The sequence below is a fragment of the Alosa sapidissima genome, chromosome 2 (assembly GCF_018492685.1).
Source record: "Alosa sapidissima isolate fAloSap1 chromosome 2, fAloSap1.pri, whole genome shotgun sequence".
NCBI lineage: Eukaryota > Metazoa > Chordata > Actinopteri > Clupeiformes > Clupeidae > Alosa > Alosa sapidissima.
The window spans coordinates 38918885-39063063 of NC_055958.1; the positions used below are offsets into that span (position 1 = coordinate 38918885).

General features: G+C 41.0%; 4 protein-coding genes, 10 long non-coding RNA genes and 1 other non-coding gene across 20 annotated transcripts in view; all 15 read left to right on the forward strand.

The window, feature by feature from the left end:
• Nucleotides 1–642, forward strand: part of LOC121690387 (nuclear factor 7, brain-like) — a 13577-nt gene extending 12935 nt beyond the window's left edge. For both annotated transcript variants that reach the window (XM_042070923.1, XM_042070913.1), the window contains exon 6: nt 1–642. This exon is cut by the window's left edge and continues 254 nt beyond it. In XM_042070923.1, the coding sequence (XP_041926857.1) occupies nt 1–279 (279 nt within the window). In that variant the 3' untranslated portion in view covers nt 280–642.
• Nucleotides 643–13424: 12782 nt separating this feature from the next.
• Nucleotides 13425–26344, forward strand: LOC121690359 (zinc-binding protein A33-like). Of its 2 annotated transcripts, none has more exons than XM_042070880.1 (7): nt 13425–14128; nt 14661–14756; nt 14844–15074; nt 15550–15572; nt 15873–15991; nt 17447–17669; nt 25520–26344. In XM_042070880.1, exons 1-7 carry the CDS (start codon nt 13733–13735, stop codon nt 25737–25739), a joined length of 1308 nt encoding a protein of 435 aa, XP_041926814.1. In that variant the 5' UTR covers nt 13425–13732; the 3' UTR covers nt 25740–26344. The 2 variants fall into 2 exon arrangements, with proteins under 2 accessions (XP_041926814.1, XP_041926809.1); XM_042070875.1 differs by lacking the exon at nt 25520–26344 and adding an exon at nt 18467–19176 and having other exon boundaries at nt 13437–14128; nt 17447–18054.
• On the forward strand, nt 20477–21680 carry LOC121692019. The gene is made up of 3 exons (XR_006025221.1): nt 20477–20554; nt 20626–20694; nt 20775–21680. It is a non-coding gene; the product is annotated as an uncharacterized LOC121692019 (long non-coding RNA).
• Nucleotides 22740–25231, forward strand: LOC121691938. 2 transcript variants are annotated; one of them, XR_006025212.1, is made up of 5 exons: nt 22740–23738; nt 24484–24579; nt 24677–24907; nt 25022–25044; nt 25132–25231. It is a non-coding gene; the product is annotated as an uncharacterized LOC121691938 (long non-coding RNA). The 2 variants fall into 2 exon arrangements; XR_006025213.1 differs by lacking the exon at nt 24484–24579 and having other exon boundaries at nt 22742–23738; nt 24683–24907.
• Nucleotides 26345–30276: 3932 nt separating the features above from the next.
• On the forward strand, nt 30277–70706 carry LOC121692085. Its single transcript, XR_006025228.1, has 3 exons — nt 30277–30581; nt 69122–69206; nt 69574–70706. It is a non-coding gene; the product is annotated as an uncharacterized LOC121692085 (long non-coding RNA).
• A 10733-nt stretch (nt 70707–81439) lies between these two features.
• Nucleotides 81440–83035, forward strand: LOC121697461. The gene is made up of 4 exons (XM_042078987.1): nt 81440–81837; nt 81919–82633; nt 82723–82910; nt 83007–83035. The coding sequence occupies exons 1-4, from the start codon at nt 81816–81818 to the stop codon at nt 83033–83035; spliced, it is 954 nt and encodes a 317-aa protein (XP_041934921.1). The 5' UTR covers nt 81440–81815.
• LOC121691483 (leucine-rich repeat extensin-like protein 5) lies at nt 82590–84286 on the forward strand. The gene is made up of 6 exons (XM_042071180.1): nt 82590–82633; nt 82723–82910; nt 83007–83323; nt 83438–83694; nt 83805–84053; nt 84140–84286. The coding sequence occupies exons 3-4, from the start codon at nt 83069–83071 to the stop codon at nt 83642–83644; spliced, it is 462 nt and encodes a 153-aa protein (XP_041927114.1). The 5' UTR covers nt 82590–82633; nt 82723–82910; nt 83007–83068; the 3' UTR covers nt 83645–83694; nt 83805–84053; nt 84140–84286.
• Nucleotides 84287–87939: 3653 nt separating this feature from the next.
• On the forward strand, nt 87940–108860 carry LOC121691992. Its single transcript, XR_006025218.1, has 3 exons — nt 87940–88180; nt 88594–88644; nt 107886–108860. It is a non-coding gene; the product is annotated as an uncharacterized LOC121691992 (long non-coding RNA).
• An 8706-nt stretch (nt 108861–117566) lies between these two features.
• LOC121704453 lies at nt 117567–117673 on the forward strand. Its single transcript, XR_006030539.1, has one exon. It is a non-coding gene; the product is annotated as a U6 spliceosomal RNA (small nuclear RNA).
• A 2209-nt stretch (nt 117674–119882) lies between these two features.
• LOC121691883 lies at nt 119883–120600 on the forward strand. The gene is made up of 3 exons (XR_006025207.1): nt 119883–120041; nt 120123–120192; nt 120374–120600. It is a non-coding gene; the product is annotated as an uncharacterized LOC121691883 (long non-coding RNA).
• A 1535-nt stretch (nt 120601–122135) lies between these two features.
• Nucleotides 122136–123725, forward strand: LOC121691894. The gene is made up of 4 exons (XR_006025208.1): nt 122136–122224; nt 122990–123154; nt 123236–123305; nt 123499–123725. It is a non-coding gene; the product is annotated as an uncharacterized LOC121691894 (long non-coding RNA).
• A 1534-nt stretch (nt 123726–125259) lies between these two features.
• LOC121691916 lies at nt 125260–127682 on the forward strand. Its single transcript, XR_006025210.1, has 4 exons — nt 125260–125348; nt 126114–126278; nt 126360–126429; nt 126619–127682. It is a non-coding gene; the product is annotated as an uncharacterized LOC121691916 (long non-coding RNA).
• A 695-nt stretch (nt 127683–128377) lies between these two features.
• On the forward strand, nt 128378–130803 carry LOC121691905. The gene is made up of 4 exons (XR_006025209.1): nt 128378–128466; nt 129232–129396; nt 129478–129547; nt 129737–130803. It is a non-coding gene; the product is annotated as an uncharacterized LOC121691905 (long non-coding RNA).
• A 389-nt stretch (nt 130804–131192) lies between these two features.
• Nucleotides 131193–133088, forward strand: LOC121691867. 2 transcript variants are annotated; one of them, XR_006025206.1, is made up of 4 exons: nt 131193–131320; nt 132353–132517; nt 132599–132668; nt 132862–133088. It is a non-coding gene; the product is annotated as an uncharacterized LOC121691867 (long non-coding RNA). The 2 variants fall into 2 exon arrangements; XR_006025205.1 differs by lacking the exon at nt 131193–131320 and adding an exon at nt 131544–131587.
• A 1069-nt stretch (nt 133089–134157) lies between these two features.
• LOC121691773 lies at nt 134158–140875 on the forward strand. 2 transcript variants are annotated; one of them, XR_006025196.1, is made up of 7 exons: nt 134158–134444; nt 135477–135641; nt 135723–135792; nt 135986–137180; nt 137262–137331; nt 139532–140727; nt 140809–140875. It is a non-coding gene; the product is annotated as an uncharacterized LOC121691773 (long non-coding RNA). The 2 variants fall into 2 exon arrangements; XR_006025197.1 differs by lacking the exon at nt 134158–134444 and adding an exon at nt 134623–134711.
• Nucleotides 140876–144179: the final 3304 nt, after the last annotated feature.

Consider the following 144179-nt stretch of genomic DNA (forward strand, 5'->3'; position numbering starts at 1 on the left):
AGGAGTGGACACTGGTGTGTGGGGTATAAGAGGGGTGCATATGCAGCACGTGCTCCACCACAGCGCTCCACTCCCTTCACAGTACAGCAGAAACTCCAGAGGATCAGAGTGCAGCTGGACTGGGACAGAGGAGAGCTGTCATTCTCTAACCCTGATAATAACAGACACCTGCACACTCTCACACACACTTTCACTGAGAGAGTGTTTCCGTACTTCAGTATGAATTCTACTGTACGGGTCTTAGCAGTGACAATTACAGTGACAGCAGGTCAAAAATGACTTGTTCATGCTGTCACAAAGGTCAGAGATTATGATTGCTGAATGTTTCATAACGTTGAATAATTTACATGGGATCTGAAGATGACATGACCTGCATACTCCCAATATTGCAAATCATTAACATGCTGTTTTCTAAAATTATAATTAATTAGCTTTAATATTCCAAACATTGTCTGAAGCTGGATTAATGTGGGCATCCTTCTGTTTACTTAATCTGTTAAATAACTGACATCCCTAAAACCGTCAAGCCGCATGGTACACGTTTTAGCTGAGTAGAACAAATGAAAAGCTGTTTAAATGGGCTTAAATATTATGTATGAATCAATGACAATAAATTGTTTCATGAGAGATTCTCATCTCACACTGGTCTGATGTCATGAATTGTTTTATTGGGAGTGAATGGTGCATTTGGCCTCCTCAGGTTCGCTCTCTGATTTTGGATGACACCCAAATAGACAATTGTGGTGTCACATGAACTCCATTCAATTTTGTACCAAAAATATAATCTATGAAAATCTACAACAGTAAAAAGTCCATATAGTCATACGTAGTCATACTCAATTCTAGTCAGAATATGAGTCTGATACTGCTCCATTGGGGCGTAATTATGGGGCGTGTTTCAACCGATACAGGGGGGGGGAATGCATCTGCACTCAATTGGATAGACCTAACCAATCAGAGCAACGAAATAGCTTACCGTGAGGTGTAGGAAGAAAACACACGAACCATCCCAGTGTTTCCCATACATTGACTTATTTGTGGCAGCCCACCACAATATCAACATTGACCACCAAACAATGATTTTCCAGGTTGTACTAAATTGTGCTTAAATCTGGTTAGCATCATAACCACGATGTGCTAATTTGCGAAAAACTGTTACATTCAAGTTAATTCTGCAAACCTACCACCACAAATAGAATTCAATTCTGTGGGAAACACTGCATCCTTCTTATCCACAAATGCCTTAACATTGTTTTCTGGTCTTTTGTAAAGGTTAGTGCCGTCAATAACTCCTGGGAAAGGCTGTCGCAAATCCCTCGAACAGGTGGTCATTCAGAGCTTTCAAATGAATGAGGGAACATATCACAATGCAACAGCAATGTTTTCCCTTGATGAAAGTGAAAGCACGAGTTTTCCCACATCTCAACTTTGGCCAAAGTTTTCAGAAATAATCTATTTCAGTGATAAAACCTCATTATATAATATGCATTTTCCATATGGGGTCTTAAAAGCCATGTCTCCTTCTAGCCACAGCATTTTTGTTTCAAACATAAGCCTAATCTAAGCGTGCTCAGATGACGTGATAGACCAGGCGCTGTTGCTCACCTGTTGTGGTAATTATATATAATGATTGTCAAAGTTTTTTTTTTTTTTTTCCCCATCATCTACTTCCTGAATTTTTTGTCAACAATACCCGGGACACCGAAACACAGGTGCACATGAAATTTGGTGGGTATGTAGCCCCACTAGACTTTTACGGAAAAAAATTGTTTCGTCCCCGGGGGCCACTCCCCCCCCCCGTGCTGGGCCCCCCGAACCGCAAAAAAAGCAGTTTTTCCTAAATTACTACCTGAACCGTGGCACTGAGAAATATTCTTATAAAATATAAGAATATTTTATGGTATGTTGGTCTCAAGGGCCCACATCAACCTGGCCCATAATCACTCATTTGTGATTTGCACCCCCCCGGTAAAAAATGAAAATGCAATATCATTCTGCTTTAATCGCCCCTATCTTCAAATTGTATGTGTATGATTGACCTGGCATTCTCTGGGGGTATGCCAAGTTTCGTAGAATTTCATCCATGGGGGGGGGTCTAAAAAAATGTGTGTCCATTTAGTGACTGTACACTCATTGGCCTGTAGATGGCGGTGCACACATATACACATGCACACACACACAGGCACGCACATACTATCGGTATTAGAACGGCCGATACATAATTACAAATTCAGTAGGATTAAAAGAAAGCCAAATATTCATCATCATCATCATGGCTGCATTTCCAGTATTGGCGATACGTAGTCGTTTGTCCACTAGATGGTGCATCGTTGCAGTGAAACGTAATTTTGTTGGAAGTTAAAAGTGGGTTGGAAAAACAATGGACGAAGCATCCACTGTACTGTAGTTTACCGCAGAGAACGTCTAATAAGGATAGGACGATGTTCACATGAAATGTAATTCCCATTTCTTCTTGAAGCCGAAATAAATCTGAGAATGTTTATCGGACATGCTTGGTTTTTACTGCAGGTACGTTGATCTTATAATATCAATAAGGACCTAGGTACAATAATGTTACCGTTAGCATTGGTTGAGTGATGGAGGCCAATTTCATTGCATTTGTAGAAAACTATAAATGCGGTTATACCAAGCAAATTGATAGCAGTACTGTAATTGTATCTTTCGACTGTCATTTGTTGCACATGCTACAAAAATCATTCTGTGCAATGGAAGATTTACCAACGTTACACCGGTCTGATACAGTTTTGCCTATACATGCGTGAGACTGAGACGCCTGTTTATTTGTTTTAAGTGCGTGCAGGGTGTGAGAGGGGAATCGATGTGCTTTGATTCCAGCTTGGTAGTTGTAATCTGTGAGATTAAAAAGCACGTTTGTGTGAAGTATCCAAACAATGACACCTTCATTTCATTATGGCTGCTTTAGCAACACACCTTAAGCTACTGTGTAGTGGGTCCCATTTAGAAGTGGCTACTTCATTCGCGCTTTAATTGACTCATGGAGCTGCGTGAATTTTATTACAACTTTTCACCACGATATGGCAGTTTAAGTCCGCTTGATACTGTAAGGCGTAAGCCATTGGTTTCCCAAGGAGATTTTATTTGTGTCGCCAGCATAGCCTATTGACAATTTATGTTGTAAATAGGCCTACCTGTAGCTTAGGGAAGCTAACAGCTTTCTATTAGGATCTAGTTTGTTAGTTAAAGTTTTGTTATAACTCCCTGATGCATTTTTGCATTTAGAATAGCCAGAGCGTGGATATCTCAATCGGAAAATTAAACAATATCGGGCGCCTATGGACTAGGCTGGGTGAATCTGCCCGCTATTTATTTTTTGATTTCTTAAAAGATTGAGCTTGGTCTGGTGAAAGCCAGACAAGCCATGGACCTCAGTTACACAATGCAAGGGAACATGAATCAGCCTATATTTGCACGAACAATAACGGACAACAGCTCTTCAACTTTGGCCCGTTAAAATGTGTATGAACAGTCTAGCGACGCATTTCATCAAGGCCCATTTGGACATGTCAGTTATTTGCACCACTGGTTAGATGTAAAACAGCATTTCGTTTCAGACTACTGTTACTTAATTTGTGCATTGACAATAAAGTATCACATGAACATTCACAAAAAATCCATCCATCTAAAAATGACCTTTGTTTTTGATAGCTGTTGAAAACGCCATGGAACTGACAGAGATGTTTTTTTTTTTATATTAATAAATAAATAAATAAATAAATAAATAACATTATGCTGATACCTTTTGCTTTTCCCAAATACAATGTAGCCTACAGGTGTAAGTGACCTTTCATCAATCCAGTTGCAATGGATGAACTGTGATGAACTGCCCTACTTGTGATTGTTTAGAGATTTTAAAGGTTTTATAACAATGCTACAACTTCTTTGGCTATTCTACAATCTATTCACCTTTTCAGCGCCAGTAGGCTACTTTCTGTGCAGCCGCACACACACACACACAGGCATGCCAAACAAGCATACACAAACGTTTCAAGAGTGGGGGATGGAGTAAAAGAGTAAAAAAAAATTCCACGTCACTGTCCATCATCGTAAAGCCAGATTTGATTGGTCCGCCCGATCTATGGCGAGCATACTTGCTCTACAATGGAGCAATGCCAGACCGAACTTCCCGACCTCAAATGTTGTGGGCGGGACTAAGTTCGGACTGGCACCCAGGCTAAAATAGATAGATAGATAGATAGATACTTTATTGATCCCCAGGGGAAATTCAAGGTCTCAGCAGCAGCATACATACAACACAAACACATTCTTTAACAGCAGAAAGAGTAATTAAAGTATATAATATAAAAACACAACTAAGCAGTAAGGACAGTAGAAGATAAAGAATATGCTAAATATACTAAAATACAAATTATACTAACACTTAATACAATATATAAAAATATACTAAAATACAAATTACAAAATACAAATTATACTAACACTTAATCTAAATCAATTCTAAAAACAGTATCCACATAGTGGTGATTAATAAATCAGAGGTGCTTGCAATGACTGAGGCAGGGACTGAGCCTGTGATTCTCTGTGCATAGTAAGGTATGGTAAGGTGCTCTAAGGTGCTCTGTGTGAATGAGTGTCATGGTGGTAGTGCAATGGTGATAGTGGTCATGGTGATAGTGCAAATGAGTAAGTCAACAGTGCAACAATGCAGTAATAAAGTAAAGTAAAGTCTATATATCTATATATTTAACTATTTAAGAAAATGTATAAGTGTGGCCACAGTTCGGCTGTGGCATGGAGGGGGCGGGGTTATGCATATGTGCTGATGTGCTAATATAGCACGCAAACAGTGAGGCATAAAGACAGTGGTACAAGTGGCTAGTGGACAGACAGTACCAAACATGGAGGGGGTGAAGAGGCAGACAGACTATGCAGAGAAGTCTATCTCTCCTCTTCCCTTAAGTGAGGCATTGAACAGTTCAATGGCCCTGGGGACAAATGACTTTCTCAGTCTGTCAGTTGTGCAAGGCAGTGAGCGATCAGGCTCTTCTGCTTAACAATAGTGCTGTGGAGTGGGTGACACTCATTGTCCAAGATGTTGATCAGTTTGTTCAGGGTCCTTTTGTCAGATAGTGAAGTGATGCACTCCAGTTCAGCTCCAACTACAGAGCCAGCTTTCCTTACCAGCCTGTCAATTCGCCCCACATCCTTCTTCCTTGTGCTTCCTCCCCAGCATACTACTGCATAGAAGAGGACGCTGGCAACAACAGACTGGTAGAACATCCTGAGCAGCTTACTGCACACATTGAAGGACCGCAGCCTCCTCAGGAAGTACAGCCTGCTCTGCCCTTTCTTGTAGAGTGCGTCAGTGTTGGCTGACCAGTCCAGTTTATTGTCCAGGTGGAGACCCAGATACTTGTAGGTGCTAACCACCTCCACATTGACCCCATCAATGTGGACTGGTAGCAGAGTGGGCTTAGACCTGCGGAAATCCACCACCATCTCCTTGGTCTTTGAAGTGTTAAGTTGAAGATGATTGAGTTTGCACCATTGCACAAAGTCCTCCACCAGGCTCCTGTACTCCTCCTCCTGCCCGTTCCTGATACACCCCACAATTGCAGTATCATCAGAAAACTTCTGCATGTGGCATGACTCGGTGTTGTAGCAGAAGTCAGATGTGTACAGGGTGAACAGGACTGGAGAGAGCACAGTTCCCTGTGGCGCTCCGGTGCTGCAGATCACAGTGTCAGAGAGACAGTTCTTCAGTCTGACGAACTGTGGTCGCTCGGTCAGGTAATCTGTAATCCAGGTTACCAGGTGAGCGTCCACACCCATCTGCAAGAGCTTGTCTCCCAATCTGAGGGGCTGGATGGTGTTAAAAGCACTTGAGAAATCAAAGAACATGATTCTCACCGCACTTTTCCCCTTGTCCAGGTGGGAATGTGTCCTGTGTAGAAGATAAGTGATGGCATCATCCACGCCCACTTTCTCCTGGTAAGCAAACTGTAACGGGTCTAGTGCATGGCGTACCTGGGGTCTGAGCATGCCTAAGACCAATCGCTCCATTGTCTTCATCACATGTGATGTAAGAGCGACAGGTCTGTAGTCATTAAGCTCACTAGGGTGTGGCTTCTTAGGGACAGGAGGGGTGAGACATGATGTCTTCCACAGTGTTGGAACTTGTCCAAGGCGTAGGCTCAAATTGAAGACGTGCTTCAGTGGCTCCACCAGTTCAGCAGCACAGGCCTTGAGCACAGTCTGTCAGGCCCATCTGCTTTATTGCTGCGCAATTTCTTAAGTTGGACTGTCACTTGATCTTTTGTAATGGTGAGGGGTGTAGGGGGAGGTGAGGGGGAGGGGTGCATATGGGATCTGTGTGTCTGATGGCTGTTGACTGAGGTCGTTGTCACCTCATTGTTCATGATCGCCATGTGGGGGAGGGGTGCAAAATCCAGTGATGGTGGGGGTACGATAGCCTGTGATGATGGAGGTGAGTGTTGCGCTGGTATTGAGGGGGTGTGAGGGTGGGGGCTGGGGGATGGTGGACAGACCACCGCCATTGGAGCTGGAGCAGGGCAGTCAAACCTGTTGTAGAAGTGGTTCAACTGGTTCGCCCTGTCCAGGTCCCCCTCCACAGAGCTGCTGTTCTTCTTCAGGCCAGTGATAACCTTCATGCAGTCCCATGTCTCCTTCAAGTTGTTTTCCTGCAGCTTCTGTTCCACCTTCTTTCTGTAATCCTCCTTAGCTTCCTTCAGCTTGAATTTGAGTTCCCCTAGCCTCTATACTTTGGGCTTGTACATTGGCTGGAGATGAATGAGGTTGTGGTCTGACTTTCCCAGTGGGGGGAGGGGGTTTGCACTGTATGCATCCCTCACGTTTGCATACATGAGGTCTATTGTCCTGTTTTTCCTTGTAGGGCAGTCAACATACTGGTAAAAATTTGTGAGTGTGGAATCCAGTGTTATGTGATTGAAGTCGCCAGAGATCACAAAAAAGACAGCAATTGCGTGCGAGAACTCCCTCGGCATGTAGTACGGACGGAGACTAACCGCTAATAACTCCACATCCTTACAGCATACAGTCTCCTTTACTGTTACATGTCCGGGATTGCACCATCTATTGTTAATGTACAGCACCAGTCTGCCTCCCTTCTTTTAACATTGCATCATGGCTTACATGGGTATCACTTCAACATCCACCATTCACAACACATACGATTTGATATCAGTTAACATAGTACTTAACATAAGTACTTATATTCCACTGATGTTATTTATATCACCTGAAATACATTTTTATACATTTTTAATAAATGAGTTTTTAAATGGAGATATAGCATTTTGGAACTAAACATATAGGAATAAGGTAAATGGAGGTCTGTCAATGAATGTCCTTGAGTGTCTGTTCATCGTTTTAAGACTAGCAGGCATTGCACATACAAAGCCTACAACTTGGTCAGGTTGGTGCACAGAACAGTTCACCAAGATGTGCGGACCTCAGGGCTGCCAACTTGGCCAGGCTGACCTGCACTGCTTTTAGGGCGTACATTACACCAAATCGATGTGCCAACTAGATGGGGGAGAGCTCAAGTGGTCAAAACTCAGAGGTGCAGGAGCAGAGCTCCCTCTAGGTCCCAATAATTAAGCATCGATAGAGCATTTATCAGCTCCTGCTATCTGACTCACTCTTTCACCCTCTTTATCAGCTCCTGCTATCTGACTCACTCTTTCACCAAGGGACGTGCACAGGGGGGTTGCTCAGGTTGCCCGGGCAACTGCCCATATGCCCTTCTCGACTCACGTTGCCCTTCCGATGGGGAAAATAAATAAATAAATTGTACAATTGATGCAGAATTTCAAAAATCGCAAGCGTCATTCACTTCCATTCCGGCACCGAAAGTAAAAGTCAGTAGGGGAAGGGCAAACTCGGTTTACTGTAGGCTACGTGGCTGCAGCGCTGAGCCTGCATAAGCGGTTTACTGTAGGCTACGTGGCTGCAGCGCTGAGCCTGCATAAGTGGTTTACTGTAGGCTACGTGGCTGCAGCACTGAGCCTCCATAAGCGGTTTACTGTAGGCTACGTGGCTGCAGCGCTGCACGCGACCAGCACCTGAGCTGAGCCTGCATGAGCGGCCCTAGAAGGAGATTGTCGCGGTTGTCGCGTGAGAGTGAGATGACTCAACGTTGTCGGAAAAGGTGAGTTTGTGATGTATAACAAATGAACGATCATCATCATCATCATCAAATGGCTGAGTTTGCCACGTTTAGCATAAATAATCGGACAAGCAGCCCGTTATCACATAGCCGAGGCTACTAATTTTTGGCAAACTAAGCTACATGTCTGCTGATAGTTAGTTTCTCATATTTCGTTTTAGCAAGAAGAATGAATGATGGAAGTAATGCATCATATTAATTATTTTATTCAAAATGTTTAAATGCCTAAATCCTATCACTGTTTTGGGTATTGTTTGAAGCCAAGATGCCCACTGAAAAGAGGCGGATTCAGGAGAGGGAGAAACAATTCAGGGAGGCAGGAATCACTGCAGGGTTGGCTGTGAAAAAGCCAACCAGCAGGTGAGACAGACTTTGCACTGTGATAAAGATGACATGCCACTGTGTAGACAAATTGATTGATTAATCAGACTCATATTTTAGCCTAATAATGGCAATGTTTCATAATTACATTACATTTAAGATGAGGAGCAGTCACAAGCCTCCAGACTATGTGAGGAAAATGTGGACCAGGAGGAGGCACAGAGGGCAGGTAGGCCTACAGTAAGTGATGATGTCACCAAGTATGAGATGAAAGAACCATGCTAGAAAGTACAGGGTTAAAGGAACCGTATGTAAGATTGTGGCCAAAACTGGTACTACAATCACTTTCAAACTACTGTAGAGCGGTGTATCCCCTCCCCCTCCCCTCTGACTGGCAGAGCTGGCAACCCGGATGCCGAAACACTACTTTGTGATTAGTAGATAGGTGGAGGGTGGCACATCAGGCCAAAACACAACATGACAACATCAACATTAGTTGAGGGCTGCAACTTCACTTTTTAAATGACAATATCCTGTCCGGACTACTGTTGTCATAGATATAAGTATTTGAAATGAATATGATTTCTTAATGTATAGTGACATATCAGGGCCATTTTATGATTGATTGGAATACATTTCTTACATATGGTTCCTTTAAAGAGCTGCATGCTAAATAATTTTAATCTAAAAAAAAAACAGGCTATTTTAGAGGTCATTTCAAAGATCTTGCCTGAGCAGAACTTAAATGCCACTAGTGGACATTAAAATAATAATGATAAGTTAAGGTGATTGAGTGCTGTACAGTACTTCAGTGTTTTACTTCTTTATATATATTTTAACTAGATGTACCGCATAGCGGTACAAAATATGACTGCCGCTCAGTCCTGTACATCCGCTAAGTCCTATACATCCGTTCCGCGAACATATATCACACTAATCAATTTGTATCCAGCTTCTACTTCACCCCTACTCTTGAAAGTGGTGAATAGATTTGTAGCACTAGCCAAAAAAATGTGTAGCATTGTTATAAAACCTTTACAATCTCTTAACAATCACAAGTAGGGCAGTTCATCACAGTTCATCCATTGCAACTGGACTGATGAAAGGTCATGTACACCTGTAGGCTACATTGTATTTGGGGAAAGCAGAAGGTATCAGTTTTACATTTATTTAGTTATTTATTTATTCACAAACAAAACAATCCCTATCATGTCCATGCAGTTTTCAACAGCTATCAAGAAGAGAGGTCATGCCATGTATTTTTGTGAATGTTTCTTCTTCTACATATGCACGATTTTAGTCATCTTTAGTTCATATGATATCAAGGCCGTGGGAAGTGAGTTTTGGTTGGGGGTGCTGTAGTCGGAGGGGGGGGGGGGGGGGGGGGGGGTTAGTTTGCCAGGAAAAATAGACTTTATTGAAATGGTAAAGAAGTTATTGTATTTTATTTAAACGCCTTTCTCTGTTAATGGACAGCACACTGCCATTGCATGACACATAGCACAGGCATACATCACAGTCAAGACCATTATGGCTACAGTACAGAAAAAATGCGACAAAATGTCGCAAAGCACAGATTGATACTAACGAGTGTTCTATCTGACGCTACACTAGTACGGTCACAAAAGTTGCTGTAGCCTTGCACCGAAATCGACGGTGAACACGTGAAATATAAAACTGTTGAACACCAACATTAATAAAACATAATAATTATTGACGCTTCTGACATGGGTGTCTAAACAGTCTAAAGACCCTATCGCACAGCATATTAGACTATTAGACTCAAAACATATGCATAACATAGGCCTACTACACAACGCAATATTCATAGGCTAGCCTACATTAAATTGATCTACATATCACAAATATAGCCTACAACAAATGCTAACATTATAAACGCACAGTGTAGCTTTTAACCTACACTTTCAAAAAGAAGAGAAAGAACGCTCTGAGGAGGCCATTGAAACAGGCATGCAGTGACACAGCTGAATAATTTCATCTACCTCGCTGAAGAGAGCTCTCATTTGTGGATGGAGCTTACTCAATATCGATGCCACCTTTCACCGTGGTGCACCGAGACTCCCCGATAACACTATGCATCATTTTAGGCTGAAGATCGAGGCGACCCGTGTTCAGCTCCTTGGGAAACTCACGGTAATATTCAGCTACTTAATACGACATATTGTCATACCATAAAGCTAGCGTCATAGGATATCTCCCTCAGGTTTGTTTTGTTAATTTGTTTAGTTTTTGTTTAGATCTCCCAGGTCTAATGTAACATTTTTTAGTGCATAATAGAATAATAGACAGGTGGACGGAGAGCTTCTTTTTTTTTGATCGCGAGTGGTATGACACATAAATACGCACCCCCACTTCCCACGGCTATGTATGATATTCAACTTTATTGTCAATGCACAAATTAAATACCAATAGTCTAAATCGAAATGCAGTTTTACATCTAACCAGTGGTACAAATAACTGACATGTCCAAAAGGGCCTTCATGAAATGCGTCGCTAGACTGTTCACATTTTAACGGGCCAAGTTGAGAGCTGCGTCCGTTATTGTTCGTGGGAAAAATACTGATTTCCACATTGCAACTACTGAACCCATGGTCAGGGACCACCAGCAATGTCCTCACGGACTACGAGTGCGCCGCGGACCACTGGTTGAAAACACCTGGCTTACAGTATCAAGCGGACTTAAAGGAATTGTCCGGAGTAAAATGCACTTTAGATCAATTTACGGATGATTGGGAGTACATACGTTGAGTTGACATCCAAATCATGTCATTCGTAGATCAATTTACAGATGATTGGGAGTACATACGTTGAGTTGACATCCAAATCATGTCATTCGGATGTGTTTTGAGAAAGTTCGATTTTACCGTTTTTAGTCAAAACTCGTTAGCCTGGAAGTGACCGAGGCATGTCATTTCACTGCTACAAAACGCTATTTTTATACCTCTTCTACAGTTCCAAACAACATCTTCAGGGGAAAGTCTGTAGGAGTCGATTGCTGAGTGTGGAGTAACACGCTCTGGAAATTCACAATTTCGTCGCCGTTTTTTTTTTTTTTTTTTAAACATAGTCCAGTATTTCTTTCGAAATTGAAATGAAGTTGTATGGACTGGACTATGTTTACGAAAATGTAGGTTAGGTTCTTTCTTTGCATGTGCACCTTGCCTCTCAAAAGCTTGTTTCAGTCTGTCACTGATATTAATCTAAATGAAGACACCTTCAGATAACATAAGGTGGAGGAACTTGTGTGAGACTTTCTTACAGGAAAGAAGTTGGAGCTTCAGCAGAGTCTGAGGTGCTCTGCAGTTTGCACAGTAAGAAATTCAAGCTCCTCTGTCTGAATGATAAACATCCTGTGTGTGTGGTGTGGAGGAGAAAGAGCCTGTGTGTGTTTGGTGTGTCGAGACTCAAAGAAACACAGGAGACACACTCTCAGTCTCATAGACGAAGCAGCATCAAAGTACAGGGTAAGAAAATAATCGACTGATTCTAAACATGAGCGCAGTGCAGACACACTCTCAGCCCTGTAGGTGAAGCACCACAGGACTATAAATGGTCATGGTAACAGATTATTTTGCAGTTGTAGCTAAATATTTGTGATATATTGGATGAATGTGCGTTGTAAACTAATATGACCAGAGGGGGCGCTGTGGTGCAGGTGGCTGCAGCATCACATTCAGGTCCAAGTGCCCAGGTGAGTGTACAGGCCGTCCCTTCTGCTTCCCTCGGTCCATTCTGTAGAGTCCAGGGCGCTCTGTTGGAATAAAAGCAGAAATTCACATTTTATATTACGAAAATATGAATACACTTAAAGGTCAACTTAGATCTTCAAAGTTGTGTTTAGGTAACTTGAAATGAATGCTCCATCACAAGAAGTCAAAGTCTAGATCAACAAGATATCATAATAATGGATCAGTTTTATAGCCTGAAAAAAGCAACCCTTTCCCCAATAATGTTCGAATGACTGAATAAAATCCTAAGGTTATTAATCATGCAGTATCAAAGTAGTTTGGGACTGCTTAATGCTTACATCATGTGACAGTGTGTCTTCAGCTTCAGCCTTTCACTATAAAGCAGGTTTTTCTTGGTCAGTGGCCTGGAAACAGGCAAAATTGCTATTTATTTGTAGAAATAGATACTCACATATTCAGATGCAAAGAGTTAAAAACCCAAAAAACAGTTTCAATAAATGCAATAACTCAAAATCAGTCATATGACCAGACATTCTAAGTCACAGTTTTCGTATCAAGGCATATAAAATATCAAAATATCTTGCTGTTGGTGTGTGTGTGTGTAGAGTGGTCTGTGCGTGTGTGTGTGTGTTTGTATGTGTACATGTTCATTTGCTGTAGTTCTGTGAAATACAGGACAGAAATGATGCTGTGTCATCACAAACAGACATTTATATGAATGCCTGTAGGCATATAAAGTACAATAAAAGTTTACAAATGCAAGTCCTAAATTCCCTACAGGATTGTGAAGGTATCTAAGATAACTGTCACAGTACTGCATTACACATGTTTTTTATCAGTGGCAGTAAGGCAGAATACATTGGTCGTCAATATACAATAATGTAGCATTTCTCTGTCTCTGCATAAGAAAAAAAAGGTCAATAAATGTCAAACACATGTTACCACTGAACTTGACAATGAGCAGTTACCAGCTTGTGCCAGGAGAATGGCACTGCAATACAAATACTGTTGTATGGGGAAATATTTTTCATTTTCACGACAATCTGACATTTTGGCAAACTTCATATTTAACCTTAAGGCAGTAGAGCCATGTAATGGTGACCTTTCCCACAGCTCATAAGCTACAATCTCAGCACTGCACACCCACACACCCTGTCTCAGGTCTTGCCATTCTTATCCAAAAAGGACCGACGACTGAAGTCAGTCTACAGAAGAACCTACCACTTCCTGAGTGAGAAAGTAAAGCTGAGAGCATTTTTCTCAGGTTTTATATTGGGACAGACAGCTCCTTTGGTACAGTAGGGGTACTGTAGGGTGCACAGCAATAAGAAAAGTAAGTAGCACATTATAACTTCAAATTCATGGTGGCTAGTTTACTTCCATTTGCATTCAGGCTACAGAGACATTAGGAGATTTGAAATCAACCGGAGTTGAATAACTAGTAGGCTAAATGACAACTGTAAACTAGTAGCCACAGTGTGATACAGGAGAAATGGCCTCACGATATCCCTTAGAGGAGGATCTCTCCTGTCCTGTTTGCTGTGAAGTCTTCAAGGACCCTGTTGTCATGACGTGTTCTCACAGCGTGTGTAAGGAATGCCTGCAGAAGTGCTGGCAGAGCAAAGGACTGAGGGAATGTCCTGTCTGCAGAAGAAAGTCTTCAACAGAGAATCCGCCAATAAATCTTGCGCTGAGGAATCTCTGTGTGACCATATCAGGGGGGAGATGCTCTTCTTCTGGGCCTGAGGTGCTCTGCAGTCTGCACAGTGAGAAACTCAAGCTCTTCTGTCTGGAGGACAAACAGCCTGTGTGTTTGGTGTGTCGAGACTCAAAGAAACACAGAAATCACACCTTCAGTCCCATAGATGAAGCTGCAACAGAATTCAGGGTAAGAAACGTATCAGCTGATTCTGGAAACTACTCTATGTTCAGGGTAAGAATGTGTCCAGTAAGAGGACTAAACCTATCATAAGCAGTGCTGGGCAGGAATACTCACTTTTTTATCACTAGAAAATAATAAGGAGCAATGGTAGCGTAGTGATTAAGGAGTTGGGCTTGCATGCAGTTGCCAGAAAAGATGTGGGTTCAATTACCAGCTTCCACCGTTGGGTCCTTGAGCAAGGCACTTAGCCCCCACTTGCTCTGGGGACAATGTAACAATTCACTTGCAATGTAATTTGCATCTGAGTGTGTAGCTTTGGAGAAAATGTCTGCAAAATGTGCATAAATGTAATTAATTACATTTCTCTTTATATCAGTATGAAGGGCTCTTTTCCAAAATACTCCATAAATATTTTTTATAATTAGTCATCTAAGTAATTTCAGTGGAACTGTAAAATGATGTCTACAGTCACCTAAGGAGCTCATGTATTTTAGTAAAGTCTCTGTCTACAATCAGCTAAAGTGCTCATGTATTTTAGGAGGAAGTTATAACCAACCTGGACCCTCTCAGAAAGAAACTGAAGACCTTTCAAGAAGTTAAACTAATCTGTGATCAAACAGCAGCACACATTAAGGTAATATATGGATCGCAGCAAAAAGCAGATTGATTTGATCATTTACATTGAAATGGAAATATTTGATGATTATGTGTGTCAATCCAGACTCAGGCTCAACACACTGAAAAGCAGATCAAGGAGGAGTTTAGGAAGCTTCACCAGTTTCTATGTGATGAAGAGGCAGCCAGGATAGCTGCACTGAAGGAGGAAGAGAAGCAGAAGAGTCAGATGATGAAGAAGAAGATTGAGAAGATGAACAGAGAAATCTTGAACCTTTCACACATATTCAGAGCCATAGAAGAGGAGATTGGAGGTGATGACATCACATTCTTGCAGGTATATAAGAGTCAGTCTTGGTCTATTGCTGTGTTGTTTAGCTGTATGATTTTAATGGATCTCATTGGATACAGAAAGATGTATAGATATCCCTTATACTCTTATATGAAGAGGTCAAATGCAAACGCCTCTGAACGCCACCACTGTTAAAAAATTAGATAACATTGGTGAGTGAATGCTGTCCACACACAGTATGCGCCAAATCATTTTCCTTCAAAACCCGCTAAATAGCACTCTCTTCCTGGTCAAAATCTGCTAAATACCACTCTCTTCCTGGTCTGAAATATTGATTTGTAGGCAAAAGCGTATAGGAGCCTGATATTTTTTTTACATTTATTTTAAAAGAAAAGTGGTCAGACAGACCCACATTTAGAGGGTTTTGCATCTGACCTCTCCATAAAATATTTCCATACCATACACTGCTGTATATTGCCTGTTTATTGCAATTTGTATAATTCCACTCTGTGTTTCCCAGAACTACAAGAGTGCAGTGAAAAGGTGAGATATTTGTGAAGTAAAAAACATTCAAGGTAACAGTACATACAGTACACACTCTTTCATGTAAGGTAACAGTACACAGTACACACTCTTTCGCACTGATGAAGTCCACCATTACCAGCTTGTTATGAGCGACTGCAGCCACGGATAGTGGTAGTAGTGTATATGGGATGTATAGTGTGATGTAGAAATATGTTTACATACCTACAGCAGAACTGATTCTCGCATGTGTTTTTCAAGAGCCCAGTGCAGTTGGATGGAGACCCAGTGGCTGACTCTTTAATGTGAATGTTATTCCAGAGCCCAATGCACACTGCAGGATCCAGAGAGGGTTTCAGGAGCTCTGATCAATGTGGCAAAGCACCTGGGCAACCTGAAGTTCAGAGTCTGGGAGAAGATGCAGGAGATTGTTCAGTACAGTGAGTACACACACACAACCAGATACACTAATGTTACCCCTGTATGGAAATTGCATGAACTGTGTCCATGATTGCTGCAAGTTACCAGCAGTAAATTAAATGGACTTTTTCATTGCAGGAGACATTGGTGGTGTGTCGTGAACGGGAGGGTTTTAGTGGGGCGGCTGTTAGGGGTGTGCTTTCGAATAAACAGAAATATTCAAATAGCCGGCTAGTCCGTTATTCCGTTTTCTGCGTTACCAGCATTATTAACAGCAAGTCCATAGCTTCTGGTGTTATTGGTATGGTGAGCAACGAGTCTCTTGCAACGAAATGCAAAAACGGTCCATCAGTAGACTGTGAATTCTGTGGTCTTTTATTCATTGTGTATGCTACTGAAATATGTTACATAAAACAGCCAAGTAAGACAAGTAATTGCAAACATGTCTTAGATCCACTGTTTATTGTAACTGCAATAAACAACTTGATTAAGTATAAGTATACTTATAGGCACTTTGGGCAATCTGAGCTTTCAGTCTCCCCTGTGTGGCAGTTTGCATGTGCAGCGTGTTCCAAACAGACCTCACATTGCTCCTCCCCAAGTTTGCCAAAGCTGATTTTTTTTGTCTTTTACAATCTTCCTGTATAAGTATAAGTATATATACTCTTTTGATCCCGTGAGGAAAATTTGGTCTCTACATTTATCCCAATCCGTGAATTAGTGAAACACACTCAGCACACAGTGAATACACAGTGAGGTGAAACACACACTAATCTCGGCGCAGTGAGCTGCCTGCAACAACAGCGGCGCTTGGGGAGCAGTGAGGGGTTAGGTGCCTTGCTCAAGGGCACTTCAGCCGTGCCTACTGGTCGGGGTTCGAACCCTCCGGTTACAAGTCCGAAGCACTAACCAGTAACATGTACATGTAATCCTGCTTCTCACAATGTCTGAGACTTTGTGAGACCGAATGTCGGCAGGTACGATACACCGAACTTGCAAGCGGCATATTCTTCCTACAGGCAGTAGGGGCGGGCGAGAGAGTCTTCATTCGCCCTGTAATGAGTCATTTAACCATGTACCGACTTACGAAGATGACACGAAAACGTTGCCTGGTGTCCCTTTAAGATTTGTGTAGTATATATCAAACGGTTAACTGATTATTCAATATCCGTACACACCCCTAGTGACTGTAATGTCAGCCAGTTGGTGTAAAGTACGTAAACCTCCCTCACAACACTTTAAGAGACATGCCATATAGACACTAGCGTCCCTGCTAGACACTAGCGCACTGGACTTTAGCCTCCTTACTCTAGCATACCTCAGTCCAATTGTATGCTCGCGCGTTAGAGCCTGAAGATAGACTATGTGGTGACCACAACAGAGGTTACATTTGGATGTGTGGATGAAAACATAGATACAATCCCACAAAGAAACAGATTTAGAAAATGTGTGTTGTGTGTTCTTCCTCTCTGTAGCTCCTGTGACTCTGGATCCCAACACTGCACACCCAGAACTCCTCCTGTCTGAGGATCTGACCAGTGTGAGATGTGGTGATGAGAGACAGCAGCTTCCTGATAACCCAGAGAGATTTGATAAGTATCTCAGTGTCCTGGGCTCTGAGGGCTTTAACTCAGGGACTCACTGCTGGGATGTGGAGGTTGGGGACAGTACATGGTGGCATGTGGGTGTGATGGCAGAGTCCCTCCAGAGGAAGGGAGACTTTAGCTCCATGAGTGGACGGTGGCGTATGGGGTATACTGGTGGTAAATATGCAGCATGTGCTCCACCTCATTACCTCACTCTCCTCACAGTGCAGCAGAAACTCCAGAGGATCAGAGTGCAGCTGGACTGGGACAGAGGAGAGCTGTCATTCTCTGACCCTGATAATAACACACACCTACACACCCTCACACACACTTTCAGTGAGAGAGTGTTTCCATACTTGAATTTCACTGTGAAACGGTTTCCTCTGCAGATCCTCCCAGGCTCAATAACAGTAGAGCCACACAGTTAGATCATGCCTCTTTACAATCACTGGAAATAATAGTTGATGAAATGAGAGAGACTTAGTAATATGATTGTCTTATCACCTGGAGAGACGAAATACTCTTTTCTGATGGCTGGTGGGGTGGCTTTTAATTCTGAATAACGGGACACATATGAAGTAGATCTGGTAAAAAAAGTTTAATCGCCGTTCCATATCAATGCTTATGAATGGTAACTATAACAACGACAGTAGGACGACGGTTGAGCCTGGAGGCAGGCTTTGCAACAATGGAATCAACTGTAAACAAGCTAACTGTCCATGCTTTTGCTGTTAATAAGGCCAACGAAAGTTGTACAACAAGCTGAACTAGTGAGCTTCTTTTTAAACGGAACCGCGTGTTTCCTTTGAGTGCTGTAAAGGCTTTACAATGGCAACCGGGTGATAAGCGGGATAACGGCCTTCGAGGTGTGTCCAGTTATACGGAATTAATGGAATTTATCCCTTATACATAACATCTTAAAGAAGAGGTTAGGTGTTTTTCAACCAAGGGTCTATTTTTGGATTATAACGAGTCTAAGTTTTAGTTTGGGACAAAAACGACGTCAATCTAGTTTTAAGTGAGACCGGAATGTAGTTTAAAAGGCTGTTTGTGCAGTCGGGGCATTGCCTTACTCTTACTCTACTGAAAAGGGACAGAACAACCTTACAAAGACCAACAACCAGACAGCTGGCGCTGATGAAAGGCTCGCTACCATGGTAACATCTCTTGGCAGTCCAGCCTAAACCACAGAACAACGTTGTGCGTAACGGCCCGTTTTTTTCTCTCTCTCTCTCTCCTTCCGTGGTGCTCTGTGCAAAACTCCTGAGGAGGTTGGGGCAGAACTTGCTCCAAGACAACAGTTTTATTAGCTCATGCTTTTGTAATGTTTGTTTGGAATTACTGTGCTATCGTAATTTAACAGTATGTTATTAATGCAAGTGTCCTTTTAGTGTCCTGCAGTTCATTTGTTTTCTTATTGGGGAAAAGAGTACAACAACATTTGATTAAGCGACAGATAGAAGATGAAAGCCCACAGCAGTATATGTCTGTGTGTGTGTGTATGTGTGTGTGTGTGTTTGTGTCTGTGTGTGTCTGTGTGTGTGTGTGACACACAGAACTCTTTGAAAAACACAGGATGTGGCACAGTGTGGGCGCCTCATGTCATAGTCTGAAACTGTTAAAAAAAAAATGCTTTCAGATGCATAAACAGAAGCACAAATGCTTTCAGATGCATAAACAGAAGCACAAATGCTTACAGATGCATAAACCTAACAAAAGAAAGTAAGAGTACAAAATATTCTACATTTTAAATCTATACTTTAAACAAGTGTGTACTGTAGAAAATAAAAAAGTGTATACTCTAAATTAAATTAAATTTAAAACATTGTTTAAATTATTGTTTGAAATTGAAACAATAGTAATTGAGGCTGAAAATGTACGATGTACATATGTTTACCTATATTTCTAGTACTGCGGGTCTGCAGGAGAATAAATGTAAACAAAAGTGTTGTTTTCCGCTACACTCTTGCTTTGGTACACCTGGCTGTTTATCTAATTGTGTTAGGACTCTTGTTTGATGTACCTGTATCAAAATATGGGAAATATCTATTATTTTTATAAAACTGTATTAAATTGTTTATCAAACATTGCCATGTGGCTGGGTGTTGCATGGACAATAGTGTTGCTTGTTCCCCAAAGCACATTCTCTCTGCCAGATCCTGTTTTTGTGAAACAACAAGACACCATCTAGAGGCACCTAGAGACATGACAACTTCTCTACCAGGAGATGAGGATGTTTCATGATGCACTAGGAGGGGTGTGTGATGCCGGATGCAGCAGCAGAAGGGACTAAGACCATATGAAAGACGTGCACTGCCATACTGTCTAGTTTAGTTTATTTGACAAACCATTGAAATACATGTCATTACAAATCATGCATTAAAACAGTGTCAAGGATAGCACAAAAAGTCATAGACTTATTTCCATTGTGGTCCTTGATCTTAACATACATACAGTATACAACACTTAAAACACATAGCACAACACAACACTTAAAACACATATCCCAAACTCATAAAACTACATGACACATTACTCAAACTCAATAAACCCTCCCACCCCTACCTACCCACCCACCAGCCTACCTATTCTTGGATTTTAGCTAAAAGCCATTTCCTGACATTACTTTTAAAACTGTATGGGCTTGTGTTCTGTATGATAAATAAAGGCAGATCGTTCCACTCCAGTGCTCCTGTATATGCAAATGAGCATTGCCCCATTCTGGTTCTACACCTCGGAGGGTGCAGGTTGGCTACGCTAGCCCTAGTCCGATTGTAGCCAGTTCACCTTGTTTCTCTGTCTTCCCTATGTCTCTCTGTTTTCCCTACATGTCCCACACTGGCCTGCTCCCGCTAACTAGGGGGGCGTGGTGATTAGTTACGCACCAGAGTTCGTTTGCACTGATTACTGGCCGGACAGTATGAAACCACCCAGGTACGAAGAAGCGTTGTAAGCTCTGTCTGTTTAACCCCCTAGCGTGGCGGATTCAGTCATCAGGTATGTTGCAATACTCCCGTTTGCTGCCGGACTAATAACATGGTTTAATCAATGTTTGTCTTCACCTGTAGCTTCGCGGTCACCGGCTAGTCTACTTCTGCTGCCCGTGTTTTAGACACCATCCCTTATTCATTCTACAGGTATGCACCTATGTTTGTCTTAAATCTCTCGTAGTTTATTTTCTGTTTTGAGTCGTAACATTTTCTCTTTATGCCTGTAGCTGAACGTGTGCTCTCCATACGGCGCTTTGTGCACTAATCGTAGTTACGAACATGGGTATGTATGTACGATGCTTGCTTTAATGGGTAACTTTCTAGGCTGCAGTAGAAGGCTTATGTTCAATGTCTTTTCTGTCCTGTCCAGGTAGCGCGGCCTTTTCACGCGGGGTGCATAGCGTGGGTCGTGCTGTTGTCTTGTCTGTAGTTTATTTTGGTGTAGCCTAATTGTGGGCCGTTTTTGAGTAAGATCCGTGTCTACGTCTGCCTGTGTTTGGGTTTATTTGGCGTTTATATGTCAGTCTGCATGTTGCTTTGCCGCATTAGTAAAGAGGAACGGGGCATAAGTGGCATATGCTTTATTCTTGCAACTGCTTATAGTGCTTGTTTGGTGCTGGCTGTCATTTGCGTGTTTCTTTTGTCCTGGTGTGCCTGCATAATCTACCGTAAAGTCTGTATAAGCCTACTGTATTTTTGCCCCTTTGTGGTGCTGTTTTATTTGTTTAGCAGATGTGGGGCCCTCTTTGAGGGTGGCTAGTCACCTGGTGGTGGGACCCTGTAGCTGCACATTTGTGGTGTCATTGTTGCTTGCGGTGGGCTGCTGTCACTGGTAAGTCACTTTCTTGCAGTGTGATGGCTGGAACACACCTCCAGTTAGTCTGTCTCCCTCAGGTAAGCCCCCATCTGCTGTATCTTTTTCGCTCCAGTGGAGCCTCGGCCCCACTTTAGAGATCACCTGTCCATACTGTACTATAATAAAAGATAACAATAATAAATATTTTTGTACTTTCATAACCTCTGACTCGTTTCAGGTATTATTGCAGGACGCTCCTCCCTTCCCCCTCCCCTTTGGTTATTTAATAAACTTTTATGATTTGACATTCACGTTGTCTGCTTGGTGCTTTTGGACTGGTGTCAAACCTTCTCTAGCAATTCTCTTAAAGAAGTCTCTGGGTACTAAGCCCAGGGTGGCGTAGTCGGGCTACTGGGAGTGGCTCATTGCCTCTCTCCCTCCTTACTGCTCTGGTTACACTATGATTATGAGATTCCCCAGATCTGGAAAAATGGCTATTTAGGTACACTGGGGCCCTGTTAATGACCTTGTGTACCATATTGAGCCTCAGCTGGGTCAATCTGGTCTGAACTGGTAACCAGTCGAGCTCCTGGAAGTGCCTCCTTCCAATGTGTTCTCGAGGGCCCAGCCCCATCACAACCCTCACTAACTTATTCTGGGAGACCTGCCATTTTCTTTTTAGTGAGGTTGACCGACCTGCTGCCCATGCTACGCTGCCGTAATCAAAATGACACTGCACTAGGCAGTTGGCTAGAAGGCGTATTCATCCTAAGCAGTGTCTCAGTGCACTGCCATACTGTCTAGTCCTCCTAAGTATGTCTCAGTGTAAGAGCATATAAAAGACAGTGCACTGCCATATGCCTTCTAGTCATACTAAGCACTGTCTCAGTGTAAACTTGTGCAGGGCTGAGCAGTGCTAGAGATTATATGTAGCACATGCTACAAAATAAATCAGTTTTTGCTATGGATGATTTACCAGTTTAGCACTAGTGACTCCTTATTTAAAATGCATGAGTGTCAGAGGTCTGTTTGAGAGTTAAGGAGACGTCACATTGCATGCGGCATGTTCTCTAGGCTGTGCCATGGTAGTCCTCAGGTCTCTGTATTGCTCAACTGAAGGCACTAGATTTTGCATGTCTGCCAGATTATGCCCAGGGCTGCTTGAGAGTTAGTGGTGATGTGGGGTTGTACTTATCTGAATGATATATTGTCAACGCACACAGAGAAGCACACATTTCCCCAAACACAGTACAACGCATTGGAGGACAGGGTGGTTTCTCAGGTTTATGTATTGCCAGACTGTTACAGAAAGTAAATTAATTGAACAAACAAATATTCTGTGGGTGGAAATGCATCCAAAAAACACAAGGGAAGAGATGACCGACTGTGTATTTCCACAGTGGTAACAGTCTGATTGTATGTTTAAGGGAGGAGTGAATTTCCACAGTGATAGTCTGATTGACTATGTTTAAGGGAGGAGTGTGAATTTCCACAGATAACAGTCTGATTGACTGTACCTTTTAAGGAGCTGCTCACTCTCTTTCTAAAGAGGTGTGTTTAGGGTCATAATATTTCACCTTGCTTTACAGAGGAGTGTCACATAAGCCTGTCATATAGGTCAACAGTCTCTCTCTTCTTTGTGTCGCTCTCCCTCCCTCTCTCTCCTTTTTTATTCTCTCCCTCCCTCTCTCTTTTAGTGATTGTTATGAGTAAATGATTATTGATTGCTATGAGGAAATGATTCTTAACTAAATTCCAAAGTCCAAATGTCCTGACTGAACTTTGTGGAAAGAGGAATCAATGAGTGGCAGGTTGTTTTTTCCCCACATGAGTTTTCGCCTCATGTCCCAGGACTTACAACTCCGTTTGCAGGTTTGTGATTCAGATGGTCATTGTGGATGGAGACACGTTTGTAGATACTAGTTCAGTAAGAAATCCGACACAGAGATAAAGAGCAGCCATTTTGCAGAGGAAAAGCTTGTGTTGGAGCATACAGTAACATGGCCTCCAAATCGCTGTTAGAAATTTATCTGTCTTGTCCTGTGTGTTGTGAAGTCTTTAAAGACCCCATGGTGCTTGCGTGCAATCACAGTGTGTGTAAAGCATGTCTGCAGACACTCTGGGACATCGGAGGGTCCAGAGAATGCCCCGTGTGCAGGACAAAGTCCTCTGACGATTTCCCTCCAGTAAATCTTACGTTGAAGAATCTCTGTGAGTTTACCATGTGGAGGAAATGAGAGAGCATCAGATCCAGCATTAAGAGATTCTGCACGGTGAGAAGCTCAAGCTCTTCTGTCTGGACACTCATCAGCCCGTGTGTGTGGTGTGTCGAGACGCCAGGACACATAGGAACCACACCTTCAGTCCCATAGACGAAGCAGCAGGAGAGCATAGGGTAAGAGACTACTGCAGTCATTCTGGCAGTCAAACCAGAAGATGGAGACTGTTTTGCTTATCATTTAGTTTAATATAGATATTATATTATTAAAAAAAAAAAAACATTACTGTTTGCAATGATTTTGTTTGATTGATTGAGATGGTGTGTGAGGTGGTTCACATTTTGAGTGAATAGGCATGTGACCCTAACCTGACTCTCGCCAGATGAATTTCGTTCCGCCTAGCTCCACTCACATCCATCTGGGATTGGTTCCGTTGAGTGATTTCGGCACCAGATTGTATGGTAGAGCCAATCAGGACGCAGGGAGGGAGTTTCATAGATGTGACGTGACGTAGCGTAGAAGCAACTGTGAGACTGTTCTCAGCGTCACAGGTTGGCTTCGATGTGAGTGGTTGAAGTAGCACGTCAATAGATGACGGACAAGTGGCTTATCCAATCATATGCAAGGTTTTTTTGATAAGGCCCAGCCTGCTGAAGCACCACTCCAATGGATCGATCCCAGATGGAGCAGTGGAGCAAGGCGGAACAAAATTCATCTGGCGAGAGTCAGGTTAATGTGACCCGTCTTCTAAAGCTATTTTCACACTCTGCGAACAGAGTGCACTACACTTGTGGACCAGGTGTAGCCTGTATAACAGAGTTTTTGTCTGGTATAGGAAACTCGCTTTGTTTCTTGGAGTAATGAAGAAAATGTAAAATAAAAATGTTTAATCAGAACAAGCTAAAGGTTTATTTTTCCCAGGGGGAACTACGGATCAAACTGCAGACCTTACAGGAGAGACTGCAGGCTTTTGAAGAAGTTAAAATATTCTATGACCAAATAGTAACTCACATTAAGGTGAGACATAAATCATATTAGTCACTAGCGTTTTAATGACGACAATATTTTTTAAAAAGAAAAAAAACCTTATCACTAAGTATGTGTGTTAATCCAGACTCAGGTCCAACACACAGAGAAGCAGATCAAGGAGGAGTTTGAGAAGCTTCACCAGTTTCTACGAGATGAAGAGGCAGCCAGGATAGCTGCACTGAGGGTGGAAGAGGAGCAGAAGAGTCATAAGATGAAGAAAAAGATTGTGAGGATGATGAAAGAAATTTCATCTAATTCAGATGCAATTAGAACTATAGAAGAGAAGTTGGGAGCTGATGATATCACATTCTTGCAGGTAAGAAGGATGTTTAGTCTAAGTAACAGCACAACAGTTAGTACACCAATACAGTAGACTCATTTGCTATGGAGTATTGCATGTACTACAATTCCCTGTCTCTATGTTTTCCAGAACTACAAGAGCACAGTGGAAAGGTGAGTGATCTGCCTCCTGTCTCTCTCTCTTCTCTGTGGTTCTGAACCCAAACCCACAGCAGCACTGACTCCTGAATGTTATTCCAGAGCCCAGTGCACACTGCAGGATCCAGAGAGGGTTTCAGGAGCTCTGATCAATGTGGCAAAGCACTTGGGCACTTGGGCAACCTGAAGTTCAGAGTCTGGGAGAAGATGCAGGACACTGTTCAGTACAGTGAGTAACAGAGAAACATATTCACACACACGCGTGCATGCACGCATGCACACACACACGGTCATGGTGGTAGTCTGAAAAGTTGTGGGTTCAATTCCCCGCCTCAACCGTTCACTTAACCCCAAGTTGCTCCATACACACACACACATACACAAAATCTGATGTGCACTATGTGTTCCTCTCTCTGCAGCTCCTGTAACTCTTGACCCCAACACTGCACACCCAAATTTCTTCCTGTCTGAGGATCTGACCAGTGCTCAGGTCAGCCAGGAGAGACCGCAGCTTCCTGATAACCCAGAGCGATTTGATATGTATGCCAGCGTCCTGGGCTCTGAGGGCTTTAACTCAGGGACTCAGCTGGGATGTGGAGAACACCTGGTGGAATGTGAGTGTGATGACAGGGTCTCTCCAGAGGAAGGGAGACTTTAGATCCATGAGTGGACGCTGGTATGTGTTTTATATAAGGACAATACATATATAGCACGTGATGCACCACAGCCCCCCTCTCTCCTCACAGTGCAGCAGAAACTCCAGAGGATCAGAGTGCAGCTGGACTGGGACAGAGGAGAGCTGTCATTCTCTGACCCTGATAATAACACACACCTGCACACTCTCACACACACATTCACTGAGAGAGTGTTTCCATATCTCAGCACTGGCTGTAAAGTCTCCCCCCTGAGGATCTCCGCTGTGAAGCCTTCAGTGACAGTAGAACGGCATGGCTCCAGAGCGAAGAGGGCGTTTAAAATAGGGCCGATCTGCTTCTACTGAAGGGACTTTGACATTGTTTCTCAAACTCATGGAGGGGTCCTTTTAGTCTAATGGCTACTATTTGAAGGATGTTATGTCATCGAGACCTGATGTACTGTTCCAATAGCCTGGAAAATCCAGACCCTGGTAATCTAGAAAGATTAAGGGTCTGGCCACGAACAATGTAATGGCCAAACTCGAGGGACGGCAACAAGCATGCATTTAAAAATCTCACTGCATGCAATTGGATAACACTACGACCAATGTGTACTGTCCGCCAACGTTGCATGCTAATCAAAGTGAACAAAAAATAGATAGTTGTCAAGGACTAGCCTACATAAATTGAAAAGTAATGAAAGCATAAATTTAAACAACAATGATGGTTTTAAATCAATTGCGAGTTTGATTGCCTTCACTCTTTAACAAAACGATTGAATGAATAAATAGTAAACTCAAAAAACAGCCTTGGCATAGGCTATTCAAAATATTAGGCATACGTTCTTGGATTAAAAGGGTTCGCTCCAAATTATTGTCTAGGCGTAGGTGGTCATAAAAGAAATAGGTATCAATATAGCTATTGTCTCCCATAAGTCTCATAGTTCTGCCAAAGTGTATATATAATTACATTACATAATTAGTGAAATATAATGATCTGAAATGCAATGGCTTTCAATTTGTCATTTAATCTGTGTAGCACACAGTTGATTTGACATTCATGAACAGTTGTTGACACATGAAGCGGTTTTAATTAGGCTATTAGCAGCCTATATAGGCTACAGAATAATACCTTTGGCTTGCATCAGATGAAGTCCACTAGCATATTTACTGCCACTGAACAGGCTACCAAATGTGAATGACACTTTATCAACAGTAGGACATGTCTTTCATTAAAAAGTATAACTAAAAAGTACATGATCAAGATAATTACATAGTCTACACGCTATGGGTAGCGAACCTGCACACGCACAAATATGATTTCTCTACTATGCCATCTCACTACGCATCACACCACCACAGAACACAAACGATGTAGAGCAAGATTCCTAGAACCACAAATGTCAAGTTAAAACATTTAAAGTCACATAGTTTCACAAATTCTTTAGAGATATGTGAATGTGTAAATCCATGTTTGGTGACACTGTTGGAAAAAAAAATTCTACTTCTATTTTTGAAGTTGTAGTCTACAGGTGACGAAAGCACAGGTTGTTTTTGGATCTTTTTTGCAACACAGCTTAATTTAGCTTGAAAGTTACCCTGCTACGGACCAGGTTAGTTCTGTGGCATAAATTCCCATAGTTATTACCAAGCTGGGATTCATGTTAACCACAATGTTGCTGCTACTAGAAGAAACTGGAATCCATGCATTTCCACTGAATTATTTTTGGAATCTGATCCCTTATCATACCTTTTCATTCTTACTCGTTGCTCGACTTATCGTGACTAAATTCAAGATGGCTGCAAACGCTAAACTTCGTGAAGATACTGTCTGTATAAATCGTCTTGTAAGTAAACTACCAGTGCTTTTTCAAAGTTCTCAATGTCTCGTTTTAAATGTCAGGGCCCTCGGAAGTCTACCAATGAAGTGTGGAGATACATTGAGCCTCGTAAATGGGTGTAAAACAGTGATTTATTTGCATGGCTAGCCCGATGCCGAAGCACCACTATTGAAAAAGCTGTTGGTAGCATCGGCTAACTAGCGCCAGATTTTGGAGTGCATGGGACAAGCCGAGATGGGCTATGAGACATACGTTCACACTCGGTATAATGTTTCAATACACTTTAGGCCAATATCACACCGGAATTCTCCTTTAAATAGCTTTTCTTAAAAGTCGGTGGAGTGATAAAAGGAGGCGGAGCAGTTGGGGCGATTGGCCTGTGGTCGGATGGAGGAGGCTTTAACCCTCTAGGCGCCACGGTCGAGTTTACTCGACAAGATGCGGTACTGAATAAAACGGCCGATTTATTCAAGTAGGGTGTCATATTTCGTTCGACCTCCACTCCACAAGATGGCAGACATGTAATACGTCATCCCCGAGTCCAAAAAAGGTCATGCTTTAAACAAAACTTTCGAGCTACAGCACATTGAATCAGTGCATGCAATACCGGAGCTAGTGTGTGTGTGAGCCACTTTATCAGAGCGATATTGTCAACGTCAGCGAGTATTTGCATTAGATTATCGTCTAATGGCATCAAAAAAGTTTACCCGAAATGAAGTGTTGGGTCTTCTATTCGCGGACCCTGATTCAGAAAATGACAGTGATTCGTTTAGTGAGGCTTCAGTCCCCGTCTTGCAATGATGCAGCTGGACAAAGTGAGAGTTTAGCTTACACCAAGCACAAACATTGAATCGTTTGCCCAATGTCAGTGGTGGGAATAATGTTTCACTGGGTCGGAGTGTTTTTATGGGGAAGTTAGCAGGGTGTTAGTGGTGTGGCGAACGAGGCTGGAGGTAATGTCCATGTAGCGCTAGCTTCTGTCTTCTGACCGTGTGCCTCTCCGCAATCGTGGCGACAGTAACGTGGTGGAGCCTTTGTCTAATTCCTGGTATGTTAGAAGAGGTCGAAGTGCTCATAGGACAGGTGGAACGTAGAGGCAGTGTGGGGAGTTGCAATGAGAATGACAGTAGGCCTAGTCCGAGCTGTGCAAATTCTCTCCACTCAGCGCGCGAGGCAGATCTGGCCATGCTGCTCGCAGCAGGAGCAGAGGTGGTGACACGGGGCAGGGGAGCCATTAGGCCATGCATAGTCTATAGAAAAAAACAACAAAAAAACATCAGCAAAAAGAAAAAAAAAATACTAACATTGTCTCTTGTCTTGTCATCTCACTCCTGATCTGTGCCTTGCCGTGGCAAGTGAGCTTTTGAACTAAACAGGTCTTGTCTACTTGTGTTTGTGTGTCATCTGAATAATATATATGTGCCCCATACATGGAATCAGAGTGCCTACTGTATGTAGTAAATGGAAAATCTCTACAGAAAAAGGCCAGCCTACCGCTACATGCATTTGGTTTGTTTCTGCCATTTATTAGTAATGATTTACACAGTTTGTTTACTACTTACTATTTACCTGAGCATTCAGTATTGTGCAATATAGCATACAGAAGGTGAGGGACATTTTGGGGGGAAAGAAGTGGTGCATTTTATCATTCAAACATGCAACTTTTCATGAAAATTCTATAATCCAAGATGGCCACCACCATCTTCATAATATGCAAATTAGATATAAACATTTAATCTCTACATAAACTTTGGGTCATCCTTAATATTTCTCTAATTTACAGAAAGTCTCTATCTCTTATCACTTTTAAAGGAGAATTCCGGTGTGATATTGACCTAAAGTGTATTGAAACATGATACCGAGTGTGAACGTATGTCTCATAGCCCATCTCGTCTTGTCCCCTGCACTCCAAAATCTGGCGCTAGTCGGCCGATGCTACCAACAGCTTTTTCAATAGTGGTGCTTCGGCATCGGGCTAGCCATGCAAATAAATCACTGTTTTACACCCATTTAAGAGGCTCAATGTATCTCCACACTTCATTGGTAGACTTCCGAGGGCCCTGACATTTAAAACGAGACATTGAGAACTTTGAAAAAGCACTGGTAGTTTACTTACAAGACGATTTATACAGACAGTATCTTCACGAAGTTTAGCGTTTGCAGCCATCTTGAATTTAGTCACGATAAGTCAAGCGACAAGTAAGAATGAACAGGTATGATAAGGGATCAGATTCCAAAAATAATTCAGTGGAAATGCATGGATTCCCGTTGCTGCTACTGGAAGAAACTGGAATCCATGCATTTCCACTGAATTATTTTTGGAATCTGATCCCTTATCATACCTGTTAATTCTTACTCGTTGCTCGACTTAACGTGACTAAATTCAAGATGGCTGCAAACGCTAAACTTCGTGAAGATACTGTCAACATAAATCGTCTTGTAAGTAAACTACCAGTGCTTTTTCAAAGTTCTCAATGTCTCGTTTTAAATGTCAGGGCCCTCGGAAGTCTACCAATGAAGTGTGGAGATACATTGAGCCTCGTAAATGGGTGTAAAACAGTGATTTATTTGCATGGCTAGCCCGATGCCGAAGCACCACTATTGAAAAAGCTGTTGGTAGCATCGGCTAACTAGCGCCAGATTTTGGAGTGCAGGGGACAAGCCGAGATGGGCTATTAGACATACGTTCACACTCGGTATCATGTTTCAATACACTTTAGGTCAATATCACACCGGAATTCTCCTTTAAGATATAGCCTTTTGAAATGAAGGTGTCAAAATCGAACGTTTCGAAAAAAGAAAAAAAAAAAAACTCTGGCGCCTAAAGGGTAAAGTCTGTCGCTCCCTGCATTTGCCACTTGATCTGTGGTCAAGAGCATTGTCCCGCCCACTACATCGACTGATTTGTTACTCAGCACGAATCCAGCCAATCAGGATCGAAGACTGAATGCACAGATTAAAGTTCCTCCTCGAAAGTTTTGGCTTCTCGTCGAAGGACTCGAGGCAGTGGTTGTTGTTCTTACAGTCTATGGGCAGTAGCAGACTGGGCTTCAGCGATACGGAGCCATTTTTTGAAGGTAGGATAATAACGTACATTGCTGAAGTTGCAATGAATCACAATACTCTACAATTAAGTTGCAAAAACACCACTTTGCAAGCTATTGTCTCTTTGATCCGGATCCATAAGTAAAACGCCCACTTCCTCCATTTAGCCAGAGCCGCTCTGCCTTTAGCTGATGGCACGTTAGTGATGTTTACTAGTTAGCCTACAAACTAGGCTAGTGCCTTGATAGGTGTCTAACTAGCCTACTAAAACATAATCCATACTCTCGCCATTTGGAAAACGTAACGTCAAGTTAAAATGTCTCACAATTTGGTAGTCTTAGCCAAACAACGTTCGTTAGACAAGTTCCAAATTATGCGATAGCGAACGTCAAAACGTGTAGTTGCTCCTTTTGGAAACGGACTGATAGAAAACACCCTCCCAGGGTCGATTGTAATAAATTCGACCTGGACTAAATGTCGTCTTGAGCTGGCTATTAACGTGCCTTTTAGGCTCACAAAGGTTTAGCTTATAGACGCATACGGACACAAATTGCATGCTTAAATAGCCTTACAACTATTTAAAAACTTGTGTTACATTCAACCTGTCGCTTGCCTATCACACGTGCACCTCCCTCTCTCCCGCTCCTGCACTCACACACACAATGGCGAGTATCCTCTTTGTGACCGGTCCCTTCCCTTAACAACACGGTCCATTAGGCCTAGTATATGAAAATAATTATCACTCAGCTCTTGGACTAACATGATAGGCTACACATGATTTACACTGTGATGCAAGTTGATAGAGTAAAAAAAAAAATAAAGAAAAGTTTGCATAATTAAATTATTTTCAATTAAGCTACATTTCCCCTGCATATCGCCTTTAGGCTACCTATCTACCGCCATTTTTTGACAACTGACATAACGGTTATCGGACTCCTTTTTTGGTAATAATTAATATCGGTATCGGCCCTGAAAATCATATCAGTCGATCCCTATTTAAGTGTACAACATTCAATAGTGAAAGAGCCTGACACACAACAAAACAAACAAACAGCACAATATGCAAACTAGCATTAAAGATGAGATATTGCATGTTCGGTTCAAGTGCACATTTAAGTGCTCATTGAAGTGCATATCTTCTGTTTTCACATAACAGGCACAATTCAAAGTTGTAAAGAAAATGTGTAGTTGCACATTTTTATAAAAACTAAATAGTTCAGAGTTTTGCATTGAGATAGCATAGCCTAGCCAACAAAATAAATTGAGCAACATCTGACACAAAAATGAAAGATATTTAAAAAAAATAAATCTGACTTTGTACCAAGTATAGCTTTCAAAGTCATTTTTGCACTCTACACATTTGAGGAGATATTCTGGATACCCTTGCAAACAATTCAAATGCAAACAATTCACAATTATTACTTGAGCCTAATAATTTTGCTATGGTCTCATCCAGACAATGCAAACAATTCACAATTATTGCTTAGAGCCTAATAATTTTGCTATGGTCTCATAAGTCTCAACAGGAAAACAAGAATGGAAAACCTTTAGAGCCAACAAAGATATATTTGACTACATCTTTCATAGCCATCTCTGGAAACACTATGATAGAACATTTCCTCAAAATCACAATGACTGAAACACTTCACCCTTTAAGGAAATGCAAACAATGCTCAAGTATTGAGAATTGAGCCTGATCATCCAATGATTCTTAACGAGCAAGAATTGTTTTCAGAGCTTGAACTTTTTTGGAGAGCTTGTTCCCCTAAGATCGTCTTGGTAGTGTATAGGTCTAATTGAGTGCCTGTCACTTTAACACGTTCGTGAGGGAACCCTTGCAATTGTAACACAGTTAAAAGGATGTGTGGATGCAATTTGTTTTCTACATAGTTAAAACATTTTCTACATAGTTAAAATAAAGGTTCGTACTTCTCCTTGGGACAAGCACTTTTGAATTTTGGAAAACACTTTTCCATTTACATCGGGATTTTGCAAACATTCAGTGTCAGAGTCAATAAAATGAGCCCTTCAACGAAATGACATGCGTGTAAGTAGGCTAAGCATGCTAAATTCGACATCCAAACAGTATTTTAACGTTAGCTTTGAGATAGGCCTACTGCTTGATTGCATAATTTAACTTAGTTTAGTCTCCTCAATGTAGCCTACTATGTTGTGATAAGACCTTAGCAGAGTTAACTTCAATGCAGCAGTTTTGAACAAATTTGCGCAGCATGGTCACGATGCTAAGCGGATTTAATAGCAATTTAGCCAGACGTCTTCTATGCAATGCTTCTATGTGGCAACAACAATCCTTCAACAATCGTGAATATTTTGTTAAATGCACATGCAGAGGTGCTACGAGAGAGAGCGGGGCGGGGCAAGGAAAGGCTGCGTGCGTAAACAGGGGTGTGATTCTTCGGTTTTTTTCGACTTGAAAATGAGACCCACGCAATTCGTATAGATCCGATGAGGTTTTTTTTAGAAGGGGCGGGGGGGGGGGGGGGGGTCTGTCGGTTTTTTTTTTTTTTTTTTTTTTTTTTTTTCCCAGTTGAGGCAGCTGGCAAAAATTAAACCAGTCCTTCAAAAACAGCACTTTGAAACAGTAATCCATGCCTTTGTGACCACCCGGCTGGATTACTGCAATGCACTTTATATGGGTGTTAGTGGGTCCTCCGTTGCTCGTCTGCAACTGGTACAAAATGCTGCTGCCCGTCTTTTAACTAGCACACGAAAGTATGAGCACATCTCACCTATTTTAGCTTCACTCCACTGGTTGCCTGTCCATTTTAGAATTCAATTTAAAACTCTTATTTGCTTTTAAAGCCTTGCATGGCCTTGCCCCACCATACTTTTCTGAGCTGCTCCACCCATACACTCCCAGCCACTCTCTCAGGTCAGCTGACCAGCTGCTCCTGACAGAGCCCAGAGCCAGGCTAAAATCTAGAGGGGAACGAGCTTTTGCCGTTGCAGCTCCGAAACTATGGAACTGTTTCTTTTTAAGTCCCATCTTAAAACTCACCTCTTTTCTCTGGCTTTTAACCCCAGGTAGTGTGTTGATGGTATGTAGATGTGTTATGTGGGCAGTATTTTTTATTTATTTGATTTTATTTCTTGGATTTGAGTTCGTTTTTAATCTCTTTTTACTTTTATTTTAGATTTTATCTCTTTTTAATTTTATTTAAGTTTTTATGTCTTTTTTTACTTTTATTTTTTACATTTATTTTAGTTAGATTTTTATCTCTTTTAACTTTTATTAAATTTTAATACTTTATCCTATTATTGTGCTTCTGTGGTGTCTTAATGTGTTTCTTATCCTGCTGTACAGCACTTTGGGAACCTTGTGTTCGTTTAAACTGTGCTATATAAATAAAGTTGGATTGGATTGGAGAGTTAGGCTATATTTCTACATTACACAGGCCATCATTATAACAGGCCGCTGACAATGACGACGGGTTTTGTGCTTCACATCTTTCCGAATATCACGCCGCTTGTAGTGTATTCCGTTTACTAGTGGATTTCATTGAAAGTGAAAGTAGACGAGTTGATCAGCTGCGTTCTGAAGAATGCTTGATTCAAGTTTAGTGTGTGTGGCGCACTTCTTTTTTTAGCGTAACACAGCCCGTTAAACAGCCTATTTTTCCGTGTCCGTGAACAACAACGATTGGGATTATCTGAAGCTAGGTCTAGACTACTTGAAAATACATTTCAATACCCTTGGCTACTAGGCTGCTGCCATGTACAGTAGGTCCATGTTAAAGAGACCACATAGGCTACCCAAACTCAACACCAGTCATAACGTAGCCAAGCCTAAACTAGCCTTTCAGTTGGCTATTCAGTTTCAGAGATGTAGCCTAGCCTAGCCTACAGTGCCTTTATGTTAGTCTAGACACCAGGCTACCTTTATGTCGGAGAATGGGAAGAAAGACGCTAACAAAATGTAGGCCTAAAATGTAGACAGTTTCTCTAAACATCAACTGACAAATACATAAACTTTTTTTTTTAATGTGTTAGTTATATAGTTTACTACTACCCAGTAGTATGCAACTTAAATCTTCTGACATTTGTGCACATGGCTCGTGGAGCAACATGAATGGGGATATCACACCAAAAGTGCATTTAAACAAAAAGTGATTTATTACCGTAATACATACAACCCCAAAACAGAAAAAGTTGGGAAGTTGTGTGAAAGGCAAATAAAAACAGAATGTGATAATATACAAGTCTCGTAAACCCATATTTAGCAGCAAAATGGACATAGACAACATATCAAATGTTGAAAATGAAAATTTGGACTATTTCATGGAAATATATGTTAATTTTGAATTTAATGCCAGCAACATGTTTCAAAAAAAGTTGGGACGGGGGTAACAAAATGCTGGAAAATGCTGATAAAGAAAACAAAAGAAGAATGTTTCACAACTTTGGACGGGAGCATGTTTACCACTGTGCTGCTTCACCTCTTCATTTAACAAAATTCTGTAAATGTTTATGAACTGAGGAGACCATTTGCTACACTTTTGGGAATGACATTTTGTCCCATTAATCAGGGCTGTACATTAACTTTTTTTTGCAAGTAGCACTGGTGCTACATAGGTTAAAAGTTTTGTAGCACCAGCCACAAATTCTGTAGCATCGATATAAAACCTCTAAAATCTTTAAAAACAATCACAAGTAGGGCAGTTCATCACAGTTCATCAATTGTGGTTGGGATCTAGGCCTACTGCAACTGGATTGATAAAAGGTCATGTAGTTGCAAATATCTCACCTGGCTACATTGTGTTTGAGATGAACAAAAGCTATCAGCATGATATGTTATTTGGTTGTTGTGTTTTTGTAAAAAAAAAAAACAATCCCTGACAGTTCCATGCAGTTCGACTTTTCAACGGGTATCAGGAAGACAGGTCATGCCATGGATTTTTGTTAATTTTTCTTATACATATGCATTGGAAGTCAGTTCATTTATTTTTGAAAAAGTATAAGATATGCTGAAGATTTTATTCCACTAAGATTTAATTCACGTTTAGTTCATATTCCTAAGTTTTTAGATTAGAGTAGGTCTACATTCAACCTTATTGTCATTGCACGAGTGAAATACCGTTTTACATCTAACCAGTGGTGCAAATGAGTAGGCTAACTGACATGTCAAACAGTGCACCCATGAACTGCATCCCTAGATTGTTCCATACACATCAGGCTACAGTAGGTAGCCTACTGAAGATAGCTGAAGGTCTGTGGCTAATGCAGTCGTAATTAAAGTGTCGTGAAGGTTTTTTCGGAACCGATCATGTTCTTGTATAGGTTATTAAGCACTACTAAGCGAGACTATGTTGCGCATAAAGCATGAAGTCGGCTCGTATTTGACAGATAGAAGCGAACGTCCCGGTGGACTTTTTTCTTCGAAGTTTTAGATCTAAATGGTGTTGTTTGGATACTAATTTGTCCATTTTAAACTGAACTAAAAGTGCAAAGCAACAAGGCGATTGCCACAAACTTCTACCTCTGCTTGCCTAATCTGAATTTACCTCAGCCCGGTCGGAAGATACTTTCGCTGTAGGCTAAACATAGCTATCACTTGTTCGATTCGCGAGGATAATTTGTGAGGTGTTGTTTGATTTGGAGTTGGATTGTTTGGATACTAGGCCTACAAACAAGTAGACATGCTTTTTAATCACGTAGACTGCAACTACCAAGTTGAAATCAAAGTAGCCTACATGTACATCCATCGCACAAACTAATTTTTTTTGTAGAATGTGCGACATATATGTCGCACTGTACAGCCCTGCAATAATCCCCAATATAGGATTTCAGTTGCTCAACAGTATGGGGTATTCTTAGTCATGTTTTTCATTCCATTATGCACCTAATTTGACAAATGATTTCCAAAAAGAATGACAAACTTTGATTGGTCTAACCACAGGACCTTTTTCCACGTCACCTCAGTCCATTTTAAACAAGCTCAGGCCCAGATAAGACGGTGGTATTTTCTGTATCATGTCTCAAAACAATTTTAGCTGTTACAGTTTTGGCTGCAGTTTTTGAACTGAGTATCAAACTGGGCACATAGACAATGGTTATCAGAGGTTTTCTTGAACCCATACAATGACAGGTCTGGAAACAGGTCTGGTGTTGATGCATTGTCATCTGGGGTCCAAAAGACCACGGCCATCCAATTAGTTTTTCAGCTATTTCCCTTATTTGCAAAGATTTCTTTGGATTCTCTGAATGTTTTAATAATATTATGTCCTGTAGATGATGAACTTCCTAAATACGTCAAAATTTCATGTTAAGAAGCATTAAAATGACATTGTTTCATCATTTGTGCACACAGGTTTACACAGAGTGATGAATACCCCTACATCTTTACTTCTAAGAGACCTTGCCTCTCTGGGATGCTCTTTTTCATACCCAATCGTGTTGCCAGTTACCCTAATTAGTTGTGAAACATTCTTTTGTTTTCTTTATCAGCATTTTCCAGCATTTTGTTACCCCCGTCCCAACTTTTTTTGAAACATGTTGCTGGTATCAAATTCAAAATTAACATATATTTTCCATGAAATAGTCAAATTTGTCATTTTCAACATTTGATATGTTGTCTGTGTCCTTTTTGCAACTAAATATGAGTTTAAGAGATTTGCAGGTTATTACATTCTGTTTTTATTCACATTTTACACAACGTCCCAACTTTTTCTGTTTTGGGGTTGTATTTTACACCAATAGATTTAGACAACAACTCACGGTTCAACATATTTTATTTCAAACCTGTCAAACAAGTGTCAAAAAAGCATTACAATGTTTGGATAAAATCCACAATCTAGTTTGAAACAATACAGCTGACATTCATAAAAAGCAATATACTAAAGGCATTACATTTGTTCCTCATTATTTAAAAAAAAAATCCATTCATGAATTGTAACAATCATGTATAAACATCAGGAAGTTCTGGCAAAATATAAAAACATGTGTACGTACTGGACGGGCATAATTATGTGATTGTCTACAGTGCTCTGGGGTAGTGTATCCACATCTCAGCACCTTCCGTGGCCAAAAGACGACATGTGAATACATCGTGCCAATCATGTGATATGTTGTGAATACACGGTACCAATCATGTGTTGTGATCTCGCCGCTGGAGCGAGGTCGGTGTTGTGAAGCCTTGCACACGCGCAGTTCTGCCCGAAATAGATGCCCGATAAGGGCCCAAAATGCGTTGCAATATGGCCGCAGAGTGGAGGGACTTACACCAAAGTCCTTTAGGCATCATAAAGTGCACTGCAAAAACTGCTTATCTAACAAAATCTAACCAAGTGTTATTAATCTTATATCAAGATAAAAAAAACTAGTTGGTATTGTTTTCAGTATAAAGAGACTTACCTAGCGCTTTCTTGTGAAAACATTTGACTTAAGGCGAGACACGGCAGGTGAAAACATCGTTTTTTCATGCACTGGTCAATTTCGAGATTTTGAGCTAGTATGTTACCTTAGCATGTACAGTATTCTATCACACTACTACAACAAAAAAGTCCGATTTACACATTTAGGTGTTTATTTCATTATATTGTGTCTACTCGCGCCTGTATATTTCTCCTAAATTCAGCAAAAGTTAGCATTCTAACCTTGCATGCACTCCCGCGACCGTGGTCCAAAACATATCATGTGTACTACTGTTGGAAAGCTCTGTTTTTCCTGTATCACGCTATGTGATCCATATATGGACACTTCCTTTGTATCAGCAACCAATCACGAAAGTTCAAAGGCGAGTCTAGGCTGAGAACGGAATCTCATTGGCTGTCTTTCAAGGCTGTTTTCTCAAAATGAGTTTCCTCTCACACTCTGAGCTCAAAAACTCCACTTCAGAAGCACATACATACACCAAACTTTCTAGACTTATGCCTAACTATATGTCGAAGATTTCTACAGAGAGGTTTGTTGATATATTATACCTAGCCTGACTTACATGGCATTATATTTTTTTAGGGCTAGTGACATCATTTTCTGATTTACAGGATAACAAAAGTAGATATTCATAAATCCCTCTGTAAATGTTTCCCCATCTAATTTCTGAACACAATGAAAACATAATTTTGAACCTGGCTGTATCCAATGCTCAGGTTTCGTGCCTTAAAATGTATGCAAATTAGCGCATATTTAATTAGATAATGCCTAATTTGCATATGTAAACATTAAATTACAGCAAACTTGTAATACATTTTCTTCTCATATTAATGTAAGTAATCAACTGGGGAAGTTTCATAGTGATATCTGCTTGTTAAAAAAATTACCCTATTCACCTGTAGTGTCTCGCCTTAATTTAAAAAAAGATTGACTTATTTTAAGACATCTCATCCTGAAAACAAGCAAATTTGTCTGCCAGTGCGTTAAGCAAATTTGTCTGCCAGTGCGTTGAGCAAATTTGTCTTGATAAGACTCCTTAAAATAAGTCAAAGTCTTCTTAAATTAAGTCAAAATATTCTTTTGAGAGGGCGCTAGGTAAGTCTTTTCATACTAAAAACAATACCAAATAGATTTTTTAATCTTAATATAAGATTAATAACACTTGGTTAGAATTCATTTTTTGCAGTGTGGTGTTTGGGAATCAAGAGTCTTGGTGAGGTTCTTGGATCCTTTGATGATTTCTGGCTTCAGAAAAATTCCCCACTTCCATAAATTGAGAGTAAACAGTAGCTGGAAGTCCTGCAGCACCTACAATCATCACCATGACAGACAAAACAAGAGTTAAGTCAAAACAAGATCATTTGAAATAATAATACAGTGATCAAATGTTTTATACATCACTTAATAGTTTAAAATGTTCTAATACACGTCTACATTTACTGGCTGCTGTCAAAAATGCATTGTTTTACCTCTTGTAATTCCTGATTCTTTGACAGAAAAAAAGAAAAATGTATCGATTGTAGAGATTCCAAAAATAATTCAGTGGAAATGCATGGATTCCAGTTTCTTCCAGTAGCAGCAACTGGAATCCATGCATTTCCACTGAATTATTTTTGGAATCTGATCCCTTATCATACCTGTTCATTCTTACTCGTTGCTCAACTTATCGTGACTAAATTCAAGATGGCTGCAAACGCTAAACTTCGTGAAGAATACTGTCTGTATAAATCGTCTTGTAAGTAAACTGCCAGTGCTTTTTCAAAGTTCTCAATGTCTCGTTTTAAATGTCAGGGCCCTCAGAAGTCTACCAATGAAGTGTGGAGATACATTGAGCCTCGTAAATGGGTGTAAAACAGTGATTTATTTGCATGGCTAGCCCGATGCCGAAGCACCACTATTGAAAAAGCTGTTGGTAGCATCGGCTAACTAGCGCCAGATTTTGGAGTGCAGGGGACAAGCCGAGATGGGCTATGAGTCACACGTTCACACTCGGTATCATGTTTCAATACACTTTAGGTCAATATCACACCGGAATTCTCCTTTAACACATTTAAAAAAGAAACCTTCGTGCAAACGGCAAGTTAAAACTTGACCAGCGGTTATATTCACCTGTATTGACAACACGAACTTCAAATTAACTTAGTGATGGTGGGGGCGAATTAGGGGTGTGAATCTCTCATGTAAAATACGATACGATTCGCATCTAGATACATGGGCACGATTCGATACAAGAAAAGATACATGTTTATAAAAAACGATTCAGTACGATTCGATGCAGTTCAAGAATGGAAAGCATTCTGAAAGATTTTTTATAATTTGCTCAAGGTGCACATTCATTTTATATTATCAATTATCATGGTCATGGTTGTCAATTAGGCAACAAAATGTGTGAATATGATTATCTAAACTGAGGTTTGTTTCATATCCTGTATTGAAATGAAAAAAGAAAAGTCTACATTTCAGTCAAACACAGCAGCCAAATACAACATATAAATACATTTTTATAGACTTTACAGATTTTATAGAGTTATATCTGATTGTTTTCATGGAGCTGTAGCCTTGTTGAGGTAAGACAATACCGAAATAAAATAAAACAGTGCTTTAGACACTTTTGGCCTTTTCTCATATAGGCCTAGCCTACAAGAATTAAATAGGCCTACAAATCAATGAACTCTCTGGGCTTATTTTGTTCCAACAGTAGACAGAAACCTGAGTGAGTCTGAGTCTGAGTGAATATGAACAAAATCATTGGCTAATAATTTATGCATCGTTTTAGCAGCAAGGGCCAAATTATTATTTAACATGAAGAAAATCCCTTTATCAAAGGTAAGGCTACTCTACAGACTATCGTTGCTGTTTAGGAATGCTATAAGTGCTTAATTTCGCGCTGGATTTCGAAAAACAAAAGCCGATCGAGTGCAATTTGTCACATGCTTAAGTTGCAATAGATGTATGGGTAATGAGGTCATTTGACAACTTTGGGCAATGAATGTAACCAAAAACGAACTGCATTACCCACAATTCCGTGCCACGTATAGTTTCAAAACCGGAAGTGGGATGAACACGCTGCTTGGAACGTAAATGAGAGTCTGAGCGAGCAGAAAAGGTTGTGCACCGATTCATAACAAGTAAATCGATATAACGTCCGGTTCATTTCAGTTTTTTTCCGATACGGGGCTTCACGTATCGATGTAGCCGTATCTTTTACATGTTAAAAACGGATACCGATACGCAGGCTTGGAATTTCACCATTCTGGGGGCAAGGCCACTTGGCCTTCAGTTGGGCATATTTGGTGGGGGGCACAAAGGCCACATGTCAGGGCACCAAGGCCAAAGTTAACTATTAGTAGTAGGCTATAAAAATGATCAAAGTTGTATTTAGCCTATTCACTGCAGTAGACCTGCATCACTGTATGAAACATTACAAAAACATGAAATGAAAACATGACATATTACATAGAACTGTAAATCATCTGACTATCTAATATTTACAGATATCTAGGCTATATATAACATTTATTTTATATTTGGCCTGTTATGAAATAATGTATTGAACAATTTAAGCACAGCTCAGCTTTAAGAAACTCAAATAGCCTAGATGCATGCTTAGCATTTTGTGATCATTAAGGCTACTTTTACAAACTCTTAGTCAGCTGTCATCTGATTTACCAATATATAGGCGATATTTGTAACATTTATTTTGTATTTGGCCCATTATGAAATCATGTGGAACAATTTAAACACATTGTAAAACTTAAAGCCCAAATTTGGAGACATCCATGTATGTCGAACTTTACTGCAAATTCAAAACTGGATTACTCTGGAACGGCTAACTGTACAGGGGACTGCTTTACACCTTTGTGTTCGGTAGGTCTCCTGTTTATTCTGATATATGGGTTGTCATGTGTTAAAAGAAGGGTTCGTAAAGTATTACACCGAGATGAATGGGTATGGAGATCATGGGACGCAAAACCTTCAGTAGAATGTATGATTAAATTGAATCATATTATTTACTTTTCTCGCGAACCGTTCAACACAGCAATTATCGGCTAACATCGTTTAAAAGCTGAGAAAAAGCTCTTTCATGTGATACGTGTGATGTCTGTGTGATGAATAGGCTACTTCGTGAGTAGTTCAACCGAGAATGGGTGAATTTGGACGCACTTTCTTTCTTGCGCTGCCACTTTCTCCACTGCGTAAATGACTAAATTAATTTGCGCTGTGAATGCTAAGATTATTTTGACAGGCCACAGGCTAAATAAAAATCGCTATTAGTAGGACGCAAAGCAGAATATTGAAAGAAGGGGGCACCAAGGCCACCGTGGCCTGTAAACCTCTGATTTTCAAAGGGGCCTCACGGCAAACGCAAGGGGCTACGACGGCCGTGGCCGCCGTGAAATTCCTACCCTGCCGATACGTATCGGTTAATCTTTACACCCCTAGGGCGAATGCTAACTTTTAACTGAAAAGTTCCTTGGCTTTGATATAAGATTGACGGTGAGCTAACTAACGTTATGCTAGCGTGCTACCTTAAGTTAAAATAACCTGGAAACTTCACAGTAGGCTAGCTTCGTCAACCCAGTCTCTTACAAAAAAAGTAAAACACGACCAACGCTTATATTCACCAATATTTGATGGCACAAACGTCAAATTAATTCAACCATGGCGAGCGAATCCCAACATTTATCAGAAAAGGAGTTTGGTCAGATTTGATATGGCTTGCTAAAATTTGCTAGTGCGCTAACGTTAAAGTTAACTTACCATTAAGCTAAGTTAACGCATTAACACCTCGTGAACCCAGTACATCCTTAGCACAAGTTTAAACATGCACAACAGGAACGTTAAAAGAAAGTTACAAATGCGCTGCGTCCGTTGCGTTGCTGGAGACGCATCCCATTCACTTTACATGGGCTCACGTGATCCGTTGCCGAACTGAATTGTGGGTCCGTTGCGTCGCGTTTCTCCCGCCGCTCGCGTTGAGGAGTTCAGCTGTTGCTGCACCGGCCAATTAAGCCAATCTACGGATGGCACCAACCAATCACATTACGGTTTTACTTCAAGTCATTTGCATAGCTACCGTCGGGAACACCCACTGGCATGCGTTGACGGAACGCAGCTGTGTGTGGGAGCCGTAACTGACTACCCTTACACATGCACAAACAATTCCCTATTTTACATGCTTTGCTAATATGTAATAAGCCAACGCATTGTTGTATGTTAACTTTTTACACATAGCACTGGTGTTACAGAGGTGGGTAGTTTTGTGGCACAAAATATCTAGCATCGGTAGGTAGGCCTAGGATTGGCCACACATAAAGATATCTAGCATGGCCATGACCACGCTAATCAAAATTAGTTCAAAATTAGTCTGTCATCTCTGTCCAACATGTGAACACCTCCAAAGCCATCATGAATAACCTGTTTGCTAATTGGGTCATTCCGTGCCAAATCAACAGATTTTAGAGAAATTTCCTGTCTAACCATCTTGGATTTTCTTCAAACGTTAGGACAATAATGGTACCATACCCAGCAACTACTGCGCAAAATGTTAAGCTTGTATCTACTTTATTATATAAGATATGGAAGCTTAAAAAACAGGCTCATGAGTCTGAAAAAAGGCTGTTTTTTAAAATGACTAAGTTCCATCAGTCATTACTCTTGAACAATTCATGCTAGATCCTTGACATTTTTAGGGTATATTCTGCTAGGTTAATTGTCTTCAACCTCTGAAATAATTGCCCTACAGTTGAATATTTGTCAAGCTATGAAAATTGCATATTTGCTGAAAATTGCATTTATGAAAAATGTAAATATGTTTTGACCACAATTTCTTCACAATGAATCCCATCAGAAGTTTTGAATTTATTCATATAATACTACTGTTTTAGTACTTCTTTACCAACTAGGTTGCTTGTCTAAAATAAATGGAAATATATAATTTATAGAGCATCAAACATGAAAAAAAAAACTTTATACATAATTTTCAAGTGCATATTCACCATGTATGACAAAGTCTACCACAAAAACAATCATAGCACTGAAAATAATATGTTTTCATTAGTACATCAAAATTAAATCAAATTGCATCATATTTACAGTCTATACTTCTCTGCATTCACCTGCGCACCCATTACTCTCGTTTGAATTAGCCTATCGAGAACCCGTGATCGCATAGATATGGTAAGCATATCAGATGAAAGAGGAGACACAGGGCTATCCATTGGTACCATGTATATCGATCCTTCTGGCTTATAAATACAGACGAAGTGACTGCAAAATAATAACGTCATGTACACAAACCAACGCTGCACACCCATTACTCTGGTTTGAATTACTCACGGACCTGTGATCGGATAGATATGCCACGCATGTCAGATGAAAGAGGAGACCCAGAGCTATCATTTGATATCAAATACATCCCTTTGGGTTATAAAACAGACGAAGTGACAGCAAAATAATAACTTCATATAGCTGGACTTACCCCACGTTTTTGTGGCAAAGCATGTTTATAATCCAACGCTATTGTGTGTTTCTCTATGGCAAAGCATGTTCATAACAGGGTAACCGAACTGAAATACCTGAAGAGACGTGGCTCCCGTCCGTACATTAACCGGAACGGCGAGAACCTACATGAAGATTGGACAGAGGAAAAACAATGTGCAAAAACAATATTTTTTAAATTGTCCTCCCACCTGTTCTGATGCCCATCAAGGGTCTTCCCAATCGCTCTCTTCAGCGTCTGGTTGGTCCTCTCATCCAAACCTATGAGGTGAAGTGAAATTGCAAACATTATTTTTGCCCAGCAAACTACTTACACAAGTATTGAATAGTGGTCAAATGCTGTTATACTGACCATTCATCTGAGGCTGGTAGGCGGAAATCATACGGTGCTTGACACCGTACCTTTGGAACATGGCTGCATTAACCTTATTTTGGGCAATAACAAAGAATTATTATATTCAAATATTGTAATCATAATTGGCATAGAATATTACACTATTTCTGAATGGAAAACCACCTTGTTGCAGAACCCCCGCCCTCTGTCTGTTAAAATGACCTCTGGCACACCATGGCTCACATAAAGATGTCCATCAAAGCCTTGACAAAAGCAACAACAAATAAAATGTAGGACAAAAATGTATTTTTTTGCATAATATGGCGATACTTATACTATAATACATATCTGAGAAGTCGCATCAGCACTTCTCTGCACAATGGGCCTTGCCTCCACCCACTTTGTGAAAAAATCTGTGGCTGTGAGGCAGAAAGTGTTCCCCTTGCTGGACTTTCTTAAAAGTCCAATGAGATCAACACCTATTCATAATTGTTTGAGACAGACAGGCAAGAAATTATTACAAAGGCTCTTGTGTGAGACTTTACATTACACATATATTTTCTGGCCATTCAGTGAAGGTAACATCAAACATTGTTTTTGTTCTACCAATTAGGGGTGGGCGATATGGACAAAAAATTGTGATTTTGACGATACGATAATTAGTCGATATCCTTTCAAAAATGTTTTGTAAAAGTCTGAGATACTTTACAGCTCATTATTTATGAATAGCATCAATACAATAATAACCAATAACCTAACCTGTGACTTTTTAACCAAATCAACCAATGTATTGTCACTCTGTCACATTTTCAATTTTGCCCCCACTTGTGTGTGTGGCAATGACATGGTCTAGCCAGCTACATTAGAGAAGATGTATAGGCCTAACAGTTTCCCAAGATAAAGTCTGAAGCTGAAGTTCCTTTCAAAAACCTTTACTTAGGATGGATTCACTGTAAAACTAAGCAGACCAACAGAGTACATCTCAGTTATTTCCTTCGATGTTTTGTTTAAGAGAAATCATGTAGGCTAGCATTCCAAGTTACAGAATAGAAACTAATGGCTTAGCTTATGGCTAATGTATATGAGAAATCCCATAGAGATGCTAACGGCTAGTATAATCGATACACATAGATTTAGAGCGAACTTCAGTCCACAAAAGGGTTACATGAGAAGAGTTCTTTGTTTACAACTGACTATTAAAATACTCAAAGGCTAATGTTTTCTCTCCATATAATACCATGTAGGAAAAAATGTGACTGTCTCATCAATGCTACGTGAACAGAAGTAGCTGCACAAAATTGCAAGTAGGCTACGTCTCAGTCTCACTACAGAAAATAAACATTAGGCCTGCGCGCCTGACAACGTGGACCCACTAGCGATCATGTGACACTTGCTCTGCTGCAACCAGTGGATTCTCTCGCATACACATCCTGGATTTAGTGAATGTATGGGGTTTCAACGCGTGATTTGAGTGTTTTCCCCCATAAGTAATTTAAATACTCGATAATGTAAATTTGCACATCGTTAAAACAACAATCACGATATTATCGCAGACGATATATATCGCCCACCCCTACTACCAATCATGTGCCAGGGAGCCACTGGCTTGATGGGCTTTAGTTCTGGAGCCTGGGTCTTCACTTTTTCGAATTGCTGGCACGACATACAGGTGCTGATCTGAAAAGAACAAGATTATTCACCTTTAGGTCTTGTTCATGACTGAATTGTTTTGCAATAAGATGTTTTTCCTACCCAATTGTCGACGTCCTCTCTTATATTAAGCCAATAAAAGCGCTGCTTTATTTTCCCTTCCATGCGGGCTCGCACAAAGTGTCCCGCATGGACCTCCTCCAGGATGGCAGTCTTCTCCTCCTCAGAAGTGATGACCCTCCTGGCCAAGCTATCGCGACCCATATAGTGCAAAGTGCCACCTGTAAATGAACGTTGTTTCCCAAAATGTCCTTAGCTTGTGTACCCTCTAAGATTATAGTTTATATCAATGTCTTAACCCCCCCCCACAAACACACAATGTATTATTTGAAGTTGAGCTGGCACTCAATTATATGACTACATGACAATACAATACTTGAAACTAGTCAAACTACCTAGCAAATATCTCACTTAACATTACTGCTAGGGAGTTAGATGTAAAACAAAAATAGTCAAAGTGGGACTATTAATATACAGTATCAATCAAATACATCATGTTTGGAGTACGTCTCAATGTTGATAATCACTGTAGTACAGGACTAAACCCCAACCCAAGCTAACTTAACACAATGCACATCAATCTGGTAAAGGATCACTTTGATGTTGTCCGGTTCTGAGGTAAATCTTGGAGCTGGGGTTTTAGCAAACGCTAATGTCAGCTAACGTTACCACTTCACATACTACGATATCTTCTAGAAGTGTTAACGTTAGTTCACAAAAATCCTTAGCCACTTTGTCGTTTAGAATAGGCTATCTAACAGAACACACATTTACCGAGTAACTCTACTTAAGTTGACAGTGAAACGTGTAATTTAACGTTATGTTAGTAACGTAAATAAATACTGCTGGCCTTGAAGACAGTAGCTCTTCGCTGCCTTTTTGATGGCTCTTTTGGCCGACTCGGTACACCCCTCTCTGTACTTCTTATCTGAAAGTTAAAACACAATATCATTAAAAGAAACCATACTTATCTTGTAAAATCTTCTATAAAAATGGAAAAACTTGAGAAACTTGGGAAATTTGAGCCTAGTAGGTGCGCTTGTTTTTTTAGATGACCGGTCTCTGAAGCTCCTGAGGTAAATGACAGTTCTGTCATCCGTGAGCTGAGCGCTTATAGCAACCATCCTAGCAACGACGCCAGGATTCTATGATAAACATTAAAAGTGAGATTGGAACGTCATTATTACGTCACCCGGAACTTTTTCGCAAGCCGGAACAAATTGTTCATGACAGCGCCCCGCCACAGATTAGTCAATGTATGGGAAACACTGCTTATGCTTATGAACTTTCATAAACTGAGTACACTGAACTCACTACATTCACTGAGCTTGACTGAATATCAGGGGCGGACTTACCATTAGTCAAAGGTAGGCAATCGCCTGGGCTAGTAGGGGGCCCCCAATAAATCATTCCCCTTTCAAAAAAAAAAAACAATTACAAAATTGAATAGGTTATGTACTCATAAACATGGCTAAGCTTACATTGTCACTGCATGTTTTAATCGTACTTCTAAGCCAACAAAAAAGCACCAGAATGCCTAATTCAGTACATGTCTTGGCACCCTCCCTCCCTTTTTCGTACTACAATGGATTATTCCATTGACCGGGAAAGACGAAAGACGCAGCCAGGAATGTAGAGGTTGAACTGAGAGACAGACGTTGTGCTAAAAATGGAGCGAAGTCGAAGTTATCCTAGCAGGTGCAATAGCAGAAAAACTGTGAGAAGAAACCAAAAAATACATCGCCACACTGCCTAAAGTGAATGACCATTTACTTTACGGAGACACCACCAGTGGAGGTTGAAAACAACGATAACGTTGACGATGGCAAAAATGAAGAGCTATGGTTACGTTACAGCCTGCTGCTGCCGCATCCGGTGCAGGCAACCTAGATGATTTCTCTCTTTTTCACTCTCTCTCTCACTCTCTTACTGTAAACTTATAATCTCTACCCCTCTCCAACCCTTTCCTCTCACACACACACTGTATGCTATGGGTCATTTCGTGTCAATCAGATGTGTTGCTGCACCATCTCAGATTTTGTTTAAACCTCGTCTAGGCACAATAATGGGTAACATGTGTTTTGTATAGTTACCACAGGTTACTCTATACAACCACAGGTGGCACTGTGGTAACTCTATATAAAAACATTGATCTCAATGGTGCATTTTGCCCATGTTCATGGTGGAAAATAAAAAAAGAAAGATTTGCATAAGACAAGTCAAATTTGTGTTTTTAAAAAGAAGGGATCATGGAGAATAAAGAAAAAAATATAAAAATAATCTTTGTATATTCCCACAAGGTGTTTGGGTGCTCTGAAAATGAGAACCAAAATGATTTTTCAGACTTGTGAGGTCTGCTGTTCAGACCCTGAAGGAATTTATTTTCTGTTCATTACTTTTTGTGAGAGTGTTTTTACTTATCTTAGTAAGGAAAATAAATTAAGAGCCTATGTTGAGTACAAATATGTCTCCTGAAGGCCTAAATAGAGCCCAGCCAAAAACTTCAATAACATTTTGATCAACTTTGAGGGACAGCTATGACCATGCAGGATCATCCAGACCAAACGTGATGATTTTGCTACATGCTATTCCTATTTATGTACCAGCAAGCAAAATTTGAGCCTACATGGTTTAGTTCTTGCGCTATGGGCTTGTGAACTTTGACAAAAAAAAGAGGCCGAACAATGTGTCTCCTTGGTAACATAGTAGGGTTGCCAACCGTCCCGAATTGTCCCGAAAAGCTTTACTGCAAACTGCTTTTCACTCTTGATTACAATGTAAAAATGCAGCAACAGCATCTTACATTACGATAATACTTTTTGGGTCCTCTCAGTCTCCATTAGCCTATGCACCAGATCTAACAGAACGTTATGCTACTCGTTTTAATTGGGAACGAGAGGGAGAGAGGGTGGAAGTTTCCAGCTGGCTTGTCATTGTTGGTAATTGATTTCACCTTTTTAATATAAGAAACTTTTAAAAGGAAATCATGAGAATAACAAAAACAACGCGAGCGGATTGCGGAGTTATCCGGTTCACACTAGGCTACTGACCATTTATAAAATGTGAGGGCACTTTGACATAGGTTGCAGGCACTGTGATTTGGACTGTGATAGAATATGAAGAGTGGTCTTTGCCTTTGTGTAATGGAATTGGTGAGTCTTGAAGTCTTCAATAATCCGTTTCCCTTAAACTAAGCATTTACATGAATAGGCTATGCCAATTGAAACACTTTCCACTCAGATAGCTAGGTGAGGTTGTTGTCAGATAAGGTTGTTAATACCAACTTAATATACTTATTGTTAATAAATGTGGCACAAACAATGTTAGAGTTTGTGGACGACTAGCCATAGGCTATATTTGAGTGGATCTGGCAAAATATTATGAATACCGTGTAGACAATGCTCTTAAAGTGACTTTCTTAAGAAGTGTATAAAATAAAAACAAAATTATTTTGTCATTATTACCATTTGAATGTTTTAAATGTTTTAAAAAAAAAAAAAAAAAAAAACATTGACTGTTGAACATATTTACCAAAGATTCTATAGTTAACTAAGATGAATCATAAGACGATTCACCAATGGAACGAAATGGCACTAGTTCCGGACTCCTAAATAGGCGATAAATAAGCAATAATAACATATAAATCTAATTTTGTATACTATTTTACAGTCATTGTTTGTGTGCGATGCCAATGAAACACTCTTTCGGACACGGAATTAATAATTTAATTTTGCCCCGTTAACCGAGCTAGCTAGCTAACGTTAGCACAGTAAACAGAAAGTGAATGGGAATGTTCGCTAGCTAGCTAGCCGCTAAGAACTTTGGTTAAACTTATATATTGTTGCAAACAAACCTGAAATAACATACGTTCAGCAACTTTGTGGTAGTCTACTAGTTCTAGCAAAAAATATGTTTATTTTTTTCTTTTACCGTCATCAATTTTGGTCAGTGATTCCCGGGTTACTGAAACACCAGGGAACATGAAACTTGGTGGCCACTCCCCTAAATAACTAGCCCTACCTGAACCGTTGCACCCAAGATGACAAAATATGGTATGTTAGTCTCAAGAGCCCGCATCAACCTAACCCATACCCACTAATTTGTGATTTGCACACATTAAGTACATGCACGCGCACACATGCACACACGCACATGCACACACACACACGAGCAAGCACACACACATAAACACATACAGACAGGCAAGGACACACATGCACAAACACCCACCCACATGAATGCAGACACATAAACACACACACACAGGCATGCCACGCATACGCATGTGCGCATGCAAACACACAGACGCACACACACATAAACACACAAACACAGGCACACATACGCACATGCACACACACAGACACACACACACACTTTTATAAACAAAAGCAAACTCACATATGCACAGACTCATTTACATGCACATGAGTTGCAGGAGTAGGAGATGGAGACAAATTGACAAGCGTGATTTATTTTTGAGAAGAGAATATGCAGGACTGAGAGGCGGTCATATTTCGTACCGCTATGCGGTACATCTAGTTTATTGCTGCCCTTACTCATGTTACTCTGTGGGTATTAGCTACAGAGGACCTGACACTTCAAATGCTGTCATATCGCGTCACATTTAAAATTAAACTGTGTTAAGCAGACGTGAACGGCAGGCTGAACAGATCTGCAACAGAAGGAGGTTGCTATGTTAACTCCAGCTGCAAAGCCAGCCATCTTCACCAGCTAACACGATAATCCAGTTACTGTACAACAACAGTATGACAGTTACAGGAAGATAATCGCTCAGATTTTCGTTATTAGGCCACTTGAAAATAGGCTATGGCTAGGCTAATCACTGGAGGTATTTTAATATTATGTTTGTTTTGCTAATGGTTAGGCAAGGCCTCCCTATGGTTATAATCAACCTAATAATCTTTGAAATGTCAATTGTAAACACTAAGGTGAAATGCATTGAAACTGACATGCTACCAGAGCAGACGTTTTATCGGCTTTGAGGTAAAATAAAGACCCCAGTCTTGTAAATTCACATTATGTAACATCCATACCGCACCATTAAAGGTTTTAAAAGTAAGAAAGGGGCACAATTTGGTCATCACACTTTACATTGATATAAATCAGCTTTGCACAGACACTATGGACATTGTCGCATCAACACTGTATGTGTAGCATAAACTTTTCCTATAAAACGTTATGGATGTGACATGGCCATGGAACTTGCTGACTTAAAAACAAAAGCCTTACAAATGTAAGGAGTTGTGCTCTTAAAGGCAAGCTGAGCATAGACATTGCTCTACCATTCCCTTGTCCACAATTTGTTTGAACCTTGGGTCCATTTATCCACTTTTTAAATATGTATAATATTACCATGTGAAAAATGTTGTTTCTGTATGGTTGCACACCATATTTATGATGTAAAAAGAGTGTCATTCTCCATCAAATTCAATCAGATCAGTTACAAACAATAAAATATAGACCTAAATGAAGATTTTAACAACAGTTCTATTTGCGTATGCCATTTTTTCCATGGTAAGGATGACCTTTGCATGGAATTGCCCGGTAGTATTTATTTCAGTTTATATCAGCTATATTTCTGAAGAATATATTGTGTTGCCTCAGGTCTCACATCTTTTAAAATTTGATTTGAAATAATCAAATAGACCTACGCCTTAAAGTTAAGTTAATAAAGTAACTTGCTTTGCTTTTATTTGAATCCCAATCAAGATACACAATAATTGCTTTATTGTTAATATGGACTCCTGGAAAGTTCAGAAATGCAAAATAATAGAATTTTAATCATAAAATATGTGATTGATCATGATTAACTATAGGAATTCAGCGATTAATCGTGATTAAAATTTTTAGTCCTTTGACAGCACTACTAAAGACGTTTCCATTTTCAACGCCAAATATAGGCCAATCCACAAACAACTAACAGGCATTAAGACGAACGTAAAGAGGGCGCTTGTAGACGGAAACCAGCAATATTGCTGATGATTTATTGGCGTGAAGTTTCGTGCACAATAACAAACAGGAATGCAACATTCTTGAAAAACAATAAGCCGAGTGGACTGCCATTACATCAGTGACAAACATGACTGCAGGCTTCAACGTAACTGTGTCTGTGTTTACGATTAGAAATGTTAAACAAATTTCGCCTACATAGAACTCGATTGCACAGTTTGCATAGCCTACCGCTTTGTTCTACTCCGTAGTTTGATATACCAAAAAGTCAGATTCCAAAAATAATTCCGTGGAAATGCATGGATTCCAGTTGCTGCTACCGGAAGCAATTGAATCCATGCATTTCCACTGAATTAGTTTTTGGAATCTGATCCCTTATCATACCTGTTCATTCGTACTCGTCGCTCGACTTATCGTGACTAAATTCAAGATGGCGTCGAACAGTAAAATTCCTTAAGGTACTGTCTGTATAAATCGTCTTGTAAATAAACTACCAGTGCTTTTTCAAAGTTCTCCATGTCTCATTTTAAATATCAAGGCCCTCGGAAGTCTACTAATGAAGTATGGAGCTACTTTGAGCCTCGTAAATGATGTAAAACAGTGATTTATTTGCATGGGTTACATGCAGCTATTCCGACATGCCTCTACTTAGACATTGGTGTCTAATTGTCGAAATGGCGGCATTAACATTGATTTTCAAGCATCCCACTATTGCGATATTTTTTTTTTCCATTGTCGGAGTAGCGACACTTGACCTTTTCTTTTAAACGTCCTGCCATTCCGACACGAGGTCATTAACAGTGGCATAGCCAGGATTTTTCAACGGAGTGGACTTTTGCGAAGTATAGGCCTAGGGTGGGCCTTTATTTTTTTATTCCAATATGGGCAGCATAGGCCTACAGTAATCGTCCCAACTTTAAACAACACACGAACACACAAACAAAATTCAATCAATTTGCAATGACCACGGCTGAAGAGTATAATATGACTGTTCATTAAGCCTACATAATTAGCCCATATGAAACTTGTGCGGCCTTTATTGGTGCGGATTATGCATGATGCAGCGTATGCGAGAAATTACTGTATTAATATAAATGCCAGTACAATTATCATTGTACTTAAATCAATGAATGTGATTATGTCCTAGTTACGTGTGCTTTAGTGTCGTACACTGACATTCGTCAAAGGGGGTTGTCGCCGACCCTCATTAGATGTGGATATTTGGAGGCAAGGATACAAGAAACAAGGTTATCGCAGTTGCTGTGAGACATTCAGCCTTTCTCCAGTCTCTCTCAAAATCAAAACACACACAATTCACGCTTGGACTTTTCGATTATGTTTCTACATAACTCTAGGGGTCATTTGAACGTTCGTTGTGAAGTGGTTCCTACTGTAAAAGGAGCGTTGGATATCCCGTCTGTCTTTGCACAATTATAGGGCCATGATAATGCATGCGCTAGCCTAGAGTCGAGAGAAAGAAGGCTAAATAAATATGCAGACATGTTATGTGCAATTCAACAACTGCATGCATGACATGTAAAAAATATAGGCCTAGCCTACATTATTGTGTAGTAAATTGAGTTCATCCAACCTGCTGGCAAGCCAAAATGCATTGCATATGGCTTTATCATTGTCCTCTAAAATGCAATAGCCTATAAGCAACTTGAATATATCACACACCCAGTTTGAACACCCTGATGGACACTGAACTCTGGGGGTTATTTGAACGTTCACTGAAATGGTTTAGGCTACTGAAGCATAAGAATTCCGCCCGTCTTTGCACAATTGGTCATTGATTGACGGCCATTAATTAATTAATATAGGTGGCCTGCACGCACAGAGTTTGTTTGATGCATGGAGTTTCTGACCGTTCTCCCCTGAGAGCTTAGAGAATAAAATGAGGAGAGCTACCTGTGTTTTACATAATGTAACATTTAGTCACATGGCCAGTTCAAAATCACCTAAGGTTTTGACTGAAATGTGTGCCGATATCCATTATTGGGAAAAAACATTGTTTGGAGTGGATGGCTGGTGGATTGTTGATGTCTGTAGGTGCAGATGACATGACTACAGCTCATCCATGTATCTAGGATGTTGGAATTTGATAGGATACAGGAACTGCAGAGATACATTGAAAATGAGGATTGGTAATGTCGGAATAGCGGTACTAAAAAAAATCGGAGTAGGGGCATGTCTAAATAGAGGCATGTCGTATTAACGGTATGTCGCAATAGAGGGTCGTCGTAATAACGGGATGTCGTAATAAAGAGTGAACCCCATTTGCATGGCTAGGCCGATGCCCGAGGCACCACAACGAAACACTGTTTGGTAGCATTGGCTAACTAGCGGAAGATTTCTGAGTGCAGGGGACAAGCCGAGGTGAGCTGTGACATACGTTCACACTCGGCATCATGTTTCAACACACTTTAGGTCAATATCACACCAGAATTCTCCTTTAACGTTACAATTTTGATTGGTGATGGGGTTAGGTGGGGCTTGAAAACTATACCGCCAAAGTGGGGAATGACAGAAAAAGTTTGATAACCACTGATATAGCTGATAAAAAAGTTTTTCTTACATTTGTGGGGTGGTCCTTCCCAGACCAGACCAGAGAACTACAGTGTATAGCCATGTCTTCAAAATAACTCCACTATAACCACCCAAACTAACTGTAACCACCCTTGTGTTCAAGTGTAAAAAGTGCATCACATGCAAAATGATGATTACATGTAATTACCTTTTTCTTCTGTGGCGCATCCTCATCTTCCTCTGAGGCATATCGGGAGTTTGGTTTCACTGCCCTCTTGGGTGCCAACTTTTGTGGCTCAACCACCTCCCGGACTATTCGCTCCAAAGTAGCATGGCGTTCTGCCGTATAAAGGTAATCATGGACCACCATTAAACAATTGTAATGACAAAGATTTTAAGCTCATCAAGATTCTATCTCTGGCTAGGTCACAGAGACATAGTATAAGCATAATAGAGTACCAAAGTCATGACATGGCATTGCATAGGTCTGGATCTAAGCAAATCAATCTATTTTTATATATATTATATCATCAAACAAGAGTGGCTTTTTAATGCTTGCTTTACCTTCACAGCCTGCTGTTAAAATCCTTAAATTCACGGACATGTCATGGCTTTACTTTTGAGCCAAAAAAAACCTTCACTCAGCAGCCAGCCTAGAGATTTTGTTTAAACGGCCAACGTTATAGCCAACATTTTAAAACAATTTATTAGGTAGAGATGATGCCACATGTAAAGCACGCGTAAAGTTAGCAAAAATCTAACAGTTAGCTAACGTTAACCTTAGCCTTTTAAAATAGGAGACAACGTTCACAACACTAATGTTAACGTTGGGGCAAACGCATATAAATTTCAATTTAACCTGAACATGTTATGATTTATAAAGTACATTTTTTTCACAACTGCCTGATAGACTGGCAATCCACTTTTTGGAGCGGTTTTGCCCTCCTGCTAGCCTAGAAATCTAGACGCGCCCCTAGCGGCAGCAAATTACATTTGCTGCGAGGGCTAGTCTAGCAACTCTCCGTTGGCTTGTGAGCTCCAGAAATCGAAACTTAATCAGGCCTTTGAAATCGTGTATAGAGTCGTTTGGTGGGCTTAACATAATGCTTGATGGCAGAGTTGCAACGGTTTGGCTTGAATTCCCTGCTACTTGAAAACAAATATCCTATTGCGTCCTATTGCGTGCAGAGGGAATTTGAAAGACAACTGATTATCCCGCCCCTCGGAGCACTGCGAACGGTGAGTGCCCAGACCCTACATTTTAATGTTGGTCTGGCTCACCAGGCTACCCTTCTGCCACTCAACCGCAAATATTTCTTGATGAATAAGTCCATCCATCCATTTATCTACATCGAATCCCCTGATGTTGGAACCATGGATGATGCTGTGCTTCCCCTTATCCGTGTCATCAGCCCACTCAACCCAGGCAAACATTATATTTAATGTTAACGTTAACACACTTACACAATAAACTAACCTATCGATAGCTAACAAACGACCGTTATGTGTGAGTTGTCAGTTGGAAGCAAGGATCTAAAGCTCTAGAATCTTCAGTTTGAAGTTGGAGATCATAGCGACACATGATTGGCCCACAGTCAACAAGGACGAAGCACGCACAATATTACTACGCCGGTTCATCTGATTGCCACGGAGTTAATCTTGCGCTGACCTATACTGTGAATAAAAAAACGTTGGTTGGATGAGTTCTTCCAGTAGAAATGAAGCGCCAAGGAGTGCCAAATTGCAGTGGCATCCTGTATAAAAAATATTTAGTGGACCCCGAAGTAAACATTCCGAGAAGAACTCTATGGACATGGAGGTAAGATATACTTAACGTGCTAAGTTGTTTGATCTGTTTTTAACTTTACTCAACTTTCTGACGTTATAGCTAGCTAGCTATCGATAGCTAACTTAACACAGCCATCGGAACGCCCCCTATTACCACCAGTCCTGTGTTTCCGTCCTCCTGCGTGTATGTGTCACTTAATATTAACTTCTCTACAAACCAAGACGGCGAATTCCTAAAGAATCTCAAGCACCCACACTATTGGTGTATCTAAATTAGCTGTGTACCAAGAGCTGTAAACAGTGTTGTAAGGCTGCGTGTACAAATCCGTTTGGAGCTCCAGTGGAATTTTGAATTGCGACAAGAATTCTCGGGCTAACCGTTCATGTGCCGTGTAAAAGGGTGGAAGTAGACGACCCACCAGGTGAAAAAACGCCGCGGCGCAGCGTTCCAAACGTTGTGTAATCAAATACACCGGTGTGGCAGTATATTAAAAATTCATATCATAACGAAAATATACACCTGTATACGGCGTGAACCGGTATACCGCCCAGCACTATCCTGGACAATTGCTAAGTTCAGCAAAGGAGACCTCTCTTTTTTGAACTTGTTTCTTAGGCACTCCAGTAAGGTTTCCTGTAGGTATAGACAAAGTTATGAAGCTCACTCAGCAGAAATGTTGCTTAAAAAAGTTGTTAATATCAAAATACAACTAAGGAATGATACATACATAGCCAGAGGAGCTGTGGTCTTTCATAAATGGAAACCTAGTGATCAGACATCCCAGTGCATTGGTGTATCTTTTATGGTTTGAATACCTGAAAGATCACCAATCAAAGATCATCTTTAGACTGAAAGCTTTCGGATAATTAAAATAAGTAATAGTAAACATATGCTAGCAATCTAGATGCATGTTCCTGACACTATTGAAGCATAAATCAAGGGGATAACACTAAATACCATGAATACTTTGTTATGTTGAATTAACAGTGCTCTTAAATGGGACTTGTCCCTTTTTTTAAAGATGGATCTTTTCTTTGCAGAGCTTCCTGAAGCTCTTGGGGCAGAAGAAGTAGGCTATATAATGCTGGCCATGACTCCTGGGCTTCTTGACTAAAGAAAGGAGGAGGGACGCTTAGACACTTTCAACAGCATTGCTCCCTTCTCATTTGTCTCTGTTGGAAACCCTGATAAATATAATATGTGAATACCATCTATATAGAGTATATGGAATATCTCTATCCATAAATCTGTCTTTTGTTAACAGGGTTGTAGCATTAAACACTTAGATGATGCAACACCAGACTATTGTGCACTTACTGAATATTTGACTCTGCAGTTAATGCTGCATGGGACATATATTTCAAATTAGTAAACCTACATTTAATGAGGAGTTGGAGCTTGCCACAACACTCACACCAAGTCCTCGAAGATGTAGACCACACCTCCTGGATGGCTCCTCATTTGCTGCTCGACACCATGGTGGAAACTGTCTGCGCTCATGAACGTGTGTCCCCTCTCAAAAAACTTTAGCGTGATGTCCTCCTGAAATGGCGTCACTGTTCACAAGAGTGACGAAGGCTCCAGTTCTAATTCTGTGCACTGCAGTTGTCCACCCACAATATGGTGTGGTGTACGTCCTGCTCCTTCTCCAATGCATGCTGATGTAATTTCCTCTGCATTTCGCCCAGCCATTCCCTCGGGCCACACGATGCGACAAACCCTATCCACTTTTTTGAACAAAACTGTATATAAAAATGCAACCTTTAAAAAGGGACAGGGCTGAAAAACAACATTTGACAACTGATTGGATTCAAACATTGATATGCCTTTTCTGTGTCAGTAGCATATGCTGACAGACTTACTGTGCCATTCGGTTCTGATGGGTGGAATACAGCGAAGTCTGAAGCTTTTGTCAGCTCGTACGATCTCAAGTGTTCAATGTACTATGTGTTGTACTGACTGCAAAGAAAGGAAACAGTTTAACAGAGTTATTCACTAGTAGCATCTGTTCAATCATACAAAATGTTGGAAGTCCTCCTTCCTGGCCTGCAGAAACTAATTGCTGTGCCATTTATGGAAACCTTTTATACAGTTTGGCTCTCTGTCTTGGTAACAATGAAGTATTTTGCCACTTGTGCCAGAGTAGCAACCTGGACAGAGGTGACACTTGAGGCTTGTACACTGGGTGTTCAAAAAATGATGGTGCATTGAGGTGAAATGCCATCTTGTGCTGATGTTTGGTGGCAAGACATTTCATGTGTTTGCACATGAGTGAGTGACCGTGTCAAATCAATATCAAGTGCATTTACTGACTGAAATGTGCAAACAAACACAGTCATCATACAGGTATGGCAGTGGACTAATGGACGAAACATTGCTAGCATGCTATAAACGATAATGTTGCAGGACCTGTGCCCTGTTATCAAGCAGCGCACCACATAGCTTTGCACGTCCAAGCCATTGTGTTAAACAGTGCTAACAGGGTTAATTATTCCATATTTTTAGAACTTACATTGGCCAATTGAATTAGATTCCTAATGCTATTCAGATCCAGCAAGTGCTGGCATATAGCAGATACATTCTTAGGCATAAAAAAAAGGTTTGGTTCCTGTTGGTTGTCAGTTGAGGCCATGGGTCGGTAGGGAATTTTTTTTTTTCTTTCCCCAGTGGCAGTAAGGGATAGGTAGAAAATCAGTCCCTCCAGGATTTCATGAGGTTTTTTGAGACTGTTGCGACCTAAAATGCCTGGATGGAAGTTGCAGTGTTTTTAGCTGTTTCTTGTGGAGAAATTGCGGGAGGAAGTGAAAATTGCAAAAATAGCTGTGATTTTTTTTTTTTTTTTTTTTTAATTTAGGGCAATTAAGGTTAGTAAGACCAAAATCACACTGATAATCTTGATGCTTATTAGAAAAGGATAATCAAAGGTAAACAGTAAGGATTACAGAAAATCAAAGTAGGCCTACTTTATTTGTGAAAATGCTTTGACTGAGGTAATTCACAAAGCAGTATAACCTTTCGTAGAACTGTCCAAAAAAGACAGTCACCTAAAGAGATGGCATCATGTCATATGTTTCAATACATTCATATATTTTGTAATTCATATTAAGTTTATATCTTTTTAATAATTCATAGTCTGTGGCCTGGATAATTACTAATAGCCAAGTAAGTATCTAGTAATTTCATATTGATTTAAACTATTTGACAAGTCTAATTGACTGCCTGCCCCTTTAAGGACGTGAGAGTAGCCTAATTACATTTCTGAGTGGATTGGAAGGCTTGCATCTCACTGTGTTCGGCTACGAGTGTAAATCACTTTTTGCATAGTGCCTTAAGATATGTGGATGCAATTGGGAATGTCTTCTATGTCATTAGTTAAAATAAATGTAAAAAAAAAAAAAACAACTCGAATGAAATCATTCTTGGATCATAGAAGAGGTAAATGTCTTTTTTTTAATTAATTTTAGCAATTTTATTAATTTCTATGATTTTGGTAGCACTACTCAAACTTAGCCCACAAGCTAGCAAACATGATATAAGCTAAAAGGACATATCCAGGTAAACGTTTGCCAATGTGTTGCATAGTCTACTCAAATGTCAGTTAACCTTAGTAGGCCTTAATTAACTTACTTTCATAGCCTAGGTAGGTTAGCAACACCAGGTTGAGAGATGCAAGTAAGCAGATCATTAGGTTACATTATGTTAGCCTTCTATTTATTGTCATCAAAACTGCAGAGGAACGAACACGTTAGGGCAGTATTTGGTGTCATATGCAGAAGGTGCAGAAGTAAGTGTGCCATCTGGCTTAATATTCTGCGCGAAGGACTGTTGTGTAGGTGAAATTTCACGGTGAAACTACGATGATGAATCGATGAATGAAATGAAAATTTGCGAAAAAGTTGCGGTGTTTGGACAAAATTGCGAGTGCCTTGGTAAGTGACGAAAACAATCGTCTTCGTGAACATCTGTGCATACAGATTTTACTTTGTAAAAGAGAGAATACGCTCATCCCTATACATAACGCAAGGGGTAATTAATGTAATTATAGTTCGCCTTTTATTTGTGGATTTATTTAATGTAGCCTAGACTATTTAGTGTTATTTCTTCCCCAAGCTCATAAAATAAATTTGGGTCGCACATAAATTGACAGGGTCGGTCGGAAACCGGAACCCAAGATTTTTTTTTTTTTATGCCTTAGCTGCTAGCTAGTTCTAACTGGATAAAGTTGTGCCATGTAGCCTATGCCAAATATTTTCAAACATTCGGGTTTTTAAACAATATGATAAAGGACGTGCTTTAGGGTCAGCAACATGCACAGCTTCACTTCTCTTCTTCACTTCTTCGTTTAATTGTGGTTTTGCTCTATTAGTGTCCCAGTGACTTCCGTTTTACTTCCGCTACAAGGATCTTTCAAAAAAATATGAACGGGAGTTAATGGAGAGGTAACAATTATTTTTTGGTCCAGTTTGAATTGTGTCACGAATTTCACATATGATGTGTGTGAATTTAAAAGATAATTTTTCACGTCAAGAAAGTACTGTTGTTAGATAGACTTAAAAAGTTATGTTGGTTTTGTGCGAATCCGCTCAGTGGACTACATCTATCGTCTCGAACAATGTAGCACTACGTCACCAACGTAATGAAACGATAAGATTAGCTGTTATGCTAGTTAACGGTTGCATCTTGCTGCCTGCTATGTCACTTAACAGTATCTAATGTATAGTCTATGGACAAATACAACTTACCTGATGTGTTTAATCCTCTGACTCATGGTATTTTCATCGGCAAGGAAAGCCCAATTAAGACCTGTTGCTGGTATGCTTGTACAATCTAGTGTGGCTGTGAATGAGCTAACGTCACTAGCGCGACTGATGGGCTTGTAGTCGTTGGAATTACGATCTTTCACAATGTTGTAATTCAATAGTTACGAAACAAACTGCAAATGTCTTTACATGAAAAATTGTCTTTAAAATTGACAAACATCATATGGGTAATTTAAGGCACAAGTCAACCGGGACCAGAAAATAATTTCTTTTTCGCCATAGACTGGCGTTCAAAATTTTTTGAAAGATAGGTCCCATGGAGGCAAATGGAAGTGGCGTCACTGGGACACTCTATTGTCCAGTCGTGTATCTTCTCTCGTGCTCTTCTTCTTGTGTTAGTCAACTGTCGTTGGCGTTGCTCTCTCGGCGTTCTCTCTCAGGATGTTAGACCAATAGGCTAGTTGATAGGCAAGTGAGTTTGGCTTGCATCTGTATCTCTAATGCAGTCAACGTTAGTTGCAATCTAGTTAGTGCGAAATGGGGAGAAATATGCTATGTGTGATCACACCATATTGCAAATGTAAAACAGTACCTTGTCCTGCACCTCAGAACGATCATATCCGAAAGCCCCACTTTTTCCCCACGCCCTATATCGTCTGAAAATACGAAATCTCCCCTTGGCCCACCGTCTATTAAGACTGCCCAATGCCACTAAAGAAAATAAGATAGCTCAAATAGATAGGTAGCGCAGATCGACAGATACGTTCTATCGAATTATGTTACGGTAGCTCATCTCGACAAAGCAGCTCAACTCGACAGAACACCGGCCAGTCCCTCTCTGCATCTGGCTGGTAGCTTTGCAGGCTCTCTAGGGCAGACTGCTTGTGTTTGTTCCACCTTAGGCACTCTGGGCAATCTGAGCTTTCAGTCTCTGCTGTGTGGCAGTTCGCATGTTCAGCGTGTTCCAAACAGTCCTCACCAAAGATTCTAGAACAGAGCTCCGCTCTAGAATCTTTGGTCCTCACATTGCTCCTCCCCAAGTTTGCCAAAGCTGATTTTTTGTCTTTTACAATCTTCCTGTATGCTTCATAGGAGCAGGCGTTTCCTTTATCCAGGTAGTTTGAATGCATCATCTTTATTGTGATTTCACTTGGCAGGTACCGTCGATTTTGGGGCATGCCGTCTGTAATGGCTCACACAAGGATGGAAGGACTCAATGTGGTCATCAAGGGTCTTCATGTCCATCTTGTTAACTGCAGCCTGCCTTCCTCTCTGATCCTTGGATGGAACCAGTGGCCTGGTGTTCAACTTCGACCATGGATATGACTAGACTGTCATTTTTAGGGTGGTAGCCCAATGAAGACAGGAAAAACATTTTGTAGACCTGTCTTGGCTCTCCTTTCTGGTTTTGCAGGCGGTAGATGAATGAGCGGCCACGGCGACTTTCTGGGCCGGTTGTTGTTCTTTTGGTTGGCATTGGGGTAACTGAGTAAAACATCCATGATAGTCTTTCTGTGTAGGTCATCTCCCAGTATTAACTCCATATCTCCCTCTGTCTTTCCTCTGTAATATGGTCTGTACACCTTCTTCGACATTTGGCGCCACATGGCTCTCTCATTGGTGGTCGACTGTGAAGTTGTCTCTTTGATTTTCTCACATATCCTGTTTCTTCAACATTGTGAGAATTGGCACATACATGTAGGTACGCTGTGATGACTCAATAAGATACTCTACTGGGCTGACAAATGACAAGTTATTCTCATAATAAGACTTTCTTCTCTCGCACCTATGCCCGGTGACGGTCATTGTCTCTCTCGTTTCTAGTCCAGCTGTTGACACTGTAGCTGCACTGCGGTGCTCCTCAGGCTGTGATTGGTGTAGCGTCGAGAAATTGCAGCTGCTTGGCTGAGGTTGGCCATCATAAGCCCGAGGGCATTGTGACCCATTGCCTCTTTGGAATACCAGATTTCTTGCTGGTTCAAGATCGACTGATCCTTTCTTAGAGGATGCAAATAAAATGCTTTTGCATCGGGTGGACAACGGGAAATATATGCTTTAAAACTGGCCACTGGGCAGTCGGGGTTGCCCGGCTCAGAAAATATGCACCCACGGTAGTTTTGTTGTTGCGGGTCTCTTGGGTCTTTATGATTTTTTGTTTCCACGTTGTGGAACAGCGTGATGTAGTCCTTCCCATTCTCATCCTTTTTAATCAGAAACACAAAACCTGTTGCCATTGACAGCGGTGATTATATACTTTGCTGGTGATTTATATAGATTTAAAAGACCGCCGAACGTTGGGAATGGCCATTCAAGTGAATATAACTTTCTGCAGCACTCTGAAAAGCTGTGTACTAATCAGTATTAAGTCAGGTTAAATCATTTCTATTTTTAAGATGTACAGTTAGGTTTTATAGTGTACGTTATCAAAGTCAGGATCCAAAGTCTGAAGTCCTCTTCTATTCCACACTGACTCTTTATGTGTAGTGCAAGTTCACTGACCAGCATACCTTGGCCGTAACTTTGCTGTGATGGAGAGAGATTAATTAATATCGTGAAAGCAATGATCTTTTATTATAAATTAGACTCAACGCTGTCTTAACGCTGTCAGCACATCGGCTCCCTCGATGAACTGAAAGTCAGATGTCTCGACCCCGAGGGATTGTAAATGCTCTTCTAGAATGTTTTTATTGATCTCTGAGAGGTCAGACAGGATTGACTATGATTTCTCCACCAGTGACTGGGATCATGATATATCAACAACACACTGTTTCAACTTGAGTATATTATGAATGAGGATTTACACGTTTACATTCTTTTTAACATATTCATATAAAAGGGAAACTGGTGTCACTTTTACATTTACCAAATAGCATCTTTTGTTAAGAATATGCATTACTGAACAGTTACCTTATCTCTCCAGCACAGTGGTCAAGACCATGTTTATTCTGATAACACACTGTGTTTCAGAGGAATGATTTGGTGTCCATCAACAATGTATGATGGTAATGGATACAAATCTACCAAGTCATTGAGGTTAAGCCATTGCAGCCTTGTACTCTGTTTTGTCACTGAGTACAGATGGTATTGAGAATGATAGTCAGCTTTATGTATATCCACCACAAAATACACAGCTGCATCATTTTGAACTAAAATAATGAGAAGTTCTTGGAACTTGATGAACTCATCATTGTTTGACACAAGGAAATATTTTATATGAAGTACCTTTGTACTCTATGTCTGTGGAAACACTAGTATTGTGTTCTGAAAAGCCAAACTCTCTCACTGCATGTTTAATTGCATCACTGTAAAGGCTGGGATAAAAAGCACAACTGTCTTTGACTTACAGAAGCTGACTGCAGCCCTGCCCAGCTGAAAGATATGCCTGAAACATTTGATGTCTTTCGGATAACGCTAGGCATATGTTTTTGACGTTTTTTAAATGCCTTGCACATCTCTTGAAGTAACTGTGTTTACTTTCAAAACGCATGGTCCATACTCTAATCAAGGGGCCGAATTTCAAAATTAGTGCCGGATAATGACGCATGAAATGGTGTTTGGGTTTTAGTGTAGTCTCAGGAAATAACCACTTTCTTGATTCCAAATATTCTTGGATTAAAATATCAAGATAGGCTACTTTTGTGCACAAATCATATCAACAACATCCTTAAGCTTCAGAGTTAACTGCCACACACCTGTCTCCTGGAGTTTGGACTTTGTCACCAATTAACACAGGCAGCAGCCTTAATACATTCCAGTTCTAGCTTGACCAGAAAGCTTGGACCCCAGAGTTGACAGCAGATGGCTTTGCGAGAGCATCAGATCCCTTGTACTTCAACTGCTTGATGCGTCGGTTCAACAGTGAATATGTAAACCATTTCTTTTCCTTGATGAAGTACTTCAAGTACAGTGCAACATCATAAGATAAGACACCCTCAAATATGTCATGGCCTAAGCAAGGTGGGAGACCAGGCTGGCAAACATGAAAAGACTCAAGAGCATTGCAAACAGAATTTACGTTTATGCCTCTACTGCTTTGTCCGTCTTCAGCTTGTAGGAGTGCAGAATCGTACCTTTCAGGAGTGCGCTGTGGACCACAAACATTTGGATCATTCTAAAACTCGGTTCTTGTGATTTCACATTATCTGCAAAAGAACGGTACACAGAACGGCTAAAGTTTTCAGTGAACCCACCAATGCTATGTGACCCCAAATCATCTCCTGCAATACAATATAGACCCCCTTTGACTGTTTCACCGCCAACAGTTTGATTTTTCTCAAGATTTTTTAATTCCTCTAGAGTCTCTGAGAACACTTTAGCAATTCCAAACTGTTTCAGGTCATTCTCTACACACAGTAACACAAGGGACATGTGATCGGTATTCAACCGCAAATGTGCAGGCAGATTTGCCACAGAAAGATTGACGGCAAGAACTATTAGTAGACAAACTGGCTTCAGATATCCAACAGAGTGAATACGAGATTGTGCAGTCTTAGATGGCTGTGAATAACGTGATGCTATTAATGGAGGGTTTTACGTAGCCTAGCATAAAGCTATAGGTTATTATTTATTTAGCGTATCTATAAGGCTTTTTTTCCTTATCAAAAGTGAGGGGGACAACTGTCGTCTCTTCAACACTGCGGGGGACGTATCCCCCGCTTCCCCTGTACCGCCGGTGCACTTGACAGGAAAGTCTGTCTTTGTGTCAGTGTGTGTGCCGCATATCTCTCGAACCGTTAGTCCGTTCGATTTCAAACTTAGCAGGTGTCTTGCTACTGGTAAGTGTAGTGCCAAATTTGACTTTTGGATAAGAAAAGCAAAAGATATTGTTGAAAATATCGGTGAAAGGAACACACATGGGCTTTCTCCGCTCTACTGTTTCCACTCCCCTTCATACACAGCACTGTAGGCTTGCATATCTGTTGAACCGTTAGTCCGATTGATTTCAAACTTGGCAGGTGTCTTGCTACGGGCACGATTAAGTGCAGTGCCAAGTTTGGATACAAAAAGCAAAATATACTGTTAAATATATCGGTAAAAGAAGCAAACAATGGCTTTCTCCACTCTACCGTGGCCACTCCCCCTCTCACACAGCACAGGACCAGAGGCAGAGAGGGTAAGCAGAGTTTTGGCAGCACTGAATCACGGACGCAAGATGTTTAGATGATTATCATGTCTGACCTCAACTATAAAGACTCCCTGTATGCAGTTTGCTTGCATACAATGATTCCGCAGATTTTGCAACAATACGCCAACAAACACGGGTATGTAGTGGCTATTCAAATTCAAAATGACATAATAAAAAGTATGTGCAATAAACTGATGCTTCGAATAGCCCAGGCTACTTTGGACTCGTGACTCTGAATTAACAAACGACAATTCCGACTGCAAGGTCCCAAATTGAAACGAGCGATAGGCTAATGGTCCCGAATTTAAGGACGTTTCAGAGGACGTGCCATACAGCTAGACAACGAGTGGCAGACAGAGCGATCTCACTTATGCTACCAAAGACTGTTTTTGAGTCACATCGTTGCAAATCTCCTATGATGATGTATCTTTCTACAACATGGTTTGTCTTCTATATCATTGAGCTATTCAATAGGCTAAACATATATCGGAACTCCCCCTATTACCGTCGGTCCCGTATTTCCACCGTCTTGTGTGTATGTGTCACTTAATATCAATTTCTATACAAACCAAGACAGCAGACTCCTAAAGAAACGCAACCACCCACACCATAGGTGTATCTAAATTAGCTATGTACCAAAAATGACATTTTACCGTTTTACCGTTTTAATTTCACGACGAGAATTCTCGGTCTAACCGTCCATGTGCCGTTGAAACGGTGTAAATTGGCGACCCATCAGGCCAGCACTATAACTCCGAGCGTGGTAAACAAAATCGGATATTTCAGGCAGTAAATGCTCCCGTTAACAAACAAACCAGATTTTGTTCAAATCTGCACACCTATGGCTACTGAAAAATGTCAGGTTAATTTAGCAAATGTTATTTTGAAGTGTTAAAAAACATCGTTGTTTTAGAATTTCTGAACAAAAGTGGTGATAATTGGGGGTGTTACGATAGCCTTATCAAAGCTTTAGGCTTATGTCATTTCGATCAGCTACAGACAAGTGGCAGACAGAGCGTGATGTGACTTATAGGCCCATGCTAGCCTACCAGAGAGTCACATCGTTGCTTTCAAACTATGATGTATCATTCCACAAAATGGTTTTTCAGTAGAGCCATAGAAAAAGAGAGTTGCGACACTCTTTGAAGTCGCCACCACGCGGTTCACGTACGCTTCAACAGTTCCAAACAGCTCTTTGCGTGTCGTGTTATTTCAATGGGATAGACAGCAACGAATTATTGAACGGGAAACATTACAACAAACCAAAAACGAGTGTTATTACGTGTTAGCATGCTTACATTATAGTGTCAATTATATATTGCGAGTATAATTAGTTTGCAACATCGATCTAAAATATGTTCTTTGGTAGTTCTAACATTGAACGTTTGTTTCCTTGCTGGACATGAGCGGTTATTGGATTCCTACATTTGCCTGTATCACGCTAAATATACTTTACTTACATTGTCAAAATGTAGGCTATGCATTTTGTATCCTTTTTGTGTGGACATTAGATCCAGTGTCCTTTTCAGTTCGTTTGGTGAGATGAAGATGAAGGTGCCCCCCCCCCAAATCTACCACACAACTTTGATCATTGTAAAACTAGCAATAAACGTCTAGCAAATATATAAATATATGTACAGACTACATTCAGTAGCCTAACAGCTTAAATTTTAAAAGTTTGATCAATGCATTAAATCTGTTCAGTTCTTTTAGAGAAATAGCATAAAGGTGGCCACCACACAGCCTTGGTAACATTTTAAGACTAAGCCATAAACATGTGAAAAACACATAGGCTAAATAAGAATCAATAACAACTTAAATGTGATTAATACGGCAAGATAAGACACCCACTGTTTCAATAACACACTTGTAACTCAATAAGCAATCACCTATTTCAATAAAATACTTATAACTTATATTTCAGCCAGCTGGTGAGACTATGAAAAGGATGACTGATACATGTTTTCAATAGAATTTTTATTAAGTTTTCAATGTGTGTTTCAAACAAGAACAGGAACAAATGCAAAAAAGACTGGGAGGAAGGTATGGTGACACTGCAACATAAAAAGGAGGTCTGACACTCATTTAGGTTTCCAAAAAATAAAAAGATTTCAGTTTCCAAAGTTTGAACAACACTTGTGTGTGAACTACACAAAAGACACAATGTGGAAGGGATGGGTAGCCCTCTGTGTACTTTGTACACCTATAAGAGGGACATGGTAAGGAGGATGCAACATTTGGCTGGAGTCGGGAGTGTTATGGGAGGTGTGGAAGATGCTGGATCAACACAACTCCACCTGTCTGTCTTCGGTTACAAGACAGTGTTTAATCGTGAATCATTTGTGAAGGGTCCAACATGGCCACATTTCTAACAGGCCTTGAGACACATGTCTCCACCTTTTACATGTACATTTCTAATTGGCCTTGCCACATGTCTCCACCTTTTACATTTCTAACAGGTCTCACCACATGTGTCTCCACCTTTTACAGTCTGAATCTGCCATATCAAGAGGAGGCAGCGTGACCATTTGAATTCAACCAGAGGTAAGTTCATGTCACACTTTCAAACCAGAATTTGTTTTATGTGTGGTATGTATTGGGGGTGGGAGTGGTGTGCCTGTGTGTGTGTGAGGGGGGGTTGTCTATATCTTTTATATTTTAAACAGAGTTGTATGAAGTAGAAGTATTGTGTTGTGTAGTACTATGCAGTTATAAGCAGTACTATGCAGGATTGCTGCCTCTGAAGACAGACAGCAATCCTGCATACTGCTGTAATAACTACACAACACAATACTTCTACTTCATACAACTCTATTGAGTAAAAGTGTGTTAACGTTACAAATTCCAACTTAGTCTCAGCTGCCTTCCATTATGCTGTACAGATTTATATATCAGGTGATCATCTTTTTAGGTGTCTTGTGGATATCAATCCTGAGAGGGTGACAAGGGTAAATGACAAGAACAGAAGAAGTACCCCTACCGAGGTTTCCACCTTGCTCAGAAAACTGATGGACTATCGTTAAGCCCTCGTCTGAAAATGATGAGTATTTTACACATACTTTACAATGGTTGAAATGTGTCCAGATGCTATTTTTACATTATTGTTGTAAGTCATGGGGGTTGTCCAGTTACCTTGAAAGGACTAATTGAGACCTCGGTGCAAAAAGCTGGAATTCCTGGCTTTTCCGGGTGCTTAGAGCAAACCAGCATGATTTGGCACCAGATTCAGCGAGCGAAGCACGAGAGGAGAGACCTGCATGTCGTAGTCATGGATCTGGCTAATGCTTTTGGGTTAGTACCACATAGTCTTTTATGGGAGGCTTTTGATTACTTCAGAGTCCCAGGTAGCATTAAAAGCCTATACTGTAGCTAAGGCGTACTTTATGGATATTCAACTCTGTTTTACCACGGCAGAATACACCACAACTTGAGATTGGCATTATGGTGGGATATACAATATCCCCATGCTTTCACAATGGCAATGGACACTTTGGGCACAAATTTCCCCTACATGAATCCTAGTATACCCTATCACCTAAGCACAATCACAAATAAGTAAAGTGAATGTTACTTGATTTCCTCCCTGATTATCATTTACACCCTTGTACTTTACATTCCTCTAGACATAATCTGCCAGGTTATTCATTCTCACATACACACATGATACACAAGCCCAATTCGATATTTTTATTTTCTATGATAATTATTCTGTATCTTATTCAGCCACCTCGAAATACTACTAGATAACGTGTCTGCTTTTTACATACATACATGATACACGAGCCCAATGCAATGTTTTTGTTTTTTCCGTGATAATTCTTCTGTGCCTTATTCCCTGACCTTTGAAATAAAATTTTCGAAATACTATTATATAACATGTCTACATTTTACTATACATATGTGATGCAGAAGTCTAATGCAATGTTTTTGTTTTTCATGAGAATTCTTCTTTACCTTATTCCCTGATCCTGAAATAGGATTAGAGTCAGTCTACATATTCCTAAATCACTACTTACTATCTTGCTTCATGTCCCTTTATTTTTCTGTATGTTTTTTTTTAACCTGACATATATAATTTAAATAAAATGACTGTTAAACCACAAGTAATCTAAAGAATGTTTAACCATGCACAAATAAGTTACATGAAATAAAATGACTGTTAAACCACAAGTAATCTAAAGAATGTTTAACCATGCACAAATAAGTTACATGAAATACAATGACTGTTAAACCACAAGTAATCTAAAGAATGTTTAACCATGCACAAATAAGTTACATGAAATACAATGACTGTTAAACCACAAGTAAGTGATGTGAAATAATATGAATGCTTTTGCTAAAAAGTGATAAAATATGTTAAACAAATAAGTAACTGATGTGGAAAAATGGATTTTTATCTTTGACATGAAATAAAGTGAATGTTTCATTATTTAATTATGCTTAGTATACCATTACTGGCATATGCTTTAGATAGACAGGACTTTTCCTTCAAATGTTCATCTTTGGTGCCATTATGCTTGTAGCCTGGACATCAGACTCTCTGACTTTGCAGAGTCTGGCCTAGATTCATAGGCAAACGTTTATTTCCAGGTGGGAAGGCACAGTTTGAGGTTTAAAATCATTGGAGTTACTCTGAACCCGCTTTGATGAACAACTACAACGAACAACTAGCGTTTCGCCATACAGAGAAGTTTCTCTGCATCACGCCCTTAGCAAGCAAGCGTGCATCTTATCATTGATAAGTCCTTTTACTAACTCAACGGTTATGAAGAAATATAGGCTTTATGTTAGGCCTAGCCTACTGACTCATCCCAAAACTAGGCTATGTTACCAACACAATTCACGTCAAATACCCCAGTGAAGGACACGCATAATAATAACATTAACTGTGGAACTTCCTTTTAGGCTAAAGGTCCTTGATTGCTCTGCTTTAACCCTCTCTGGTATAAAATTGTCCAGCATGTCATCTTAGTGGAAGGGAATACGTTCGTATTTCAAGTGACAGAATTAAGGTATGAGTTTATCTGACGAACATGTAAAGTTAAGCTTGCCAACCCCACAGACAGGCAGCTCGACTGTGACTTTGTTCGTGACACTCCTGTTAGTAGCCTAAACTAGAAAGAGCTAAAATTAGAAATGGAATGGTCACTTAAATCAAACATACTCAGGACTTTGGTGCCTTTTATTCACATTTGCGCAAACATTTCATAAGCCTTTTCGTTCCCTATGTTGATGTATTCCAAGTGGTCTGCTTCGGGGGCGGGGACGTAGTAATTGAAACACCATGCCTGTGTAACGTAATCGCTCTCAGGGACGCCCTCTGTTCGCTGGTTGGTTTGGAGGCCAGAAGCCGAAGTAAACAAGGGCGAATCAAGCTATTCCAGACAGAGTACTGTAGGGAAAAGAAATCGAGAGGTAGTACGTAGACAGGCGGAGCCAGGCTAATATGCTATTATATATGAAAGAGCTAAGAAATTGGACCATTATTTTCTGTAATGTAAGGTTGGTGTCTCTAAAACCAGCTTTCTTGTGAAAATAGTCTAATGTGGTTATTAACCAACTTTTTGGTTAATTTAATATTTTTCAAGGGTACAATTAAATACTGTTTTGAGAGAGGATGAACTCAATAGGCACTTGTTTGTAGAAAGAGAAAGACCTGTTGTAACTAACACGAAGGTCACGTTTTTTTGTTGTTACCCAACAGGAAAATGATAATAACAGAAATGTATCGTTATTGTAGTCTGCCGTTAAACAAGGGGAAGATCCTGAAAATCCTGCCAGTTGTTTCCTGTTAGTTTACAGGAAGTTAATGTTGTTATTTTACATTAACTTAGAGTTAACCCTCCTATTTTGTTTGCGGTCAAATGTGACCAATTGACAATTTCTCTCTTTTCTCTCCAAAAACTCATTGTTTTGAAAATGATCAAATTTGTTTTGTGTGTTCAGATGCCCTGTGTTAAAGTCATGGAGCCTTGGAACACAGTCATGGAACACTGTTTTTTTACTGGAAATTTCCACAGTGTGAGCTGACCATAAGGATGGCATTGTAGCTTATTGTTCAAGGGCATAATCGGTATATAGATGCCTTTCTTGTACTTTGTGCTTGAAAAGTGCTATATAAATAAATTATATTATTATTTTATTATTTTTATTAGTAATATTTTACTCAGTATTTACTTAATCACCACTCTCTCATTCATTCAGTCACTAGGCCTACTCACTCCACCACTTTAGTCACATTTATTATTATTTGTTTGTGCAAACTGCAAGCATTTTACTATAATGTCATGTAGGCTAATAAAGAATCTTTGAATATTGATCTAATATTTACTCTTTGTTTCTTTGCTTTGTATGTTTTTGTATGTCTTAGGAGCAGTGAGGAAGAATAGCATGTCTGACAAAGTCACCGAGGAGATAAATCAATACGCCATCAAATGGTTTAATCTGGCTTGCGACCGCGGGAGTGGCCGCTGTGCCGTTTTTTTTTTTTTTTTTTTTTGTAATTTGAATAATTAACATTGATCTTTAACCGTATGATTTTTGTCACAATTGATTCTATTGGTAGGCTCTATTGTTTTTTGTTTGGTTTTTGCGGTTCATTACATGATTGGGCCTTAATTGTCTGATAGCCTAAATATTAGTTTCTCTGATGAAAGTTCTAGGTGCAGGCTTGCACACATGCATGCGTCCTTGAACCAGCAAGTTAAAGTAGTCCTTTTAGGCAAGTCCCTCCACTCAGCTGCCATATTGCAATGCATTTTGACCGCTGCTGACCCAGATAGCAAAATTGTAACGGGCCTTTTATGGCCCAAACAGTGTTCTTAGTTTTGTCAATCATACCGCCAGGAATGCAGGGCCAAAACCGGCCCAAACAGTTTTGCTAAAAGCACACCAGAAAGCTGCCAGAAAATGCCCATGCTTTACCATGAAGAGAGCCAGAAGACCCTAAATTGGCCCATATTCATGCCATAACTATGCCATAATATCGCCATTGAAAAGCCAGATGTCTCCCGAGCACAGGCCACAACTCTGCCAGATTATATTAAAACAACTAAGTTGGCCCATATTCAATATCTGCGCCCAACAGCAACCATGCAATTCAAAGAGAATCAAACCAGGAAACCATAACTGCTGAAAATTAGTGTTTATTTTCAATAAACATAAACATATGACCTAAATAGGTAAACATTTACAATAATTATTAGTTAAAGTGTGGGCAGAAACGGGCCATAGTGGAATGTGTATGTGTGGTTGACTTTGTGTTGGTGTGTGGTGTGTGGGTAGCCTGGCGGGCCATCCTATATCATTGAAATGTATAGTCTGGAATCGAACCATTCACCTCGCTTAATCCAAGGGGCGGGCAGAGAATTGTCTTTCAAACTGCCTAGGCATGCAATAGGCCAGCGCTACGACCATATCCGTATCCGGTTGGCAAAACGACAAATACATCCTTCTTCGAAAGGAATGACTTAAGTGCATTGTGTTGCTCAACTTTCAAAGAAAAGCACAAGTCCAACTCCTCCAAAGTTGACGCCAACGCCGATTCAAACAACCACTCTTCGTTCGCCATAGCCACCTTCCTTGTTGTTCACCGTCGCAGGACTGTCGTTATCCTGTTAAGCCCGCCTTAAGACTCTCTAACAAAATAGAGCGCTGTGATTGGATGAAGTCCACGGCGTCAGCCAATAGAAATCCCTATGGTTTGATACTAGACGTACAGGCTGAGCAAATTAATTTGCCGCCGCTAGGGTGCGTCTAGATTTCTAGGCTAGTGTGTGGGTGTTTTTTATATAAATAAAATGTTAGAAAATACAATTATTTATTTAAAAAACATTTATGATACAAAGCTTGGTTTTAGAAATCACACTTAGTAGTGTAAACCATGAAAGGCCGCAAACTTATGAACGATAATGTTAAAAGTGTGGTCAGAAACGGGCCAAAGTGGAATGTATGTATGTGGCTGACTTTATGTGTTGGTGTGTGGTGTGTGGCTGACTTTATGTGTTGGTGTTAGGGATGGCGAAATTTAAAAAAAATCTTAACCGGCCACTGAGCCTCATTAACCGGTTAAAGTCGGTCACCGAAAATTCTATAACTGCCATTTATGATACCCGTGTCCTGTCGCGCGTCTTTCTCTGCCCGTGAAACAAGTTATCCCCCCATTTTAGAATGGTTAGACTCCCGTCACACAATGTTAGTTCATGCCCTTTGTATTATACATTTTCCCCAATCATTGTCCACTACTTGTGGAGGAATAAGGGTTTTGTTTTGGGGAGAAAAATAATTGCTTTCCCTGCGCACCCACGCACAGGCACACATTACGCACAACGTCGACCTTCCATGCAACGCGGCACCGAGCTCGGGCTATAAAAAGCTCACGTTACAAAGTCACGAACAGAAAACGCTACATTTGGTGGTGTTACAGGAAAGTATATTAACCAACGTCTTCGTAAAAAAAAAGGTACCGATTGCCAACAGCCTCTGTAGCGTGCTGCACAAAATCCTTTGCAATAAGTTCCTGTCATCATGCCATTTAAGTACAGATGAATAATAAAACACAACAAGTAGGCATATGCTAAGTTAGTCTTCGTGTCTTTGTTTGCCATTACATTGTTACAATTATCATCATGCCATAGTCAACACGCAGTCACTAACAAGCAGTGAAGTTTGTCACAATATTGCAGTCAGGATTGCAATAGGCTACACGCAACACTTAACTTCTCACGTCAAAATGATTGTGAGAATGGTGTAATAACGATCAGAACCATTTCTACATTTTTATATTTATTTTTATTTTCAAGAGACTCAACGGTGAACTTGAACTTGAAACATGTTTAAAACGGCAAACATGAACATATAAACACCGTGTGAAATAGGCCAAGGGCCTACATTAAGCTAAAGAAAAACAACTGACCCCCCCCCCCCCCACACACACACACACACTATTATTTATTATTAATTATTCTTATTCAAAAACACGAGCATGTCCACATGCTCCGGAGTTAGACGTGTGCGCAGGCGATTGACCACAAGGCCCGCAGCAGAGAAAACTCTCTCCGATGGTACAGCGGTTCCGCCGCGGCATCGATTGTGCTGTAGTCGTTCCCCAGTAGAATAGCCATCGCACTCTCCCTGCAGCTCATGCCAGATGGACCTGCTGCCGTCACCGCACCGTCCCCTTCTCCTATGGCACCAGGCACGTCCTCTAACTCCTCACTCCTCACTAGGGTAAGAAATGTAAATTTACAAAGACACCTCTGCCTTTTTGATATGTTAGTTATATATGTTTGATATGTTTAGATGACTGTAGAAAGGGAATTTGAGTTATCTCTGCCATTCATGCAACAGATCTACTGTAACATGGTTAGGCTATACTTCTCATTTCAAGCAGTGAGAATAACTAAAATGTTGCTTTTACAGACAAAGATCGTAGCCATTATTCTCAAACTATTTGCATTAAGTCTACACCACTGTAAGTCGAAGGAAAGGCAACCAGCAATGATGAGAACCATTTAAAGTCAACATACAATTTCACTATGGCTATATTTTACTATATTAAGTTGTGAGTGACCTTTGGCATTTGGGGCCTACATTGTCCCATGAGCCATAACTGCAACCATTATAGTGTTCTTTTAAGCCTAGCTCAGTCATTATGCCATACCACATCACCGCCTGCAGTGTAATGAGCTGCATTGAACACATGAAGATCTATTGAGAACACCAAATCCATATTTCCTGTTATTTTGGTGAAAGTAATGTAAATGTAGTGTAATGCCTTACAATTCAAGGACCGTAATATTGTAATGTAACAAATTACTTTGAGATGACAGTAACAAGTAATAAATAATGCATTACGCTTTTGAAGTAACTTGCCCAACACTGCTTACTGTATCTCCAATAAAGTTTGTTCATTTTGGACCATCTGATCTTTTTTCTGTGAGTGAAAGTGCTTAGTGTAATATCTTTAAGAAATTTGAAGAATAGCTAATAAGTGTCTTGCTGTGCACATAAACACTTACACAGCATTACGTAATGTAGACCATTACTTCATAACCTAGTCTAGCCATTGTCCACTAGCTTGTGCTGCATTTCAAAGAAGAATTTCCATTAGGAATAGACAAACAATCAAGTTTCTTCGCCAATCCCAGTTCCACAGTTATTTATTTAGCCTTAATATTGATCAAAGATGAACCCATGGGCCACACAATATCAACACATAGGTAAGTAACATACAGGTAACGTCTGCACTTGTTCAGGCTACATTGACAAGTCAATTACCTTTTGAATGATGGTCAAATTAATCACTGCATTGATCTGGGTGTTCCGTTCCTGCAATTTACCTCAGAGTGACAATTTCACAGATTGAGTGACAAGAAAGATACGACATCATTATCACATCCAATTAGCATCGAATAAACAACTGCCCACCAATCAGACAGATAAACATCCATGAAATTACGTTTTTTTTATCGTCTGTTTCTGAGGATATAACGTAACATTGATACAGCGCAACACAGGCCCATTTCCATTGATCTAGTAGGCTAATAGGTTGTAAGATACATTAATACCAAACATCGGTGTACATGTGTAACTCTTTTATTGTCAAATCCTTGATTTTAGCACTGTTAGCTCCAAAGACGCCGGCTTTTACAGCGTCCAACCTCAAGTATCTTGTCGCTCTTTCAGACAAACTGTGGCGCTGTCAATGACGTTTACTGTTTGACGACGCTCATTGGAGGGATGGACCGCGGCATGGAAGGCTGCAGCCTAGTAGTCGACGTTCGAGGCAAACTTCTCCATTGTGCTTGTTGGCAGCCACTATGTTGCTTGCGTTATCGTGGACACAAGCGACCACCTTCCCTGTCAACCCCCACTGGCCAACAGCCTCCTTCAGCGATGCAGCCAAGTTGTCCGCTGTGTGCCTGCCTGCCATACTCTTAGTCATTAGAACTGCTGACTTAATTTGCCAGTCCTGGTCTATCCAGTGGCATGTCACCGTCACGTAGGACTCCGTGGTGAGCGCTGTCCAGGAGTCCGTGGTGATGGCAACGTTCTTGACAGTAGAGAGGTCAGCGAGGAGCTCACCCTTCTTGCTGGCAAAGCGATGCTCAATCCTGGAGGTGATGGTTTGGCGTGACGGGATTGAAAAGTTGGGCTCCATGTATTTCATGAGCTCTTGAAAGCCCTGTCCGCTCACCATATCAACAGGCAGCAAATCCTTTTCTATCATCTGGCATATTTTTGTAGTAATGATTTGTGACCGCTGCTTGTCACATTTTCTACCCCCAAGCATAGACTGAACCGTTGGTTGGCTTCGTTGCTCACCGCTGGTTTAGACGTGAGGGTGTCGCACTTTCAAATGATACATCATATTTGATGTGCTGCCGCTGTATTTTAAAATGGTGTCACATAGCGAACACTTGACATCATTCTCGCTGAGTTTTGATAAGTGTTCCCACACGGCGCTTTTCGGCATGGCTCGGCTGTCTTGAAGTCTCTAATTCTGTTACCTCACATCTGCTTTGTGCTTTTTGAATAGGCTACGTTCTAAGTAAACATTCTAAGCTGGCGCCAAATAGCCCATCAAAGGTAAATTGTATCCATTTGTCTGTATTTGTAACGATTTGTGTAGTTTCATTTTTTTTCTAACAATAAAAGTGTTTAGGCTTATATGCTCTAACTGTTTACATAATGGGTAACATGCTTCACATACGCCTTATTTAGGTTAATAGTGGCGATTTTTTTTTTAGCTGCGCAGACAGGACCTGTCATGTAAGGTGTACAAATAGTCATTAACCGGTATAAACTATATCGCCCCATACAATACAATACCAATAACACGTGTGTGCGCAGTGTAATAACAGACGCTGGCTGGCATTGGGGAGCTTTAAAAATAGTGTGTTTTTTTTTGTTTTTTTTACCGGCGGCAGAAAATTTTAACCGGTCAACGTTGATTCGGTCAACCACCGGTTAAACGGCTACCGGTTAACATCCCTAGTTGGTGTGTGGTGTGTGGCTGACTTTATGTGTTGGTGTGTGGCTGACTTTATGTTTTGGCGTGTGGCTGACTTTGTGTTGGTGTGTGGCTGACTTTATGTGTTGGTGTGTGGCTGACTGTGTTGGTGTGTGGTGTGTGCCCAACTTTATGTGTTGGTGTGTGGTGTGTGCCTGACTTTGTGTTGGTGTGTGGTAGGGATGTAACGGTATGAAAATTTAACCTCACGGTTATAGTGACCAAAATGATCACGGTTTTCGGTATTATCACGGTATTTTTAAAAGTGTGTTCAATATATTAGCACTAATAGGCCTACACAAGCTGAAATAGTTTCAAAAAGTGTGACAGCATTTACTATATTACAATATATAGGCAAAACCTTATCAAAGGTGCAACATTTAACCAGGGACTCATTTTCACCTGGGGGTGCTCATAGAGGGGGTGCTGAGGGAGGGTAAAAAAATGGTTACTCTGTAGATGTGATTCCTTTATTCTGGTGCATTTTAAGGTGGCCTGTTGCTACTGGAGAAGGGCATATTTTCATTCACATTCATAGGCCTACATCCTGACTGCACAAACAAACCTGGCTGAGCTGAGCATTCTTAATTCATAGCATAACGTTACCGTGGCGTTGTGTGTTGTCTCACTTTTTCCTTGGTCGTGTTTAATTGGCTTTGTGCCACAGTTAAATTCATCAAGTAGATAACAGAATCAGTAGGGTACCAGTTTCATTGTACCAGGCCTACTGTATGTCAAAAGCAGGCTTGGATGAAGCTGGGAAGGATTAAACACACGGTTTCCACACCGTGGTAATCAGCAGTGATAATCATGATATTTGAAATGAAAACGGTAATTGTTATCGTCAACATTTTTATAGCGGTTTACCACTATACCGGTAATCGTTACATCCCTAGTGCCGAGACGATTGAGGGGCAAGATGGTAGGGTGGCTCAGGAGGTCCAATAGCGTGAAACGGCTGCAGAGAGGCAAGTTGACTAGGCAGAGATATTTCTGATGAGGAAATGACCTCACGCAACACTGACGGTAGAGGTGGAATGGAAGGCGCCTTAGGGAGGACTGGTTTGCGCTTCACAGGGTCCTCGTCAGACTCCTCCTGACTCGAGAAAGCGCTGGTTTGGTCTTTGAAGAGAGAAAAATAACAACAAAAAAAACCTTGCAGCCATGTAAGGCTTGTTTACAATGCCTGCTATGAAGAGACCCAACTATAAATGAAACTCTATAAAATTGAAGTTAAAGTAAAACCAACTACCCCACATACTATTTTTTTTCAGTGCTACTTCTTACAGAAATTTGACTACTTAAATGCTTACATCTTTTTACATGCCTTAGTTTAGAGACAAACATAATGTAGACCAGGTGTGTCAAACATAAGGCCCAGGGGCCAGATCAGGCCCGCCAGCAGGTTTCATGCGGCCCTTCAGATGTTCTTGCGTAGGAAGGGAAAATTAGAAAAAAGGATAGTCCCATCCAATTGTCTGTAATAAGAGATATTTCTATGATTTGATAAATTGCATTAATAAAAAGCACTATAACCATCTTCAGGAAGGAAGAGGCTGAGAAAACTGACATGGAAGTAGGGTATTTCAAGAGAAAAAGAGCAGTATATGATAGCAGTACATGATTTGTACTTGGTTATAAGTGGGTATAGTAGAAGAGTATATCATCAAACAACAATCTGATACCCATGCAGAAAAATGATGATGACTACCCCTACAAGGTCTCATTCCAACAAATCCAGCCCACTGCCCAATATGAGTTTGACACATCTGATGTAGACAAACTGAGCAAAACCTGAGTGCAACAATCATTATCCTGGATTCAGCAGATTTGTGACATACTGTACCTGTTTTTTCTTTTTTCTGGCCTCCCCTCCTCTGCTTCTGACTGGCGGTCTGTGTCATCTTGATGTTGGTAGTTTAGATTTCACACCTCCACCTCTCCCCTCTCACCCTGTTGCATGTCCTGGCTTTTAGCACTAATAAATCCACCCCATCTAATGTCCCTCTTCATTAGCTATTGTTAATTTTCAGATTTGTCCGTCTGCATCTGCTCCCCTGTTAAGCTAGGTTGTGTGTTGCGCTGGTTTTTTCAGTGTCCTGTGCCTGAAACGGACGTACAGGTCCTTCAGGGACACCTCCTCCACCTCCTCCTCCTCCGGCACCGTCTCCTCTTCCTCCCGCGCGGCTCCCACCACCTCGTCATCGTTCGGCTGCTCCACCCACGCGTGTTCCTGTCCGCGCTCCCTCTCCGCCGCCGCCGGCAGTGATCCAGGAGCCTCGCTGCGTCTCCGTGGAGGAGACGCCGTCGAGGGAGGCCACCCTGGCCCCAGCGCCGGCACCAGCGAAGAGGAAGAGGAAGAAGAGGCACGTGGAGCAGCCCATCTGGTCCGCTCCTGCTGCGGCTGAGGTAAGCTTATGCCCACGCATCAGCGCAGCTTCCTGCCACGCGTCAGCGCAGCTTCCTGCCACGCATCAGCGCAGCTTCCTGCCACGCATCAGCGCAGCTTCCTGCCACGCGTCAGCGCAGCTTCCTGCCACGCGCACTCTGCAGCACGCCAAAGCCATTCAACCCTTTAACAGTGTGTTTATCTTGTTTTTTTATCTTGCAGCCAAACATACCAGAGAGCTGGCGGACAGCTCTCTGTCGTGAGCAGCAGGAGTGTGTCGGCCGGGCGCTGTTCACCATGGACAGCAGGGGGAAGACCTCTCTCACCACCGACCTCAACCTGTGATGGGATCCCCCGCAACCCCGGCCGACATATGCTCAGCCACCCGCCTCCCCAGCCGCCTTCTTTGCGTGCCGGTTGTTCCTCTGGATGCTCCTTCGTCTGTGGGGCGTCCGGCCGGCATGTGCCCAGCCTGCCTGCACAAAGCCATTCACAAAGGCTGGGCTCTACAAGACCATCCGGAGAGTCCTGGACATCGACGGCTGGTACTTGATGGTCACGGACTACCTGGAGTGCCGTCGGTGTCAGAGGAAGGTGGCTGGATGGTCGCAGGAGGTCGTCAGACAGCTGGAGCCGGGACGCCAGTCTCAGTTCCCGGCTCTCTTGACGTACATGCTCTCCTGCGACCGGCGGGTCATTTCCATGCTGCGTGAGCGTACTCGGGGGAACAGCGCCACGCAGCTGTACAAGAATGGATGGATTCGACAAAGAAGGTATGTGAAAGGGCATTATATGGAAAGCAAGGTCTTCTGGTGTTAGGCTGTTTGCTGATTTTGTATCATTCATTTAAACAGGTGACCCGGAAACTCGCCGGTGCCGCTGCTGGGACCGCAGCATGGGCGACAAACGTTGGGAACGAGCATGGGCAAGTGCTAATGTCCGTGCTCACGGCCTCCGAGGGGCCCGTCTGTTGCCCATGGCTGCGGGGATTGTGCAGCGGTACCAGGACGCCGGGGTGGAGCCGCCACAGGTCCTCTACGTCAACCAGGACTGTTGTTCCTCCGACGGACGACCGGGGGCAGCTGCTGCCATGTTCGCCGAGTGGGGCGAGCTGGTGGTCCGGTTGGACATTTGGCACCTGATGCGCCGCTTGGCGTCAGGTGTCACAACCGAGAGCCACCAGCTCTACAGGCCCTTCATGCAGCAGCTGTCCTCCGCCATTTTCGAATGGCACGAGGAGGACGCAGCCCGGTTGCAGGACGCGAAGAAGAGGACGCTGGTGGCGCAGGGCATGTCCTTCCCGTTGGACGCCGGAGTTTGGAGGCACGTCAGCCGCAAGGAGATGGCCCTCCACTGCCGTCGACGCACGCGTGGAGCTGCGGAGTCGGAGCGGCTGATCGATGACCTCCTGAAGATCTTCAGCGGCGATTGGGGGACGGGACACCACGGGCATTCCACTGTTGGACCAGGACCGCATCCAGGCAATCTGGGCAGTGCAGAAGCGCCACCTCCGCTGCATTCAGGACCCATCTGCCATCTTCCATCTGCACCTCAACCTGTTCATTCCAGGTAAGCTGCACATTACAGTTTGTCCCGTCAATGTGTTTTCGCTCTCTTTGAAATGCAAAAGTAGTTAATTTCACCTCTCGTCCTCGCAGGAGACAGTGCCAGCGCCTGGTTGTTCCAGGCCTTTCTCCTGGAAGGGTTGATGCGGTGGTGGAACGAGGACAGGGCGGCGTCATGGCGGCGGGACGGCCACTGCTCCGCTCCTACGCCCCCCTGCAGTACTCCCTGGACCAGCTCAGCCAAAGGGTGCTTGGCATCACCAGGCCCAGGGAGTACACCGGTGAGAAAACGCAAACTGTTTTCAAACGGCTACACCGCATACGTCTTACAATATTATTGATGTGATTTTTTTTTTTTTTTTTTTTGGTGACTGCAGGGGAACTCATCGGTATTGAGTACCTGTAGTCCCAGACGGGCGAAGTGCTGCAGGACATCAGCATGGACCCTGACACTCCGGACGCGGATGGGAACGTTCCTCTTGCCCCACCCTCTGAGGATGGATTTGAAGTCGCCCACGAGGAGGTGGATGACCTCACCATCCCACTTCCGGGCGACTTCACACCTCTGAGGGATCCGCGGTCAGGGACCCCAGCTGATGAGGCACCCGTGCCCGAGCCATCACGTACGACCACCCCTGAGCCCGCACCCCACTCGCCAGGTCGGTCCTCTCCGCCACCTCAGCCAGCTCCTGAGGTGAGTAAACAAACACTGCCCTCACACTGGCAATGCATCTCACCTTTTACACACCCAGCCAGCACCGTTCAGATTCACTACATGTATTCATTCTCTGCCTGTGTGTGTATGCAGGAGTACAGAGGGCCGGATGACCAGCCTGGGTTCCTGGCCGTGGGCAAGCTGGCCACGGCCTTAGTGGGGTTGCGTAGCGACGAGGCCTTGTCCGAGAGGAGGGTGGACGAGCTCATTGAGCTCTACGAGGCCCTGTCACCGTACGACAGGGCCAGAGTTGTCTACCCTCCTCGCCATCGGGATAGGCCAGCTCAGGGGCGCTTCTAGGCAGCAAAATCGGCTCACGTCAGCATCACTGGTGTGGAAAGCCTGAAACAGTAAGTAAGGCTAAGTTTGAAAAAAATAATAATAATAATGTGGAAATGTAGCCTAATCTTCAAATGTCACTTATCCATCATGTTCATTATGGTCAATGTTGTTTTTGCAGCTGCCTGGTCGGACAGACCTCTGGACCTGCCACCTGGCCGAGTGCCAGTCGCGTGGTGGAAGCAGTATGCACCTAGCTGTGCCACCTCTACCCCTCAGGCACCAGAGTGTACGGCAGCCGGAGGACACGCTGGGACTGCATACTGCTGCATTACCACCACGTCCGCGACTTGGTGCTTGGCCACCAGAGGCTGATGGCTCGGGCGCCTATTCAGCTCTTTGAGCTGAATCAGAGGACCCTCTCCCAGTGGTAGGTGAAACGGACATGGTTCTTCATTTGTATAAAATGCACAATGTAGATAATGAGTGTTTAATGATATTCAATTATGCTCTCAGGTTCATGAAAACCCAAAGGGAGAAGGTGAGGACTGTGTTGGCACCGGGACCAGGCGCTGCAGCAGAGGGGCGACCACAACCACCACCACCACAACCACAACCAACACCACCACCACCACCACCACAGCCACCACCACGACAAGCTGCAGCAGCGGGCTCAGCAGCAGCAGCGGCGGCGGCAGCAGTGGTGGTGGCAGCAGCGGCAGGCCCAGCGGCGGCGGTGGATCGTCCCCCAGCTGAGGTGCTGGTGCACAGACAGTGGTGGCGGCTAACCCGGCCCGGCCAGCGGCACCACCAGAGGGTGATGGTGCTCCTCAACGCCCCCCCCACTCCCCATCCTCCCTCAGACACTTGCAGCGCCACAACTCCTCCCACCAGCGGCACAGCTCCTTCCGCCACTTGCTGCAGCACACCCTGCCACAGCTGGCCCTGCCACTGCTCCTCCTCCCTATGTGCCGTACTCCACCGTGTACTACAGGTGGAGGAAGGGGAGCAGGGCCAAGACTCCACATGTGTGCGGACAGTGCGGACAGCCCAGGCGGAAGGAGACTGGACACTCCGGCTACAAGTCGGACACTTTCTGTGTGGCGGCAGCGGGGAGGTTGAGGGAGATGCGGGAGAAAGACAAGAGTTGAGCACCGGACTCACTTCACCCTTATGCCGGGGTGCAGTGTATATAGTTCAGTGTGTGTGTTTTGTTCTTTAGTTCTACCTCCACGAAGACCGGGACCTTGCCGTGGTGTGGAGGCTTCTCACCAACACCGGTCCACACTCAGGATGGGATCATGGACAGTTTCGGGGACTTGGTAGCCTCACCTGTATCACACTGTCATACAACTGTCTTCTTCCCTCAGAGTGTCATATTGTCATGCCACTGCATTGTGTACACCTGTGATTTGACACCTCACACTGCCTATGCACCTGTGCTTACACACCTCACACTGCCTATGCACCTGTGCTTACACACCTCACACTGCCTATGCACCTGTGCTTACACACGTCACACTGCCTATGCACCTGTGCTGTGATTGATGTGCTGTTTATTATTGTATGCCTTGTCTGTGATGTGCCGCTGTTCTAAACCAGGCTGTTGTTCTGCACCTGCTACACACCTTACACTGACTGTGCTGTGATTGATGTGCTGTTTAAAAAAAGCCATGTCTGTTCCTCCCTGATGTGCCGCTGTTGACGTTCTGCACCTGTGCTTATAATTGTATGCCGTGTCTGTTCCTCCCTCCCTGATGTCCTGCGGTTCTAGACCAGGCAGTTGTTCTGCACCTGTGCTTATAATTGGATGCCGTGTCTGTTCCTCTCTGATGTCCTGCGGTTCTAGACCAGGCAGTTGTTCTGCACCTGTGCTTATAATTGTATGCCGTGTCTGTTCCTCCCTGATGTCCTGCGGTTCTAGACCAGGCAGTTGTTCTGCACCTGTGCTTACACACCTTACACTGCCGATGTTGTGATCAATGTGCTGTAAAAAAAAACATGTCTGTGTGCCGCTGTTGTTCTAAACCAGGCTGTTCTGTGTGCACAGTCTGCACACTGCCTAATGCTGTGATTGATGTGCTGTGGTTATCTCACTCTGATGCCATGTTATTTCAGGCCCAAGCTACTGTTGTTTTACCCATTTTTACTGAACATTTATTCTATTTCTTTTTTAAAGCCCTTTCCACACACTGATATGCTGCACTGTCCTTTATCCTGGGCCTTTATTATGCCTTAACTTCATATTTTGAATAAATTGTGTCATTTTATACTGTTATTATTGTTGTCTTGTCCTTTATCAAATTTAAAAGCAATAAAACATTAATTATATATAGAAATATTCTCAAGAAAATTAAGACACAGGAGATGAACCATACTGTAAATGAATAAGCAATTTATTTCATTAGAGCGAAGAGGGTTTTTAAAATAGGGCCGATCTGCTTCTACTGAAGGGACTTTGACATCGTTTCTCAAACTCATGGAGGGATCCTTATAGCCTAATGGCTACTATTTGAAGGCTGTTGTCATCAAGTCCCGCTGATGTACTGTTCCAATAGCCAGGAAAATCCAGACCCTGGTAATCTAGAAAGATTAAGGGTCTGGCCACAAACAATGTAATGGCCCAACTCGAGGGGCGGCAACAAGCATGCATTTAAAAATCTCACTGCACGCAATTGGATAACACTACACCATGTTTACTCTGAATGATTTCGGACTTCGACACGATCGGATAACACTACGACCGTCCTCCAATGTTGCAGCGCTGTCTTCATCAGTTTAGCTGGTTCCCCGGAATGCAAGGGGTAAAAGTAACGTGCATCATTGCTCATTGCCAGTGTGTCTCGCAGAAACAATTCTATTGTGCTCTCGCGAGAACTCTGGATTTCCAGGGTACTGTTCCAATGTAGCATTCAAATTCTACCAAGTCCTTCATTTTACTGATTTTGCATGTTTGTATCCTCAGCATTCCTGGAACACCTGCACATTCACACTCTAAATGTTTACCGTTAATTTACACCCAGATTTCAACATTATAAACCTGTTATTTTAAAATACTGCACTTTGCTCTCAAAAGAGACATGTTAAATTACACTCTGTTCATTGTTGTTTAATCAAACTTAATTGTTTTCTTCTCTTTCATCTCTTTCCTGTTAATTCACATCCAATTAACATTATCATAGTATTGTTTTGCATTTGGGGAAGGCATAAACCAACCTGAAATCTACACAGCACATGTAAGATCATTCTTTTTATTGTCTGGAAAACAGTAAAATCACTAGTGTCAAATTTGGAGGGAAAAGTTCCATTAACACTTCAAGAGTTAATTTTAATCATGCGTAAAATGCTCTTAAGATCCTGGAAATCCTGCCAGTTGTTTCCTAGTTTACAGGAAGTTAATGTTGTTATTTTACATTAACTTAGAGTTAACCCTCCTGTTTTGTTTGCGGTCAAATGTGACCGATTGACTATTCTTTTCTCTCAAAACAATCAAATTGTTTTGAAAATTATCAAATTTGTTTTCTATGTTCAGATGCCCTGTGTTAACAAAGTCATGGAGCCTTGGAACACTGTTTTTTTACTGGACATTTCCTTACAGTGTGAGCTGACCATAAGGATGGCATTGTAGCTTATAATGTTCAAGGGCATAATCGGTATATAGATGCCTTTCTGATACACTTTGTACTTTGTGCTTGAAAAGTGCTATATAAATAAATAAATTATATTATTATTATTATTTTCACTAATTAGCTGATATTCCTGGCTTCAGAGTTGTGCTAGAATCAGCTGATTAAGTGAATGGTTGGAACAAAAATGTGATCTGGGCCAGATCCGCACCAAATGCCAAGTCATTAATAACTGTAGGCTACTGGACCAGTTCTGGTCAAGATCTGTCTCTGATCCATAATTCCAATCTGTTACGGTATTTGGGCCGTTGGAAAGAATGAGCCCGGCCCAGGTCCGTTTAGCGAAGACCTGGCCCAAATAAAAATACATTTCGCTGTCTGGGTTGTTCAGCAAGCTTGTCAGCCTGTGGACTACTTTGTGTTGAGACGTAGGCTCTGCTGCTGCTGTTTTACCTCAACTGTCAAATTTGAATCCATCCGCTGAAACCAAATAGGGCACACACATTGACAGATTTATTTCATGGTGAAGTATTCGACATCTTGGTGAGTGGATCATACGTGAAGTTTTGCGTTTACATGTTTTAACTTTAGCTAACAATTCAATAACGAAATCAAACATCCAATTTAACTACACAAACTTGTTGCGGAAGGTTACTACGCTGCATGGTTTGGCTCATCATCCGTGGTCAGATCAGATGATGATGGCGGAGAGAAGAGTTGTGCAGGGCAGGCAAGAAGTGCATGGTGTTTATTCAGTATTTTAGTTTTAAATGGGCTAATTGTATTTCGAGTGAGAACCATATGCATTATAAAGTAGTGTTATCTAGCAGTACAGCCTTTGTATGGTTGGCGTCAACGTGGACATTTGCTTCACCTGTTAGCTAGCTTGGTGAAAAAGTTCAGTTCGACTGCCTGTTTCATGTGAACGGAGGTAAGTTAATTTGTCTCACAATCTAACGCATACTGTACATGTATTGATTCGTCATTGCATTTTAGTAATGTATAGTCTAATCCGAGAAAAATAAGGTAAACACCTGTATTTATCTGGAGCTTTTTTGGTTTTACGAGTCGCGAGTCCAATCTGAAGGTGGTCCTCGTGCGAACCTAGCACTAACGTTAGCATCTTAGCAGCGTCCATATGACCGCATCTGTCATTTTAGGAGGAAAAAGAGAAGGCTACCTCTACGCTTATTTTGTGATTAATGTGGTAAAGAAACTAATGTAACAAAGGTTGACCAGGTATTTTTGATCGTGTTGTCGTTATTCAAGCTAGGAAATGCTAGCAAATGGGTAATGATTCCTCAAATTTATTGATTTTGGCTAACGTGACTATTTATATTCTAGGTCGCGAGCAGCCGAAACGCCCTGATCGACCTGCCACCTGGCAAACGAACAGTAAGTAACGTTACTGTCTTTAGTGAGTTATTTTGAAGTGTAAGACTATTTCCCGAGAAACTAAAGCGTTAACCGATGTTGCCTTAAGTTAAGGTTACAATTAATTTGCATTCGTGTTTGAGAAGTTATGGGTTTGACACATTTGGAACCAGCAACATTCGAGTTTGTTTTTTGTTATGGTAGAAATCACTCATGCCGTGAACATAAACTTTGTAGGTTAGAGTGAGGCTTTATTATAGTATAGCATTTTGACCACTGCTGACGACATAACTGATATTTCTAGTTGTTTTTTATGTCGTGAAAATGTTGGAAATCGCTCATGCCGTTAACTTAAAACGTTTGGGGGTTAGGGTGAGGCTCAATTATTGATGGGTTTCATCAGGTCCCTTTCCACAGGTGTATAAAATCAAGCACCTAGATTATGAATGCAGACTGCATGGTGCTTGATTTAATACACCTGTGGAAAGGGACCTGATGAAACCCATGAATAGTTTCTCCGATGAAAGTTCTAGGTGCAGGTTTGCACACACGTGCATGCGTCCTTGCGCATTTTGGCCACTGCACGCTGCCTGCGTGGCGTGAGCGTGTCAGTTTTATTTTAGCTCCCATGTTACGGTATGTGTCCATTATTGCGGTACGAATACGCTTGCAGACGCCTAGCCCTCTCCTTGCCGCCGCTTGTGTGCGTGTAGTGGGCTAAGTATACAGTGTAACAAAGTGGCGGCTGGTGGTATTTTTTTTAGTGATACAGTTATAAAATTATGACCCGGAAACGAACATTGTGCCTAACACACCTTTTGCGTCTTAACACACCTGCTAAAGTTGGCGAGGTTGAATGTATGAGACACATGATGACATTGAACTGTTTACAATGGCATAAACAAAAGCTATGTCGTTTGATCAGTCAGAGAGCTAGACAGGGTAATTTGTTGAGAAATCCACCATCTAAAAGTACAGGCCACAAGTGGGGTGTAGTAGGCCTAAGACAGGACAGTAAACAAGGTTTATGTATTTTAAGTTTGCATATTTTTGTTAGACATATTGCTTGCAAAGACTATGCTATCTATGGTCATGCCCTCGAAAACAAAATCTCCACTTTTTAATTGGTGGTCCACGCACTAATTGGTGACATTAATCACAGTGAAGCCTACAAAAGAGCCTACCACCACACAGCTATCACTCAATTGCCATTGCCATCCAATGCCATTATCCAACCAGTTTGTTCAGCTATACACTGCAAAAAAATAAAATTTTTATAAACCAAGTGTATTAATGCCCAGTTGATGTCCACAACATCTTGAAACAACAACCTTCCAATATTCTAAGCTACTAATTATGCCACATAAGATATAGTGCAGGCTCTAAGCAATGTCAAATTCAGTAGCCTATTTAAGAGAGACATTCTTGCCTCTGGGATACCCACTCCTTGACACTAGATTGAACCCTTACACATAAAAAACAACAAACTGCGCATATGCAGTGTTCACTTAAGAAATTCACATTAAGAAATTATACCAGGAGGAGCTGCTCTGGCATATGTTTAACCAACCGGTTTGTTTCGGTCACTGCCTTCTACAAAACTAAAAATCCACTTTGCATTTGCCTCCTGATACATTAAAGAATCCTAGAAAATGTTTCTGAATCAATCACTCCAGCCACATCAATATCTATAGTGGACAATTGTACTTTGCATGAAATGTCAAGTGGTCTTATCAATATGCCACAAAAAAAAACGGTGCTGTCTGTTTCATTTTTAAATGGTAGTTGAAACTTCAAGTAGATTGTTCTGAATCGTTTTTGACAAAGTTGAGGATTTAAAATGGGAAGCCAAGACGTTATAACACATACATGAAACAGGCTAATGTTTTCATTAGGGATACACAATATTGAATTTTAGCTGATATTCGATATGCCGATATTTACAAGCTCATTTTGGCCGATACCGATATTCACCTCTAATTTGTATTAATTGAAAAGTTTCTCCTGTACTACAATTAACCTGTTATGATAGTGTAGGCTACTTGCTGTCGATATGGGACATTAAACTTCACTTGGATTCAACCCTGTATCATTTTAGAAATAGACATTCACTCATGAGAATATTTAAATTATTTCACAGCGTGTAGTAATATGTTGTGATCTACAGTGTCAAATGCTGCACTAGGACCGATGTTTTGCCTGCATCTGTATTGAGGCGCATGCCATTTAAAACCTTAAGGGCTGTTTCAGTGCTGTGATTTGCCCGAAAACCTGACAAAGTAATCAAAATACCCATTTGATGTTAGGAAAATGGTTACTTGATTAGAGACGAAAAGGTAGATTGGATATGGGCCTGTAGTTGTTTAGCAACTTTCGAAATAAGGACCATCCTAGTGTTGCTGTTTGTTGCTGTTGTGAAAAGGCTATCGCTACCTACTTTACACCGTAGAAGAAGCAATGAAGCCGCTCTAGTTGCCATGGTGGATCGGTGGCGGGGTCTATTTGAGGGAGCTGTGAGCGCACACTTATCCAGGATAGGTTTCACCTGGCTTGATGAATCCGTGTCTGCTCATCCTGGATTGGTCTTTGTGCAACCAATTAAGCCTGTACGCTCTAGTTTTGGATTCATTGAGCGCAGCTCAGTAACTTATCCCGGATATCTTAATTCTGCTTTTGTGCAACGGGCCACAGATCTTTAACTGTTGTAGAGACATTGAGACCATTTGTGATAAGGTCGAGGGTATGGCCAAGAGTGTGTGTTGGCCCCTGTACATGCGGTGTTAGGTTGAAGCCATCAAGTAGTGCTATTAATTCCTTGGCATAACCGTTTTCAGGATTATCCACATGCAAGTTTAGATCTAATAGTCAAACTCTATGCAGTTAGTTGACAACAGTTCACCTAACTATTATGAAAGACTTTAGCTGAGTGTTTTGGAGGCCTGTAAATAGTCAGTAGTAAAATCTGAGGAGATGATTTAATGAGTGCACACAGGTATTCAAATGATACAAAGTCACCCAATGATTGAACTGAAAGGATTTTTTGAATATTGTGGCTATCCCCCTATCCCCTTTTTTTTGTTCTGCAAGCACTTAGAAAGCTGAAATGTGGGGGGGCTGATTCTATGAGGGTAGTAGCACTGTTTGCTTGATCTAACCTTGTCTCCTTTAAAAGTAGAAAATCGAGGTTGTGTGTGCAGATAAAAGCATTGACTAAAAATAATTTGTTTGAAAGAGATTTTATATTCAGAAGTGCTAGTTTTACTCTAAGTGTTAAGGTAATATGAGGTGCGGGGGAATTTTGTGGTTGTTGTGGTACAGGTAGGGGATTTTGACTGGTTTACCCTGTAAGGTCGATGGTCTTGATCCGTTCTATTGCTAATCAATACAGGAATAGAGAATGTCATGGGCCTACTGGGTCCCGGCATGTTCTCAAAACTACTGTCAGTACCATTTCTATTGCAGGGACCCCAACAATATCAAACAGCCGAATTGCAATCAGAGTTAGTGATTTGATCCCTGTTGTTGTTGTCAGTATTGTCGACTGCACATTCCATGTTACGTGCCGGCTGAGAATATGACTGCTGAAAAGATTCTTCTGAATGTGGAGGGTGAGTGGGTGGCTTTTTTGGTGCTGTAAAGGTTGGGAACACAGTTGAAGGTCCCGGGCTGATTTAACACAGCCTGCCAGTTTGCAGGGGATCTGCTAATGATATTGGGGTATTAAAAAGCTGCCTGGTTATTGGCATGCTGGGGAGGAGATGGATATTAGGCTTTCATAATATAACCATGGTTTTGGGAAAAAAAGGAACTTATCACAATGCTACATGACCTTAAAATATTGCGGGAGCCTGTGCCTCTTCAGTTCTTGCCATTGTCTTTCCACCGACTGCACAAGCTGAAACCCCGCCCTCATGACGTAATTTCAAAGACGTGATAGGGCAGTTTGGAAGGAATCTCCCCATGACTATTATGACTGGTTTCTCATTCTGCTTCTTTATGTTGGAATGTGTGAAAAATTAGTAAAAATGGAATGGATACCTTATATTTGATTCCTGCAACAATGGTAGGCTAGCCTACTGAACATGTATTGAACAAAAGGAGGAATGTAATTAGGGTAACAAACTGGAAACATGATTGGGAATGAAAAAGTGCATCCCAGAGAGGCAAAGTCTCTTAAGATGTAGGGGTATTCATCACTCTGTGTGGACAAATGATGAAACAATGTAATTTTAATGCATCTTAACATGAAGTTGTGAAGTATTTGGGGAGTTCATCATACAGTACATAATATCATTAAAATATTTAGAGAATCCAGATAAATATTTGCAAACTAGGCATAGAGCTGAAAATCAATATTGGATGGCTGTGGTCTTTTGGACCTCAAATGGCACTGCATTTAAAGCAGACCTGTATTTCTCCATAGAGGAAGAGTCCAGGTGCTGAAATGGCCTGTCTGCAGTCCAGACCTGTCAAATTAGGTGCAGCATGGAATGAAAAACATAATTAAATACCTCGTACTGTTGAGCAACTGAAATCCTATATTGGCCAGGAATGGGACAACATTTAATGATCAAAACTGTAATTACTGGTCTTCTCAGTTCCTAAACAGAATGTTGTTAAATGAAGAGGTGAAGCAGCACATGCAACATGTTGCTGACATGAAATTCGAATTGATCGTGTATTTCCCATGAACTAGTGAACATTTTCATCTAATTTAATATGCTGTCTATGTCCTTTTTGCTGCTAAATATGGGTTTACAAGACTTAAGGCGAGACACTACAGGTGAATAGGGTAACATTTTTAAATAATAGATAGCACCATGGAACTCCCTCAATTGATTACTTAAGTATGAAAAAAATGCATTGCAAGTTTTTGAAATTTGTATGTTTAATTATGCAAATTATGCATTATCTAATTGAATATGCGTGATTTTGCATATATTTTCGGTATATAATTCTGAACATATATGAGAGCCAGGAATTTTTTTTTTTTTTTTTTTTTTTTTTTTTTTTTTTTTTTTTTTCCTTCATTTTGTTAACACACGAGGGAAACAAAATTAGAGGGATTTCAGGATATCTGCTTTCATTACGTAGTAAATCAAAATATATAATATTTGATTAAAATGTCACACAAATCAGGCCAGGAATGATTTATTAACAAATCCCTTTGTAAATATCTTAAGGTAGAATACTGCTAAGTGTATTACTGGAAATGTTGGTGTACATAGGTGCTACATAGGCTGAGATGTATCTACCAGAGAATGACAAAAAAACTCATTTTGAGAAAATGACATTTAAAGATTTAAATAAGGGATTTTAATACATTTTTACTGGAAGCAATTGCTCAGAAACAGAATAAATGCTCAGGCCCTTATGGAATATGGAACGTCTCAAGCTCATGAAAATTGATTATTTAATAACATGGCAGGCATATAAGGCCTACAACTGCAGTAACTCAATGACAACATTGGCGTATCATACACAAAGTTGCCTACAAAACCCACGCTAGACAGTTGAATGGACACAGAACAAGAACAACAGTAGATGTCACATCATTCTAGTCTAAATGTCCATTCCGGCACCATATGTCGTTCCCTCTGACATCTCTTGCTGTCAGAGACAAAAAATAATATCTTGATATTTTTGGCGATTTTACCGATAACGCTAATTAGACGATATCCATTAAAAATTTGTTTTTAAAAGTCTGAGTTACTTAATCACTGATGATAATGGGCACAATGTTGAAGGAAAACAGTTCTTATTTATTTTCTTTAACATGTAAGTATTGAAGTAAAAACAGTTCAAAGACGCACACAATACTAGTGGAACTAGTGCACAACCCCAATCCCAAAACCGTTGGGACAAGGTACAAATTGTAAATAAAAACAGGATGCAATGATGTGGATGTTTCAAAAGTCCATATTTTATTCAGAATAGAACATAGATGACATATCAAATGTTTAAACTGAGAAAATGTATCATTTAAAGAGAAAAATTAGGTGATTTTAAATTTCATGGCAACAACACATCTCAAAGAAGTTGGGACAAGGCCATGTTTACCACTGTGTGGCATCCCCTCTTCTCTTTAAACGTCTGTGTACTGAGGAGACTAGTTGCTCAAGTTTAGGGATAGGAATGTTGTCCCATTCTTGTCTAATGTAGGATTCTAGTTGCTCAACTGTCTTAGGTCTTCTTTGTCGTATCTTCCGTTTTATGATTCGCCAAATGTTTTCTATGGGTGAAAGATCTGGACTGCAGGCTGGCCAGTTCAGTACACGGATCCTTCTTCTGCGCAGCCATGATGTTGTAATTGATGCAGTATGTGGTTTGGCATTGTCTTGTTGGAAAATGCAAGGTCTTCCCTGAAAGAGACGTCGTCTGGATGGGAGCATATGTTCCTCTAGAACCTCAATATACCTTTCAGCATTGATGGTGTCTTTCCAGATGTGTAAGCTGCCCATGCCACATGAACTAATGCAGCCCCATACCATCAGAGATGCAGGCTTCTGAACTGAGCGCTGATAACAACTTGGGTTGTCCTTCTCCTCTTTAGTCCGGATGACACGGCGTCCATGATTTCCGAAAAGAACTTTTAAATCTTGATTCGTCTGACCACAGAACAGTTTTCCACTTTGCCACAGTCCATTTTAAATGAGGCTTGGCCCAGAGAAGACGTCTGCGCTTCTGGATCATGTTTATATACGGCTTCTTCTTTGAACCATAGAGTTTTAGCTGGCAACGGCGGATAGCACGGTGAATTGTGTTCACAGACAATGTTTTCTGGAAATATTCCTGAGCCCATTTTGTGATTGCCAATACAGAAGCATGCCTGTATTTGATGCAGTGCCGTCTAAGAGCCCGAAGATCACGGGCATCCAGTATGGTTTTCCGGCCTTGACCCTTACGCACAGAGATTTTTCCAGATTCTCTGAATCTTTGGATGATATTATGCACGGTAGATGATATGTTCAAACTCTTTGCAATTTTGCACTGTGGAACTCCTTTCTGATTTTGCTCCACTATTTGTCGGCGCAGCATTAGGGGGATTGGTGATCCTCTGCCCATCTTTACTTCTGAGAGCCGCTGCCACTCCAAGATGCTCTTTTTATACCCAATCATGTTAATGACCTATTGCCAACCTAATGAGTTCCAATTTGTCCTCCAGCTGTTCCTTTTTTCTGCTGTAATGTAAATTGTGCAGCATACAAGCAAGATGAAATAATAATAATGAGCAAATAGCATCTGTAAACAAAGTGCTCTGATCTGTAACATATTGCACACAACCATATAACCTTATGGCCTTATTGCCTTACAACCTATGGCCTTATTGAACAAATACCTAACTTCAAGTACTGCCCAGTAGATTACACAAAAATACAAAGGAAAATCTGCCCAAAAGGTGCACTTCCAAATCAGATTACCTTAAATAATTATGTATGTATGTATGTATGTATGTATGATTAATTAATATAAACAAGGTCCACAATTTATACAAATAAAATTTAGTCACTATTATTACAGCACACACTGGCATGGACAGATGCTGGAACTTTATAGATTATAGAACATTATAGGCCTCTTGGCCAAGAACACCAGTCTGTCCACAGTGTCAGGTTTAAGTGCAGCAAGGTGACATGTTACAACATTTCCACCAGTGCTAAATGCCCTTTCTGAAGGGCTGCTTGAGGCAGGGATGCAGAGATATTTTTTAGCAAGTTTCCCCAGTCTGGGGAAACTTACCTCCTGTGATTTCCACCAATCAAGTGGATTAAAGTCACTGTCCACCTCGGGTATCATTAAGTAGCTCTTGAGCTCCTTTTCAATGGCAGTGGCCAGTGACTCCTCTCCTCTGACTTTGTGTTTTTTAAAGTAACTCCCAAAAGACTTTTTGGTCTTTTTTGCTGCCTCCCAGGTGTCATCATCACCACCACCACTTGCTCCACCTTCTGCAGCTGTAGTTAAAGCTGCAGCAGTTGAGGGTCCTGAGGTAGGGCTGTCTTCCACTGTCATAGCCATGAGCTCAGTGGTTATTGTTGACGTAATGGCTTTAATCTGGTCATCATCATTGTACCGGTTTTTGAAGCGGCGGTCAAGTGTGGATGTCAAACTTAACAGGTCATCCACACAGTCTTCTTTGTACTTGGTGTTCAGGTACTCCAGGATGGTTGTTTTTTTTATGTGTTTGGTTAGATCTGTGTCATCAGATTTCACTGCCAGGACCTCAGAGTTGAACAATGCCAAGCCAGGTTTTAAGCATCTGTAAACTCTAACACTAAGCGCTTTGCTCACTGCTTCCAGCACATCAACATCTTGCCATGTTGGAATAAGCATCTGTAAACTCTAACTCTAAGCGCTTTGCTCACTGCTTCCATGTTGGAATAAGATGCCTGCACTTTTTGTCTGCTTCCAGCACATGGCCTTTTCTTGCTCAATAAATCTCTCCGTCATGCGCTGTCTTGAGCCCCATCTTGTTGTCGATTCTGTGATGAGTTTATGGTCTGGGAGCTTCAGCTGGTCTTGGGCAGCGCTAAGTGCTCCACTCATTTTCCAGCAATGGGGAAAAAGCTCCAACGACCTTCTTGCAAAACTCCAATGGCTCTGTCTACTCTAGGATCCCGCATGCTCCTCTCTGGAAAACATTAAATACAGAACAACATTTATTGTGAGACAATATCACAGTTTAATGATTTGATGTCCTTGTCAGATATGTAGGCCTAACAGTAGCCTACCTTTACACTAAATTTATATGCATTTGTTTATTGCTGTTATGATTTTGTCTATTACAGTTTAATTACTGTTAATTTCATGTAGGCCTAGTATTTGTTCAATTGTCAATTTCAACCTAGTGTACAAGCTTTGCCTATTTTTGTTCCTTTATTTGTCATTATGGTACAAACAACAAAATAACTTTCAACATCAACTGCATTTCATAGAAGCAATCAAAGTAGGCCACTTACCAATGGCAATATGGAGTCTGTGCCCAAAACAAGGTAGCCTCGTCCTGTTAACTCTGAGTGCACTGACAACGTTTGCACCACAATGATGACGCCTGTATGGTCATCTGGGAAGTAAGATGTTTGCAAAGCAAAAGTGCTGGAGTAGCCAAGATTCGTCGATGAAATGCAGTCAAGGAGAGGTACGGCTCGGATGTTCTGCTCGACCATAAATCCGTAGTGGTTGCGAAGTGTGACATCTTTGCAGTTTATTTGTCACAGTTAGGCGATATGAGTCATATAAGTTGGGGAGGGCAGTTGAGCTGAAATACTTTCGACTTGGCACTGTATATCTGGAGTCTAGTGTATTCATCTCTATAAAGCAAGAAGCGTCTGTGGCACGCATATCTCGCTGACCGTTTGTCAGACTGACCTAAGATTTCGTATGTGGCTCGCACGTGGCACAAGGGTGTGCACTCTCGATTTTTGAATGCATATTTCAAAATATGCTTATTTACGTAGGACGTTTATTGCTGCACTGCACTGTTTCCATGGGGACCAGTTTCAGGGGAGCTCCACCCCATGGATCGTGTACTGACAGGTCTCACTTTGATGATAGTCAGTCGCAATTTAAAAAACGGATTACTCAGGAACCGCTTGTGGGTTAAGATGCAAGATGATTATCATGTCTGACCTCAACAATAAAGACTCCCTGTATGCAGTTTGCTTGCATAAAATGATTACGCAGATTTTGCAACAACACGCCAGCAACAAACACGGGTATGTAGTAGTGAGCACTCAAAATAAAAGTGCAATATCGCTTCGAATAGCCTAGGCTGCTTTGGACTTGAGACTTTGACTAAACAAACGACAATTCCGACTGCAAGGTCCCAAATTGAAACGAGCGATAGGCCAATGCCACATAGCTAGACAACAACAAGTGGCAGACTGAGCGACGTCACTTATGCTAAAGACTGTTTTTGAGTCACATCGTTGCAAATTTCTGACAATGATGCATCATTCCACAAAATGGTTTGTCTTCAGTATTAGGAAGTTATTCAGTAAGCTTAATACACATTTAGCCTTAACTCAAAACAGTTGTTAGGCTTATGTCATTCTGATCTGTAGAAATGTAACATGCAGCCATGCCTAAATTTATTACACATGTATTAGAGGCCACATAATGATGTTTCCCTATCATCCTATTTTTAAAGCAGGCATACCTGTGGGCATGTAATTGGGCTATGGGTTTTCTTCAGGAATGGCATGTTTGAACTGGCACTGCACTAGTCAAAGTCAGCTTTATTGTCAATTTCTTCACATGCTCCAGACATCCAAAGAGATCGAAATTACGTTTCTCACTATCCCACGGTGAAGACAAGACATATTTTGCCAATTAAGACCACAGACAAACATAACATTCAAGTAAACAAAAAAATAAGTAAATAAGAGGGCATATACAATGAAGAAATAAGAGCAGCAAAATTTGGTTGAAATTGTGCATAGACAGTCAATAGAATAGTAGTGCAAAGTCAGGCCAATAAAAGGCTGAGGTAGTTCTGTTTGACCTAAGTAAGAAAGAAATGTGGTGGCATAGTGGTGCAAGTTATGTAAGAGCAGCAGAAGTGTTTTCAGGACAACAACAAGTTGCAAAGTGTACAAGTGTGCAAGTGGAGTAGTGCAAGGCGGCCATTGTGGGTCCAAGGATGTAAGTAGCTGAGGGTGGAGGGGGGAGAGAGTTCAGCATCCTAACAGCCTGGTGTATGAAGCTGTTGGTGAGTCTGGTGGTGCGGGAGCGCAGGCTTCTGTACCTCTTCCCAGAGGGCAGTAGATCAAACAGATTGTGAGCGGGGTGACTTGCATCACTCACAATTTTGGTCGCCTTGCGGGTGAGGTGGGTGGTGTAAATGTCCTTCAGGGAGGGGAGTGAAGCACCAATAATCCTTCCAGCTGTGTTCACTATGCGCTCCAGGGCTTTCCTGTTGTATTCAGTGCAGCTTCCGCCCCACACAGCGATACAGCTGGAGAGGATGCTTTCAATGGTGCCTCGGTAGAATGTGGTCATGATGGCTGGTGGAGCACTTGCTCGCCTGAGTTTCCGCAGGAAGCACTAGTGAGTTCTATAAAGCTCTCTTTCTCCACCAACTGAATCGGCAGCATTTCTTTAGCTATAAACTTGGTGATAGCATTTGTAATGTCTTGCCACCTGTTGCTTTTCTTATCGTAAGGCACCTTTCTGCTAAACAACTCCGCTTAAGTTTGCTGACTGTGTTGTGCAGCGGGTACCTTAGCCGATGTCGGCTTTTCTTGGGCAGCGGAGTCTCGAAGCTTTTCATACTCTTGGTATTCTTTGCTATGGTTGGCCCTGCTGGAGTTTTAATGCGTGTTTTGAAGTGTTTTTTTTTCGGAGTAATTTGAATACTCGATAATGTGAATTTGCACATTGTTAACACGACAATCACGATATTATCGCAGACGATATATATTGCTACCACTAATTTTCGTTTGCGTTTCGCACTTGGGTAGATGACAAATAGCAGAATTCAGACTGTCCATGTGTCACACACTTATAAAAAATGGCAATTGTTAAGAATTGATATGGAAATGTTGTAGGTCTGGTAGGTTCAAGTTCTGTCATTAAATTTATTGGCTTTGTATTTAACGTTTGACTTAAAATAATCATCCAAACATAAAAAATGTCATTGTGTGACTGTCCACCATGTGTGCGAACTTCCTAAAAAGAGTGTATATCCATAAAGAGTATAATTACTTTAAAGTTTTACCATGCATATAAAATAATTGGATGTTTTTTACAACCACAGAAAGTTTTGATGTTTATGCATGCTGTCCAACTAAGTTATAATCAAATATATTTTGTCCATAAAATGGTTGTCATATGGCGTGACACTATATTGTATATTTTGACTGGGCATTCATTTGGACATTATTATTGTGAAGAGGACCCTGCTTAACCAGGAAGTAACAATAGAATGTCAGGAGTAATTGGCATGGTCAAGAGGTGACTTCTGCTTTTTAGATAAAAAGCTTAGAATTGGACATCATCAATCGTGGCCAAATTTTAGTGTCTTATGGTGTGACATCATTTGCCTAAAAAGTAGCTATTTTTCACAAATATTCTTCATGAATTCTTAAAAAGCACTGCTGCCATGTGGTCAGTTGCATGCTAAATAATAGTTCGCTGTATTTAACTGTCTAGAAAATTAGTTTAACTGTCAAAATGTCATAGTGTGATGCTGCATCATATGGTGTGACAGCTTTTTCTCACTAGTCACACTAGATGACATTTCTGTCACACCCTATGACCAAATTGCATTTTTACATAAAAGATCTTGTAAAAACATGTTTTAAATTCAGATATGTTTTTTTGTTAAATCTGTGATAATTGGGGAAAAAATGTATCTGTACAATTCATATTTCTCATACTTTTTTCTTTTATGTTGCCATGTAAGTTTAAAAAAAAATAAATACTAAACTTTCATCTATTTTGCTGTTACATACATACACCATTCATAGAGTGACTTCAAAAGTCATTGTAAATGATTTTATTGTCATTAAAAACCCTGTTTTGCTCTGACACATGGTGGAGTGGTGCAGTTCATCATATGGCGTGACACCATGTCATTTGATGTGACATTAAATAATGTCACAAAAAAAGACTTTATAATTGAAAAATCATTAAAACATCAATAGCACACAAAGGAAATGGTATCTGCAAGAACCTCAAGAATTTTGAGTGAGTTCTTACAAGAAATATCAGAATTAAGCTAAAATATCTGGTTACATTTAGGAGCATTCTCCACCTTGACAAAATAACTTGTTAAATGTTAGGTTTTTCTTCTAAATGTTCACAAGGAAATGTTGCATATCAAAGCAAACATGATTAAAATGTACAGTGACATAAATTAAAGTAGAAAAAAGTATCTAATTTTCATTTTATTTCAAATTATTTTCACGTCACACCATATGACAATTTTAGGCACTAACGTGACAAATTCGCATATAAATATATATTTCACTTTTTTTTTTTTTTTTTTTTCAAAAAAAAAAAAAAAAAGTATATTAGTCAAGTTTAGAGATACAGCAACACATATAAACACTTTTTAGGGATGATATTTGAAGTTTTTTTTTTAAATTCCTTTTTTCAGGCTTATTTGTCATCCACCCACTTACGGACTGACTGGCATTTGCTTTTGACACCCTGAGAAGGTCTGCCTGCTTGATGTTGTTCACAGTTATTAGTGTGCTCTCTAACCATAGGTTTGCCATCACATTAAGCATAGCTGAGGCACCCTCATTAAAAGAGGAGATGGCCATGCTTGCTGCTGCCTCAACTCTGTTCTCGCCTACAAAAACAGTTTTTGGTCATCGGGCCCATATAACAGAATTGAGGCACTCGTTTGCATTTTGTGTGCCCCCATGCTGCGTTTTTGCCAGCAAGCTGTCGCTAGACATGCGGTGGTAGATGGTGAGAAGTTTCTTGCCCACCTCTCGGGAAAGGTAATTTTAAGCATGTCGTGTGTGGCTTTCGGGGGTCTTGTCTTCTGCCCTCCGATTCCAACACCAAGTCTGATTACACCTAGTGTGTAATGGTGTTTCGTCCGTTGACATACTGTGCAGAAGGCCTGCCCATATCTCTGCTTTCATGGTATCTACTGACCCCTGATTATTCAAAATTGCCCCCCTGTAATAATTTTGTAGCGTTTTGCATTTGTTTGCCGTCAGTTTCCCCAAATCCTTGCCTCCCAATTTGCGCTCGGCACTACATTTTCTGAGCGCTGTACCCATTCGTTTGTGGGCATGGTTAATACACTCCAACTTTACAATTTCATGCCCAGGGTATGGATTTAGTGATAGCGCTGCTTTTAAGGAAGTGCCATCTCCATCTGAGAGCATCTCGGTGTACCACAGCTGGTGGCGACCGACTGATCTGGCCCACATCCTTTTTGCTGCCTCCTGCTCCATTGCCTTACTAGACCCTGTGAAATTCTTGGCACAGTCAGTGTGCATCTCCCTCCAGTTGTCAAATTCCTCTACAGTAATCTTCCCTTCATTCTTGGCACCTTGCTTTAGGACACAAGCATGGCAGTAAGAGGATAAGACCTCAAAGTCGATGACCAGTCCTGTAAGAATGTATATGTATTATATAATGCAATACTATTACAACAGACCCATAATTTTGTGTGTGTGTGTGCGTGCACGTTTGTGTGTGTGTGTTGGTGTCAGGGGTGTAGTGGTAAAATAAGAGGTGGGTAAACTATGAATTCTGTGATCAGGGTAAGGTGGACTGCACTATGCAGTATTGGATATTAAAAAAAGGCATTCCAAACATGTTTGATGATGGTGGAGGTTATTAGATTAGATTAAACTTTTATTGTCATTGTGCAGAGTACAACTACAAAGACCGTTTTAAATATGTGCAGTGTATTAGCAGTTACCTTGAGCAGAATAGACATGGCTATGTAATATGTACAATGTATTGTCCAATGTTTATAACAATATCAGTGGTATTAAATGGTTCATAGAGTGTTGATGAGTGTACATATTGTGAATGTGGATAATACAGTGTGATTTTTGAATGATAAAAGATTCAATTGGTGAATAAACTCTTTTGAGAGGTGGATAAACTCTAACAATAGGTGGATAAACTATTTCAGAGGTCATTAGACTTCCAAAATCAACATCCCTGTCCCATCCCCGTTTCCATAGCCTACCTGTCACTCTCTTGCCATGCCTCTGGTATGTTTCCATAGCCTACCTGTCACTCTCGTTTCATGCCTCTGGTATGTTTTCAGGTGAAGGGAAGGGATGCTTCAGTCCCATCCCTAATTCATGGGCCAAAAGCACCATGTGGACATTCACGTCAAAAGCGACATCACCTCTCGTCTCACTTTGCAGGTGTGTGATGTGTAGACGCTTCGCCTATAGACCGTTTCAAGAGTTCCATTATCAGCATCATAGTTGGCCCCACAAGGCTTCCATTTTAACATTTCATATGTTATCTTAATGCAGAGGAAGTCCTTTGCAATTGACTGTTCGCAAAACCCCGCCCATCAAACGCAGATGAGCCAATAGCAGTCCAGTAGCTCCGTGCAGGCAGACATGGCCCGTCAACTTCACCTTATGGCTCCATAGAAATGTATTGGGAGCCTTGATATTTGTCCGGTTTTATGGGATTTTATAGTGAGTTGAAAAGGACAGTCCAATGACATGTGGGATTAACACAACACCGATATACAGAAAAATGCCTTTTAATCTTGATTTAAGTTTTCTGTAATTATGTTAAATTAGATTAAATTCTCTCGTCCCAGATCTCCACTATTTTAAAGCAAGGGGTTAACATTACTCCTTAGCAAACCATAACGAAAACAGTGTTCCACCACATCTGTGGATTAAGCCACACAGTCAACTCTATGTAAGTAAGATAAATAAGGATGTTAAATTGTTTTCAGCATTATGTATAAAATGATTGTCACATGGAGGAGACTTGTAGATAACTAACGTTAGCATAGTTAGCTAACCGCTGCTAATAACGTGCTAGCTTCGTCACGTCAGAGAAGCATGGGGCTGTGCTATAGATCAGTGGGCTGTGCACAGTAGTATAACATTTATTCACCATATAATAATAAAGTTGAAGTGGCTCTGCAATTTAGGCTATTTTTCCGTTTTTTGGCAGCACCATGTTCCTTATATGACATGGCCCAGTGTCCTAACATGCATGCAAGTCTATCTAGCACAGCTAGCAATATTAATATCAGTGAATCACACTCCCGTTTAAGTTTGTCACCCAACAAAGCTAGATATGAGTTTTTATACATGTGTCTCCATGTCATACTGCAGTCTTTCAACAGATTGTAAATGATTGAAAATGAATTTAGGTCCGTGGCTCTCTAAAAGAGCCTCTTGTGCTGTAACTTTTACAGTCTTAACAGCTACTGTACCATTGAATTTCTAGACAACTCTGAGTTTGACGGGCGTAGTAACAATAACTAGGGGGCGTGGCTTTTGCGAACGGTCAATTACTGCACTCTAGAAGCAGACTGCTACAAAATCCATGGTTAGCTGGATCAACATTTATAAATAGACCCGATGCAGAACAATCAGGGCACAAGAGATCGCGTATCAATTCATTGAGACGTGCGACATGCACAATAAGCCACTGCTATGTCGGAGAAGAAGGTGTATGCGTGATGGCAAGTGTTAAGGTTGAATAGTTTAACAAAACAGTTTTTAAAATAGTTCTTAGGCTATTTAAGCATGCAATTTGTGTCCATATGTAGGCTATAAGTAACACTTTTGTGAGCCTAAAAGGCATGTTAATAGCCAGCTCAGGACGAGATTTAGTCAAGGTCGGGATAGATAGATAGATAGATACTTTATTGATCCCAGGGGAAATTCAAGATTAATTACGGCTGGCTTGGGTGCCTGTGGTCTTCAAGTTATACTCCCACTTTTCTCCCATAATTCAATGCGTATGATGAAAATATGTTCTGTGGTAGCATGCTCAAATCATCATGAAAACGTTTTTTGGATTTTTAAATGGATATTGGATGTGAGAAGGGAAAAAATCCCCATAGTCTGGAGTGAGACTATCATCGATGTCATGCGAGATTGATAGAGAGGGAAAGTGAAGACTGAGAGAGAATGACAGATAAGTGATTGGCCTCTTTGTGCTATTTTTGCGGACCTATCTATCAGTTGTTTCTGAGAGCTTTATCTCACTTTCTATTACGCATACAGTGTTTCCCACAGAATTGGATTAAATTTGTGGCGGTAGCTGACTTGGACAACGGGGGGGTATATGGGGGCTTATTAAGATCGTCTTGGTAGTGTATAGGTCTAATTGAGTGCCTCACATAAGACGTTCGTGAGTAACACAGTTAAAATGCTGCTGATGTGTGGATGCAATTCATAACGTTTTCTACATAGTTAAAATAAAGGTTGTACTTCTCCTTGGGACAAGCACTTTTGAATTTTGGAAAACACTTTTCCATTTACATCGGGATTTTGTAAACATTCAGTGTCAGTCAATAAAATGAGCCCTTCAACGAAACAAGCAGCTGTAAGTAGGCTACGCATGCTAAATTCGACATCCAAACAGTATTCTAACGTTAGCTTTGAGATACTGCTTGATTGCATAACTTAACTTAGTTTAGTCTCTTCAATGTAGCCTACTATCTTGTGATAAGACCTTAGCAGAGTTAACTTCAATGCAGCAGTTTTGAACAAATTTGTGAAGCATGGTCACGATGCTAAGCGGATTTAATAGCAATTTAGCCAGACGTCTTCTATGCAATGCTTCTATGTGGCAACAACAATCCTGAATATTTTGTTAAATGCACATGCAGAGGAGGGGCAGCGGGCTATGAGAGAGCGGGGCGGGGTAAGGAAAGGCTGCGTGCGTAAAAAGCGCAGCTCAATGGCAATGCAAGGATTTGATCTTTATATTTAATTTAAATTAAACATAGAATATTAATATGTGGCGGCCGATTTTGATTTAATGGCGCACCGCCACAGATTAGTCAATGTATGGGAAACACTGGCATAGCCTGCCTGCAGCAGTGATATGACCAAGGAAAATAAGAAAATGTTAACAAACACATGCTACACAAGTGTATCTGTTGACTATAGACTCGAGGTAAAACATCACATTTTTACTTTTTTACTTTTCTCCTGCCCTCGGTGAGTTAAATGAAAGACTTGCGGAGGTGAGTTAACAAGTGTTAAATGAAAATTCACGTTCCTGCAGCTGGCCGTTTTAAATTGCTTTGCGAAACAAGTACGATTGTGAATTTAGCTCGGCTTAATAGCTTTCATAATTTAATATTGTCTTGGAAAGATATTGCTTGTTCACAACATATTTCAGTTAGCATCATCATTTCCATCTGTCTGATTGTTAAGACATGACATTCTCAGGGAGCGCAGACCTTTCCAGGGCCAAATAGCTATTTGCAACAAATCCGGAAGTGGACCTAGCAAAATATTTTGACCTGGTCAGTGACCGGTGTTTAATTTGTTTGTTTTCTGTGTAGCATATAGATCATGATTCTTGATAATTAACGCGCAAACAAGTGAGACCTAGGCTTCTAGACTGACATAGCGCACCTATTACTGAGACCAGCCCCTTTAGTTGGAATGTCATCATTGCAGCCTCAGTAGACACGAGAGGAGCAGAAAGACACCAACATAACATGAGGGATAGATGTATTTCTTCACAGAAAAATATCAAATAATAATGGATTGAAAAGAGGTATTAATAAACCAGACATGCTAGAATAGTGACCAGAAAATTGACATCCGTCACCTTTTTCAGCCATTCTGAGTTTGCAGGTATGAACTCGGATATAACTTTTTATAAAATGATTTCTTCTCCACACATGTAGGCTTGTTTTGTCATTGGGTTGGTCAAGCCAAATATGAGGGAAAAGACTGTATTAAAAGTGGTGTGAAAAAAGATGTTCAATGACTTTTTACTGCAGTGATCAGACTCCTAACAATCTGAGCTGAGCAATAATGCAAGTAGAGCCGATTTATCGGCCGATTTCAGGTGAAATGTAATTCCAGTGTTTCCCCTACTATGTATTCAGCAGCGGCGCAGCACCACTCCCAGAATTTAAGTGTTACCACAAAAAAATGCGAGTGAACTTCGGGAACAGCTGCCATTCGTTCCTCTCCAGGTTTGATATCAACAAATAATATAGTAGGCTAACGTTGAAGGCCTAGTCAGGGTTTTCACAAAAAATCACGTTTGTGTTTATCTAAGTTTTTTTTTTTAGCAGACGCAATTTTGTGCAAAAAACGTAGCCGACATTATATTTTAACCTAGGAACCAAATTAAACACACTAGCAAGGTAGCTTACCCCTACCTTCAGCAGCCTCTTCCCAGATTAATTCCACGCAGGGTTTTGTTTTTGTTTGTTCTATATAGTCAATGCTCTCAAACACTGTGTAACTTACTTAGGCTGTGAAATTAAGTTATAGCCTACTGGTGGGTTTAATTGAATTTGAGTAATAGGATACGCAATCATTTACATCTGGAGATATTTATTTGTAATTCCTGTAGAGCTTATCAAAAGCGTCCTACGGTTAAGCGCCCTACCACTGCTGGAAAAGTTTCGAGCCTCCAGCGCAACTATACAGACTAAATCAAAGGATCTGTAGTTGAAATCATGTAACATGCCATATAATTAACTATAGATATAGTGATACTGTGGGGAAGTTATTATATATTAGGAAAAGTTTGACCATGTCCCTATCATTAGTAGTTGTCAAGTGGTAAGGTTTGTCATGTGATTTATTTCTTCTCTGTAGGTGTTGATGAACTGGGTCATCAGTCCCTGTCGAGGAAATGGATTCTGGTGTGAGTGTGTGTGGCTGTGGGAGGCAAGACAACAGGAAGACTGTTTCCTGCATTCGGTCAAATCCAGACTGGGCTGTAAACTGGAAGCAGGCTGGTGGCATAGGTAAGCACAGTAACTGTACGTACACACCGTCGCCGATTTGAGCTGCTCTGGCCGCCCTGTCGAGGACTCTTGTCAAATGGTATGGGGAAGCTTTTGATGCTTTGGCCACTCTGACGTGGCAGCATTCTACGTTGTTTGTCGTTTGCCGCTGAACCGTGTCATAGCTCATTAGCATAAGGTAAACCAACTTTCTGCTTGACGCTCAAGACGCGACGCCGACGGATTTGCCGCTTCTTGCAGCTGAGAGAAGCCGGCTTCCATTGAAAATGAATGACTTCCTGTATCTTTTGCAGCTCAAGTCGGCGGCGACGGTGGATGGAAAGGTCGATGGAAAAACAGACAGGTGTCTCTGATTGCCAGCGAATGTTGCCCAGTAAGGTGTTTGTCCTGCGTTCACATATGCCAACAGACAATGCGGTATCTAGCTTTCTAATATCTATGGCGCAGCAGGTCATGTGTCAGTTTAGTGTGTGACGCTGGAAGTAGATAACCTGGAAATCCAGAGTTCTCGCAAGAGCACAATGGAATTGTCTGCGAGACACTCTGGCAATGATGCACGTTACTTTTACCCCTTGCATCCTGTGGAACCAATCAAATCGGTGTATCTGATATAGGCGGGCCAGAGGCAAGCTAAACTGATGACTACTGATGAGGTCAGTAAACATTGATCGTAGTGTTATCCAATTGCGTCGAAGTCCAGAATCATTCAGAGTGAACATTGTATAAGTATAAATAAGTATATATACTGATCCCGTGAGGGAAATTTGGTCTCTGCATTTATCCCAATCCGTGAATTAGTAAAACACACTCAGCACACAGTGAACACACAGTGAGATGAAGCACACTAATCCCGGTGCAGTGAGCTGCCTGCAACAACAGCGGTGCGCCGGGAGCAGTGAGGGGTTAGGTGCCTACCCGTGCCTACTGGTCGGGGTTTGAACCGGCAACCCTTTGGTTGGTTTGTTAAGTCCAAAGCGCTAACCAGTAGACCACGGCTGCCCCATTGGTCTAGTGTTATCCAATTGCATGCTTGGTACCGCCCCTCGAGTTGGGCCGTTACATTGTTCGTGGCCAGACCCTTAATCTTTCTAGATTACCAGGGTCTGGATTTTCCAGGCCAGGAAGTAGAGGCACATGGCTTCCCTCTGGTCGGTGTTAGGAGGTAAGTGCCTGTCCTTTTCCCAGAGCCATCTGATGAAGATGGTCTATGAAGAACATCCAATGCAAGATGGTCCTAAAACTTTTTCAGGGAGGTTCTGTTCCAGGTTGTCCTCACAAAAACCCTTAGCTTCTTTTCTTATTCTTGTTTTTTTTTTTGCTGGTCATATAATTAGAATATCATCAAAAAGTTGATTTATGTCAGTAATTCCATTCAATTACATTCATATATTCATTCATTACACACAGACTGATATATTTCTAATGTTTATTTACTTTAATTTTAATGATTATAACTGACAACTAATGAAAATCCCAAATTCAGTATCTGAGAAAATTAGAATGTTAACTAAGACCAATACAAAAAAGGTTTTTTAGAAATGTTGGCCAACTGAAAAGTATGAACATGAAAAGTGTGAGCTCAATACTTAGTTGGGGCTCTTTTTGCCTGAATTACTGCAGCAATGCGGCGTGGCATGGAGTCGATCAGTCTGTGGCACTGCTCAGGTGTTATGAGAGCCCAGGTTGCTCTGGTGGCCTTCAGCTCTTCTGCGTTGTTGGGTCTGGCGTATCGCATCTTCCTCTTCACAATACCCCATAGATTTTCTATGGGGTTAAGGTCAGGTAAGTTTGCTGGCCAATTAAGAACAGGGATATCATGGTTCTTAAACCAGGGACTGGTAGCTTTTGCACTGTGTTTCCAAGTCCTGTTGGAAAATGAAATCTGCATCTCCATAAAGTTGTTCAGCAGCAGGAAGCATGAAGTGCTCTAAAACTTCCTAGTAGACGACTGCATTGACCTACCCTGGAAATCCAGAGTTCTTGCGAGAGCACAATGGAATTGTCTCTGCGAGACACTGGTAAAGAGCAATGATGCACGTTACTTTTTCCCCTTGCATTCCGGCGCTGCAACGTTGGACAGTACACATTGGTCATAGTGTTATCCGATTGCGTCGAAGTCCGGAATCATTCAGAGTAAACATGGTCTAGTGTTATCCAATTGCATGCAGTGAGATTTTTACATGCATGCTTGTTGCCGCCCCTCGAGTTGGGCCATTTACATTGCTCTTTGCCAGACCCAGATTATCAGGGTCTGGATTTTCCAGGCTAGCATTGACCCTGGACCTCAGAAAACGGTGGATCAACACCAACCAATGGCATGGCACCCCAAAACATCACTGACTGTGGAAACTTTACTCTGGACTTCAAGCAATGTGGATTCTGTGCCTCTCCTCTCTTCCTCCAGACTCTGGGACCTTGATTTCTAAAGGAAGTGCAAAATTTACTTTAATCATAGAACATAACTTTGGACCACTCAACAGCAGTCCAGTCCTTTTTGTCTTTAGCCCAGGCGAGACTCTTCCGGCGCTGTGTCTTGTTCAAGAGTGGCTTGACACAAGGAATGCGACAGCTGAAACCCATGTTTTGCATACGTCTGTGCATGGTGGTTCTTGAAGCACTGACTCCAGCTGCAGTCCACTCTTTGTGAATCTCCCCCACATTTTTGAATGGGCCTAGTTTCAAAATCATCTCCAGATTGCAGTTATCCCTATTGCTAGTACACTTTTTTTTTTTTTTTTCTACCACATCTGTTCCTTCCCTTCACCTCTCGGACTAACACAGACTCAAAACTGTGGGTTTGAGGATTTGAGCTTGCTTGGTGTGCAGTAAAGTAAAAGTATAGTGACCGGTATCCTTCTGATGCTTTTCTCCAAAGCAACACAGACACAGGTTTGAGGATTGAGCTTACTTTTGTGTATCAGTTTTACGGTGTTTTACTGTGTTTGTACTGTACGTATTTTTAGTTTGTACTATGTTTGTAGTGGTGTGTAGTAAGTAAAGTATAGTGACGTTATCCTTCTAATGCTTTTATCCAAAGCAACACAGACTCACAACTGTGGGTTTGAGGATTGAGCTTACTTTTGTGTATCAGTTTTATGGTGTTTTACTGTGTTTGTACTGTACGTATTTTTAGTTTGTACTATGTTTGTAGTGGTGTGTAGTAAAGTAAAAGTATAGTGACCGGTATCCTTCTAATGCTTTTATCCAAAGCAACACGGACTCAACTGTGGGTTTGCGCATTGAGCTTGGGCTAACGGATTGTCCTGTGGTGGCCCCACCGCTGCTCCTCCATGCTCATAGCATACTGTGTGTTCTGCGTTGCACTGTTCCTAGTCCTGTCCCTGGGCACCAATTGGCCCATTTCCCATAAGCCCCCTTCTCTGCATACCTGTCTTCTCTCCTCCTCAGGAACGCTGTTCTTGCTGTTCCTCTTTTGTACCGATTTAAAAATAACCGCTTGCTATTCTTCACTGATCGCGGGGTACAGATAGTCATCATCCAGTGGTCTATCTAACCGACGAGCATTGTTTTTACTTTTGACGTACAACTGCTTTCTATTATTCACACATCCCGCAGTACTTGCGTTCGATCCCTGAAGGTTGTGTCTGTTTGACAACCTGATTCAGACCGGAGGGATGCACTGTGCACCGATTAGGGGTTAGCGATGTATATTCTATACATCAAATTTGAATCGCTGAACTGCTTAGGCTATCGCTTACCTTGCGTAGAAAGTTAAGCGCCGCTTTTCAACTCTAGCCAACTCGTGGTTGCAGCCTTAGTAATGCCTGAGACAGAGCAGGGAACAGGGGCACACGGCTCATGAAGGTTATCCAGCCCCCCATCATCACTTCCAAGAAAATATAAATGGTGAGTATTGAGTGTTATTACTTTTAGCATTCTTTATATGAATTTATACTTTATTACGCCCTAGTAGCTCATATGATCAAACTAAAATAAGAAAATCAGACATTAGTGAGGGTACACTAATTTAAATGCAATAGTATAGTAATGTCTTAGTAATCCAGTAAAGTCTTTTAAAAAGTACTTACTATTAAGGAGCATGTACCAGTAAAGACAATTGTATGCAATGAGAAATATATTAATGTAGCTAGTTATGCAATGATTACTATAAAAGAGAACCATGCAATACCAGTGCAAGAGTAATATTTCCAATCTATGATTGTTGTCAATCTGTTTTTTTATATATATATATATATATATATATATATATATATATATATATATATATATATATATATATATATATATTTAAAATAACCACTAAAATAAATATGTGAGTATCGTTGTGTATGTTGGTGGTGATTGCTGTTGGTGTTGTGCATGTTAATCTAGTGTTGATTTGTTTTTCAGGCAGATGAAATGTTTTGCTAACCAAAACAAAGTCTGCAATGGTAAGAATAGAGTTCTGGAATCATCATGCAACGCTCGGTTCGGTTCGTTTGGTGCATCTAGGTTGTCCGTTTTGGCTCTCTGTATACATAATTGAAAATGTTTTATTTGTTTGTGTTGTGCATGTTAATTGATTGTGGATTTATGTTCCTGTAGCGCGTGCTAAAAGCTGATGTTGCATGTCCAACGAGATAATGCTACATCAAAAGGAAGGTAAGTAATGTAATCAATTAAATTGGTTCACTAGCTAAGGTCGGTAACATTATGTAACCTGCAGGCAACTCTAGTGGTAATTATGGAGTTTCAGCTTCTGAAGTTCAATGTGTTTAAATCAGGGCTTGAAAACGAAATTATTTTTCAAACGTTCCGTTCCGAACGGTTCAGGTAGGCCTATGTTTAACGTTTTCGTTCTTGCATGCGTTCCGCCACCAACATATCGGTCCTGAACGCAAAATATCGTTCGTTCTTAAAGTTCCGGCAGTGTTTGGCGGGCCTATCAAGTCTATTTTTGTGGACTTTACCTTAGAATAGACGTACTCATTATTCCCCCTTGATTTAGCCTATACCGTAGCTATGCCCAAAAATAATAAATCACAGGCGGCATCCAAAAACATTCAGATGGGCTATCCATCCCATAGCCTACAGACTTACTGTAGGTCTAACCTATGCCTATAAATAATTTCTTATCAAAAATATTTCTGGATACGTGCTAAACTCCTTACCTGGTTGTAGCCTACGTTTTATCCATATGGAGATCTTCAAAGGCTTGCGCTGTAATTCCAATCCTGTTTATTACATTACATTACATTACATTACATTACATTTGGCTGACGCTTTTTAACCAAAGCGACTAACAACATGGTAAACAGTAAGTTTTAGAACAATTCTCACAATTTTAGGACAGTTTAAAAAAACATTAGAGTACAGTAAGAATAAGTGCGTCGGTGAGTGCTGTTTTTAACAGTTACTTGTCAGTTTAAAACGGCTGGTGAGTGCTAGGATCAGTAAGACTTGTTGTAAGTGTTGCTATGAGAGTAGATGTTCTCTAAAGAGCTGGGTCTTCAGGAGTTTTTTGAAAGTGGAAAAGGATGTCCCTGCCCTTGTAGGAACTGGCAGTGTGTTCCACCAACGAGGAACAACAGATGAGAAAAGTTTGGATTGGCTTGAGCGTACCGGTTTATAAACGAACCTGTCTGTTGCTGACAAGGCCTATCTCAAATTTCCCGTTTAACTCTTCTACATAGAATAGGCTATAATTGCGCAAACATTTGCCGTGGACAGGCAAAATAGGCTATTATGCATAGGCTACAAACAATTTCCAAATCAGTTTCAGTAGCCTATGCTACGAGCTGGCCTAAGATCCGAAGTGTCAGACGGATAGGTTACATTACAACAGCAAGACAAAAGATACACATTTGGACCAAAGGTCTATCTATTTATTTATTTATTTATTTATTTATTTATTTATTTATTTTTTCCAAACTGCAGAAATCAAATTATTAGGCTGTTCTATAGCGAACGGGAAAAAAAACGTTATTAACCGGTTTTGTGGATTTCAGAATAACGTTTCTGTTCCGGAACAGTTGAAGACCATTTTGTTTTCGTTTCCGTTTCCGCTCCTCGTAAAATTCCGTTCGTTTTCGGTTTTCGTTTTCGTTCCTTGAACCGGTTCGGAGCCCTAGTTTAAATGTGTAAAAATGAACTGTTCTGGGCTTTACACATTTTTGTATGCATAATTAAGTCAAAACAAACACAAAGCATTAAGGTACAGTGAAGTATTACGTTTGCTTTACATCAAGCGTCCTTATGGTGGCTATATGTATTTAGACAAGAAAAACAAAACTGTGTTTCACATGTAAGTGGGGAGTTGTTTTGTCTGTCTGATGGCCTAATGATTGAGCACTTACTGAGAAATGGGTGTAATCATAGCTACTGCAGTCTTTTGACTGAAGACCAAACACTTAAACTTGTTTATTATTATTATTATTATTATTTTCGTCATCAGGCCCCAGCTCCTCCAGCTGGCTGAGAGTCACAAGTTCCGTTTGTCAGTCCTGGAAAAGTCATACGTTTTGTGTACTTGCATCATGTGAAATGTCATAAATTGCAGTAACAGTGCTTGACAAGGGGAAATTTTGAGTTGTCATTGACTGTGTGGAGAAGACTTAAACAGGCCCAGCCTTGTTAATGTAATGGTGGAAATGTTTTTTAGCGTGTGTGAATTTTGTTGTTTGTTTTGTTGTCAATGGCTTTGGGTGGAAGGCTTCAAGTAGGCCCATGTGTGACGTGGCATTGGGTCAATGGCAGTGGGTTGGATTTTAGGTTTCCCCAGATATGCCAGTGTGATGGTGAAATGTATGTGTGTGTGTGTGTGTGTGTGTGTGTGTGTGTGTGTGTGTTCACAGATGAGTGGAGGAGGTTATGGTGTAGTGAGAGGAACTGTGCGCCACCCTGAGGACAAAGGGGGGACGAAAGAGAAGATGCACAGGCCATTACCATGGCGCCCCTCAAGGCCTTGTGCAGATGGGACCAGACACAACAAAGACTGGAAGTTTGTTTTTCTTTCTTTCACAGATGAGCGAATGAGGTCCTGACAACTGGTAGGAACATTACTGCACCTCACCCAAAGGAGGAAGGGCAGACAGTGGCACAGATCCCCATCTTGAATGCACCTCTAGGCCTTGTGAAGATGCCAGACAAAGATTTTCTAGATGGAGTTAAATCGACTCTGCTGGCAAGACATGGTCCTTCTGAGAAGCTACACCCCAACAGGCATCCTGTCCTTCCGTTTATACCGCAGTGCTGAGTTGGTCTTTAAACGTGTTAGGCAGGCACCCCATCCCTAACCTGACCCTAGCCAGATGAATTTCGCTCCGACTAGCTCCACTCATCCATCTGGAACCGATCCATTAAAGTGTTGCTTCAGAAGGCTGGGCCTAATCAAAAAATGCTTGCATATGATTGAATAAGCCACTTGTCCGTCATCTATTGACGTGCTACTTCAACCACTCACATCGAAGCCAATCCGTGACGCTAATAACAGTCTCGCAGTCGCTTCTACGCTATGTCACATCTATGAAACTCCTGCCCTGCGTCCTGATTGGCTGAACCATAAAGTCGGTTGCAGAAATCACTCTCAATGGAAGAGGTCCCAGATGGATGTGAGTGAAGCTAGGCGGAGCGAAATTCATCTGGCTAGGGTCAGGTTACCCCATCCCTACCATGGTAATTGAGTATTCATAAATTAAGCTATGCTCAGTCATTCGTTAGTGTAGCCTACTTCTCAGGCCAAAGAATTAGTGAAATTAAGAAAATTTAAATAAGTTTTAATTATAGTTTATTGTAGTGAAATTCAGAAGATTCAAATACGTGTTGATTGTAGTTTATTTTTGTAATGTCATTACATTTGATTTCGGTGAAGATTGAATCTGTTAAACATTGGTGTGTTTTTCTTGTATGAATCTATTGTTCTTGTTTGTTTGTACCATGACTGATATTTGTACTGATCTTTTTGCAAGTGTGTTGGCAATGACGTTTGTGTGATGACAATGATATTGTTGTGGTGTGTGTCTTCATTTCTCGCTAAATAGCAGTGACTGTTTTTGTTAATACATTGGAAGTGATATTTCTGTGGTGCTATGCATTTAGCAGCATGTTAGTTTGTATTGTGTTCAGGGACTTCACAAGCTCTTGTAGCTGTACACTTAGACACAGAAGGAATATCTACATGCTTAGACAAGTATTCTGGATATGTACAGAAATCCTTAGAAGTAGTCTGTTTTTATTTAAAATGGTCATTTCAAGAAGCAATCTTTTCAGACCCAAGTCTTAAGTCTTCCTTGGTTTATTACATGTCAGTTTATGGCCTCCTTACACCAAACAACGTTGCCAAGATTTGGGAAAGATTCTTGAAAGATTGTAGTCTTTTGAGCAAAGCTTGAATGGATGGCATTAGTTAAGACTCCAATCTTTGAAGAATCTTTCCCAAACCTTGTCAAAGTTGTTTGGTTTAAGGAGGCCATAAGGTGGTTCACTTTTTTAGGTACATTTCATAGACTAGTGTTACACTAACTTAATAAATGTATCTGGTAGCATTTACGATTATACAGTTTGTGTGGCTTATAAGTATATAATAGTGTAAGCTACTTTGAATGGAAAACCATAATTAGAACCAGAGACAGTCCTGGGTGAGATGGTGCTGATGTGCCATCTGGTGGAGAATGTGAGTGATGCAAATGAAATGTAAGATTTGAAGAGTTTGTTTCCGAGATTCTATATATCCATTTAAAAAACTTTAATGTTATTTAACTGCGTATTTTAGGGAATATCTATAAAATTGCAGGTTTGCTCTTCTGACCAAGTAAAGATAAATCAAATTACAAACCCAATTAAGCCTATTTTCACTGACTTATCTGGAAAACAATGTAAAGTGATTTAAATTGGTTGAACTGGAGGATATAGTGTTTAGGAAACAAAACTTTGTTGTGCGAGTTTATACAGAGTAGAAATAATTAAGGAGAAAAACCTAACTTGTAGAGTGACGTGTGGGGTTGAAACATGTTGGATTAGGAATCCGTGTGAAGTCTACACGAGGTAAACGGTGGTTGGTGTGTGAAGAGCCAAGTTAAGGTGAAATAAGAGTGCCATCTAGCGGTTGATGTGTGAAAGGCCGAAAAGAGCCGTGCCATCCAGCGGATGATCTGAAGGGACGTTCACTGGATGAATCGAGGTAAGGAACGTGGTTGACGGCGATGAACATCGTTGGATTGTATACATAAAGTGGACGGCGATGGATATACAAGGTAAAGGGATTCTATATAACTATCGGGTGACAGGCATTTGCGTGTATGGACGTACCACGTGGGTCCTACCCATAATGCAAAGCGCCGTGTGTCTATCTAGTAAAACATCTTGTGACCGAATATTCCAAATAAACTAGACTACATCAACCCTGGCTGGGGTTACGTTCCTAGAGGTAGGGTTTATGATGGCGTGGGGTCACGGATCCGTCGTATTGAGCGTATTTGAGACCGAAAACAATGAGTCGTACTAGAACACCGTCACGCACGTCACCATCGCGGTTCCGGGTATAAATACACCACGAACATGTTCTAGGTTCGTGCTCGCTTCGGCAGCACATATACTAAAATTGGAACGATACAGAGAAGATTAGCATGGCCCCTGCGCAAGGATGACACGCAAATTCGTGAAGCGTTCCATATTTTTCGTTATTAATCGTTATTTCGTTATTATTTAATAATAAAAATATTAATATTTTTCTTGAAAATTCATTCTTCTCTGTTGTTCTCTGACAAGCCACCAGGGGGCGCATTGAGCACTAGTACAACTCTTCGTCAATAATCATAAAAAATATATATTTTTTTCTGAAAAAATAAAAAATATTAATATTTTTCTTGAAAAGTCATTCTTCTCTGTTGTTCTCTGACAAGCCACCAGGGGGCGCATTGAGCACCAGTACAACTCTTCCTTAATAATCATACAATTATCAAGATTTTTTTTTTAAAAATCAAAAAATATTAATATTTTTCTGAAAAACCATTCTTTTCTGTTATTCTCTGATAAGCCAACAGGGGGCGCATTGAGCACCAGCAGATGGATGCTGCTCTGCACACTGTCCTGACAACTCAGTTATTAATCATAAAAATATTAATATTTTTCTGAAAAGTCATTCTTCTCTGTTGTTCTATAACAAGCCACCAGGGGCGCATTGAGCACCAGTACAACTTTTCGTTAATAATCATACAAATATTAAGATTTTTATCATAAAAATACTAATATTTTTCTGAAAAAACATTCTTCTCTGTTATTCTCTGATAAGCCACCAGGGGTCGCATTGAGCACCAGCAGATCTACTGTGACAACTCTCAGGACAATAGCATTATTTCCTATATCTGTTTTTACTGTCACCTCCAACACATATGAAAGAATCTTGCATGGGCCACTTACGTTGCTGCATTGGCTCAGCAAGTGTTTCTTGTGAATGTTGATGAAAGCTGGTGTGCCCCAGACAGCTGCTGGAGTTGTAGAAGACAACTAGACCTCCCAACCCTTGATGTCACCTACAGCTATGACACTGCCCGAGAAAGACTCCCAAAACATTATTCTGTAATTTTGCAGATTAATTGAATATCTAGGCTTATGCAGACATCATCAGTGTTTTTGTTGGTTTCTGTAGTGAGTGTGAAAACTGCATAATCAATATTACTCACATTAATGTGACTTATAGGGTGTTGTACAATAACCCATAGGAGCTCAGCATGGACGTTAGTATACTGACAAGTCACCAGAGGGCGCTGTTGACCACGGTTTTCACCACTAGTCCGAGTGAATGATGTTTTGTCATCAGAGGTGGCTGTGTAGCAGGCTTGTGTCAGAATTGAATTGAGAATGACTAATAAATTTCAATTCAATTCTCGAATTTGAATTGAGGTCAAAAACAGGATGTAGAATTGAAATCCGAAGAAATGAATATACATAATTTAAGGGTATAAAATGAAGCTTCAGGAGAAGATGCATCAAACACACAACTTAAAACAGTAACTAATTACATTTCCAAAGTAACCTTCCCAAAACTGAATGTAGTCTATGTGGGATTCAACATATTTTTTCTGTTGTGAGACTGGAATTGCTTTGAATTACCATGAATTCAATTACACTTCCTGTCATTCCAATTCAAACTAAACTTTCTGTGGGATTTCAATTTCAATCAATCAATTTCAAATTCCAATTCATGAATTGAATGGAAGCTAATTTGTGAAGCATCAAACATATAACATATATGTATGTGTTGCAGTCTCACGTTGCAGACATCAATGATTAATTGGCTTGATATACAGAAAAATGACAACAGAGTAATTGTCTAATGATTATCAGACAGAAAAGCACAACAAACACATCATGGTTGGTGTAATGGGATAAGCTGTTGACTGATTTGACTGGAGAACAACGTGGGCTACACCATGCAGTTGGTTGCCAGCCACCAGCGGGAGTGGGAGAAGAGTGGCTCCCACAGCCCACTGAGGGCCAACGAGGACGCACACGCCCAGTACTTGTGTGCCCACCCTGCTTTTGTGGAGCAGCTGAAGTTCTGCCAGGTGCACGAGGAGTATGTGACTATGTGTGTCTGTAGTCTCTTTCCGACCAAGTAGTTACAGGAACTTAGTTATAGGAACAGTCCACTTCTTAACAGTTCTACTAACTACTCTCTCCCAAAAGAGTTTTTTCACATTTGCATTCGCAAAAGGCAACAACCTGGTAATTATGTGAACAAAAATCTACACGTTTGGATGGCCAAAAAAAAGATAAATCATAGGTGGTATTCCACACATTACCATGGTGTTAGGGTAGCCTACTCTGCACATGTCATTGACGGTGACTGCTAACTTCAGTCATTTGCATTTATCATGCGGAAAATCTGACACCAGGCACTATACTGATGCCTGACCCAAAGGGACAATTATAATAAAAGAGAGGAGTTATGTGCTGGCCCGGGACAAGGAGCCAGGTGCCTCCTCCTCGGACCCTCCACCTGTCGCTAAAGTGCTTGAGCGCTGAGGTCGACTCTCCCTGTACTGTAAGTATACATTTTGATGTGAATACTTGTGAGTAATGTATGAGTGATGCACTGTGCTAACGCTGTGATGTGTGTTGTCAGGCACGTACAGGGACGCCCCACCAGCAGTGGTCCCCTCTTCCTGTCTCTCCTCCTCTCAGCAACCACTTCAGTATGTATAGTTTTCTTTAAAAAAAAATTCTCTTTAATAAAAATAAACATTAGTTGCTTAAATACTCTGTCTGTTTTTGTGAAGGACAAAAATCACCATAAAAGCTGGTTGAAAATAAGCCCTAGTTGTTTGCCGCCGTGTGTGTGTGTGTGTTTGTTTGTTTGTGTGTGTGTGTTTACAGACATTGACTTCCCCTCCACAAGGACCGGGACCTTGCCGTGGTGTGGAGGTTTCATACAAACACCGGTCCACCCACCCTGCAACAACTCTTCTACAGGACAGTGACACTACGTTTCTTTAAAAAAAAAAAAAAAAAAAAACATTCTATGTCTGCTGTGATGTGATGTATGTGGTTTAAAAAAAAAAAAAACATCCACACCACTGTGTTCTGCATTCTGCATCTCTACACTGAACACTTATGCCGTGTGTCTGCTCTGATGTTTTTATTTTTTATTATTGTTTTGTAGTTTAAAATAAACAATCTATATGTATAATATATAGAATATATAACACACTGTCATGTCTATGTGCTGTTATGTTCTATGCACTGACAAGTTGTATAGACCTACTATGTAACATTTAGCCTAGGCCTACGTTTCAACAAGAACGCCCAGACCAATACTGTTGACAGGAGCATCAATTATCTATTTCTACAGTAAGGAATTTCCGTTGCCTACCATAGGAGTTCATCAAGTCTGAAGTAGCACGTCAATGCAAAACAATCCATAGTTAGGCCTACGAGTTATGATGACAATAATGCTAGCCGCCAGCCTTGTCAAAGTTAACTTTGCTAACGTTTTGCTGAGCCTACCCTATTGACTACATTTGTTGCACACTTAAAAAAATATCTTCAAAAGTATTTAGAAGGTGGTTTCATTTATTTCCATTCCAATAACTTCACACATTACATTTTCGTTTGCACTTGTAGGCTATGCTGCATTCATTTCTTTGTTCCTACTATTTAGTTTATTTTCTGGAACTTCTATTTCTCAGAGCCGTGTACGGCTCTGCTATTTCTTATCCTGGACTGCCACCTGCTGGATAGAAAAAGCAACAGGTCATTATGTGAACAAAAATCTACACGTTTGAATGGCCAAAAAAAAAGATAAATCATAGGTGGTATTCCCCGCATTACCATGGTGTTAGGGTAGCCTACTCTGCACATGTCATTGACGGTGACTGCTAACTTCAGTCATTTGCATTTATCATGCTGAAAATCTGACACCAGGCACTATACTGATGCCTGACCCAAAGGGACCCATAATACATGAACACTATAAAAGCTGGTTGAAATAAAACCATGCTTTAATAAACAATTAATAAATGAACACACTATAAAAGCTGGTTGAAATAAAACCATGCTTTAATAAACAATTAATAAATTAACACACCATAAAAGCTGGTTGAAATAGAGCCATGCTTTAATAAACAACAAACAAATAAACATTTATTACAATTACAAATAGACAAATGGCATAAAAAGCATGTTCATAAATGCTTTGATGGGAGAAATCAACACTGGTCCTTTAACCGGTCGTCTGTGTACCCTTTGATTGACACGTTTGTCTTATTTGTATGGCCGCAAACGGCCTTGCGTCCCATTTTTCACTACATTTATTCGGGATAAATACTTCGAGGGCATCGTTTAATCCAATTTTAGGCAGGGCTGCGGGGCTAGGTCTAGGAAAGCGGCAGCCAGGCGGCCGTGGGCTCCCGCGCACGGGACGGCAGCTCACGCCGCCATCGGGGCCAACATCGAAGAACGGTAACTGGCCACTGCTCGGCCACTGCTCTTTACCTGTGTCTTATCTGTGTCTCATTTGTCTGACCCGTCATTGGCTTGTCTTATTTGCATGTCCCGCCTTTACAACAAACCTTGCATGTTTTCATTGGCTTGTTCTATTACATTCTGGTTCGTGATTGGCTGAATTCCCCAGCGTGAAGTTTTGAGTTGAAGTTCAGCAGTACGTCTGTCTGTATTCACTCTATTTTTCACGGCTCGCAGGAAAAGTTCCTCATATCTAAACAACACGTAAGTTACGTTTTTTGTCTGTGGTCGGACAACTTTAGCAGTGATGTAGATGCTGTAGCGAAATTCGAAGTGTTAATATACGAACTTAATGTTTAGAGTGTAACCGCGAATGCATTGAAATGAATGGGCACATATTGTGTAGCCTCCTAACGAGAGCTCTCGCGTTGGGAAAAATGCATAAAATGAAAATCTGAAAACGTAGTTATCTTCGTAAGACCCTTGGGTAGCTGTGATACTAATGTTGTAGCGAAATTTGAAGCGTAAACATGCTAACTTTATGTTTAAAGTGTAACCGCGATCGTTTCCCATAGGAATGAATGGAAACACACAGTCTCCTAACGAGACCTCAAATTCGGAATAATGCATGATATTAAAATCTGAAAACGTAGTTATCTTCGTAAGACCCTTGGGTGGCTGTGATATAAATGCTGTTGCGAAATTTGAAGCGTAAATATACAAACCCTATGTTTAAAGTGTAACTGCGATTTCCATAAGAATGCATTGAAATGAATGGGCACAGATTGTGTAGCCTCCTAGAGGCCTCATTGTGTTGAACACGGTATGCATCACTTCAAGTCAGATCTGCTCAGATCTTGCACAGATCTGCATGAAGACGAACACGCCTATCGTGAATCCTAATGGTCTGATGTCCTGACATTAACATTGATGCAATGTTATCCCAAAACCCCAGGGGAGGCAAACGGCTAATGTACATTAACAGTGCAATTAGTCAGTGAAGTTTATTACAATGTTTTTCTATTACAGCTATCTGGATTGGGTACGACAGCTGACGGTGATAGATAGCTGGGTCCAGGATAGGCCTCCTGAGGAGTTATGTGCTGGCCCGGGACAAGGAGCCAGGTGCCTCCTCCTCGGACCCTCCACCTGTCGCTAAAGTGCTTGAGCGCTGAGGTCGACTCTCCCTGTACTGTAAGTATACATTTTGATGTGAATACTTGTGAGTAATGTATGAGTGATGCACTGTGCTAACGCTGTGATGTGTGTTGTCAGGCACGTACAGGGACGCCCCACCAGCAGTGGTCCCCTCTTCCTGTCTCTCCTCCTCTCAGCAACCACTTCAGTATGTATAGTTTTCTTTAAAAAAAAATTCTCTTTAATAAAAATAAACATTAGTTGCTTAAATACTCTGTCTGTTTTTGTGAAGGACAAAAATCACCATAAAAGCTGGTTGAAAATAAGCCCTAGTTGTTTGCCGCCGTGTGTGTGTGTGTGTGTGTGTGTGTGTTTGTTTGTTTGTGTGTGTGTGTTTACAGACATTGACTTCCCCTCCACAAGGACCGGGACCTTGCCGTGGTGTGGAGGTTTCATACAAACACCGGTCCACCCACCCTGCAACAACTCTTCTACAGGACAGTGACACTACGTTTCTTTAAAAAAAAAAAAAAAAAAAAACATTCTATGTCTGCTGTGATGTGATGTATGTGGTTTAAAAAAAAAAAAAACATCCACACCACTGTGTTCTGCATTCTGCATCTCTACACTGAACACTTATGCCGTGTGTCTGCTCTGATGTTTTTATTTTTTATTATTGTTTTGTAGTTTAAAATAAACAATCTATATGTATAATATATAGAATATATAACACACTGTCATGTCTATGTGCTGTTATGTTCTATGCACTGACAAGTTGTATAGACCTACTATGTAACATTTAGCCTAGGCCTACGTTTCAACAAGAACGCCCAGACCAATACTGTTGACAGGAGCATCAATTATCTATTTCTACAGTAAGGAATTTCCGTTGCCTACCATAGGAGTTCATCAAGTCTGAAGTAGCACGTCAATGCAAAACAATCCATAGTTAGGCCTACGAGTTATGATGACAATAATGCTAGCCGCCAGCCTTGTCAAAGTTAACTTTGCTAACGTTTTGCTGAGCCTACCCTATTGACTACATTTGTTGCACACTTAAAAAAATATCTTCAAAAGTATTTAGAAGGTGGTTTCATTTATTTCCATTCCAATAACTTCACACATTACATTTTCGTTTGCACTTGTAGGCTATGCTGCATTCATTTCTTTGTTCCTACTATTTAGTTTATTTTCTGGAACTTCTATTTCTCAGAGCCGTGTACGGCTCTGCTATTTCTTATCCTGGACTGCCACCTGCTGGATAGAAAAAGCAACAGGTCATTATGTGAACAAAAATCTACACGTTTGAATGGCCAAAAAAAAGATAAATCATAGGTGGTATTCCCCACATTACCATGGTGTTAGGGTAGCCTACTCTGCACATGTCATTGACAGTGACTGCTAACTTCAGTCATTTGCATTTATCATGCTGAAAATCTGACACCAGGCACTATACTGATGCCTGACCCAAAGGGACCCATAATACATGAACACTATAAAAGCTGGTTGAAATAAAACCATGCTTTAATAAACAATTAATAAATGAACACACTATAAAAGCTGGTTGAAATAAAACCATGCTTTAATAAACAATTAATAAATTAACACACCATAAAAGCTGGTTGAAATAGAGCCATGCTTTAATAAACAACAAACAAATAAACATTTATTACAATTACAAATAGACAAATGGCATAAAAAGCATGTTCATAAATGCTTTGATGGGAGAAATCAACACTGGTCCTTTAACCGGTCGTCTGTGTACCCTTTGATTGACACGTTTGTCTTATTTGTATGGCCGCAAACGGCCTTGCGTCCCATTTTTCACTACATTTATTCGGGATAAATACTTCGAGGGCATCGTTTAATCCAATTTTAGGCAGGGCTGCGGGGCTAGGTCTAGGAAAGCGGCAGCCAGGCGGCCGTGGGCTCCCGCGCACGGGACGGCAGCTCACGCCGCCATCGGGGCCAACATCGAAGAACGGTAACTGGCCACTGCTCGGCCACTGCTCTTTACCTGTGTCTTATCTGTGTCTCATTTGTCTGACCCGTCATTGGCTTGTCTTATTTGCATGTCCCGCCTTTACAACAAACCTTGCATGTTTTCATTGGCTTGTTCTATTACATTCTGGTTCGTGATTGGCTGAATTCCCCAGCGTGAAGTTTTGAGTTGAAGTTCAGCAGTACGTCTGTCTGTATTCACTCTATTTTTCACGGCTCGCAGGAAAAGTTCCTCATATCTAAACAACACGTAAGTTACGTTTTTTGTCTGTGGTCGGACAACTTTAGCAGTGATGTAGATGCTGTAGCGAAATTCGAAGTGTTAATATACGAACTTAATGTTTAGAGTGTAACCGCGAATGCATTGAAATGAATGGGCACATATTGTGTAGCCTCCTAACGAGAGCTCTCGCGTTGGGAAAAATGCATAAAATGAAAATCTGAAAACGTAGTTATCTTCGTAAGACCCTTGGGTAGCTGTGATACTAATGTTGTAGCGAAATTTGAAGCGTAAACATGCTAACTTTATGTTTAAAGTGTAACCGCGATCGTTTCCCATAGGAATGAATGGAAACACACAGTCTCCTAACGAGACCTCAAATTCGGAATAATGCATGATATTAAAATCTGAAAACGTAGTTATCTTCGTAAGACCCTTGGGTGGCTGTGATATAAATGCTGTTGCGAAATTTGAAGCGTAAATATACAAACCCTATGTTTAAAGTGTAACTGCGATTTCCATAAGAATGCATTGAAATGAATGGGCACAGATTGTGTAGCCTCCTAGAGGCCTCATTGTGTTGAACACGGTATGCATCACTTCAAGTCAGATCTGCTCAGATCTTGCACAGATCTGCATGAAGACGAACACGCCTATCGTGAATCCTAATGGTCTGATGTCCTGACATTAACATTGATGCAATGTTATCCCAAAACCCCAGGGGAGGCAAACGGCTAATGTACATTAACAGTGCAATTAGTCAGTGAAGTTTATTACAATGTTTTTCTATTACAGCTATCTGGATTGGGTACGACAGCTGACGGTGATAGATAGCTGGGTCCAGGATAGGCCTCCTGAGGAGTTATGTGCTGGCCCGGGACAAGGAGCCAGGTGCCTCCTCCTCGGACCCTCCACCTGTCGCTAAAGTGCTTGAGCGCTGAGGTCGACTCTCCCTGTACTGTAAGTATACATTTTGATGTGAATACTTGTGAGTAATGTATGAGTGATGCACTGTGCTAACGCTGTGATGTGTGTTGTCAGGCACGTACAGGGACGCCCCACCAGCAGTGGTCCCCTCTTCCTGTCTCTCCTCCTCTCAGCAACCACTTCAGTATGTATAGTTTTCTTTAAAAAAAAATTCTCTTTAATAAAAATAAACATTAGTTGCTTAAATACTCTGTCTGTTTTTGTGAAGGACAAAAATCACCATAAAAGCTGGTTGAAAATAAGCCCTAGTTGTTTGCCGCCGTGTGTGTGTGTGTGTGTGTGTGTTTGTTTGTTTGTGTGTGTGTGTTTACAGACATTGACTTCCCCTCCACAAGGACCGGGACCTTGCCGTGGTGTGGAGGTTTCATACAAACACCGGTTCACCCACCCTGCAACAACTCTTCTACAGGACAGTGACACTACGTTTCTTTAAAAAAAAATAAAAAAAAACATTCTATGTCTGCTGTGATGTGATGTATGTGGTTTAAAAAAAAAAAAAACATCCACACCACTGTGTTCTGCATTCTGCATCTCTACACTGAACACTTATGCCGTGTGTCTGCTCTGATGTTTTTATTTTTTATTATTGTTTTGTAGTTTAAAATAAACAATCTATATGTATAATATATAGAATATATAACACACTGTCATGTCTATGTGCTGTTATGTTCTATGCACTGACAAGTTGTATAGACCTACTATGTAACATTTAGCCTAGGCCTACGTTTCAACAAGAACGCCCAGACCAATACTGTTGACAGGAGCATCAATTATCTATTTCTACAGTAAGGAATTTCCGTTGCCTACCATAGGAGTTCATCAAGTCTGAAGTAGCACGTCAATGCAAAACAATCCATAGTTAGGCCTACGAGTTATGATGACAATAATGCTAGCCGCCAGCCTTGTCAAAGTTAACTTTGCTAACGTTTTGCTGAGCCTACCCTATTGACTACATTTGTTGCACACTTAAAAAAATATCTTCAAAAGTATTTAGAAGGTGGTTTCATTTATTTCCATTCCAATAACTTCACACATTACATTTTCGTTTGCACTTGTAGGCTATGCTGCATTCATTTCTTTGTTCCTACTATTTAGTTTATTTTCTGGAACTTCTATTTCTCAGAGCCGTGTACGGCTCTGCTATTTCTTATCCTGGACTGCCACCTGCTGGATAGAAAAAGCAACAGGTCATTATGTGAACAAAAATCTACACGTTTGAATGGCCAAAAAAAAGATAAATCATAGGTGGTATTCCCCACATTACCATGGTGTTAGGGTAGCCTACTCTGCACATGTCATTGACGGTGACTGCTAACTTCAGTCATTTGCATTTATCATGCTGAAAATCTGACACCAGGCACTATACTGATGCCTGACCCAAAGGGACCCATAATACATGAACACTATAAAAGCTGGTTGAAATAAAACCATGCTTTAATAAACAATTAATAAATGAACACACTATAAAAGCTGGTTGAAATAAAACCATGCTTTAATAAACAATTAATAAATTAACACACCATAAAAGCTGGTTGAAATAGAGCCATGCTTTAATAAACAACAAACAAATAAACATTTATTACAATTACAAATAGACAAATGGCATAAAAAGCATGTTCATAAATGCTTTGATGGGAGAAATCAACACTGGTCCTTTAACCGGTCGTCTGTGTACCCTTTGATTGACACGTTTGTCTTATTTGTATGGCCGCAAACGGCCTTGCGTCCCATTTTTCACTACATTTATTCGGGATAAATACTTCGAGGGCATCGTTTAATCCAATTTTAGGCAGGGCTGCGGGGCTAGGTCTAGGAAAGCGGCAGCCAGGCGGCCGTGGGCTCCCGCGCACGGGACGGCAGCTCACGCCGCCATCGGGGCCAACATCGAAGAACGGTAACTGGCCACTGCTCGGCCACTGCTCTTTACCTGTGTCTTATCTGTGTCTCATTTGTCTGACCCGTCATTGGCTTGTCTTATTTGCATGTCCCGCCTTTACAACAAACCTTGCATGTTTTCATTGGCTTGTTCTATTACATTCTGGTTCGTGATTGGCTGAATTCCCCAGCGTGAAGTTTTGAGTTGAAGTTCAGCAGTACGTCTGTCTGTATTCACTCTATTTTTCACGGCTCGCAGGAAAAGTTCCTCATATCTAAACAACACGTAAGTTACGTTTTTTGTCTGTGGTCGGACAACTTTAGCAGTGATGTAGATGCTGTAGCGAAATTCGAAGTGTTAATATACGAACTTAATGTTTAGAGTGTAACCGCGAATGCATTGAAATGAATGGGCACATATTGTGTAGCCTCCTAACGAGAGCTCTCGCGTTGGGAAAAATGCATAAAATGAAAATCTGAAAACGTAGTTATCTTCGTAAGACCCTTGGGTAGCTGTGATACTAATGTTGTAGCGAAATTTGAAGCGTAAACATGCTAACTTTATGTTTAAAGTGTAACCGCGATCGTTTCCCATAGGAATGAATGGAAACACACAGTCTCCTAACGAGACCTCAAATTCGGAATAATGCATGATATTAAAATCTGAAAACGTAGTTATCTTCGTAAGACCCTTGGGTGGCTGTGATATAAATGCTGTTGCGAAATTTGAAGCGTAAATATACAAACCCTATGTTTAAAGTGTAACTGCGATTTCCATAAGAATGCATTGAAATGAATGGGCACAGATTGTGTAGCCTCCTAGAGGCCTCATTGTGTTGAACACGGTATGCATCACTTCAAGTCAGATCTGCTCAGATCTTGCACAGATCTGCATGAAGACGAACACGCCTATCGTGAATCCTAATGGTCTGATGTCCTGACATTAACATTGATGCAATGTTATCCCAAAACCCCAGGGGAGGCAAACGGCTAATGTACATTAACAGTGCAATTAGTCAGTGAAGTTTATTACAATGTTTTTCTATTACAGCTATCTGGATTGGGTACGACAGCTGACGGTGATAGATAGCTGGGTCCAGGATAGGCCTCCTGAGGAGTTATGTGCTGGCCCGGGACAAGGAGCCAGGTGCCTCCTCCTCGGACCCTCCACCTGTCGCTAAAGTGCTTGAGCGCTGAGGTCGACTCTCCCTGTACTGTAAGTATACATTTTGATGTGAATACTTGTGAGTAATGTATGAGTGATGCACTGTGCTAACGCTGTGATGTGTGTTGTCAGGCACGTACAGGGACGCCCCACCAGCAGTGGTCCCCTCTTCCTGTCTCTCCTCCTCTCAGCAACCACTTCAGTATGTATAGTTTTCTTTAAAAAAAAATTCTCTTTAATAAAAATAAACATTAGTTGCTTAAATACTCTGTCTGTTTTTGTGAAGGACAAAAATCACCATAAAAGCTGGTTGAAAATAAGCCCTAGTTGTTTGCCGCCGTGTGTGTGTGTGTGTGTGTGTGTTTGTTTGTTTGTGTGTGTGTGTTTACAGACATTGACTTCCCCTCCACAAGGACCGGGACCTTGCCGTGGTGTGGAGGTTTCATACAAACACCGGTCCACCCACCCTGCAACAACTCTTCTACAGGACAGTGACACTACGTTTCTTTAAAAAAAAAAAAAAAAAAAAACATTCTATGTCTGCTGTGATGTGATGTATGTGGTTTAAAAAAAAAAAAAACCATCCACACCACTGTGTTCTGCATTCTGCATCTCTACACTGAACACTTATGCCGTGTGTCTGCTCTGATGTTTTTATTTTTTATTATTGTTTTGTAGTTTAAAATAAACAATCTATATGTATAATATATAGAATATATAACACACTGTCATGTCTATGTGCTGTTATGTTCTATGCACTGACAAGTTGTATAGACCTACTATGTAACATTTAGCCTAGGCCTACGTTTCAACAAGAACGCCCAGACCAATACTGTTGACAGGAGCATCAATTATCTATTTCTACAGTAAGGAATTTCCGTTGCCTACCATAGGAGTTCATCAAGTCTGAAGTAGCACGTCAATGCAAAACAATCCATAGTTAGGCCTACGAGTTATGATGACAATAATGCTAGCCGCCAGCCTTGTCAAAGTTAACTTTGCTAACGTTTTGCTGAGCCTACCCTATTGACTACATTTGTTGCACACTTAAAAAAATATCTTCAAAAGTATTTAGAAGGTGGTTTCATTTATTTCCATTCCAATAACTTCACACATTACATTTTCGTTTGCACTTGTAGGCTATGCTGCATTCATTTCTTTGTTCCTACTATTTAGTTTATTTTCTGGAACTTCTATTTCTCAGAGCCGTGTACGGCTCTGCTATTTCTTATCCTGGACTGCCACCTGCTGGATAGAAAAAGCAACAGGTCATTATGTGAACAAAAATCTACACGTTTGAATGGCCAAAAAAAAGATAAATCATAGGTGGTATTCCCCACATTACCATGGTGTTAGGGTAGCCTACTCTGCACATGTCATTGACGGTGACTGCTAACTTCAGTCATTTGCATTTATCATGCTGAAAATCTGACACCAGGCACTATACTGATGCCTGACCCAAAGGGACCCATAATACATGAACACTATAAAAGCTGGTTGAAATAAAACCATGCTTTAATAAACAATTAATAAATGAACACACTATAAAAGCTGGTTGAAATAGAACCATGCTTTAATAAACAATTAATAAATTAACACACCATAAAAGCTGGTTGAAATAGAGCCATGCTTTAATAAACAACAAACAAATAAACATTTATTACAATTACAAATAGACAAATGGCATAAAAAGCATGTTCATAAATGCTTTGATGGGAGAAATCAACACTGGTCCTTTAACCGGTCGTCTGTGTACCCTTTGATTGACACGTTTGTCTTATTTGTATGGCCGCAAACGGCCTTGCGTCCCATTTTTCACTACATTTATTCAGGATAAATACTTCGAGGGCATCGTTTAATCCAATTTTAGGCAGGGCTGCGGGGCTAGGTCTAGGAAAGCGGCAGCCAGGCGGCCGTGGGCTCCCGCGCACGGGACGGCAGCTCACGCCGCCATCGGGGCCAACATCGAAGAACGGTAACTGGCCACTGCTCGGCCACTGCTCTTTACCTGTGTCTTATCTGTGTCTCATTTGTCTGACCCGTCATTGGCTTGTCTTATTTGCATGTCCCGCCTTTACAACAAACCTTGCATGTTTTCATTGGCTTGTTCTATTACATTCTGGTTCGTGATTGGCTGAATTCCCCAGCGTGAAGTTTTGAGTTGAAGTTCAGCAGTACGTCTGTCTGTATTCACTCTATTTTTCACGGCTCGCAGGAAAAATTCCTCATATCTAAACAACACGTAAGTTACGTTTTTTGTCTGTGGTCGGACAACTTTAGCAGTGATGTAGATGCTGTAGCGAAATTCGAAGTGTTAATATACGAACTTAATGTTTAGAGTGTAACCGCGAATGCATTGAAATGAATGGGCACATATTGTGTAGCCTCCTAACGAGAGCTCTCGCGTTGGGAAAAATGCATAAAATGAAAATCTGAAAACGTAGTTATCTTCGTAAGACCCTTGGGTAGCTGTGATACTAATGTTGTAGCGAAATTTGAAGCGTAAACATGCTAACTTTATGTTTAAAGTGTAACCGCGATCGTTTCCCATAGGAATGAATGGAAACACACAGTCTCCTAACGAGACCTCAAATTCGGAATAATGCATGATATTAAAATCTGAAAACGTAGTTATCTTCGTAAGACCCTTGGGTGGCTGTGATATAAATGCTGTTGCGAAATTTGAAGCGTAAATATACAAACCCTATGTTTAAAGTGTAACTGCGATTTCCATAAGAATGCATTGAAATGAATGGGCACAGATTGTGTAGCCTCCTAGAGGCCTCATTGTGTTGAACACGGTATGCATCACTTCAAGTCAGATCTGCTCAGATCTTGCACAGATCTGCATGAAGACGAACACGCCTATCGTGAATCCTAATGGTCTGATGTCCTGACATTAACATTGATGCAATGTTATCCCAAAACCCCAGGGGAGGCAAACGGCTAATGTACATTAACAGTGCAATTAGTCAGTGAAGTTTATTACAATGTTTTTCTATTACAGCTATCTGGATTGGGTACGACAGCTGACGGTGATAGATAGCTGGGTCCAGGATAGGCCTCCTGAGGAGTTATGTGCTGGCCCGGGACAAGGAGCCAGGTGCCTCCTCCTCGGACCCTCCACCTGTCGCTAAAGTGCTTGAGCGCTGAGGTCGACTCTCCCTGTACTGTAAGTATACATTTTGATGTGAATACTTGTGAGTAATGTATGAGTGATGCACTGTGCTAACGCTGTGATGTGTGTTGTCAGGCACGTACAGGGACGCCCCACCAGCAGTGGTCCCCTCTTCCTGTCTCTCCTCCTCTCAGCAACCACTTCAGTATGTATAGTTTTCTTTAAAAAAAAATTCTCTTTAATAAAAATAAACATTAGTTGCTTAAATACTCTGTCTGTTTTTGTGAAGGACAAAAATCACCATAAAAGCTGGTTGAAAATAAGCCCTAGTTGTTTGCCGCCGTGTGTGTGTGTGTGTGTGTGTGTGTGTTTGTTTGTTTGTGTGTGTGTGTTTACAGACATTGACTTCCCCTCCACAAGGACCGGGACCTTGCCGTGGTGTGGAGGTTTCATACAAACACCGGTCCACCCACCCTGCAACAACTCTTCTACAGGACAGTGACACTACGTTTCTTTAAAAAAAAAAAAAAAAAAAAACATTCTATGTCTGCTGTGATGTGATGTATGTGGTTTAAAAAAAAAAAAAACATCCACACCACTGTGTTCTGCATTCTGCATCTCTACACTGAACACTTATGCCGTGTGTCTGCTCTGATGTTTTTATTTTTTATTATTGTTTTGTAGTTTAAAATAAACAATCTATATGTATAATATATAGAATATATAACACACTGTCATGTCTATGTGCTGTTATGTTCTATGCACTGACAAGTTGTATAGACCTACTATGTAACATTTAGCCTAGGCCTACGTTTCAACAAGAACGCCCAGACCAATACTGTTGACAGGAGCATCAATTATCTATTTCTACAGTAAGGAATTTCCGTTGCCTACCATAGGAGTTCATCAAGTCTGAAGTAGCACGTCAATGCAAAACAATCCATAGTTAGGCCTACGAGTTATGATGACAATAATGCTAGCCGCCAGCCTTGTCAAAGTTAACTTTGCTAACGTTTTGCTGAGCCTACCCTATTGACTACATTTGTTGCACACTTAAAAAAATATCTTCAAAAGTATTTAGAAGGTGGTTTCATTTATTTCCATTCCAATAACTTCACACATTACATTTTCGTTTGCACTTGTAGGCTATGCTGCATTCATTTCTTTGTTCCTACTATTTAGTTTATTTTCTGGAACTTCTATTTCTCAGAGCCGTGTACGGCTCTGCTATTTCTTATCCTGGACTGCCACCTGCTGGATAGAAAAAGCAACAGGTCATTATGTGAACAAAAATCTACACGTTTGAATGGCCAAAAAAAAGATAAATCATAGGTGGTATTCCCCACATTACCATGGTGTTAGGGTAGCCTACTCTGCACATGTCATTGACGGTGACTGCTAACTTCAGTCATTTGCATTTATCATGCTGAAAATCTGACACCAGGCACTATACTGATGCCTGACCCAAAGGGACCCATAATACATGAACACTATAAAAGCTGGTTGAAATAAAACCATGCTTTAATAAACAATTAATAAATGAACACACTATAAAAGCTGGTTGAAATAAAACCATGCTTTAATAAACAATTAATAAATTAACACACCATAAAAGCTGGTTGAAATAGAGCCATGCTTTAATAAACAACAAACAAATAAACATTTATTACAATTACAAATAGACAAATGGCATAAAAAGCATGTTCATAAATGCTTTGATGGGAGAAATCAACACTGGTCCTTTAACCGGTCGTCTGTGTACCCTTTGATTGACACGTTTGTCTTATTTGTATGGCCGCAAACGGCCTTGCGTCCCATTTTTCACTACATTTATTCGGGATAAATACTTCGAGGGCATCGTTTAATCCAATTTTAGGCAGGGCTGCGGGGCTAGGTCTAGGAAAGCGGCAGCCAGGCGGCCGTGGGCTCCCGCGCACGGGACGGCAGCTCACGCCGCCATCGGGGCCAACATCGAAGAACGGTAACTGGCCACTGCTCGGCCACTGCTCTTTACCTGTGTCTTATCTGTGTCTCATTTGTCTGACCCGTCATTGGCTTGTCTTATTTGCATGTCCCGCCTTTACAACAAACCTTGCATGTTTTCATTGGCTTGTTCTATTACATTCTGGTTCGTGATTGGCTGAATTCCCCAGCGTGAAGTTTTGAGTTGAAGTTCAGCAGTACGTCTGTCTGTATTCACTCTATTTTTCACGGCTCGCAGGAAAAGTTCCTCATATCTAAACAACACGTAAGTTACGTTTTTTGTCTGTGGTCGGACAACTTTAGCAGTGATGTAGATGCTGTAGCGAAATTCGAAGTGTTAATATACGAACTTAATGTTTAGAGTGTAACCGCGAATGCATTGAAATGAATGGGCACATATTGTGTAGCCTCCTAACGAGAGCTCTCGCGTTGGGAAAAATGCATAAAATGAAAATCTGAAAACGTAGTTATCTTCGTAAGACCCTTGGGTAGCTGTGATACTAATGTTGTAGCGAAATTTGAAGCGTAAACATGCTAACTTTATGTTTAAAGTGTAACCGCGATCGTTTCCCATAGGAATGAATGGAAACACACAGTCTCCTAACGAGACCTCAAATTCGGAATAATGCATGATATTAAAATCTGAAAACGTAGTTATCTTCGTAAGACCCTTGGGTGGCTGTGATATAAATGCTGTTGCGAAATTTGAAGCGTAAATATACAAACCCTATGTTTAAAGTGTAACTGCGATTTCCATAAGAATGCATTGAAATGAATGGGCACAGATTGTGTAGCCTCCTAGAGGCCTCATTGTGTTGAACACGGTATGCATCACTTCAAGTCAGATCTGCTCAGATCTTGCACAGATCTGCATGAAGACGAACACGCCTATCGTGAATCCTAATGGTCTGATGTCCTGACATTAACATTGATGCAATGTTATCCCAAAACCCCAGGGGAGGCAAACGGCTAATGTACATTAACAGTGCAATTAGTCAGTGAAGTTTATTACAATGTTTTTCTATTACAGCTATCTGGATTGGGTACGACAGCTGACGGTGATAGATAGCTGGGTCCAGGATAGGCCTCCTGAGGAGTTATGTGCTGGCCCGGGACAAGGAGCCAGGTGCCTCCTCCTCGGACCCTCCACCTGTCGCTAAAGTGCTTGAGCGCTGAGGTCGACTCTCCCTGTACTGTAAGTATACATTTTGATGTGAATACTTGTGAGTAATGTATGAGTGATGCACTGTGCTAACGCTGTGATGTGTGTTGTCAGGCACGTACAGGGACGCCCCACCAGCAGTGGTCCCCTCTTCCTGTCTCTCCTCCTCTCAGCAACCACTTCAGTATGTATAGTTTTCTTTAAAAAAAAATTCTCTTTAATAAAAATAAACATTAGTTGCTTAAATACTCTGTCTGTTTTTGTGAAGGACAAAAATCACCATAAAAGCTGGTTGAAAATAAGCCCTAGTTGTTTGCCGCCGTGTGTGTGTGTGTGTGTGTGTGTGTGTTTGTTTGTTTGTGTGTGTGTGTTTACAGACATTGACTTCCCCTCCACAAGGACCGGGACCTTGCCGTGGTGTGGAGGTTTCATACAAACACCGGTCCACCCACCCTGCAACAACTCTTCTACAGGACAGTGACACTACGTTTCTTTAAAAAAAAAAAAAAAAAAAAACATTCTATGTCTGCTGTGATGTGATGTATGTGGTTTAAAAAAAAAAAAAACATCCACACCACTGTGTTCTGCATTCTGCATCTCTACACTGAACACTTATGCCGTGTGTCTGCTCTGATGTTTTTATTTTTTATTATTGTTTTGTAGTTTAAAATAAACAATCTATATGTATAATATATAGAATATATAACACACTGTCATGTCTATGTGCTGTTATGTTCTATGCACTGACAAGTTGTATAGACCTACTATGTAACATTTAGCCTAGGCCTACGTTTCAACAAGAACGCCCAGACCAATACTGTTGACAGGAGCATCAATTATCTATTTCTACAGTAAGGAATTTCCGTTGCCTACCATAGGAGTTCATCAAGTCTGAAGTAGCACGTCAATGCAAAACAATCCATAGTTAGGCCTACGAGTTATGATGACAATAATGCTAGCCGCCAGCCTTGTCAAAGTTAACTTTGCTAACGTTTTGCTGAGCCTACCCTATTGACTACATTTGTTGCACACTTAAAAAAATATCTTCAAAAGTATTTAGAAGGTGGTTTCATTTATTTCCATTCCAATAACTTCACACATTACATTTTCGTTTGCACTTGTAGGCTATGCTGCATTCATTTCTTTGTTCCTACTATTTAGTTTATTTTCTGGAACTTCTATTTCTCAGAGCCGTGTACGGCTCTGCTATTTCTTATCCTGGACTGCCACCTGCTGGATAGAAAAAGCAACAGGTCATTATGTGAACAAAAATCTACACGTTTGAATGGCCAAAAAAAAGATAAATCATAGGTGGTATTCCCCACATTACCATGGTGTTAGGGTAGCCTACTCTGCACATGTCATTGACGGTGACTGCTAACTTCAGTCATTTGCATTTATCATGCTGAAAATCTGACACCAGGCACTATACTGATGCCTGACCCAAAGGGACAATTATAATAAAAGAGAGGAGTTATGTGCTGGCCCGGGACAAGGAGCCAGGTGCCTCCTCCTCGGACCCTCCACCTGTCGCTAAAGTGCTTGAGCGCTGAGGTCGACTCTCCCTGTACTGTAAGTATACATTTTGATGTGAATACTTGTGAGTAATGTATGAGTGATGCACTGTGCTAACGCTGTGATGTGTGTTGTCAGGCACGTACAGGGACGCCCCACCAGCAGTGGTCCCCTCTTCCTGTCTCTCCTCCTCTCAGCAACCACTTCAGTATGTATAGTTTTCTTTTAAAAAAAAAATCTCTTTTATAAAAATAAACATTAGTTGCTTAAATACTCTGTCTGTTTTTGTGAAGGACAAAAATCACCATAAAAGCTGGTTGAAATAAAGCCATGTTTTAATAAACAGTAAATTAATATACACACTATAAACACTGGTTGAAATAATTAAGGCATGCTAAATAAAGCCATGCTTAAATAAACAATTAATACATGAACACTATAAAAGCTGGTTGAAATAAAACCATGCTTTAATAAACAATTAATAAATTAACACACCATAAAAGCTGGTTGAAATAGAGCCATGCTTTAATAAACAACAAACAAATAAACATTTATTACAATTACAAATAGACAAATGGCATAAAAAGCATGTTCATAAATGCTTTGATGGGAGAAATCAACACTGGTCCTTTAACCGGTCGTCTGTGTACCCTTTGATTGACACGTTTGTCTTATTTGTATGGCCGCAAACGGCCTTGCGTCCCATTTTTCACTACATTTATTCGGGATAAATACTTCGAGGGCATCGTTTAATCCAATTTTAGGCAGGGCTGCGGGGCTAGGTCTAGGAAAGCGGCAGCCAGGCGGCCGTGGGCTCCCGCGCACGGGACGGCAGCTCACGCCGCCATCGGGGCCAACATCGAAGAACGGTAACTGGCCACTGCTCGGCCACTGCTCTTTACCTGTGTCTTATCTGTGTCTCATTTGTCTGACCCGTCATTGGCTTGTCTTATTTGCATGTCCCGCCTTTACAACAAACCTTGCATGTTTTCATTGGCTTGTTCTATTACATTCTGGTTCGTGATTGGCTGAATTCCCCAGCGTGAAGTTTTGAGTTGAAGTTCAGCAGTACGTCTGTCTGTATTCACTCTATTTTTCACGGCTCGCAGGAAAAGTTCCTCATATCTAAACAACACGTAAGTTACGTTTTTTGTCTGTGGTCGGACAACTTTAGCAGTGATGTAGATGCTGTAGCGAAATTCGAAGTGTTAATATACGAACTTAATGTTTAGAGTGTAACCGCGAATGCATTGAAATGAATGGGCACATATTGTGTAGCCTCCTAACGAGAGCTCTCGCGTTGGGAAAAATGCATAAAATGAAAATCTGAAAACGTAGTTATCTTCGTAAGACCCTTGGGTAGCTGTGATACTAATGTTGTAGCGAAATTTGAAGCGTAAACATGCTAACTTTATGTTTAAAGTGTAACCGCGATCGTTTCCCATAGGAATGAATGGAAACACACAGTCTCCTAACGAGACCTCAAATTCGGAATAATGCATGATATTAAAATCTGAAAACGTAGTTATCTTCGTAAGACCCTTGGGTGGCTGTGATATAAATGCTGTTGCGAAATTTGAAGCGTAAATATACAAACCCTATGTTTAAAGTGTAACTGCGATTTCCATAAGAATGCATTGAAATGAATGGGCACAGATTGTGTAGCCTCCTAGAGGCCTCATTGTGTTGAACACGGTATGCATCACTTCAAGTCAGATCTGCTCAGATCTTGCACAGATCTGCATGAAGACGAACACGCCTATCGTGAATCCTAATGGTCTGATGTCCTGACATTAACATTGATGCAATGTTATCCCAAAACCCCAGGGGAGGCAAACGGCTAATGTACATTAACAGTGCAATTAGTCAGTGAAGTTTATTACAATGTTTTTCTATTACAGCTATCTGGATTGGGTACGACAGCTGACGGTGATAGATAGCTGGGTCCAGGATAGGCCTCCTGAGGAGTTATGTGCTGGCCCGGGACAAGGAGCCAGGTGCCTCCTCCTCGGACCCTCCACCTGTCGCTAAAGTGCTTGAGCGCTGAGGTCGACTCTCCCTGTACTGTAAGTATACATTTTGATGTGAATACTTGTGAGTAATGTATGAGTGATGCACTGTGCTAACGCTGTGATGTGTGTTGTCAGGCACGTACAGGGACGCCCCACCAGCAGTGGTCCCCTCTTCCTGTCTCTCCTCCTCTCAGCAACCACTTCAGTATGTATAGTTTTCTTTAAAAAAAAATTCTCTTTAATAAAAATAAACATTAGTTGCTTAAATACTCTGTCTGTTTTTGTGAAGGACAAAAATCACCATAAAAGCTGGTTGAAAATAAGCCCTAGTTGTTTGCCGCCGTGTGTGTGTGTGTGTGTGTGTGTGTTTGTTTGTTTGTGTGTGTGTGTTTACAGACATTGACTTCCCCTCCACAAGGACCGGGACCTTGCCGTGGTGTGGAGGTTTCATACAAACACCGGTCCACCCACCCTGCAACAACTCTTCTACAGGACAGTGACACTACGTTTCTTTAAAAAAAAAAAAAAAAAAAAACATTCTATGTCTGCTGTGATGTGATGTATGTGGTTTAAAAAAAAAAAAAACCATCCACACCACTGTGTTCTGCATTCTGCATCTCTACACTGAACACTTATGCCGTGTGTCTGCTCTGATGTTTTTATTTTTTATTATTGTTTTGTAGTTTAAAATAAACAATCTATATGTATAATATATAGAATATATAACACACTGTCATGTCTATGTGCTGTTATGTTCTATGCACTGACAAGTTGTATAGACCTACTATGTAACATTTAGCCTAGGCCTACGTTTCAACAAGAACGCCCAGACCAATACTGTTGACAGGAGCATCAATTATCTATTTCTACAGTAAGGAATTTCCGTTGCCTACCATAGGAGTTCATCAAGTCTGAAGTAGCACGTCAATGCAAAACAATCCATAGTTAGGCCTACGAGTTATGATGACAATAATGCTAGCCGCCAGCCTTGTCAAAGTTAACTTTGCTAACGTTTTGCTGAGCCTACCCTATTGACTACATTTGTTGCACACTTAAAAAAATATCTTCAAAAGTATTTAGAAGGTGGTTTCATTTATTTCCATTCCAATAACTTCACACATTACATTTTCGTTTGCACTTGTAGGCTATGCTGCATTCATTTCTTTGTTCCTACTATTTAGTTTATTTTCTGGAACTTCTATTTCTCAGAGCCGTGTACGGCTCTGCTATTTCTTATCCTGGACTGCCACCTGCTGGATAGAAAAAGCAACAGGTCATTATGTGAACAAAAATCTACACGTTTGAATGGCCAAAAAAAAGATAAATCATAGGTGGTATTCCCCACATTACCATGGTGTTAGGGTAGCCTACTCTGCACATGTCATTGACGGTGACTGCTAACTTCAGTCATTTGCATTTATCATGCTGAAAATCTGACACCAGGCACTATACTGATGCCTGACCCAAAGGGACAATTATAATAAAAGAGAGGAGTTATGTGCTGGCCCGGGACAAGGAGCCAGGTGCCTCCTCCTCGGACCCTCCACCTGTCGCTAAAGTGCTTGAGCGCTGAGGTCGACTCTCCCTGTACTGTAAGTATACATTTTGATGTGAATACTTGTGAGTAATGTATGAGTGATGCACTGTGCTAACGCTGTGATGTGTGTTGTCAGGCACGTACAGGGACGCCCCACCAGCAGTGGTCCCCTCTTCCTGTCTCTCCTCTCAGCAACCACTTCAGTATGTATAGTTTTCTTTTAAAAAAAAAATCTCTTTTATAAAAATAAACATTAGTTGCTTAAATACTCTGTCTGTTTTTGTGAAGGACAAAAATCACCATAAAAGCTGGTTGAAATAAAGCCATGTTTTAATAAACAGTAAATTAATAAACACACCATAAACACTGGTTGAAATAATTAAGGCATGCTAAATAAAGCCATGCTTAAATAAACAATTAATAAATAAACACACTATAAAAGCTGGTTGAAATAAAACCATGCTTTAATAAACAATTAATAAATGAACACACTATAAAAGCTGGTTGAAATAAAGCCATGCTTTAATAAACAACAAACAAATAAACATTTATTACAATTACAAATAGACAAATGGCATAAAAAGCATGTTCATAAATGCTTTGATGGGAGAAATCAACACTGGTCCTTTAACCGATCGTCTGTGTACCCTTTGATTGACACGTTTGTCTTATTCGTATGGCCGCAAACGGCCTTGCGTCCCATTTTTCACTACATTTATTCGGGATAAATACTTCGAGGGCATCGTTTAATCCAATTTTAGGCAGGGCTGCGGGGCTAGGTCTAGGAAAGCGGCAGCCAGGCGGCCGTGGGCTCCCGCGCACGGGACGGCAGCTCACGCCGCCATCGGGGCCAACATCGAAGAACGGTAACTGGCCATGCTCGGCCACTGCTCTTTACCTGTGTCTTATCTGTGTCTCATTTGTCTGACCCGTCATTGGCTTGTCTTATTTGCATGTCCCGCCTTTACAACAAACCTTGCATGTTTTCATTGGCTTGTTCTATTACATTCTGGTCCGTGATTGGCTGAATTCCCCAGCGTGAAGTTTTGAGTTGAAGTTCAGCGTACGTCTGTCTGTAGTCACTCTATTTTTCACGGCTCGCAGGAAAAGTTCCTCATATCTAAACAACACTTAAGTTACGTTTTTTCGTCTGTGGTCGGACAACTTTAGCAGTGATGTAGATGCTGTAGCGAAATTCGAAGTGTTAATATACGATCTTAATGTTTAGAGTTGTGAGTAAGTACTTGTAAGTCTATAATGTTTGTTTGGCTGGTTATGATTCACTCATCTGCCAAACTTGTTTTTAAGATATGTTTATAGCAAAAATAGATGCATGTTGATTAATTTAGATTAATTAATCACAGAGTATATTCATTAATTAGATTGCATTTTTCATGGATTGACAGCCCGAATTAAATATTCAACTTTTGACATGGTACATGCTTGTCCCTTCTTTTTAGTCATCGTTTTTATTCATTTTGCTCATCATAAGCTATACGTCCACAACAAGAATACTCATCATAAGCTGTACGTCCACAACAAGAATACTCATCATAAGCTATACGTCCACAACAAGAATACTGTAACGTCGGCGCACAAGACATTGCATAGCGTTCTCCCACGCTGGGCATGCTGGGATGCGGGAGCGAACATTTGGGGTTTATGTCTGTGTTTCTTCCTCTTTGTGTGGGGGGCTGCGTCCTCCCCTATATGTGTAGTGTGTGTGTGTACTTGACCTGCTCCGTTTGTATTGTGTTCTGTGTCTGTGTCCCTGCTCTCGTTCTCAGCTAATAAACCTTTTGATTGGACAGCTGTGTGTGTCGCTATCAAATCGTTACAATACTAATAAATATTGTGTTTATATCAATGAAGACAGAAGTCATTATACTTACAGCAAATGTACTACATTACATTAAAACCAACAATAAGTTATTTCATCCACATTAAGTACTTACTTCAGCAGTTTTTAAGTATATATACTTTTTTGATCCCGTGAGGGAAATTTGACATTTTTTTGACAGCGCTTTGGGGGGATTCGAACCCATGGATGTTGCTCTCATAGTCACTACGCATGTGAAGGCATGTGTGTGGGCCGAATCACAGCCCGTGTGTCTAAAAACGAACCTTATTCTATTAAATTTACATTCACTTAATGTAATCAATTGTGATTTTATTTCATTGAATCACATTTACCCAACATGACAGAAACACATACCATTAAACTTGACCCTTTATATTAAACTTAAGTAAAATAAATACATAGAAAATTATAATGTAGTTAAATTACATAAAGTCTAAGTTTTTGGCTTGATTATTTTTTTTGAGTGTGGACAGTTTCGTGGATTTGGTTGCCGCACCTGTATCACACTGTCATACAACTGTCTTCTTCCCTCAGAGTGTCATACTGTCATGCCACTGCATTGTGTACACCTGTGATTTGACACCTCACACTGCCTATGCACCTGTGCTTACACACCTCACACTGCCTATGCACCTGTGCTGTGATTGATGTGCTGTTTATTATTGTATGCCTTGTCTGTGATGTGCCGCTGTTCTAGACCAGGCAGTTGTTCTGCACCTGTGCTTATAATTGGATGCCGTGTCTGTTCCTCTCTGATGTCCTGCGGTTCTAGACCAGGCAGTTGTTCTGCACCTGTGCTTATAATTGTATGCCGTGTCTGTTCCTCTCTGATGTCCTGCGGTTCTAGACCAGGCAGTTGTTCTGCACCTGTGCTTATAATTGTATGCCGTGTCTGTTCCTCCCTGATGTCCTGCGGTTCTAGACCAGGCAGTTGTTCTGCACCTGTGCTTACACACCTTACACTGCCGATGTTGTGATTAATGTGCTGTAAAAAAAACATGTCTGTGCGCCGCTGTTGTTCTAAACCAGGCTGTTCTGTGTGCACACTGCCTATGCTGTGATTGATGCTGTGATTGATGTGTGGTTATCTCACCCTGTTATTTCAGGCCCAAGCTACTGTTGTTTTACCCCTTTTTATTCTATTTCTTTTTTAAAGCTCTTTCCACACTGATATGCTGCACTGTCCTGTATCCCGGGCCTTTATTATGCCTTAATTAAGTCCTATGACTTCATATTTTGAATAAACTGTGTCATTTTATACTGTTATCATTGTTGTCCTGTCCTTAAAAGCAATACAAAAAACATTATATAGAAATATTCTCAAGAAAATGAAGACACAGGAGATGAACCATACTGTAAATGAAAAAGCAATTAATTTCATTACTTGGACATATGAATATGCAAATCAATCATAATTTATATACTCAATACAACTGTTACAAGCATATTTTAATCATTTATATATTTACAGAACATATTACAACACTTTCCACACGTTCTAGATATATAAATAATCAAATCAATCATAGTTTATATACTCAATACAACTGTGGAGCGAGTTGGAGAGTTCTTCGTTGCGCCAGTTCTCCGCACTTCATGCTCTGTTTTCCCCACCGTGTGCAACACTACGCTGCTCGTCCCCAAGT

Coding starts and splice junctions, on each gene's coding strand:
- LOC121690359 (XM_042070875.1), top strand. CDS start 13,733: ATGGCCTCACGATATCCCTTAGAGGAGGATCTCTCCTGTCCTGTTTGC. Junction 14,757..14,843: donor AAACAGCAGCACACATTAAG/GTAATATATGGA, acceptor GTGTCAATCCAG/ACTCAGGCTCAACACACTGA. Junction 15,075..15,549: donor ATGACATCACATTCTTGCAG/GTATATAAGAGT, acceptor TGTGTTTCCCAG/AACTACAAGAGTGCAGTGAA.
- LOC121697461 (XM_042078987.1), top strand. CDS start 81,816: ATGGATGGATTCGACAAAGAAG. Junction 81,838..81,918: donor GGATGGATTCGACAAAGAAG/GTATGTGAAAGG, acceptor TCATTTAAACAG/GTGACCCGGAAACTCGCCGG. Junction 82,634..82,722: donor CCTCAACCTGTTCATTCCAG/GTAAGCTGCACA, acceptor TCGTCCTCGCAG/GAGACAGTGCCAGCGCCTGG.
- LOC121691483 (XM_042071180.1), top strand. CDS start 83,069: ATGGACCCTGACACTCCGGACGCGGATGGGAACGTTCCTCTTGCCCCA. Junction 83,324..83,437: donor CACCTCAGCCAGCTCCTGAG/GTGAGTAAACAA, acceptor GTGTGTATGCAG/GAGTACAGAGGGCCGGATGA.